The 121,896-nt window shown below is 35.8% G+C and overlaps 6 protein-coding genes, 3 long non-coding RNA genes, 1 other non-coding gene and 1 pseudogene across 11 annotated transcripts; 6 read left to right on the forward strand and 5 right to left on the reverse strand.

Annotated features, from left to right (window-relative positions):
* The first annotated feature begins 4,482 nt into the window (after positions 1 to 4,482).
* Positions 4,483 to 9,326, forward strand: LOC113296031. Its single transcript, XM_026544371.1, has 2 exons — positions 4,483 to 4,699; positions 9,052 to 9,326. Exons 1-2 carry the CDS (start codon positions 4,483 to 4,485, stop codon positions 9,324 to 9,326), a joined length of 492 nt encoding a protein of 163 aa, XP_026400156.1.
* Positions 9,327 to 40,884: 31,558 nt separating this feature from the next.
* Positions 40,885 to 41,613, forward strand: LOC113293409. Of its 2 annotated transcripts, XR_003332295.1 has the most exons (4): positions 40,885 to 41,134; positions 41,228 to 41,348; positions 41,444 to 41,479; positions 41,555 to 41,571. It is a non-coding gene; the product is annotated as an uncharacterized LOC113293409 (long non-coding RNA). The 2 variants fall into 2 exon arrangements; XR_003332294.1 differs by lacking the exon at positions 41,444 to 41,479 and having other exon boundaries at positions 40,886 to 41,134; positions 41,555 to 41,613.
* A 22,003-nt stretch (positions 41,614 to 63,616) lies between these two features.
* Positions 63,617 to 65,267, reverse strand: LOC113296032 (zinc finger MYM-type protein 1-like). The gene is made up of 3 exons (XM_026544372.1): positions 64,959 to 65,267; positions 64,629 to 64,800; positions 63,617 to 64,464 (listed from the first exon to the last, which is right to left on the reverse strand). Exons 1-3 carry the CDS (start codon positions 65,265 to 65,267, stop codon positions 63,617 to 63,619), a joined length of 1,329 nt encoding a protein of 442 aa, XP_026400157.1.
* Positions 65,268 to 66,672: 1,405 nt separating this feature from the next.
* LOC113299683 lies at positions 66,673 to 72,598 on the forward strand. Its single transcript, XM_026548755.1, has 10 exons — positions 66,673 to 66,959; positions 67,983 to 68,211; positions 68,425 to 68,511; positions 68,713 to 68,882; positions 69,696 to 69,823; positions 70,220 to 70,397; positions 70,485 to 71,127; positions 71,246 to 71,358; positions 71,675 to 71,918; positions 72,061 to 72,598. Exons 1-10 carry the CDS (start codon positions 66,796 to 66,798, stop codon positions 72,283 to 72,285), a joined length of 2,181 nt encoding a protein of 726 aa, XP_026404540.1. The 5' UTR covers positions 66,673 to 66,795; the 3' UTR covers positions 72,286 to 72,598.
* A 4,030-nt stretch (positions 72,599 to 76,628) lies between these two features.
* Positions 76,629 to 79,322, reverse strand: LOC113293410 (G patch domain-containing protein 11-like). Its single transcript, XM_026542057.1, has 7 exons — positions 79,170 to 79,322; positions 79,010 to 79,063; positions 78,103 to 78,225; positions 77,933 to 78,028; positions 77,759 to 77,812; positions 77,531 to 77,644; positions 76,629 to 77,042 (listed from the first exon to the last, which is right to left on the reverse strand). The coding sequence occupies exons 1-7, from the start codon at positions 79,233 to 79,235 to the stop codon at positions 76,908 to 76,910; spliced, it is 642 nt and encodes a 213-aa protein (XP_026397842.1). The 5' UTR covers positions 79,236 to 79,322; the 3' UTR covers positions 76,629 to 76,907.
* An 807-nt stretch (positions 79,323 to 80,129) lies between these two features.
* LOC113293411 (peroxidase P7-like) lies at positions 80,130 to 81,563 on the forward strand. Its single transcript, XM_026542058.1, has 3 exons — positions 80,130 to 80,387; positions 80,559 to 80,750; positions 80,878 to 81,563. The coding sequence occupies exons 1-3, from the start codon at positions 80,175 to 80,177 to the stop codon at positions 81,433 to 81,435; spliced, it is 963 nt and encodes a 320-aa protein (XP_026397843.1). The 5' UTR covers positions 80,130 to 80,174; the 3' UTR covers positions 81,436 to 81,563.
* A 6,192-nt stretch (positions 81,564 to 87,755) lies between these two features.
* LOC113296033 (putative protein TPRXL) lies at positions 87,756 to 88,343 on the reverse strand. Its single transcript, XM_026544373.1, has one exon. The coding sequence runs from the start codon at positions 88,341 to 88,343 to the stop codon at positions 87,756 to 87,758; it is 588 nt and encodes a 195-aa protein (XP_026400158.1).
* A 1,798-nt stretch (positions 88,344 to 90,141) lies between these two features.
* On the forward strand, positions 90,142 to 90,213 carry TRNAD-GUC. The gene has a single exon. It is a non-coding gene; the product is annotated as a tRNA-Asp (tRNA).
* A 911-nt stretch (positions 90,214 to 91,124) lies between these two features.
* On the forward strand, positions 91,125 to 99,013 carry LOC113296034 (annotated as a pseudogene).
* Positions 99,014 to 99,511: 498 nt separating this feature from the next.
* Positions 99,512 to 100,556, reverse strand: LOC113293413. Its single transcript, XR_003332296.1, has 3 exons — positions 99,962 to 100,556; positions 99,737 to 99,874; positions 99,512 to 99,655 (listed from the first exon to the last, which is right to left on the reverse strand). It is a non-coding gene; the product is annotated as an uncharacterized LOC113293413 (long non-coding RNA).
* Positions 100,557 to 104,519: 3,963 nt separating this feature from the next.
* On the reverse strand, positions 104,520 to 105,960 carry LOC113293414. Its single transcript, XR_003332297.1, has 4 exons — positions 105,896 to 105,960; positions 105,297 to 105,407; positions 105,146 to 105,196; positions 104,520 to 104,758 (listed from the first exon to the last, which is right to left on the reverse strand). It is a non-coding gene; the product is annotated as an uncharacterized LOC113293414 (long non-coding RNA).
* Positions 105,961 to 121,896: the final 15,936 nt, after the last annotated feature.

The following is a 121,896-nucleotide window of genomic DNA, read 5'->3' on the forward strand; positions in this document are numbered from 1 at the left end:
ATATTATCGCCTGATATCTTCTCATTCTCTCCTTCATCTGCTCTAGAATTTGGGTTAAATAAGGCAACCAAAAAAAATTTTATTGGCGACATTGAAGACCCGTTAAAATTCCACATACGTTGCAAATGTTATACTACATAAACACCAACATAGGTCATCACCAACAAGTATTGGCGTTCTCTTTCAACACTGCCAGGTAATGGCCATTTTTTTCCTTAATTTTTTTTCAACTTTAGTTTTGATTTTGCCCATTTTTTTCCCTTTAATTCTTTTCAATTTTTGTTTGATTGGTTTAATTTAAGTTTCTAAGTTCATTGTTCAAGGGACTAAATTAGAAGGGTGTGACTTGAAGATTCTGAAGGTGTGATTAAGTTTCTTTTTTGAGTTTGGTAGACATATTTGGGGATTTCAATTTTTTTTTTTTAAATCAATTTTTACCTTAATTGTGTTTGATAGAATTCCTGAATGAGAAATGGCACTGCCGGTAAATCCTTTGTTTTTGCTGATGACAGAGCCTTAAATGTTGTTGTTTTGTGCTACTCGCATCTAGGGCTTCTATGTAGCAATTACAAGGTATAATTTTTGTTTCTGTCATTGCCATTTCTCTGCCCATTTTTTTTATTGGTTTTCGATACATTAATAGAGAATGTCTACTTTGATTTTGCAGCAGTTTCTTGGGAACTAATTGATATGCTTTAGTTAGTGTACTGAGATAGAAGTTTATAGACTCGAATTGACCAATTACTTAATAGATTGAAAAGTGTGGTTTGGTTAATATAGTAAATTTGAGTTTGTGGTCACAGCTCCAGAGATTCTGATTTTTAGTTGATTTTGTGTTCAATCAAAATGTGCCTTGCTTTCTTGGTATTGCGTTCTCATAATGACACAATTTTAGTTTCTTCATACCAGAGGTTACTGTAATTACCTTGATGACAAATTATGTGTGAGACAATTTTATGTTTTTCCTTGCGTCGATCGCGCACGGAATTTTGTGATTCTTTTTGTTGAAATACACCTCATTCTTCGGAATTTCCATGGTTTCGTTTTGCAGATTTCATACAACATGCCCTACTCCATATGTGAAGGTTACATGCTCAATTTCCGCCAGGTTCGTTGACCCATTTTTATTGTGTTGATCTACAAAAAAACATGGAAGGTACAGGTACATTATGGCTTCTCTAAAACTTTACTCATATATGCAAAACAGTTCAATGAAATTACAATTGGGGTCTAAACTTTAAGTTGAGTTTTGAACGGAAGAGCCCTATTCCCCATATCCGTATTTAAACTTAATGTTGATTTTTATAATGGCATAACTTTATAAATTCGTGGTCAAAATATTCTTTTGGAAAGTTTTAAGGTTATGTTGCATTTCTGTTACAAATTCAGAACGAGAAGTGGTAGAGTTATTTATATGCTTAGGTTGAGGTTATTCTTATTCAATTTGAATACTGGTGTTTGAGGTGATTTTTCGTATAGAGAAGATAACCCTTACGTGGAGAAGGATGCAATAGTGTTGCAGTAGAGGTAATGTTCAATGTATGTAATATGTAGAAGGTGTATTTTATTTCTGGCTCCAATCTTACTGAGTTATTGCAGGAGTGAGAGATAATGGCATTCATGGCCAAAAACAAAAAAAAATCTTATTGTAAAGTAGTGGAAGTAGTTTCCAGGAAAATAATCTATTGATTATCACTGGAGATTTTCTAGCGAAATTTAGAGTGGATATTTCTGCAAATAAGTTAGCCCCCAACTTCCTCAAGTTTGTAGCTGTTAATTTGTTTCATTTTTCAAGAAATTAACTTATACCAACAACTGATCAATCTCGGTTCCTAAATGTGAAATATTCCAAGCTTTGGATCCAACTTACGTTATTTGCAAATGAATCTAGGCCAATCAAAAATTATTCTGGGATGGATGGCGAGAAAGTAGGTGTCAAATGAATCTAGGTCAATCAAATATTAAGAAGACGTCGATTGTTTCTTTCAGATGGCATCTTTAGACATAAGATAACAAATGTTAAGCTTGGGTAATTCAACTGACAAAATAGGTTAAGATGTGATTTGATTAGTTATATATAATTGTATATTTTCCTATAACAACATAGCAATATGCGCGCTGGATAGCCAGTGAATTAAGTTCACCCCTTTTTGATGTCGTTAGCATCATCGCAAATAAGTGTTAATAATCTGGTAGCATGAATTTGAAATGACGACCGTCATAAAATTATATTATAACAACATAGCAATATGCGCGCTGGATAGCCAGTGAATTAAGTACACCCCTTTTTGATGTCGTTAGCATCATTGCAAATTAGTGAAGGGAAACCACAACGATTTTCTTCTGGATATATAATTTTAAATGAGATATGCCCTAAATAATGATCGTGTATGATCTTGCAGAGTCATTGTGGAATGATTATACCACAGCACAGGAAGTTACCACCTAGAAGGATCCCAGAATCTGCTTCTTTTTTATTCTTTTGTGTAGCATCTTGAACTGTTATCAGGTCATCCACATTGAGTCTGGATTACACTGGGATATACAACACTATGCCCGACAATTTGTGAACATTACACTTCCAACTAAAATGGTTTAGTGTTTATGCACTTGATCTATTTACTGCGTCAGTAGTACTTTTGATTAGCTGCATCAATACTAAGCTAATTTTGGTTAGACATCTACAAGATTTTCGAAATATCAACTTGCTTCTCTACAACTTCCATAATAAAGTAATGTGATAGGCATATATCCTTCATTCCCTTGTGTTGTTTTTTACATGTTATTTTTGGATGCATATTCTAAGAAAAATCTTGCTATCCATAGATATGGAATGTCCAGTACAGCATAGACCAGCATGATACCATGACAGTAATAGATTGATAAGCTTGAGAAATGCGAGCGAAGGAATGCATACATGGGTGACTGGTGGATATAGTGGAGAGAAGCTTCAACAATTCACAAGTCATTAGCCCCGGGCCAACCCAGGCAGCTTTTTTGGTATCATACTCGCACAAAGTTCGCCTTCTAAACCAGAGTTCTTTGGGAGAAATTTGGAAAGGACATCTACGATAACGTAAATTACAGTGGATTGCAAAATGCAACAGAAGAACGAATTCTAATTGTGGACTATATCTGATTGATAAAGTTATCCAGGAGGCCGTGTGAAGAGTTCAAAGACTTTAAAAATTCCGCAACCGTAGGGGAATTAGCATAGCTTAGTGGGAAGCCGATTCATATGAGAGCACCGACAACTGCAATTCGATACTTTGGAATTATGGTTACCCCAAACAGAGGGGAGGAGGCATACAACAAAATCAAAGATTCAGCATATAATAGTTGGGGAAGATTAATCTTTCTGAATGCAAGTGCCGGAGCGGACAAGACATTTCTATATAATATGTGGTCTCAGTAACCATGAACACAATTAATGCTTTCAAGAAATCATGAAAACAGTTAATCAGTCACCTTGAGCTTTTGTGTGATGGGCATTGTGGTGGAATCAACTACCTTGCACGTGGTGTAGGCAGCATATAATATTTAGAAACGAATTTGTTTTGCCTAGATTTGTTTCAATAATAAAATTATATAAAATTATGCTTCCATGTAACAACCATATACCGGCATGTTATTATACAAATGACAATCATGTAGCCAACGCCAATCGATGTATGCCCTCACGTTCATCCCTAATTCATTTGCTAATTGCTATGAAAGTTGAATTTCCAGTTAGGTGTGCTTGCCAAATTCTTAAGAAAAAAACTTATGGCCACATTAAAGATCTATAAAAAAATCAAAAATCATCAGCCCAGGACGTTACGGCACGGGTCTATACTAGTCTATCTTACAAAAACAAATGATTTTTGTAAAATCCGATGGTTGTGGATTAATTTTGTTAGGTGATCAACAGATTCTATTGCTATGGAAATGTTAGAAGAGTGAAGGATATAAATCGTGGCTCAGAATGCACCCTTCTTCTAAGCCATCAACAACGTACCAGATTCAACTTCTCCTCCTTTAATTTCCATTTGTTACTTCTCTCAAATCTAAGCTACCATTACTAGGATTTTATTGAGCTAATTCGGCTCCGGTTGTTCGTCCGTAACAGTAGAAATCATTATTACCTGGATTCATACCTGAATAATTAAATCAATTGCTCATACGTTACCAAAATAAAAGATACCCATTATCGACTACATAAACCAGGTTGGATCAGAACTGCAGAAGGTATTTCCATCATCGTCGAGAAATCTAGTTTGAAGCACAGAAGGTTGCCAATTTCTTTTGTTAAACTATGTTTCTTTTTCTGACTTCTTATAATTTTTGTAGGTCTCATTGTAAATTTTGTTCTCCACAACTGGAATTACTCTAAATCCCAAAATGATACGTGTTTTAGATTGGTATTTGAACGTTTTGATATTTGAATCTTGATTGTTTGTGGGATTTAGATTGTTTTTTGATTTGTTGAGTTGAATGTGGATTATGAATTTTTCTACAGTAGAAGGTATTAATAACATCGTTGCTAGAGATCTGACTTCACTCTCTAAACAAGATTTTGTGGACTATGATACATCTTACAACCAAAGATGTAATGGAGGTCTTATGTATTATGGGTTCCAGTTTATTTTTAAGAAGGATGGAATCGATGAAGATGACCCATACAAGGCTAAAGATGGCAAATGTAATGTGAACAACCAAGGTTAGTATCTAATGTGTATAAATTAGTACGTGACACACAAATGTATGTGGATCAAACTGAAAATACTTTGTTTACTTGGCATTTGAATTTGTCAATATTGTTCTCTCTTGATTACTGAAGTGCCATGGGAGACAAATTTATTTTATCAATTGATGTTGTCATCTTTAAACTGTCCTATGGTGCCGTCTACTACCTTACGAATGATCAGCATGTCCTATGGTGTGATGGTTCGTACATTATAATTTGGGCTTTATTGATCATCAGTCTGTTTTTGAATCTTATAGATCACATGTTTTGATTTGTACATAATCTGACACATCATATCCTAATTTCTTTTGGTGTCGTGATGGATTCTTGGTATGACTGACTTATCGTACACAAAAATTGGCTTATCTTTGTACGGATTTGTGTCCATGAGGGAGTAGAATATAGAGTTTTGACTTAAGTGCATCCTTATTGGATCTTATTTTGTATTTCTTGATTAAAAAAAAAGTTATACAGATCTGACGGGGTATAGACCAGTTAGGAAGTTTCACTGGTTTGATAGAAGCCATTTAAACATTTGCTTTATCATGTCCATATTATAGATCTATTATGCTCATTGTTCTATAATTTTCACACCAATTAAGTTTATTACTTTATTGAAATGAGCAAAACTATGATATTATGTGGAAAAATAATCCACCATAATTTGCACACCAGCTTTCACACAGTAATGCTATTAATGTTTTCATCCACTCCGTGGCCGAACCTGTTGATTTGGAGGCATATAGATGGAGATGTTTCTAGCAATAGAAATGGTTCCACAATAAGATTTTTTAAAATTAATTGTGATTGCTCTTTGGTTTGAGAAAACTTAGAATTTAAGCTATGGTTAAGTTAGTGTACACGACTATCAGACTCATTGGTTAAGTTTGCACTCTGTAATATTTTTTTACAGGTTCCAAGATAATCTGTCTTTTTGTTGTATTCCCTTCGTCGGTGCTTGGTTCAAACATCTAGCAAGGAAAAATATGAAGATGGAGAGCGATATATAGATATACTTAGTTTCATCACCCAGTTTTTTTGCTAGCTAGAATCCTTTTCTTTTATCATTGGGCTTATTCCATAAAGCATATTATTGAAAATGGTTTTTTGCAGGTCTTTTAGTAAGTAAAAGTCTGGATCAGATTACGGAACTGGGTGCATTGGGGTGATTCTTGGAGAGCAGAAGTGGCATAGTGTTGATTTGTTCCATCCAGCTTCTTTGATGCAATGGTAAGGTTATCTGGACATTAATATATAATTTTTGGTGTGTCGATGTAAAAACACTAACATTTGCTAAAAAATTCCTTGCCGACATAACATGTAATACGCTCATTTTGAATTTCATTTTGATTGTTTCATTTGATGTAAAAACACTAACATTTGCTAAAAAAATCCTTGCCGACATAACATGTAATACGCTCATTTTGAATTTCATTTTGATTGTTTCATGCATGTAATAGGACATTTATCGATCGTAAACGGGGTTCCGAAGAGGCAAAGTTTAATAATTGCAAGATAAAGACAATTAATTAAATATAAAATGGTTTTCTATAGGCTATGCCAACAGTCTGACATTGCTGATGTTACTCATATTTTTCAGTGGTCTCTTACTTTAACATGCTTTTCCGGGTCATTGTTAGCATTATATAGTACGTATTTACAGTTGTTTTGTAATTAACATTTGGGAATTACACTTATTAGTTGTTTTGTAATTAACATTTGGGTCGTTATCTTAAAGGCATCTGTCGTTTCGTTAGTTGAATTGCTTGGTTTCAATATAGGTTATTATCCTCTCAAATGACTCATCGTTCTCAAGGTTTCAGTCCGATAATGATCATTCTAATTAGACTATTGCTATCGATAATTAGACTTACGTAATTCATTGCAGTTATACCTTCATTGATGAAGACCTTGAACAAACCTATCCTCATTGTACCACATGGCAAAGGTGTGGATCTGTACAATTCGTTGATATATAATGTTTTTTTCTCCATTTTTAATAGATATATTCAGTAAAAGATGATGGTCCTTTAAACCATTGGCAGATTAACGTTGCATGCAGTAGTTTTTGTTGCTGGGATACGAAATTGGTCGAAATGAAAATTCGTTGATGGTGGTGCTTTTTTGGCGCTCACGGTAGATGGCTTCAACATTTACACTAAACGTGGTATATTATACGAAAAATTATCTGTAGGTATGTCATTATACGGAAAAAAATAGAATAGCATAATGTATTTTAACCTGTATTATTCTTTTGGATTAATATCTCAATATGCTATCATTTAAATGCAAGTTGGCAAATCGAGCCTTAAGTGTTCGTGTTTCTCCGGTTTGTAATATGTTGATATGTTTAAGCAAGGTGACTTCTTTTTTCTTCCTATCTACAAGTTTTGGTACCCTTCGTTGATTTTAGTGACCTATTTTATTTTATTTTTTGTATGCTTATATTCTTTGAACTAATTTCATACCGATGTTATGGTTGTTGATTTGCCATTTAGAGATTCGATTTGCATTTTTAATTTTCGTCTTCAAGCTTCAACAATCAGTGAATTAATTATGCGCTATCTTAATTTCCGACACAGATTGAAGGACTATTTTAATGTAACATGATCATATATAAATCATCTCTGAGCAACAATGCCATATAAAGTGTAATGGTGGATATAAGCCCAGTATTTGTATTGTTTTTTGTTGGTATCGAACTCTACATCAAAATTGCTGAGTAAAGTGGCAAGCACCGAAGAGTGTATTAACAACCCAGTATAAAGTAGTAAAAACAAGTGTATGTAAGAAAGATCGATTGTGCCTCATTTTTATTGTGAAAAAAAGAAGAAAGAAGAGAACATTACCCTTTTGTGTGAGTTAATAACTTCCTATTTTACAGTAACACCAACACAATCCAAGACTGTTACGGCACGGGTCATATTCTAGTACAAGTAAACGAAGAGAATGATTTATTCTATTCTAAATTCTAATGCAGAAATTTTCAAGCAAAAAGTCAAAGACTCCCAGCAAATATGAATAGCAAGTTATTGTGTAGTGTGTTTCATTGTAGGAATGTCAAACACTATGGGGGTAAGTAGGACTTTGGTTTCTACGTTCAATAAACCAAATGAGATGTAGGAGCGATCTTTTTTCGTTTGTTTCTCGTTTAATGCGGCCATGCAGGTGATGTAAAGGAACTCGCGTTCCAATTTCCTCTTTTTTTTGGGGATGCAATTCAAATTTCGTCTCTATAATATTTTTGCGTTGCATGATCGTGTTTTTTTTGTTATCCTAGATTTATTTGCTCTAATATGCAGCATTTTCCTAATCTTATTCTTGAGAGATTTGATAGATGTCTGATAAATCAAATAGTTGAACATTTATTTCCCGAACTTTATATTAAGGGCAATTCCTCATTTTGCTCCCATTATGGATACAACAAACATGAAAAGTGGATGGAAAGCCAACAAATTTGATGGTTTGTTGAGTGTCGGTCGTCATTAGCCACGTGCCTAATTTAGAACCACGCTGACGAGACAAAGCCGCTGGAAGGTAAAGGAAAACTACGCGGATTGTGTGAATCCGCCAGCGGGTAATCTTCAACCACTAACGGCTACATCTCAATTATATCATCCAATGACTCTTACTCTTTTCACTATAAATTCAACTCATTTCAAACTTAAAACTCACACCTTCTACATCTCTAACTCAAAATTTCACAATTTCATACCATCTCAATACTCACTTTTCCTTCATTTCAAGCACAACTACTCATATCATCTCAACCTATCAGGAAAAAAAACTCTAAAAGTCCCTTTCCTAACAAATATGGCATCTCAATCGCAACGATCACAACAACAAACGCAAAAATCACAACAACAAATGCAACAAATCACAACGAAGAAACACTAGAATTCGTGGTGTGAAGTATACGATGGATGAAGACGAATCAATTTGTAGGAATTATGTATTATTTATAGTAGATCAATGGTTGCCAGCAAGAAAAAAATACTTTTTATGGAAAGATTTTTCAAAAAATTTGTGAAGAAACTAGTAACATGAATAGTTGATGCCAATGGTTATCGCATTGTTTCCACGTTATTAGAAAAGGCGTTACTGAATATGTAGGTTTGACCATGAAAATATGACGCTCCAAACGAAGTGGTGAAGGTGAACCGGATATGGAGCGAAGATGTCGGGAAGAGTGGCAAAGATCCCACAAAATTGGTATCCAACATGAATCTCGTTTCACAATTCTAAAGGTGCTTAACATGTTTAATCCCTACTTGTTGGAAGGTAATCAAGTGTCGGCGAGATCACCACATGGTCCAATCTCGCAGGATTTTCAGAATGGTGGGCCCGTTTCTCACTGGAAGGAAATGTATCTCCATATGTTGGGTCTCCAAGTAGTCAAGAACAACACAACACAAATCTGGATGTTAATACCAACGTCAAGAGAAGAAGAGGAGGGGGTCAGAAAGCTGGAAAAGCAGCGAGAGACGCAACCCAAAGAGCAGCAGTAGAAGGAGGTTCAAACGAGTTCAACTATTCTGAGTACAAGGAATTCGTGATGAAGGTAAACAAGATAGAAACAGGGGCCATGGCATTGCGATAAGGCAACTTCGAAAAAGTCGTCTTTCGCGAGAACAAAACTACAGGGCTTTTAAGATGAACAAGCGACTCTCCTTGAACAATCCAACAACGAATGAACGACAACTTGCTCTATGGACCAAGGAAATGGATAAGGCGGAACAACAAGTCCCTGAACAACCTGGCCAGTATGACAACGGGAAAACGATGCCAATGCAAATAATGCCTCAGAAGAAGACGAAGATGAATACAACCTTTATTAGATGTAGCTAATTTTAATTTTTATTTAGTAGTTAAGTTTAATTTGAATGTAATGGTTTAGTTAAAATTACTTTTAATGTAAATACCTTAACTTTAAGTTTAAGTTTAGTCTCACTGCATTAAAATAAATTGAAAAACAAACAACATTACATATAACTAAAATTAACAACATAAAATTGAAAAACAACATCTATTCCCCCCACCCACCCCCACCCCGCATCGTTTCTTACTCCTTTTAAAGTCCAAAGGTTTGTATTTGGGTTTTCTCTTAGTTGTCCATAAAGTCCTTTATTTTGGATTTTGTCAGTGGCAAGTCTATATTCTCTTGTCAGACGGTCGTGCTGCACCACAAGCCTCGGCCTCAAATCTTCATCTAAAAAACTAGTCCAGATTGGATCACGTCTGGTACGTTTCCTCAATGACCATGTTATGCAGAATTATGCAATTCAGCATAATTTTGTTCATTTCTTGATGATCAAAAGCGTGTGCCAGCTCAGCTATGATGGCGAACTTCCTTATCAGTATGCCAAAAGCGCGTTCAACATTCTTCCTGCACTTCATTTGTTGGCGGTCATAGTACTTCATAACCTTCTCAGTCGTCGGTCGACAACATGTCTGACTATAATCTTGAACCATAATTGACCATTCTGGATAGAGCTCGTCTACTAGATAATACCCTGAGTGTATTCATGACCGTTGATGGTGAAATTACAGTGCGACGCGATCCCATGCTTAAGATCTTCAAACAATGGTGACTTATGCAAACGTCAAGATCGTCATTTGAACCTAGGAGTCCAAAAAAAAACATGCCAAGACCAATAATCATAAGTAGTCTAAGCTTCCAAAATTACATTTGGTTTTGGGTAATGACCCTTATATTGACATGCCCATTTAATCGGACACGCATGTCATGTCCAGTGCATGTAGTCAAGACTGCCTAGCATTCCTCGAAAACCCCTTGTGGTGTTTCCGGCAGTGATTCTTTGAACATGTTCCTGAGTAGGCTTTCTTTAAAAAGTAGGACCAAAATGCTCGAATATTGTTTCACAAAACAATTTGAGATACCTAAAAGCGGTTGTTTGCCAAGACATATGTAGTCATTTGTGGAATCCACTGGTACGTCGTAACATACTATATGGAGGGAGGCAGTGACCTTTTGTTCAAGACTAAATCCTCGTACATGTCGTGCATCATACTGATAATTAAATAAAGGTTGTACCTGACAAAGCTCGGCAATAATCCTTTGCGCCAAGTTGAGGCCCATGTGGAATCGACGCTGAAAATCCTCATCGGAATAGACACATCCATGATTAAAATAATCATGCATCATCTTGTCATAGTAAAAATGTCGATCTCGCCACGTCCATGTTATGGTCATAACTTCATGTGGGTCTAACGGCTTTGGTATCATCCCTTATTGTAATTGTAACATCAAATTTCGCCTCCTTCTATCTTGAATTGCGTCTTGATCCATTTGACACAAAAACTCTATACACATTTCTTCATTTTCTTCATACAAGGCCTCATCCATCTTTATATCTTCCTGAGATGAACCAAAATCATGATTCATGGTTGAATATTGAAAGCGATTGAAATTGAGAGAAAATTGATTGGATGTAGGGGTGTACATCGGGCCGGGCAGGCCAGCCCAAGCCCGATTGTAGCACAGGACGGGCCAGACAGGCTCGTAGTCCTTACTACCCATTAAGTTTAACAGGCCAGGCTGGGCCGGGTAATAGCAAAAATTTAGTGCCCATGGCCAGTCCATACCCATGAAACAATACATGCCAGAACAAGTCGGGTCAAGCAGGCCTCGGGCCCAAGAGATAGTTCACAAATTAAAAAAGAATATAGTTTAGTTTTTTTTTTTGCTTGATGATTGATGATACATCTCTAACTCGTTCATATGATAGTTCAAGCAATTCATATTCAATACTGTGAAATATAAGTCCAAATTTTCTTCAACCTCAATAATTTGTCCAAACTTGAAATTTAATTCCTAGTGAAATCCATCACACCGCTAGAAAACTTTATTTCATGTTATCGGACAGTCGAGTCGGGTAAATAAACAGGCTACCGGGCAGGCAAACAGGCCGGGCTCCAATTTTTGAAAAAAATACCCGGGTCCGCCCACTTATAATTATCGGGCAGGCCGGGAAAGCCCATGGGCTCCTTCGGACCCGGGCGGTACACAGCAGGTCGCAGGCTTCCGGGCATTTTGTACACCCCTAATTGGATGAAAGATTATTGTGAATTTGGGAGATCAAACTCGAGTAGTATTTATTGGTAGGGTTGTCAATGGATAAAAATCCGTCGGATATTGGCAATACCGATAAGGTTAAGGTAAAGGGTTATCGGATATCCGGTATCCGATAATATCCGTCGGAATTCAAAAATTCAATATCGATAAGGTTAAGGATAAGCTATCGGATATCGGATATTATTCCATTAATTTCCGTAATCTACTCATGATACAAAAAACTTCCAATAATTTCCGTTAATATTCAATAATTTCCGATAATTTCCGTTAACATTCGATAATTTCCGATATTTACTTAGGAGAGACGTAATCAAATGGCTAAAGAGTAAACCTAAAGGGTATTAGGTATCGAAAATTTCCGAAAATTTTATGACATAGTTATACACTAACGGTATCGGATATTAACCTAACGGAAACTCCCTTAACCGGTACCGTTATGTTAATAAACGGATATCTGTTACGTTAAGGTTATCGGATATCGGATAGTCGTTATGTCGGATATTAACCTAACGGAATCCGGATGTTCAGAAACGGATACCGGATATCGAATATCCATTGACAGCCCTATTTATCGGGTTAGAAAATTAGTCGTTCCGGTATCGTTTAAAAGTAGTCGTTCGATGTTAGAGCATTGCTCGGCAAAACTCACAAGTGTTGTTATATCAAGCTTGTTGTCAAATTTAGTTGTCAAAACTATATCTTTATTTCTAGTCTACAATTAGTTAAGTCGTTGTCTAGGATAGTGGAGTTGAGAAACGAACCAGTCATCATTTGCGTTATACCATTTGAAGGCGAAGATCAACCGAAGCTTTTGGAGAACTTCATCAACAAAAGGTAAGTGAAGACCAAACCACCTATTTCTCAAGTTATATTCGCTTTTCTATCTTGAGACAATTATCGCATAAATAATTAGACTAGATTTCATAGACAAGAATTTCGAGTCGAGAACTAATTATTTAGTTCACGAATTACGCGAAATATAATGACTAAGCTTAATGAGCATTTGTTCATATATACTTGATCAAATTCGGTGGAGAACAATTTATGGCTCAGAACCAAATCATGATTCAAGTTAATAATTCGAAAATAGCCTGGAACAGTGATATGTGTCATTGATATTATTTAGGAATGTCTCAAATCGATTTAGAGAAATATAGAACTACTATATTCGGAATACAAGACAATGTTATCAGTCTTAATTACAAACTGAGAAAACTGTTATATGTTTGAAGCCGTATTACATGTATTCATACACGTAGCGGAGTAGCTATATATGTAAATAAGATTCAAAGCTTTCATCTAACGGTGAATATTGTTTGCTTGGTTTCAAAGATATCTTAGCTTAAACCTAAAGCAACCTAGGTTTGAAGTCTATATAAGGGGAACTCTTGGCAACTGGGATCTTTGAATCCTGACACTACTTTTTGGTGTGTCCTAGTTGTATCTAGAGTCTTCCTCTCCATAAACCCTTCTAGGGTTTAGTGACTACAAAGACTTCATTGGGATTCATGAAGCCAGGTTCAGTTATCTTTTATCTTGATAACTTGAGTATCCAGATCTTGATTGTTTGTAGAGCCTTGCTCAATTAATCAAGATAAATAGTAATCAAAAAAGTCTCTTCATCTCATACTTTGTTGATTCCGCAAGTTTTATACTTGTGAGGTGAATAAAATCTAGGCTGCACTTCGGTCGGGTTGCATAAGTCCGGATTTTGAGGATAGCCAGACTCTTGTCTAAGTTGCTATCGATTTCCATCACCTGGATCTATCGTTTGATTTGATCATCTGCTTAGATCATAAATCAGGAAAGTAATAATAGGCTTAATCTGTGGGAGGAAGATTTGTTTTAAAGTCTTCAACTGAGTTTAAGCAACTCTTAATTGGTGTGAGACCGTCTAAGGGAATCAATTTCTCGGAGTCCTATTGGGATTCAAGAAGCGTAAGGAGCGCAACTGTACCAGAATCAGTGGGAGACTGAATTCGGGCTCAACTACATTCCAGATCGAAGTTAATTGGTTGTAGTCTAGTGTCTGTAGCGGCTTAATACAGTTTGGTGTTCAATCTGGACTAGGTCCCGAGATTTTTCAGCATTTGCAGTTTCCTCGTTAACAAAATTTATGGTGTTTGTGTTATTTCTTTTTCCGCATTATATTGTTTATCTTTATAGTTAAATATCACAGGTTGTGCGTTGATAAATAACATTATCTGTGTGAGGCAGATTTGTTTTAAAGTCTTAAAATGAGTTTAAGCAACTCTTAGTTGGTGTGAGACCGTCTAAGGGAATCAATTGCTTGGAGTCCTGTCGGGATTCAAGAAGCGTAAGGAGCGCAAATGTACCTGAATCAGTGGGAGACTGAGTTCGGGCTCAACTACATTCCAGACCGAAGTTAATTGGTAGTAGGCTAGTGTCTGTAGCGGCTTAATACAGTTTGGTGTTCAATCTGGACTAGGTCCCGGGATTTTTCTGCATTTGCAGTTTCCTCGTTAACAAAATTTCTGGTGTCTGTGTTATTTCTTTTTCCGCATTATATTGTTTATCTTTGAAAAAGCGGGTCTATAACAACCACACCCAATACTTCTCTTAGCAATATGTATGGACAAACTCCAATATACTTTCTAGAGAATCAACTAGACAGTCAGACTCAATCTAGATAAAAAGTATATCAAAGAGTTTATATCTCAATCTCTCGATTTGATATATACTCAAGCAAATAGAAATTTGCGAGTCTTTATGAAATTCTAGAGAGATAACTTGGATGGTACCAAAGACCAATATCCAAGTGTCAATCAATTTAAATCAACAACCAAAAGGTCGAATATTCTAATTGATTGAAAAACGCACAACCTGTGATATTTCAATTATATAACAAAATATAATGCGGAAAAGAAATAACACAGACACCAAAATTTTGTTAACGAGGAAACCGCAAATGCAGAAAAACCCCGGGACCTAGTCCAGATTAAACACACACTGTATTAACTCGATACAGACACTAGCCTACTCCAAATTAACTTCGGTATGGACTGTAGTTGAACCCCAATCAATATCACACTTATCCAAGGTACAGTTATGTTCCTACGCCTCTGATCCCAGCAGGATGCTACGTACTTGATTCCCTTAGCTGATCTCACCCACAACTAAGAGTTGCTACGACCCAAAGTCGAAGACTTTAATAAACAAATCTGTATCACACAGAAAAGTAAACGGTAATAGATAAATCCGTCTCCCACGAATATACCTACGAGTTTTGTTCCGTCTTTTGATAAATCAAGGTGAACAGAAACCAATCAATAGACCAGTCTTATATTCCCGAAGAACAGCCTAGTATTATTGATCATCTCATAATAATCTTAATCGACGAAGCGAAAAAAATATTGTGGAATCACAAACGATGAGACGAAGTGTTTGTGATTACTTTTATATCTTGCCTATCGGAGATATAAAATCTCGAGCCAATTATTACAATCGTACTCGTAACGATAGAAGATGCAAGATCAGATCACATAACTACAAGAAAAGTAGTATCGGTCTGGCTTCACAATCCCAATGAAGTCTTTAAGTCGTTAACCTGGTTTTAGAAGAAGAAACCAAATGTTAAAGGAGAATCGACTCTAGTTATGCAACTAGTATCACACTAAGGTGTGGGGATTAGGTTTCCCAGTTGCTAGAGTTCTCCCTTATATAGTTTTCAAATCAGGGTTTGCAATCAATGTTAGATTGGTAACAAAGCATTCAATATTCACCGTTAGATGAAAACCTGATTAGATTCAAGATAATATTTATCAACCGTTGGATCGAAAACTTAGCTTGTTACACACAAATGAAATGTCCAATTTTGGGTTTACGAACCGTTCCCAAACATTAACATTTGTTGGTTCAACAATAGTTAACCAAATGGTTAGCCATATGATTACTCTCATATCAACCATATTTTTTTTCACCATAACTAGTTCAAATGACTCAAATGAACTAGTTAGAGAGTTTTTCGATTGCTTAGATCTTATGTAACTACATAAGACATAATCGAAGCACAAAAGGTTCACTCGAATCGGTTCATGAACTTTATAGCCACGGTTTGCAAAAGCATTCCTTAGTTTAAATAAATATGAGTTCAAGAACAACCGGTTTTAGATATAACCTGCCCAAGTTCACAGACTGGGTTCGCGGACTTAAGCTCATGGAAGGAGTTCACAAACTCCAGCAGAAATTCTCGGGTCGAGAACTTCCGCCAGTTCGCGGACTTGGCTCACGCCACTTCCATTTCTCTTGATCAACAAAGTTCGCAAACTTTGGTTCAAGGAATAAGGACTTATACATATATGTGTTTCCACGACAATGCTTATATTCTACCAATGGTTACGTAATCTAAACTCTCATTTCAATCATTGAAACATTCTTAGAGGACGGATATAGCCGTTATTCACAGACCATTTTTCGTCAGAGCAATTTTCAAAGTGATTGAAACATAACATGACTTTCGTCACTAGGTAAAGATGAATTCGGCTAAAGCGAAAGCTTACCAACACATATTTCGAGAAATAGATAGGCGAGATAAACTAGGCTCGAAATAACAAATGTGCATAATGAAAGTCTATATATCAAAATGACTTTTGTCTCAAGAGTAGGAGATAGAATAGATAGACTTTTGAATTACAGATAAGCTCAAGTCTCCACATACCTTTTAGTCGATGAAGATCCACCAGTTCCTTGAGTAGTTCTTCGTATTGTATGATGATTGCATGGAGTTCTTGAGCTCAACTACACATTTTCTATCCTAGTCCGAGACCTTTAGCTATGTAGGCTAGAAATCAAGACTTATAGTTTTGATCACTAACATTGACAAACATGCTTGAGATAGAAACGCATGCGAGTTCGACCGAGCAATGCTATAACAATCTTTATAATTGAAACATCACAGGTTGTGCGTTGATCAATCACATTATCTTAGTCCAACTTTGTTAGTTGGATAAGGCTTGATTGATCTTTGGACATTGGTCTTTGGTACCGTCCAAGAACTCTTTTTGTAGTAAGGTTCGCGGTTTTGATTCTGTAAACGTTCTAACAACAAGAGAGAGAGATATATAACTCTAGGCACTTTCCTTGATTGAGTTTTTACTATCAAAGTTGTGTTAATTTTGTCCATATAGATTTCCTAAGAAAACGTTGGTGGTGTATTTTGGTACCCCCGACGTTTTTAGTTTGCGGACTGGGTAAACCCACCAGAGGATCTATGTCGACCGCGCGGTCTTTTTTAATCCGCGCGTCTGATGTCCATCCGCCTACTACATTTTCCATAGTGCAAAAACCAGTTTGCTCGTCCACCTGGCTCAACAAATTTCTTTTGTTGTCATTTGCCATAGGAATTCCCCTAATAATTTTCCTAGAGACTCTTCTGATCATTGTCCGATGCATATTGGTTTTAGTTTGGAAGATATTTGTATGCCTAAGTGAAAAAGCGGGGGTCTAACAACCACACCCAATATTTCGCTTACCAATATGTATGGGTTAACTTCAATATACTTTTAAGAGAATCAACTAGTCAGTCAGACTCAATCTTAATAAAAGTATATCAAAGAGTTATATCTCACTTTCTCGATTCAATACTTACTCAAGCAAATAGAAATCTGCGAGTCTAATTGAATACAAGAGAAACTACTTGAACGGTACCAAATTTCAATGTTCAAGGATCAATAAATTTCAATCAACAACCAAAGGTTGGATTTCCCAATTGATCGATTCAACGCACAACCTATGATATTTCAATTATATAACAAAATATAATGCGGAAAAGAAATAACACAAACGGAGACCGCAAATGCAGAAAAACCCCGGTACCTAGTACAGATTGAATACACACTGTATTAAGGCGCTACAGACACTAGCCTACTACAAACTAACTTCGATATGGAATGTAGTTGAACCCAAATCAATCTCAGACTGATCCAAGGTACAGTTGCGCTCCTTACGTCTCTGATCCCAGCAGGATACTACGCACTTGATTCCCTTAGATGATCTCACCCACAACTAAGAGATGCTACGACCCAAAGTCGAAGACTTTAATAAACAAATATGTATCACATAGAAAAGTGTACGGTAATAGATAAATTTGTCTCCCACAGAAATACCTACGAGTTTTTGTTCCGTCTTTTGATAAATCAAGGTGAACATGAACCAATTGATAACCGGGACTTATTATCAAGATGATAAACAGACAAAAGATAGTTAGAGGAAGAACCTTCTCCATTATTTGTAGCTTTCACTTTCTTCACCCTTGAGGAAGAGATCCCTTTACACAGATACACACTAAATATTTCGATTGCATCCCTACTTGTGGTTCCTCTAGTTACAGGAGCCATGAAACTGTATCTTGTAGGGAAAAAAGAAGACTACAGACGATTATAAATAGACTTATGAACGCCCAAACCCTTGAAGAATGTAGAACAAGTCTTCCATGGTTTAATGATCCATTATCTATAACATTAGGAGAATATTTTATTAACAAAAATAAGGAACGTATAAATACACCACTTGAGCCACATAGACGCAACCCTCATTTTCTGAAGTTAAAGATGAGGATGCGAACGTCACTGGTATTAGAAAGTGATGACGTGATCCAAATGCTCCCCTCTTTCACCACATAGTGGTTTACCAAGGTTTGTATAAACATATTTCTTACCTCTTCCGACTCTAGAAGCACTGGTTTTAGGAAAACCACATTGATTATCCAAATTCATCTTTCGCATGTTCTCTTGAAGTTTGGAAATTCTTTTGTTGTTCCTTTTGAATCTCCAACACGTACTTTGAACATGGCTTGCATTTCCACAAAACGAACAAATCAATAAAGATTCTTTGTCGTGTTGAGTTGCCTTTTGTTTATTACAACCATCAACCTTCATTATTTCATGATCAACATGAACAATGGAGTTGATTACGCCTGCAGTTTTGCTTTTAAATCCTAAACCATTTGTGTTTCCAAAGGGCATTGCTGAAATTTAGTCAGAACTTCCAAATAATCTCTGCAGATCATCCTTAAGAGTATTAATCTCTTTTTCCTTCAGATCCATGGTTCTGGTGAGTTTGTCACTAAGACAGTCCATCTCAAGATTTTTCACCTGGATTAATGATTCAAGTTTCTTTAATGAAGCTTTTAATTGAAGATTTTCTTGAAGAACCTCTCTATTCAAGAATTCAAAAATCTCTGTGTCAGACTCAAGTTCTGAATCATAAATTGAGTAGGTGGATGTTTCTGCTGCAAGAGCTGAAGGTCCATTACATCCATCAGACGTATCCACGACATTGACACCTAAGAAAGATTCTCCATCTATTGAATCATCTGAAGCAAAAACTGACAAAAGACGTTTATCACATCTATTGCTCCTTTTTACAAATTCTTTGATCCTTTCTGTTATCAGTGATTTATCAAAACCAATATCATTGGAATAACATTCATCAGCCCAAGACAAGTTAGAGGCTTTACTCATGTTGGAAACTGCATTGAATGCAGATGCTCTAACAAAATTTTGATCAAGAATTTTTAACTTTCCAACAAGAGTATATCTGGAAAGATTATCAAGGTTATTTCCCTCAACGATGGCATGCTTCTTAGAATCGTATCTAGATGGCAGCGATCTGAGAATTTTCATCACAATATCCTTTTCAGGAATGGTCTTACCCAATGCAAAAGATGCATTAACAATTTCAGACACTTTGTGATTAAACTCATCAAATGGTTCTTCATCTCCCATACGAAGGTTTTCCCAATCAGAATTTAGGTTTTGAAGCCTAGCTTCTTTCTCACTGGTTTTTCCTTCAAATACGGTTTCTAAGATATCCCATGCTTCTTTAGACTTAGTGCACGTAGTCACATGGTGCTGAAAATCTGGGGTAATGGCATGTATGATAGCATTTAAGCCGTCAGAATTTTGTTTTGCAGCAAGAATTTCTTCTAGACTATATCTACCAATATCCTTAGGTATAAATACATCGTCTTCTGTATTTACCGGAGGATCATAGTCATTAACAACACGTACCCATGTTTTAAAATCACGAGCTTGAAGAAAAGCACGCATAGCAATTTTCCACCATAAGTAGTTTGATCCATCGAAGAATGGTGGTACGTTTATGGAGATAGAATTCCTGTTCATAGAGTCAGATCGCTACAAACACAGACTTGTAAGGTCTTTAAACGTGTTTGCCTGCTCTTATACCAATTGAAAAAGCGGGGGTCTAACAACCACACCCAATATTTCGCTTAGCAATCTGTATGGACTAACTCCAATATACTTTTAAGATAATCAACTAGTCAGTCAGACTCAATCTTAATAAAAGTATATCAAAGAGTCATATCTCACTTTCTCGATTCAATACTTACTCAAGCAAATAGAAATCTGCGAGTCTAATTGAATACAAGAGAAACTACTTGAACGGTACCAAAGACCAATGTTCAAGGATCAATCAATTTCAATCAACAACTTAAGGTTGGATTTCCCAATTGATCGATTCAACGCACAACCTGTGATATTTTAATTATATAACAAAATATAATGCGGAAAAGAAATAACACAGTCACCAGAAGTTTTGTTAACGAGGAAACCGCAAATGCAGAAAAACCCCGGGACCTAGTCCATATTGAACACACATTGTATTAAGCCGCTACAGACACTATTCTACTACAAACTAACTTTGGTCGGGACTGTAGTTGAACCCCAATCAATCTCACACTGATCCAAGGTACAGTTGCACTCCTTACATCTCTGATCCCAGGAGGATACTACGCACTTGATTCCCTTAGCTGATCTCACCCACAACTAAGAGTTGCTACGACCCAAAGTCTAAAGACTTTAATGAACAAACTTGTATCACACAGAAAAGTATACGGTAATAGATAAATCTGTCTCCCACAAAAATACTTACGAGTTTTTGTTCCGTCTTTTGATAAATCAAGGTGAACAGGAACCAATTGATAAAATAGTTAGGTCTCGCTTCACAATCCCAATGAAGTCTTCAAGTCGTTAACCTACAGGGTCTCTAGAAGAAACCTAAGGTTAAAGGAGAATCGACTCTATCTTATACAACTAGTATCACACAGAAGGTGTGGCGATTAGGTTTCCTAGTTGCTAGAGTTCTCCTTTATATAGACTTTCAAATCAGGATTTGCAATCAATATTAGCTTAGTAACAAAGCATACAATATTCACCGTTAGATGAATACCTGATTAGATTCAAGATAATATCTTTCAACCGTTAGATCAAATTTAGCTTGTTACACACAAATGAAATGCACGTTTATTGAGGTTTATGTAACCGTACCCAAACATGTACACTTAGTTGGTTCAACAGTAGTTAACCAAATGGTTAGCCATATGAGCACTTTCATATCAACCATATTCTTCTTTACCACAACTAGTTCAAATGACTCAAATGAACTAGTTAGAGAGTTGTTCAATTGATTAGATCTCATAAAAGTATACAAGACATAATCGAAGCAAAAACGATTTGTTTCACTCGAACCAATTCATGAACTTTATAGCCACGGTTTGCAAGTATGCATTCCTTAGTTTATATAAGTTTAAGTTCACGAATAACCGTTTTTAGAAAATAACCAACTTAAGTACGCATACTGGTACGCGGACTTAAGTACCCGGAATAAGTTTGTTTTCAGTTCACAAACTCCAACAGAAATTCACGGGATGTGAACTTCCGACAGTGCGCGTACTGGTACGCGGACTTTAGTTCCGGTTTTCCTGAGCAGCAAAGTACGCATACTTTGGTTCAAGGACTAAGGACTTACACACGTATATGTTACCACACAATGTTTATATTCTTCCAAGGTTATATATTCTAAACTCTCATTTCAATCATTGAAACATTCTTAGAGGACCTTATATAGTTGTTGTTCACAAGCTATTTTTCGTCAAAGAGATTTTCAATTAATTGAAACTAATATGACTTTCGTCACTAGTAAAGATGAACTTGGCCAAAGAGAAAGCTTACCAACACATATTTCGAGAAATATATAAGCGAGCCAAACTTGGCTCGAAATAGCAAATGTGTATAATCAAAGTCTATATAGCAATACGACTTTTGTCTCAAGATAGGAGATAGAGTAGATAGACTTTTGAGTGATAGATAAGTTCAAGTATCCACATATCTTTTAATCGATGGAGTTCCACCAGTTCTTTGAGTAGTTCTTCGTCTTTGTATGATGATCCCCATGGAGTCTTGAGCTCAACTACACTTTCTATCCTAGTCCGAGACTTAGCTATAAGTAGATTAGAAATCAAGACTTATAGTTTTGATCATTAACATTGACAAACATGCTTGAGATAGCAACGCATGCGAGTTCGACCGAGCAATGCTCTAACACTAAGCCTTTCCATTTTATGGATTGAAGACCCAACTCGTAGGGATATCATCGCTAAATCATGGTCTATCAATGTCGTGGGCTCTCCAGTCTATAAATTGAAAAGCTAAACTCTTACGTACAAAAAAAAGGCCTTAGAGATTGGAAGAAATTCTCTGTTGGTAATATTCAAATGAACATAACTACTATCAGAGAGGAGCTTGTTGAAATTCAAACTTCCACCCCAACTGACTCTAGTTCTGTCTCTAGACTTAAAGCCAGATTGGAATATTCGTACAACCTTGAGGAATTGTACAGAGGACGGATTCATATAAGTGTGGTTCAGAGAAGGAGACATAAATTCTCCCTATTTTCATAGAGTCACACTTCAAAAGGAAGTGAAATGCCATTAGTTGGATTAAAGATTATTCTTGTACCATTTTAACTAATAGTAATCATATTGGTAATTCCTTCGTTTATTATTTTAAAAATTTATATTCCCCCACTCCCAACAGTATTAGGATGAAATCCTCTAGGAACTCCCTGTGAAGTTCTCTGAAGTATACTATCGACATTCATCGAATTCCCACCTCACTGCTGACGAGATTAAAAATGATGTTTTTAAAATGGTGGGGGTGGGGGTGGGGGAGGGGGTAAGAAAACCTCGTGCCCTGACAACTTTACCGTTTTATTTTACCAGAAGCATTGGGATATTATGGAGAAAGTGGTTATTGATATGACACAGACTTGTTTCAAAACTGGGCATATAATAAAAAGTTTTTAATCACGCTAATATTTCCCTTACCCCTGAGTTTATCTCCCAATAGAGACCTATAGGGTTATGTTACTTTGTCTACAAAATTTTGTATAAAACTCTGGCCAATAGATTAATAACTTTTACAAACAAGCTTATTTCCCAAAATCAGAGTGTTTTTGTCCCAAAAAGGAGTATCTCTGCTAATATTTTGTTAGCTAATGAGGCTATTTATATTGTTAACTATCAGAAAGGTAAATATGGCCTTGTTTCCATTAATCTTGACATGTCAAAGGCCTATGACAAGTTGGAATGGTCTTTTCTTGATAAAGTTTTTTTTTTTAAAAAATAGGGTTATCTGACCACTGGGTTAATCTGATTAATCAATGTCTTTCTACCGTGTCTTATTTTATTTTTTAAGTGGCGTACCACCTGGTTTAATTAAACCAGAAAGAGGTTTGAGACAATGTCATTTAACGAGCGCCAATTGTGGACCATTTGCATAAACCTTTATAAGTTCAAACTTGCTTAGAATAGTACATTGAGACGATAAACTAACATGGCGTTATACTACTGCGTTAATCTTGTAATTGGGTAAAATTAAATTTTCTTTATTTTTTAGTGTGAGATTCGACTATCAAGGCAATTTTGAAATGACAAAACGGTTCTCTTATTCATTTGGTATATGCAACCTATGTCGCAAACCTGTCCCTCTGAGCCCATAAAGAAACTCGTTGTACTTGTAGCATAATTTCTTAACATGAATGTTCCTTGAAGAAACACACTCTGGTCCGTAATATGGGTGTGGTTTCCTGTACTTACCGTCCAACTTGGGAAAGAAAGGACTGGTTGCAACTTGATTCCAAAATATACTCTCATGACGATGTTCTTCGGGAAGATCCAAGACAAGGTGTGTAATGACCCGAGCCTCCACCGATGTTGTCCCCACTTAGACATTATGGTTATCCGACAGTGTATCTTCGGGAAGATCCATGACGGTGTGTGTAAAGACCCGAGCCTCCACCAGTACTGCCCCCACTTAGACACTGTGGTTATTTGGAAGTGTAAGGTTTTCAACGGGCATCGCTGAGGTAACCTAGAAGAAATTTCCGGGAGGTCACTTATCCCTGAATTGCTCCCTCTCAAGCACGCATTAACTGCAGATTTTTCTGCCAACTCTGGAGCCAGCTGTGCTGAAAAGGCCTTGGTGTTAGGAAATGACAAACTATTACTTATATTTCATTCGTCTTACCATTGCCGAAATCGGGGTATTACAACGTGAAAATTGATAACTTATTCGGTCTCTTCCTCAACGACTTTAATCTATTCCTTAGTTGGAATTGGTCTTAACCTCATTTCTTTGCCTTGAGTACCTTTTCTTGAATAATAACTCTTGATGGTGATTAGTTGCTTTTGGAGTTATTTGTTTGTTTTTTTTCCATAGAAATTCTTCCATAGCGGTAATATGAAAAGACGAGGGTACCCAAATATACCTCAATCTAAAACTTTTCCACCTATACGTCCTTTCTCCGAAAGTGATTGTCTATGGACTGAGTTGAGACAATATAACTAATCGGTTCACACTTCGTGATCATCTATGGATACGAGATCGAGACAATACGACAACAAGATAGCTTGTGTGATTGATTATGGATACAAGATCGAGACAATACAACAACGAAGTATGATTACTTGATAATAGGTTCGGACTTAACCAAACACAATATGATTGCTATCAAGTAGTTAGGAATTAACGTTTGTGTATTTTACTTCTAATTATAATAAAAACAATTATAATTGCGGAAGAAAAGTAAAAGACACAACAAGATTTTGTTAACGAGGAAACAGCAAATGCATAAAAACCCCGGGACCTTGTCCAGAATTGAATACTCTCAAGATTAAGCCGCTATACAAAATCTAAACCAACTTCGTATAATTGAGACCAAGCAACTAAACCTATAGTTCACCTAGTTCCATCTGTATCCCTGAGCCTCCAACTGGCAATAAGTCACACACTTGGAACAATTCCTTTGGTTCGTATTCCAAACAGTAAAGGTACAACAAATCTATTCGGTAACAAAATTTTTCAAACAACGTGATATGAGTTTGACAAAAGACTCTTCCGTTTATCCGAATAAACTCCTTTGTCAGGTTCTTAGATCAATCTAATAACAATTACCAAAGTAATTGTCTACACTATGCAATCAATGCTCTTAATCACAAAGAAACGTATTGATGTCGAACTACTCAACTAATCAATCAAGGTTATCACAAAGATAAACCGACTATAGTTGGATCCCCAGCCGATCAAGTTTTGTGCACACCAAAGATTATGAACTCAAACAAGCAATCTTCTTTGTCTTCAAATCTTCTTAGATCTTCAATAAACACCTGCACACAATCAACTTGAATCTCTTGTGATCAATCACACACAGAATGGAGTCTGTTAACAATGGATTATCACAAGACGTCTTTAGATCTACAAACAGTCTAAAGATCCTCGTCGAAACTTCGATCTATTTTGAGTGAATCTTATATCAGAAGAGAAGATTCTCAAGCATAAACAAACTAGGTGCAATCAAAGTTCAACAACCGTTAGTCAATCAAATCAATTGAAAACTAATATTAAACTGCAATTATCTAGTTTCCTACCAACGGTACTCGTAGAGCTTCCCAATCCCAAAGAAGTTTTTAAAACGAGCGGTCATAAGAAATTTCGCCTAATTAGAGTACTTTCCTCTCCGAATAGACGGCTCCACCAGTAACAGCACAACTAGGTATTTTTGCTGGCTCTGAGGATTAGTTTGCTCGAAATGCAAAACTTCAATATTTATAGACCAAGGAAGTTTGGACACCAAGGAATTTCCAAAACCGAAAATATTCTCAAGATATGCAATATATTTCCAAATTCGGTTTTCATAATTCCTGGAAATGCTCTGTTCAAATATTGACCGAAATCTTAGTAGAAAATCTCCAATTAGTAAATGCACATTACCAATTTTTATTTTCTAAAGATATGCATTTTAATTGCTGGAAATTAAAAGCATATAAAACTAAAAACCTTAATTAAAAGATTCTCAATTTATTTCGATCCGGGATTCTCCTTTAGTTATTAAGGAATATCTTTGAACAATAAAAGATAAGAATTATTGCACATGTTCAAAGTATGTCGACATCTTTATTTGGTAAATCCTTTTTCATATTTACCATCTTGGAACCGATTTACCACACTTCCAAACGAGTTTAGAATTGGTTCATCTGACTTCCAAGAACTATGTGATTGATTATCCTATCCTATCAAATCACCATTAATGGGTTTCACGGTTCTACCAAAACGCAAAGCTTCGTTTCTACCTCCATGTGGGTATTAGGATCGGTCACACTAGCTTTCCAAAAATTGGTTGACTAGGTACTAGGATCGGTTACCACATACTTATGGTATTTTACTTGTGAACGGTTACACAAGTCATAGGATCGGTTACCAATTACTAAGACTTGTTGAACCTATTACAAGGATCGATTCCACATATTTGTGATCGGTTGCACCTCGTACTAGGATCGGTTCCCCAATGTCTATAGTTGGTCATACCAATTACAATATATCGATCATACCATCCCAGGTGATTACTTAATATCGGTTTCACTAATAAAAGTCATACCAATACAAAAGTCAGGCCTTGTGAATAGTTTTACCAAGATACATAAACAAGTTATGAGTGGTTATACTAAACACACATATTGGTAATCCAAAGATTTGCAATGAATAACACTACCAATAAGCCTAGTGATTTCCCTTTCGGTTCATAAAACAAGTTTATGAATTGTACTTCCTTTAAACGAATATAAAACATTGTTTCCTAGGACGAAATCTTCACCCATACCCATACACATAATTACAATAGCATTCATACGATTATGTCGATGTCTTATATACGAAGTTCAAAAGATAGACGTTATACTTCACATTGTAATTTCTTAATACTATGTCTAACTAGAGTATAATAGTTCACAGCTTCGCAGTTATGTTTTCAATATGCACGACTTGAAAGATCCGCCAGGAATGAAACAGTTCAAGTCAAATATTACTAACCTCAAGAGGAAGGATGATGTCGTCGTCGTAGCTCTTTACTTCTTCACATTGTTCAAGTCTTCATGTAATACTTATAAGTCTCATATCCTAGTAACTTTCTAGCTAACCTATACTAAGTTGACTCTAGTAAATAATCAAGCGAATCTTTAAATGAGTTTTGATTCACTAAAATATGACAACCAACCTTGACATACCAACGCTTGGTGGGTTCAACCGAGCAATTCTCTAACATAATATATTTGGTAGGTGATGATGATGTAGTTTATTTTGGAGTTATTTGTTTGCTTATTTTTCATATCTCTTTTTCGATAGCTGTAATTGATTTGGTTGATGATGATGGAGTAGTTCGTTTGCATCTTCTAATTATGTATTCAAATGAATTGGTAGTTGATGATGATAGATTTGACATTTTTGAATGAAATAATGAACTATGGAGAAATATTTCTTTGAATAAAGTAGTGTCTGATTAAGAATAGGTTATGCTCTTTATATACACAAGAGACCAACGAATATATTTTCAAACAAAATTAGTCGTTTGAGCCAAAAAACAAAGCCGAGAGAAACTGGAGTATATATAGGCACATATAAGCCGATTATAAACTTAAAACTATGGGAAATTGAAAATGCGGGGGTCTAACAACCTCACCCAATATTTTCATTAGCAATCTGTATGGAGTAACTTTAATATACTTTTAAGAGAATCAACTAGACAGTCAGACTCAATCTTAATAAAAAATATATAAAGGAGTTAATATCTCTATCTCTTGATTTAAATCTTACTCAAGCAATCTGCGAGTCTCGATTAAATACAAGAGACATAAACTTGGATGGTACCAAAGACCAATATCCAAGGATCAATCAATTTCCAATCAACAACCGAAGGTTGGATTTTACAATTGATCGATACAAACGCACAACCTGTGATATTTCAATTGTATAACAAAATATAATATGGAATATAAAGAATATAGACACCAGAAATTTTGTTAACAAGGAAACCGCAAATGCAGAAAAACCCCGGGACCTAATCCAGATTGAACACCACACTGTATTAAGCCGCTACAAACACTAGCCTACTACAAACTAACTTCGGTTTGGACCGTAGTTGAACCCTAATCAATCTCACACTGATTCAAGGTACATTTGCGCTCCTTACGTCTCTGATCCCAGCAGGATACTACGCACTTGATTTCCTTAGCTGACCTCACCCACAACCAATAGTTGCTACGACCCAAAGTTGAAGACTTTATTAAACAAATCTGTATCACACAGAAAAGTCTACAAGGATAGATAAATCTGTCTCCCACAGATAAACCTAAAAGTTTTGTTCTGTCTTTTGATAAAAATCAAGGTGAACAAGAACCAATTGATAAACCAGACTTATATTCCCGAAGAACAGCCTAGTATTATCAATCACCTCACAATAATCTAAATCGTATAGTAGCGAAACTAGATATTGTGGAATCAGAAACGATGAGACGAAGATGTTTGTGATTTCTTTTTATCTTTCCCTATCGGAGATATAATATCAAGTCAATTATCCAATTGAACTCGTACGATAGAAAATGGAAAGATCTGATCTCTCAACTACAAGAGAAGTAGTTTCATCTGGATTCACAATCCCAATGAAGTCTTTCAGTCATAATCGACAGGGTCTCGAGAAGAAACCTACGATTAAAGGAGAATCGACTCTAGCAAACCAACTAGTATCACGCAGGAGGTGTGGGGATTAATTTTGTACAGTTGCTAGACGTCTCCTTATATAGTTTTCAAATCAGGGTTTGCAATCTAAGTTACCTTGGTAACAAAGCATTCAATAATCACCGTTAGATGAAAAACCTGATTTATCCAAGCTAATATCTTTCAATCGTTAGATCGAAACTTAGCTTGTCACACACAAATGAAATGTATTCATTTAGGTTTGAGTAACCGTACCTAAACGTGTACATTGGTTGATTCACAAATGGTTGACCAATGGTTAGCCATATGAGTGCTTTCATATTAACCGTATTCATCTTTCTCATAACTAGTTCTTCGTGTTTGCAAGATAATCGCCATGGAGTCTGGAGCTCAACTATTCCTAACTATCCTAGACCGAGACTTAGTCATAAGTATACAAGAAATCAAGAAATATAGTTTTGATCACTAATATTGACAAACATGCTTGAGATAGCAACGCATGCGAGTTCGACCGAGAAATTCTCTAACAATCTCCCCCTTTGTCAATTTTAGTGACAAAACTATCAATACATATGGATTACAAAATAAATAAAACTTTGTAGCTTCTCGTTCACATGCCTGATCTCCTTGGTGCTTCAACGTTACTTGAAAACTTCGTCTTTTCCAAGTATTCCCATTATTCCATAGATGTTCAATTCAGCATCATAGTTGTTGAAGTTCCGTAGCCATAACAGTGAGAAAACAAAAGCTCTCGATCATTGTTATACAGTGTCATAATATTATTACATAGCATCAAAGTTCTCATATCACAACTTCGACAATAATACTATGGTGATATGTATCACTCCCGCTTAGTCAATACTTTCGTCTCAACATGAAAACCACTCCCCCTTACATAATGACCCGTAAATGACGTAAATCATATGTATTTGTAGTGTGAACTACAAATTAATTCTCCCCCTTTTTGTCAATAAAATTGGCAAAGGTACGAAAACGGGATCCTAATGAAATTTCCACGAAGACGCTTCAAGACCAAAGAAAAGTACATATCAACTTGTTTAGATGCAATCATAAAGCCGAGGCTAAATGCATTCATCAAGGAGTTTATAAAGATACAAGATAACCCCTAAATAATTCCACAGCCGCACTCCCCACAAAGATATGGAAATTAGTCGCAAGTTCAAAATAACTCTCCCCCATTTGATGTCATTCCCAAGAGAACAACGAGAGCGACCTTACTTTTACAAGAAAAGAAGGATTTTATTGGACACCAAAAACCATAAAAATGTTTTTCTATATCCAAAATTTTCAATTAAACTAACCACAAGATAATCCATGATTAATTTAATCTGAATACACAACCAAAATAACCACAAATGAATCTATGATTAATCTAGTTGGAAATTCTCGACATAAGAGAGATTACGGAGCTACGACTAAGTTCACCATAAAGAATTATTAACTCAATCGTCTTATGCTCAACAAAAGAAAAACTTATGGAGCATTGCAGTATACACATAAAATATGGATCAGGGAATGATCAATACTGCGACATATACAAGGATTCATTCTATTTTCCATCACTATTTGCACAATGACATACAATAGACATAATCCTTGTAAACAAAAGATTTTAACCTATCTTCCATCAGTAATTGACATAATAGGATTAACTTTTGTTTGTCAGAAGTTCATCGATCTTGTATCAATACTCGCATATCGACATATAAAAGAGATAACTTTTGACATCATATGGGACAATAATAGTTCATGGATGCAAACACACATATCCGATAACATATTGCAATATATAAAACCATAAAGATTAATACTGCAAAAATCATCTTCCAAACAATTTTTTAGAATTTTAAATAAATAAACCTAAAAAATAAAGATGAAAAATGATGGACATACCTATGTGTACTTACAATAATGGCTATTCCAAACTCTAGTTATTCTTCCTAAGACATAAGAAATAAATTCTCATAAGAAGACTTTCTAGACATTAATAAAGTAAAACATCTACTTTAAAACCGATCACAAGCTAAATCAAAGTTTGCGTTCGGAAGCTTCGCGGGTTTCGAGGATTCTGAGCTTGTGATTCATATTATCAACTGCGTCTTCGGAGAAGATATCCTTGTTGATAAGTTCTTTATCCTGTGACTTGATGAGAAGTAGTAACCTTTTTCACTTCGGTTCTGATCACATCAAGATCCTTCATTGTATCAACAAGTTGCAGTTTTGCTTCCTCAAAATACTTAAGAAAGTCATGAACCATTTCAGCCGAAACCATATCCACATTCTCAACATCTTGGTGTGAATAGGCATAGTAGCGCAAAGCATTAGGTGCACCTTCTTCTACAAGAGTTCTTTTCTTCCTCCATTTCGATTCAACATCGAAACTTTTTTCAAGAAATCCATTTGCAAAATCACCATAGCAAGATGAAGAAGAAGACATTCTTGATAACTTAGAGTATGCGTACGTGATGCGTAAATCAATAGGTCGGGCATTTAAAGGGTTCCTTAGATAAGGGAATTTTAGGGTTTCCTTAATTGACTCGTGCCAGTTACATGGGAACCTGTACGATAACAATCTCAACCCAAGACAAAAAGTCGTGCGTACACAACCTTGTTGAAGGCTCTTGCAATAAAAAATAACTCAAAAAAAAAGTCTATAGAGAAGCAACTTTTTAGAGTACAAGAGTAGCACCTTATTTAAGCAATCAAACAATTAGAAATTTTGATCATAACAAACAAATACTTGTGCAAGCATTTTTGCAGGATACACATGCTAAAGACGATAAGAAGTCAACATGGGAATCCGAAAAACACCATTGACAACAAGTATACCTGAACATATCTCTCAACCAGGATTTTTGTGTGAGAGATTTCAACCTTGTGATTAAATGGCACAAGTATGAGTCTTCCGCTCATTAAATGAAAATTGTCTTTGGTTATCCTTCTTTCTTCGAGACTTTATAGGACACCCATTATGATGTGAACAGTTGTCATTACTGCTGTCAAGACAAGACTCATAGTATTGATTCTTACCAGAAGATTTTTGGCTGAAGAAGGTTAACAGCCTGTTGACGATTTCTTTATAACCTTTATTAAACAACTTTAGGTTGTCATCTATCTGCACTCTTCACGTGAAACATGATTCACATCATTCAAACTTCCCGAAGAACATACTTGAAACACATGATTTAAGAAGAAAAGGAGTAGTAGATGAAAACTACAAAACTTTTTACTGAAATATATTATAGATTACCCTGGATACACATTATATCAACACATTACTTGCCCCATTTCAAGTTATATACACATGAGGAGGAGCCTTTCTTTAATCAAGTGGCAGGGTATGCATAGAAATTCTCATGCATTTCTCCGGGTTGATATTTATACCATGTACTAGATATATAATCATAGTAATGATGATACTCAAGGTTACTATAATTATTTCGTATCCTTTTCTTAAGGAGTGACCTTTTCTGACACTTAGAGTTTATATTTAACTACTGGAAGTTTTGTTATCAACTTCTAATGAGTTGGCAGAGGAGCAAGTACGTACATCATGTGCACATGATTTGATGGGTACAGAACTTTTGTCAGAACAATTCTTTTCCTCAATCGAATGGAGTTTTTCTAAGAGTTTAAAAACACTTTCAAACGCTCTAGATAGATCTTTGTCAGTTGATCCATTCAAAAAATATTCCTCAAAAAGATTAAGAATAAATCTAGTGAGATTCTATTCCTTTGAGCGTTTGACTACGTTTTTTTAACCATCTTTTCTTAGAAGAAATGTAGTTTGAGAACTTTGTTTTTTAGTCCACTAAACCCGACCCGGTTTAATGGCTAGTCCAGCGGGAAAATATATTTACTCGTTAGTCCAGAAAAGTTTTGAAAAAAGTAAAATTACTCTACTAACCCTAACATATAACACTATGTATGTTACTATATATATTACTACATACTACATATGTTACTAGTAGTATGTTACTACGTACTAGTAGTATGTTACTAATAGTATGTTACTACTAATAAGGGAAAGGGACAACATAAGAAATGATTGTGTTACTATGATATTAAACCTGGGAACGTTTCTTACTAGTAGTTTCAGTTACAAAATGGATTATCTCCCCTAGTAATCTTTCATATTTGTAAAGATAAATATGGATCGTTTGAACCGATCGTTTTTATTTGTAAACTTTTACTATTCTTAACATTTGTAAACTTGGTTTTATGGAAATGAAACTGTATTTGTAATACAACAAGAAGAGGTACCGTAGTGTTTATATAACTGTTTAATTCATACGTAGCGTCAAACTTGACTTAAACAGGATTAATTCATAAACCTGTGGAATTTTATTAGTAGTGTTTACTAATACCGGTTAACTATTTAGTAAACACTACATATAACCGTTAACTATTTAGTAAACACTACGTATAACCGTTAACTACGTATAACCGTTAACTATTTAGTAAACACTACGTATAAACCGTTAACTATTTAAACAGGATCAATGACAAATACCGTTAACTATTGAAATACAGTTGTATAAACCTACTAGTATAATAAAACCTTTCTTATATAACATAAGAAAGATTACTTGACTTTCAAACAACATGAAAGGTTTAAACTGCTATATAAGTCAAGTATATCTATACTAACATAATTATAGATATGAAAGTGCTAATTTCAGGTATTTGTCTATTTGTACTAATAGACAAAAGGTATTTGTCTTTTAACCAGGATATATACTTATTGAAGTATATTATATAAAACCTCTTTAAAATATTAGAGCATTGATTCCTGTTGACCGTTTACAGCTTTATAAACCCTAATTATGGCTAGCTTTGTCAGATCGTTTTCAAAGAAAAATAGTTTGAAAAATAAAATAACCCTTAATTCAGAAGAGGTCATAATGCATGACATTGAAAAACAATTACAAAATTGGAATATTCCTAAAGTTCCAGTTAATGAAGTATATAAGAAAGGATCTTTTCAATTCAGAAGCGATTACGCAATTAAAACTGTAGAAAAGACCATATCTATAATTGATTCGAATGATAATTTTGAGCTTTTCTCTCCTAGAATGATAGAAGATCATAAACAAAAAAGATTTAATTATCTTCATATAGGCTTAATCCAAATAGCCGTAAAACCATTTACAAGGACAGGATTAAATAATTCTGTACTCTTATGTGTCAGGGATTGTAGACACAATAAATTCACTGATTCATTATTAGGAATTATTGAGTCCACCTTATGTGAAGGTCCAGTTTATTTTAATTGTTTCCCAAATTTTTCGGTGTCTCTGTCTGATCCAGGACTCCTTAAAACTCTAACTTTAAATGTTAGAACTCAGGGGTTTGATATGGTCGCAGGGTCGCAGAACTTAGCCGTTGTGTATAGAATATATTGTAAGGTTATGAATACCTTATGTCCTAATGCTCAAGTTTATGACACAAAAGGTCAGACTACTCTTTTTCATACCAATATTGGTAAAGCCCATACAGTTATTCCCAGAACCATAAAGTGGGATCAGGTTACCCTCCCTGAAAAGTGGACTTTACAGGTAGAAGTTCCAGCAAAGCCTTGCCAAAACCAAAATATCCAACAAATAATTGAATATGAAGATGGAGATGTGGAAATACAGTTTACATCTTTCAGGAAAACTAGGCTTAAGATATCAGAAGGCGAGGGAAGTGCACCAAGGCCATCTGTAGCATATTCTTCTTATACAGATCCTATTCATAATTTTATAAATGACCCAAATGATATTATTATAGAAGGAGTTAAACAAACCGCGCATCAGGTTAATAAACCTTATTATAAAGTAGAAACGCCAAAATCTACGGTTAGAAATATTCCTGAACAAGTAGAACCGACATTCTCCGATCTAGAATTTGAGATAAATGTGATCCAAAAACCATCATTGGATTTACAAGAACTTCGAAAACAGTATCATAGTTTAGAAAATACAAATAAAAGGCCTTGGTTTGAATCCAACTTTAGTTCTAATAGAAGAACAAGAATATATAAAACTTATGCTTTATACTTAAGTCATAATAGAAATCCAAACCTATTTTTCACCTGGTTTGAAGATTTTACCAAAACTTACAATTTAAATAAATATAAGAGATCGCTTAATATGTTGGAAACCCAGTTTCAATCTTATACGACAAAAGATGGAAATGTTATTCAGTCAATCCATCCACCAGAAGTAGTCCTTGATATCAAAGGTGCTATAGCAGCCCCATACAAATTAGAACATAAGGGAACTGATTCAGTATCTAACCATAAAGATATTGGTCAGTTAATACAACAAAATAACTACACCAATTTATATTTACATTCAATAGGAAAACAAACGACAAGAATTGAAGGCTTGTTAAATAAGGATAAAATCCAACATATACAACCTAATGAGCTTAAACTTAATCCGGCACCATCTAGTGGATTATTATTTAAACCAAACCCAATAATAGATCCAAATGTCTTCAGGTTGTCCAACCCATATAATAGCTTTGTAGATGCACTAGTAGAAAAGCTAGGAAAATTAAGCTTATCTGCTTCAGGCCCATCTAAAGCATCCAAAAAATCAAAATAAGGAATAAATGTTCTGTCCAAACACGAAGAATACAGTGATATAGATATATAAGAACTGGAAGAAATTTTTCATTCATCAAATTCTGGTAATATTAACAACAATTCTGATGACATTAATAAAATATCTTTTGGAAAAAATAAATATACACCGACAGTTCCTACTAGAAATTATTACCCTAGACCAACACCGGTAGATTTACAACTGGAAGAGGATTATAATTGAAATCAGACTTCGTTTGATGGAAGATCCATAGTTGAGTGGAACATAGATGGTATGACAGAATACCAAATAGTAAATATCATAAGACAAATGTCGATGTATGCTTCTGCTTCTAGACTTATTAAAAACCCAGAAAGACAAATTGCTGAATCCATAGTTACTGGCTTTACTGGCCAACTTAAAGGATGGTGGGATTTCCATATGTCCGACCAGGCAAAATATAGCATTTATATGGCAAAGAAACCAATCAAGCTAGAAGATGGTACTGAATACTCTCAGGAAGATATTGTTAGTACCCTACTTTATACCATTGGCCTGCACTTTGTAGGAAGTAATAGCCAACAAATGGAAAGATCTAGGGAATTACTTATTAATCTTAAATGTCCTACCCTCTCCCATTATAGATGGTACAAGGATGTATTCTTCTCAAAATTGTTTAGCAGAGAAGATTGTTCCTCTAATTCTGATTTTTGTAAAGAGAAATTCGTCTCAGGGTTACCCCCTCTGTTTGCTGAAAGGGTTAGAAATAGACTAAAATCAAAAAATATTCAACAACGTATTGAGTATGGCGAATATACTTTTGGCCAACTATCTTCCGAAATTGTATGTGAAGGTTTAGCTTTATGCTCAGACATAAAGCTACATAGACAAATACAAAAGAATAAATTATCTAACAAGCAAGAGTTAGGTGATTTTTGTGAGCAATTTGGATACACTAATACACCATCCGCGTTATTATCTAGGAAGAAAGGTACTCGACCACCTTCCCATGACAATCCTAAAACTACTAGATATCCTAATAGGTATCCATTGAAATCTAAACGACCCAATTTTAGGAAAAACAACAATAAGACACAACAATTAAATAAAAAGACTAATAAGTCACTTCCGGTCTGTTACAAGTGTGGAAAAATTGGGCATTATAGTAATAAGTGTCGTACAAAACAAAAAATAAATGAGATTAATCTAGACGAAGGTCTCAAACGTCAATTAGAACAAGTCCTCTTAATGGACTCCGATCTATCTGAAGAGGATGAATCATCCTCCTCAGAAAATGATTCAGGGACAATTTCAGGATTGGAGGATGATGAATGTACAGATGGTTGTTCTTGTAAAAAATGTTTTCATAAACAAATATCTATTCTAGGAATTAATGTCCTCACCAATGAAGAAAATTTTATATTATAGTTAATTGATAAAATTGAAAATCCAGAATCAAAGCGAATGGCTTTAGAAAAATATACTGAAGTAGCTAAAAGAGCACCAAAACAAGAGAAAATCGAAACTTCTTACAATGATCATCAGTCAATGATCTTAGGGCAGAAGTTAATCAGGTTAAAGAAGAATTAAGAAGTCTTAAGCAAAGAGTCCATATATTGGAACTTCATAAACCAGTAGACTGTGAGTATGACTCACAAGAAGAAAACTCTTTTGATGAAATTTTACAAAACTACCAAGCTCATATTACTACACATATAGATAAACCAGAATCACCTACTAATAACCAGGATATCAAAAACATGCAATTCATTAATATAATAGATAAAGTAATCACTCAAAAGTGGTACACCTTAGTCACCCTAATCATAGGAAAAGAATACCGTTTTGAAACTATGGCACTCATAGATTCGGGTGCAGATCTAAACTGCTTAAATGAAGGATTAGTTCCCACAAAGTATTTTAACAAAACAACCCAAGTTCTTAATACTGCAGGTGGAAACAAATTGATAATTAATTACAAATTATCTGATGCTGCGGTGTGTAATAATGGTATTTGTCTAGCGACACCATTTATCATGGTAAAGAATTTATCTCAATCCTGCATATTAGGGACTCCATTCTTGAATATGTTATACCCGTTAAGTATTAACAATACGGGCATTGAAGCCCTCATTCAGGGACATAAAATATTATTTGAATTTATCTCTGAACCTAGGCAAAAATTTATTAACCGGGTTCAAGAAAAAATCAAGCACAAAGAAATTTTTTTGTTCTTCTTAAAAGAGGAGATTCAATATAAGCAAATAGAAGAGAAACTAAATTGCCCAAAACTCCAAAAACAAATCAATGATTTTAATGATCTTCTAGTGAAAGAAGTTTGTGCTGAAATCCCAAATGCATTCTGGGAAAGAAAACAACATATAGTATAATTACTTTATGAACCAGATTTTTCTGAAAAAATGATTCCAACAAAAGCCAGACCAATTCAAATGAACAATAGATTATTAGAAATATGTAAATCTGAAATTCAAGATTTACTAGATAAAGGTTTGATTAGAAAAAGTTACTCTCCTTGGAGTTGTCCTGCATTTTATGTAGAAAAAGCAGCTGAATTAGAAAGAGGAGTTCCGAGATGAGTCATCAACTATAAGCCGTTGAATAAAGCATTAAGATGGATTAGGTATCCAATTCCTAATAAAAAAGATCTTTTAGATAGATTACATAATGCTGTCATATTTTCAAAATTTGACTTAAAGTCAGGATATTGGCAAATTCAAATCGCAGAAAAAGACAAGTATAAAACTGCATTTACGGTTCCCTTTGGACATTATGAATGGAATGTTATGCCATTTGGTTTAAAAAATGCTCTATCAGAATTTCAACATATTATGAATAACATATTTAATTCTTATTCAACTTTTACAATTGTATACATTGATGATGAATTAATATATTCTGAATCAATTGAGCAACATTTTAAACACTTATCAATATTCCTCAAAATAGTAAAACATGCCGGATTAGTGGTAGCTGCAAAAAAGATGAAAATATTTCAAACCCAGGTTAGATTCCTTGGTCACAATATTAATAAAGGTACTATAATACCTATAGAACGGGCTATATCCTTTGCTGATAAATTTCCTGATGAAATCAAGGATAAAAAACAATTACAAAGATTCTTAGGAAGCTTAAATTATATAGCAGATTTTTATAAGGATTTATCTAAGGATAGCAAACTTCTATATGTAAGATTACGGAAAAACCCTGCTAATTGGAGCAGTGAGCATACAACTGCTGTTATAAAAATCAAAGCTAAAGCTAAAGAATTTCCATACCTAACTATAGCGAATCCAACAGCCTACAAAATAGTTGAGACTGATGCTTCAGATGTCGGATATGGAGGAATCCTTAAACAAAGGATTCATAATAAAGAGCAATTAGTAAGATATACCTCAGGTGTATGGAAATCGGCACAACAAAATTACTCAACCATTAAAAAAGAAATATTGGCAATAATTAATTGTGTTACTAAATTTGAAAGTGATTTGTTAAACCAGGAATTTCTTATTAGAGTGGATTGTCAGGCAGCTAAGGAAGTATTGGTAAAGGATGTTAAAAATTTAGCCTCTCGGCAAATTTTTGCAAGATGGCAAGCCATTTTATCAGCGTTTGATTTTAAAATTGAATATATAAAAGGTGAAACTAATTCTCTACCTGGAATATTCAGAAGAGGTCATAATGCGTCACATTGAAAAACAATTAAAAAATTGGAATATTCCTAAAGTTCCAGTTAATGAAGTATATAAGAAAGGATCTTTTCAATTCAGAAGCGATTTTTATATTATATAAGAAAGATAATTTAAGAAATGACTAATACAAAATTTAAAGAAATGAAATCTTCATAATATCTTCATAATTAAAATAAACTTAAAAAAGAAATGAAATCTTCATAATTAAAATAAACTTAAAACATAGATAACGAGTAGAGATACTTACAAAGTAGTCTTTTATTCCTTTTAGATAACACACCAAACAACTTCAGATTGACACTCAGAACATGAAAACACTCACAAACTATCACTCTCAAAGTAGGAAATACTCAGAAACTTTCACTCTCAAACTTATAAACAATGACTCTTGAAAACTAAAAACTTGCCCTTTCCCTTTCCCTTAACGGGTATTTATATAGGGGAAAGTTTGCAAGAAACAAAAGAGATAAGATTTTCTTTTTTGAGAATCCTATCTATAATTACAACAACCTATAAGTGGTAGACAAGTGGAAGACATATCTAAGGTGGAAATCTTAGATAAGATTTACCTTTTTTCTTTTTTGGAAAATATTAAACCTTTTCACTTTTACTATTTTGAAGCAAATACGTGTCCTTGGTGAATAGTGGAGTCGATCTTGCTTCCTGTTGATGAAAAGTTGACCAATTTTTTGCCGGAAAATAATTAGAATTTTTCTATCTTCTTCGAACCATTTAAACCCTAAATCATTCCAAAGAAATCATCACATTTGCATTTAGGTCTTCTGTATTTTCCGATTTTATCTCTTCTTCCTCAAAGGTTTTTGACGAGGACGGTTGGGAACCCAAATCTTCGTTATCAAGTGCCTCCAAAATCTACTTCTTAAATTCTTCCTTTGACAAGTCCCCGTGCCTATGCTTTAGTGCGAGTATGTGGGTTGAGAATTCCATCGGCATTGAGGTGGTTGATGCCGATACCATAAGCTGAGCTGCAACAAACTGCATGTTAAATGTAGATGGTTGTAGATGTGCTGCATTATATCTATCCCACCATTTGATATATAATTTCCTTTCTAAATAAGGGATATAATCCCAATCAGGATCATTATCTTGTGGAATCGAATAATTCCATCTTAGAATCCATGGGATTTCATACAGTATAAAGAACCACTGCATTAATCTTCTTATATCATAAGAACTTATTTAACATATCTACAATATATGCAGGTAAAATCTCTGGGCATGGCCCCCAGCTACTTAGCCATGCTCTGAACCAATTTGGTAGCTCTTTGATTGTATTGATTTTAAAACCAATATACCAGGAATGAGAGAATCTCTGAGTTTGATAGCAAAAAATATGTGTCCATGCTTTAATATAATCAGTATAAGAATATGATCTCGGTCTGATATGGGGGTGATCATTGAATTTTTTTAACCCATGAGGGTTCATTCCCCAATCTCGGTATGATAATACCTTAAGAATAACAAGCTTGGAGAACGCAGGAGGACCATTACCATTACTGTTGGTCGTGTTATGTGTTAAAAGGATAGATCCTGTCTCTATGAGTATTGTTTCATAAAACTCTCTAGTTTTACCATAGTGTGGTAAAATATGCTCTTTTAAGTACATGCTTGCAACTTCTGCAGGATCTCTGTTAGCATGTTCTGTTTCCAACGCTAAAAGCGGTATGGATGTGGACATTATAAATGCCTACTTTTCTTCTAAAGAAGAATATTGTTTTCCCTTATTTCGGTTTCCTTTAATTATAATAGGATTACTTTTGTTCCTTTTATTAGGAGATGGGTAAGAAAATTGAGGAGCCTTTCCCCTAGTTATCTGGCAGTCCATGCTTCCCCTGTAAAAATTCACGAGTCAAGAAATCAGGTAGAGAATTAGTTTCACCTTTTATATATTCAATTTTAAAATCAAACGCTGATAAAATGGCTTGCCATCTTGCAAAAATTTGCCGAGAGGCTAAATCTTTAACATCCTTTGCAATACTTCCTTAGCTTCCTGACAATCCACTCTAATAAGAAATTCCTGGTTTAACAAATCACTTTCAAATTTAGTAACACAATGAATTATTGCCAATATTTCTTTTTTAATGGTTGAGTAATTTTGTTGTGCCGATTTCCATACACCTGAGGTATATCTTACTAATTGCTCTTTATTATGAATCATTTGTTTAAGGATTCCTCCATATCCGACATCTGAAGCATCAGTCTCAACTATTTTGTAGGCTGTTGGATTCGCTATAGTTAGGCATGGCAATTCTTTAGCTTTAGCTTTGATTTTTATAACAGCAGTTGTATGCTCACTGCTCCAATTAGCAGGGTTTTTCCGTAATCTTGCATATAGAGGTTTGCTATCCTTAGCTAATTCCTTATAAAATATGCTATATAATTTAAGCTTCCTAAGAATCTTTGTAATTGTTTTTTATCCTTGATTTCATCAGGAAATTTATCAGCAAAGGATATAGCCCGTTCTATAGGTATTATAGTACCTTTATTAATATTGTGACCAAGGAATCTAACCTGGGTTTGAAATATTTTCATCTTTTTTGCAGATACCACTAATCCGGCCTGTTTTACTATTTTGAGGAATATTGATAAGTGTTTAAAATGTTTCTCAATTGATTCAGAATATATTAATACATCATCAATGTATACAATTGTAAAAGTTGAATAAGAATTAAATATGTTATTCATAATATGTTGAAATTCTGATGGAGCATTTTTTAAACCAAATGGCATAACATTTCATTCATAATGTCCAAAGGGAACCGTAAATGCAGTTTTATACTTGTCTTTTTCTGCGATTTGAATTTTCCAATATCCTGACTTTAAGTCAAATTTTGAAAATATGACAGCATTATGTAATCTATCTAAAAGATCTTTTTTATTAGGAATTGGATACCTAATCCATCTTAATGCTTTATTCAACGGCTTATAGTTGATGACTAATCTCGGAACTCCTCTTTCTAATTCAGCTGCTTTTTCTACATAAAATGCAGGACAACTCCAAGGAGAGTAAATTTTTCTAATCAAACCTTTATCTAGTAAATCTTGAATTTCATATTTACATATTTCTAATAATCTATTGTTCATTTGAATTGGTCTGGCTTTTGTTGGAATCATTTTTCCAGAAAAATCTGGTTCATAAGGTAATTCTACTATATGTTGTTTTCTTTCCCAGAATGCATTTGGGATTTCAGCACAAACTTCTTTCACTAGAAGATCATTAAAATCATTGATTTGTTTTTGGAGTTTTGGGCAATTTAGTTTCTCTTGTATTTGCTTATATTGAATCTCCTCTTTTAAGAAGAACAAAAATTTTCTTTGTGCTTGATTTTTTCTTGAACCTGGTTAATAAATTTTTGCCTAGGTTCAGAGACAAATTCAAATAATATTTTATGTCCCTGAATGAGGGATTCAATGCCCGTATTGTTAATACTTAACGGGTATAACATATTCAAGAATGGAGTCCCTAATATGCAGGATTGAGATAAATTCTTTACCATGATAAATGGTGTCGCTAGACAAATACCGTTATTACACACCGTAGCATCAGATAATTTGTAATTAATTATGCGGTATGGAGGAATCCTTAAACCTCTTTAAAAAATTACAAAATTGGAAATATGGATCTTCCATCAAACGATCCATATTTATCTTTACATTTAGCACTGCTTATATACCAAAATTTGGGATCAAACTATTAGTCAAATACAACAAAATTAAACGTAGTGTTTAGTATAATCTTAACTTGGTATCGGTTTAACGGTTTAAACTGAATTTACCAAAACTTGGTTTTAATTCATACGTAGTGTTTAACCTACTAATAAAACAGTTTAAACTTGGTACCGTTAACTATTGAAATACAGTTACCGATACCAAATAAAACTTATGTCATGCTTCAAACTGAATATTAACCTACTAATAAAACTAAACTTACCTGAATAGTAATATAATTTAAAATAGGTTTATATTTGTAAACTTATGTTTAGTATACTACTAGAATTAGTTCATAACTGTTATATATTGATACTACATATCAATACGTAGTGTCAACATATTGATACTACATATCAATATGTAGTATCAATATGTTATGTACTACATATAAATAAATACTTTTATGTTATGTATTGATACTACATATTGATATGTAGTATCAATATGTTATGTACTACATATAAATAAATACTTTTATGTTATGTATTGATACTACATATTAATATTGTTATGTTATACTACATATGTTACTACTAATAAAGTACTAGTTTACTACATATTACTACTAGTATACTAGTAGTAGTATACTAATTACTACATATTACTACTAGTTACTACATATTGATACTGCATATTACTACTAGTTACTACATATTGATACTACATATTACTACTACATATTACTACTAGTTACTACTAGTAGTAATATGTAGTAGTAATATTTAGTATCAATACTTTTATATTATGTATTGATACTACATATCAATATGTAATATGTAGTAACTAGTAGTAATATGTAGTATCAATACTTTTATGTTATGTAGTATCGATACTTTTATGTTATGTATTGATACTACATATCAATATGTAGTATCAATATGTTATGTACTACATATCTATATTGTTATGTTATGTATGTATTGATACTACATATTAATATTGTTATGTTATACTATATATGTTACTACTAGTAAAGTACTAGTTACTACTAGTTACTACATATTACTACTAGTATACTAGTTACTACATATTACTAGTAGTTACTACATATTGATACTACATATTACTACTGCATATTACTACTAGTTACTACATATTGATACTACATATTACTACTAATTACTACATACTGATATTACTATATTAGTAGTATACTAGTATACTAGCTACTACATATTATTACTAGTTACTACTGCATATTACTACTAGTTACTACATATTGATACTACATATTATTACTACATATTACTACTAGTTACTACTAGTAGTATACTAGTTACTACATATTACTACTAGTTACTACATATTGATATTACATATTACTACTACATATTACTACTAGTTACTACTAGTAGTATACTAGTATACTAGTTACTACATATTACTACTAGTTACTACATATTGATGCTACATATTACTACTAGTAAAGTAGTTACCTAATTTACTAGTAACATATTTGTAGGAATAATTGTTTAATCCAGTTTTTCATATTAATATAGTACATATTAATATGTAGTATCACCATATTGATACTACTAGTATGTAGTAACATACTACTAGTAACATTTACATGTGTTGATACTAATTAGATCTGGAAGGGTGTTTTAGGCATTTAGAAAATACATTTTATAATCTCCACAAAGTTTTTGGACTAGCGAGTAAATAATCTAGTCCAAAAACATAGGGAGTAAATGTTTTTCACAAGTGGACTAGCCATTAACTGGGTCATGAAAAACTGGATTAATTTTTCCTTTGGACTGTTTTTCACCATCTAGGATTTTAGATGGAATATGATTATTATGAGTGACCATAGGTATAGAAAATAATAATCTTTGAACAGTCTTTAAGAGACTCTGGTGTGCGTTACAGATGCCATGAACAAGTTTCCCAAAAATATTTCCCATAGGGATAGACTTTTGAGGATAGAACAAACACAAACTTATAAGGTTTTAAGGTGTTTGCCTGCTCTGATACCAATTGAAAATGCGGGGGTCTAACAACCTCACCCAATATTTCGATTAGCAATCTGTATGGACTAACTCTAATATACTTTTAAGAGAATCAACTAGAAAGTCAGACTCAATCTTAATAAAAAGTATATCAAGGAGTTAATATCTCTATCTCTTGATTTAAATCTTACTCAAGCAATCTGCGAGTCTCAACTAAATACAAGAGAGATAAACTTGGATGGAACCAAAGACCAATATCCAAGGATCAATCAATTTCCAATCAACAACCAAAGGTTGGATTTCACAATTGATCGATACAAACGCACAACCTGTGATATTTCAATTATATAACAAAATATAATGCGGAATAGAAATAACATAGACACCAGAAATTTTGTTAACGAGGAAACCGCAAATGCAGAAAAACCCCGGGACCTAGTCCAGATTGAACACCACATTGTATTAAGCCTCTACAGACACTATCCTACTACAAACTAACTTCGGTCTGGACTGTAGTTGAACCATAATCAATCTCACAATGATTCAAGGTACAGTTGCGCTCCTTACGTCTTTGATCCCAGCAGGACACTACGCACTTGATTCCCTTAGCTGATCTCACCCACAACCAAGAGTTGTTACGACCCAAAGTCGATGACTTTAGTAAACAAATCTGTATCACACAGAAAAGTCTACAAGGATAGATAAATCTGTCTCCCACAGATAAACCTAAAAGTTTTGTTATGTTTTTTGATAAAAATCAAGGTGAACAAGAACCAATTGATAAACCGTACTTATATTCCCGAAGAACATCCTAGTATTATCAATCACCTCACAATAATCTAAATCGTACGGTAGCAAAACTAGATATTGTGGAATCACAAACGATGAGACGTAGATGTTTGTGATTTCTTTTTATCTTGCCCTATCAGAGATATAATCTCAAGTCAAGTATTCAATTGAACTCGTACGATAGAAAATGGCAAGATCATATCGCTCAACTACAAGAGAAGTAGTTTCGTCTAGCTTCACAATCCCAATGAAGTCTTTCAGTCGTTAATCGACAGGGTCTCTAGAAGAAGCCTACGATTAAAGGAGAATCGACTCTAGCAAACCAACTAGTATCATATAGGAGGTGTGGGGTTTAGTTTTGCACAGTTTCTAGACGTCTCCTTATATAGTTTTCAAATCAGGGTTTGCAATCTAAGTTACCTTGATAACAAAGCATTCAATAATCATCGTTAGATGAAAAAACTGATTTATCCAAGCTAATATCTTTCAACCGTTAGATCGAAACTTATCTTGTCACACACAAATGAAATGTATTCATTTAGGTTTGAGTAACCGTACCTAAATGTGTACATTGGTTGATTCACAAATGGTTGACCAATGGTTAGCCATATGAGTGCTTTCATATTAACCATATTCATCTTTCTCATAACTAGTTCAAATGACTCATAAGAACTAGTTCAAGAGTTGTTCAATTGCTTAGGTCTTTATACATAGACACAATTGAAACAAAATCGGTTTGATTCATTTGAATCAATTCATGAACAATATACCCACGGTTTGCAAAGATTGCATTCCTTATAATTTATTGTTTTAAGTCCATGAACTACCGATTTGAGAAATAACTAGCTTGGGTACTCGTATGGGTATGCGTACCTTAGCTACCGGATTTTGAGTTGGTTTTAGTTTCCAAACTCAGCAGACTTTTTCGGGTGAAAAAGTTCCGCCAGTACGCGTACCTAAGGTGACTGGTTTTTTGAGTTCGTAAACTTCAAACTCAGTAGAATTTCACGGACGTGAATTTCCGCCAGTACGCGTACCCAACCTGTCTCCTTCACCAATACCGCATGCACACATATGCATGCACTTGGTTTCCGGCACATGTATAAAATACACTAATGTGCGAACACACTATATGCTTACATCCATAGGTGGTTACATATTCTGAACTCTACATTTCAATCGTTGAACATTCTTCTATAATGTTATAACAGTCGTTAGACATAAAGAATCGACTATCGTCATTAAAGCTATTTTCAAGATTGAAACGTCATCATGACTTTCGTCACGGGTAAAGATGAAGATGGTTAAAGCAAAATCCTTAACAACACGTATTTCGAGAAAAAGATAGGCGAGTAAACTCGGCTCTAAATAACAAATGTGTATGTATGAAAACTATCATACTTATACGACTTTTGTCTCAAGAGTAGGAGATAGAGTAGATAGACTTTTGAGTGACAAGATGAGTTCAAGTATCCACATACCTTTTGGTCGGATGAAGTTCCACTGGTTCCTTGAGTAGTTCTTCGTCTTTGCAAGATAATCACCATGGAGTCTGGAGCTCAACTATTCCTAACTATCCTAGACTGAGACTTAGTCATAAGTATACTAGAAATCAAGACATATAGTTTTGATCACTAATATTGACAAGCATGCTTGAGATAGCAACGCATGCGAGTTTGACCGAGCAATGCTCTAACAGAAATAGTTACCTTTCCATAATTGGTACATATGCAAGTCACATAAAGACCGATTTGGTCTTAAAAAACACCCAGAAAAGTGGACACATCAAAAGGAAATGACGGGATTATAGGATAAACCTAAATCAATGATTCTTACTTCGTGTAAAAATTCAAACATGGTTATTGGTTGAAATAGTCATTAGCATATACCGACTATGGTTAATGTTCATCAAACACGAAGAACATCAACCCACAATCGGTTTATGTAGGTGTATTGTATCCATTGATTTTGTGCGATGTTTTTCGTGGTTGATGAACATCAACAACAATCGGTATACGCTAATGCTTATATCAACTGATTCTGGTTGCGTTTCAGAAAAATTTGATGAGACGATTTCAAAGATTTATAGTTAAACCATTGATGAATACCTCTTTAAGGAGACGGGTTAAAAGGATTTGACATTATCTCTCGAACTTTTTGTTGCCGAAAATATTATTTGGAAAACCTAAAAAAAGAAAATTGAATTTTTTTTTAGAATAAGGTTTTAGTTTTTGATTTTGATGGAAATAGGAAAAAAAAGGTTTTAGTATATTGATAAAACATTATTAGTATAAATGATTTAGGTTCTTGTATTTATTTTTAATAATTAGAATTATTAAGGTTGATGTAAAGGGTATTTTAGTATTTTCATACACTTTAGACATCTCATATCCCCTTCTCTAGGTTGGGTGAAGAAAATGATAGGCTCAAATAATTTGTATAAGCCCCCAATTAACTAGCCAGGAATTACAGGTCTGGCTAGTGATGTGCACCAGTGGCGTGTTACAACATAGTCGGCCTAGTCAGCCATGATGGAGCTACACTGCATAAACCATGAAGCGTTAATATAATGGAACCCTACAGGGCCAGTAAAGCGCTAAGATGGCGCTACAATGCAGAGTCAGTGGCCAAGTTATTGCCTACAGAATGAAGCTTCATTGAGGAAAGCTAGACAATGCCAAATGACAAATGCAACAAGCTGTTATTGAGGCGTATCCGTGGAATTGAGTTAGCCAACTCAAGGATGATGCAAGAACGTGGAATAAGCCAAGAGTTGGCCTATGCATTAGTCCAAGGCTGACCAAAGCTTGGACAGTATAAGCAAACTAGTGATGCAAGAGTATGCATTACTATAATCGGGCAATTACCTAAGTACAACAAAAATGATGAAGATGAGAAAATAATGTATTGCATTGTTGGCATCGGTTGGAAGGAATTTTGGTATGATTTTATCTAAGCTTAAGTGTCCAAGCAAGTTCAGCTCAGGCCATGTCAGAGTGATGCGCAATAGTGGCGTATTACGGCTCAGTGATTGTTATAGTTAGTTATTGGATTTGCGAGCATGCCAATGATGTGAGATGAGTTGGCACAAGTTGGAGAACATGGTGCAACATGAGTTGTCACAAGGTGGAGACCATGGTAATATATGCACAACTTTAGGTGGTTATGGAAACTACCCCTTGGACACTTGGCTGTCCAAGACTTGGGCATTCGTTTATGCGCGATTTGGCCATTTGCTGAGATATAAATGTTAGGAAAGGCATTGTAAATCAATAGAGGAGAGCTGGTAGAGATGTGGTCTCATGTTTGAGAGAATAAGGGATCATTAAGAGAATGATGGCCTGTTTGGTCCATGTGACGGACAAATTTTGTAATCTTCCTTTGAGTGAAATAAAATGGGATTCGGGCCCGGTCCTGACAATTTGGTGGCTCTATGCAAAAAAATTTTGTGGCCCCCTAACTTAACGAATGTATTTAACTATAATAATAATGAATAAGAAGTTGAGCCTAATGAGTTACCTGATAAAGCTATTTGCTTGGAATGAAACCATTATCGAAATTTGTTAAGTCAAACACAGTAAGCTTTTTGGAACCTCCTTGGCTCCTTCCATGATTGCAAGTACTTCCTACTAATCCAGTAACCTTTCTACAAGGACTACTTGTGTTGCCTTAAACGACAATGCTTATCAGTACTAATATCGAAGTACAAATTCAAAAAGAGAATTAGTACATAACCCGACATAAGAATCAAAAAAAAAAATTAATTAGCTTACGCATTGTCACCACAGTGTTGCATTCTGATGCGCAACAACACACACCGTAGTTCATTTATGAGAGATACGTTGGATGCCTCGAGCTATAGGAGTAGAGTGCCTTTAGTATTTTATTATTGTCCATTGATCATGTGTAACGTGTCAGTTATCCATTGAGTAAACATTAGGGTTAATCATTGGATATAAGTTTGTAAGAGAAGAGTTATCTTCTTCATTATGAAAATAAATGAAGTAGAACTTGTTGGTTGCACTTACTTAAGCCAGATATTGGCCTGAATCATAGATTCATGAAGTGTTTTCACCAATCAATCCATTTATGTTTGTTGATTTGTTGTAGTAATACAACAATTGGCATCAGATTTGCTTTATACACCAATTTTTTTTTTCCAATGATGCTCAAAGATGTTGCTGATAAAACTGCAGCTAATGAAGCTTCTATCATTCAACTTCAATACCATTTCAAAACCCTCTCCACAGATATTACTCACCATATCGATACAGTAAAGGATAGCCTCAAAGAAACCTTACAAGAGAATAATCGAAGCCTTATTCAACTACTCAGTAAACCCATTAATCCTAATCGAACTGAAGATGCAGGTGGATCACATAACCACAATGATGAACACTCAAATTACTTTCACCAACATCATTCAATCTTTTTTAATCACCATCATCGAATTCCTAAGCTCGATTTTCCAAGATTTGATGGAACTAATCCCACAGGGTGGATTCAAAAGAGTGAAAGATATTTTCAACTCAATGAAATTGAGGAACACAGGAAGGTCGACATAGCTGCAATCTACCTTGAAGGTAAGGCAGAGAAATGATTTCTAAACTTTCAAGTTAATCGAAATAGAATTACATGGCAGGATTTATCTCTTCATCTTTGTGCTAGATTTGAAAATCATGTAGAGGAAAATTTTGTTAGTAGTTTCAATAAATTGGTCCAAAGTTCTTCTGTGGATGATTACTATGAAGAGTTTGAATCACTCAAGGCATTAATGTCACGCATGAATCCATCTTTGAGTGAATCCTATTTTTTTATGAGCTTCCTCAGTGGATTGAAGGATGACATTGGAAAATCTGTGTCCATGTTTCACCCACAAACTCTAGTTGATGCTTTTTCATTATCTAGACTACAAGAACAAAAACTTCAGTTAGCCAATGCAGCATCTAAGCCATTTACCAAATCCTTCAATACCCATTACAACTCACAGAGACCATACCTCCTAGCCCTTTACCTCCTAAACCAATTATCACTTCACCTAAATCTGGAACTACCACCCCAAAGTCTTTTTTCACACCTCCTCCAAAGCCTACACCTACAACTCCTATAATTAAAAGACTTTCTCAGGAGGAGATGGATAAAAGAAGAGCTCAAGGGTTATGTTATAATTGTGATGTGGTATATCGACCTGGTCATTTTTGTAAAGGAAAACAAAAAATCTACATGCTACACATGGATAATCCTGAATCTCAGGATACTGAAGAAGAGGAAGATATTTTTGAGGAAGCACCTGAATCTCCAATACAATCTGAAGTTGAAATATCTCTCCATTCTCTCACTGGCTCTGTAACTGGAGACACAATCAGAATACCTGGTATCATTAACAAGAAGACTGTTTTTGTCTTCATAGATACAGGCAGCACAACCAGTTTCATTGATAGTAAGTTGGTTTCTTCACTTCAGTGTTGTATCACACCAACTCCACCTATGAGGGTCACTGTTGCTAATGGAGAACAAACACTAAGTTCATGAATTTGTTCTAAGCTACAATGGAGCATGCAGGGATACAAATTTGTGGAAGATTTAAGAGTTTTACAACTAGGGGGTTGTGACATAGTGCTTGGAGCTGATTGGCTAAGAAAACTAGGTGATGTGCTTTTCAACTTTGCAAAACTAAATATTTCCTTTAACTATAAAAACCATAAGATCACTTTACAGGGGACAACTCCTAAACACTCATTCTTGATGATGAGTAGTTCAGCAGTCAAGAAGTTCTTCTACAACAACTCCCATGGCTTGGTGGCTCAACTATTCTCCATATCTCCAACCTCAACACCACCTAAAACTCCAGATATTTTACTTCCACTATTACAAGAATACACTGATATTTTTCAAGAACCTTCTACACTTCCACCTAAAATAAGTCTAGATCATTCCATTCCCTTACAACCCCTCTCATCACCTGTAAATCAAAGATCATAGAAGTGTCCATATGTTCAGAAGGGAGTAGTTGAACAACTAATTAAGGAAATGCATCAAACTGGAATTATTCAGCCAAGCCACAGTCCTTTTTCTTCTCCCATACTTTTAGTCAAGAAGAAGGAAAATACATGGAGATATTGTGTTGATTATTGGAAACTCAACAACATTACTATCAAAGATAAGTTCCCTATACCCATTGTAGATGAGTTATTAGATGAACTACTAGGGTCTGTCATCTTTTCCAAGATTGATCTTAGAGCTGGCTATCATCAAATAAGACTGCATGATCAAGACATCCACAAGACAGCATTCAGAACTCATCAAGGACATTATGAGTTTAAAGTCATGCCATTTGGACTCACAAATCTCTAGCTACATTCCAAGCACTCATGAATGAAATCTTTCAGCCATATTTGAGAAAATTTGTATTGGTCTTCTTTGATGATATCTCATCTACGGTTACAGCATGAGTGAGCATTTGGAACATCTCAGACTGGTTTTTTCTTTACTCAGACAACATCAACTATTTTCTAAGATGTCTAAATGTTGTTTTGGCTAACCTTCTTTGGAGTATCTGGGCCATATTGTCACAGCTGAAGGGGTTTCTGCAGACCCAACGAAAATTGCTTGTATGCAATCTTGGCCAGTACCAAAGAATATCAAGGAACTGAGAGGATTTCTTGGCCTCACTGGTTACTATAGAAATTTTGTACAACACTATGGAGCTATCAGCAAGCCCCTCACCAATCTTCTCAAGAAAAATTCTTTCATATGGAGCTCAGCTGCTACAACTGCCTTTGAGGCACTGAAATTGGCCATGAGCACTACACCTATCTCGGCTTTGCCAGACTTTACTAAGCCATTTGTTGTTGAAAGTGATGCTAGTGACTTGTGCATTGGAGATGTACTACTTCAAGAAGGTAAAACAATAGCTTACTTCAGCAATCCATTAAGACCCATAGCTAGAGCACTTTCCACACATGAGAAGGAATTTCTAGCCATTGTCGTGGTTGTGCAAAGGTGAAGGCAATATTTACAAGGCCACAAGTTTATCATCAAAACAGATCATCACAGTATTCAGTACTTCCTTACCCAAAAAATCACTACTTCCTTACAACAAAAATGGCTCATTAAACTCTTGGGATTTGATTATGAGATCCATTATAAAAAAGGTGCTGAAAACATTGTTGCTGATGCTCTATCTAGAAGACCAACGCCTGAGGCTGCTTGCAATGCCTTATCTCTTTCTAAACCAACATGGGTACAAGATGTCATACACATCTATGATCAAGATCACAAAGCAGCCCAACTCATTTCATAGTTAATTCTTCAAGATGATAGTGTCCCAAACTTCACATACAAGGAAGGCATATTAAGATACAAGAATAGGCTTTACATTGGCACTGGTGGTCAGGTCAGACATACATTCTTACGCTCTTTACATGCTTATGATGTGGGTGGCCATTCTGGTATACATGCCACATATATTAGAGCTAAAAGACATTTTTATTGACAAGGAATGCATAAGGATATTTTACTATTGGTATCTCACAGTGACATTTGCCAAAGGAATAAGAGTGACAAGACAAATGCTGCTGGTTTACTACAACCACTACCTATTCCTGATTGATGGACTACCTGTCAGCAACAGAAAGAATGTCATCTTAGTCATTGTTCATAGACTCACAAAGTATGCTCATTTTATTGCTCTACACCATCCTTACACTGCTGCTTCTGTGGCACAAGCATTCCTCACCAATGTGTTCAAGCTACATGGTTTGTCTTCCTCTATTGTGTCATACAGGGACAAGGTGTTCACCAACAACTTTTGGCAAGATTGTTCAAAGCTTTGGGAACTAGCTTGAACTTGAGCACTGGTTATCACCCTCAAACAGATGGGCAAACTGAAAGAGTTAATGCATGACTAGAGAATTACTTGAGGTGCATCTGTGGACACAAACCAAGTAGTTGGAGTCAATGGCTAGCACTTGCAGAATGGTGGTACAATACCAACTATCATAGGGGCTTGAAAATGTCTCCCTTTAGGCATTATATGGGTATGTACCTCCACACATGGATTTTCCAACTACTGCAACAATATATGTGGCTACAGTGGAGTCATACTTAAAGGATGGAGCTAATATGCTGGACTTACTCAAAGAATCACTCAACAAGGCTCAGGAACGTATGAAACTCTATGATGACAATTCAAGAGTTGAAAGATCATTTCAGGTAGGGGATCTTGTCTATTTGAAGCTTCAACCATACAGACAGGCCTCTGTGTCTCTCAGGAAAAACTTCAAACTTTCAGCAAAGTTTTATGTCCCTTTTAAGGTTCTGCAGAGGATCGGCAATGTTTCTTACAAGTTGGAATTGCCATCTATCTCTCTATACACCCTGTCTTCCATGTCTCACAGTTGAAGCAACACATTTGTCTCAAAAACACTCCTTCTTATGTATTACCCGTCGTCGACCCTACTGGGAATGTAATTATGTTACCTGAGAAACTGTTGCAGACAAGAACTATCCTCATCGGAAAACAACTGGTGCAACAAGTTTTGATTCAATGGACGCATTCTTCACCGGAGGAGGCTACTTGGGAGGCAATCTCCAACATCAAGGCTCATTACCATAGATTTATCCTTGAAGACAAGGATTCTTTTCAGGGGAAGGCAATGTTGCATTCTGATGCGCAACAACACACACCTTAGTTCACTTATGAGAGATACGTTGGCTGCCTCAAGCTATAGGAGTAGAGTGCCTTTAGTACTTTATTATTGTCCATTGATCATGTGTAACATGTCAGTTATCTATTGAGTAAACATTATGGTTAATCATTGGATATAAGTTTGTAAGAGAAGAGTTATCTTCTTCATTATGAAAATAAATGAAATAGAACTTGTTGGTTGCGCTTACTTAAGCCAGATATTGGCATGAATCATCGATTCAGGAGGTGTTTTCACCAATCAATCCATTTCTGTTTGTTGATTTGTTGTAGTAATACAACACACATCTACCTTATAAAAATAACAAATAAATCACTTAATGTTATTAACTAGAAAAATTCAATGTAATCACTCGAAAATCGATTCTCTTCGTACATTTTCGCATGCGAAATCATGTATAAGCGATCCATAGTTTATATTTGCTGACATTACATGTTCGATAGACAACATAGCCAACCCGTTTAATCTTTCCTGCGACATAGAAGATAGAAGATAATTTTTGATCAACTTGAGTTTAGAAAACACTCTCTCCGCCGTTGCAACAGTTACTGGTATAGTTAACAAAATTCTGTAGGCTACCCACGCGTTTGGAAATAAACCAACCATATTCTTTAAAGCTTCCACCACTTCAATGGGTTTTCTTACTTCATTCAGTAACAAACAAGTCATCACTTTTAATTCACTAAACAAGTCTGCTCCGTCGATATCACTTGATGTTCCATATTTCAGATAACTTTCAAGATCAGTACATGAATTCAACAATTTCCAATCATCCATCAAGTTAACTTTTTCATATCAAATAAGAACCCAAACTTTTCTTCATAAATTTGAAATTGCTCAAACCGAGTCCTTAACGAGAGAAGAGCTTGATCCATTATGTACATGAAAAAATTAATCCTAAATGATTCTTCAGGTGATCGACGTACCTCTACATTTCTCGGATCACCGAATGACGTCTTTTTATAAATAAAACACTTAACTCGGAACTCGGGTTCAATTTGTTAGAGCATTGATCGGTCGAACTCGCATGTGTTGCTATCTCAAGCATGTTTGTTAATGTTAGTGATCAAAACTATAAGTCTTGATTTCTAGTCTACTATACCTAAGGTCTTGGACTAGGATAAAAAGTGTAGTTGAGCTCAAGAACTCCATGGCAATCATTATACAAGACGAAGGACTACTCAAGGAACCGATGGATCTTCATCGACTAAAAGGTATGTGGAGACTTGAACTTATCTATCACTCAAAAGTCTATTTATCTCCTATCTTGAGACAAAAGTCGTTTTGCTATATAGACTTAGATTATACATATTTGTTATTTCGAGTCGAGTTTATCTCGCCTATCTATTTCTCGAAATATGTGTTGGTAAGCTTTCGCTTTAGCCAAGTTCATCTTTACCTAGTGACGAAAGTCATGACAAGTTTCAATCACTTTGAAAATTGCTTACTTTGACGAAAAATAGTTTGTGAATAACAACTATAGAATATCAACGTCCTCTAAGAATGTTTCAATGATTGAAATGAGAGTTTAGATAATATAACCATTGGAGGATATAAACATTGTTGTGGAAACACATATATGTATAAGTCCTTATTCCTTGAACCGAAGTTTGCGAACTTTGTTGATCAAGAGAACCGGAATAGGGGCGTGAGCCAAGTCCGCGAACTGGCGGAAGTTCTCGACCCGAGAAGTTCTGCTGGAGTTTGTGAACTCCTTCCGGGAACTTAAGTCCGCGAACCCAGTCAGCGAACTTGAGTAGGTTATATCTAAAAACAATGTTTGTGAATTTATTCTTATACAAACTAAGGAATGCAAATTGCAAACCGTGGCTATATAGTTCATGAACCGATTCGAGTGAATCAAATCTTTTTTGCTTCGATTGTGTCTTGTGTAGTTACATAAGATTTCCTTGCAATTGAACAACTCTCTAACTAGTTCATTTGAGTCACTTGAACTAGTTATGGTGAAGAAGAATACGGTTCATATGAAAGTGATCATATGGCTAACCACTTGGTTGACTATTGTTAAACCAACAAATGTGCAAGTTTAGGTACGGTTACACAAGCCTAGAAACATGCATTTCATTTGTGTGTAACAAGCTAGTTTTCGATCTAACGGTTGAAAGATATTAGCTTGAATCTAATCAGGTTTTCATATAACGGTGAATATTGAATGCTTTTTTACCAAGCTAATATTGATTGCAAACCCTGATTTGGAAGACTATATAAGGGAGAACTCTAGCAACTGGGAAACCTAATCCCCACACCTTCTGTGTGATACTAGTTGTGCTAAGCTAGAGTCGATTCTCCTTTAACCTTTGGTTTCTTCTTCTAAACCAGGTTAACGACTTAAAGACTTCATTGGGATTGTGAAGCCAAACCGATACTACTTTCTTGTAGTTGTGTGATCTGATCTTGTTGTTTCTATCGTACGAGTAGAATTGTAATAATTGACTTGAGATTGATATCTCCGATAGGCAAGATATAAAAGAAATCACAAACACTTCGTCTCATCATTTGTGATTCCGCAATATCTTTTTTCTCTACGTCGATTAAGATTATTGTGAGGTGATTGGTAATACTAGGCCATTCTTTGGGAATATAAGTCCGATTTATCAATTGGTTCCTGTTCACCTTGATTTATCAAAATACGGAACAAAACTCGTAGGTATATTCGTGGGAGACGGATTTATCTATTACCGTAGACTTTTCTATGTGATACAGATTTGTTTATTAAAGTCTTCGACTTTGGGTCGTAGCAACTCTTAGTTGTGGGTGAGATCAACTAAGGGAATCAAGTACGTAGCATCCTGCTGGGATCAGAGACATAGGATCATAACTGTACCTTGGATCAGTGTGAGATTGATTGGGGTTCAACTACAGTCCAGACCGAAGTTAATTTGGAGTAGGCTAGTGTCTTTAGCGGCTTAATACAGCGTGTGTTCAATTTGGACTAGGTCCCGGGGTTTTTCTGCATTTGCGGTTTCCTCGTTAGCAAAATTCTGGTGTCTGTGTTATTTCTTTTCCGCGTTATATTTTGTTATATAATTAAAATATCACAGGTTGTGCATTGTTCAATCGATTAGAATATCCGACTTTTTGGTTGTTGATTTAAATTGATTGACACTTGGATATTGGTCTTTGGTACCATCCAAGTTATCTCTCTAGTATTTGATAAAGACTCGCAGATTTATATTTGCTTGAGTATATATCAAATCGAGAGATTGAGATATAAACTCTTTGATATACTTTTTATCTAGATTGAGTCTGACTGTCTAGTTGATTCTCTAGAAAGTATATTGGAGTTTTTCCATACAGATTGCTAAGCGAAATATTGGGTGTGGTTGTTGTACCCCCACTTTTTCAATTGGTATCAGAGCAGGAAAACACATTTAAGACCTTACAAGTCTGTGTTTGTAGCGATCTGACTCTATGGACAAAAGTGCTATCTCAATAAATGCACCACCAGATCCAGGGATTCCAGAATTTTCTTCCATGACTGATTTACTTAAGTCTGTAGAAGAAATGTTGTCTAAACCTCCACCAGGTTTAAATTCCCTTGAAGTGTTTTCAGGATGTGAAAAGAAACTTGAGAGTCTACCTTCTGATGTTGATTTTTTTCTCCAGAAAGGACAAGAGTGTCTTGTCAGGCTAAATCAAGTTATGATGAACAATTTTCGTGTTGATGATAATATTGATTTTTTAGTCAGTAAGAGCAATGCTCCTCTTCAGTATTCTGTTAGTGGTAACAAACTAGATCAGCTACATGAAGAGTTTAACTCTCAATTAAATGAGAAATCAACCTCAATGCATGAATTGTTTCATGAATTAATTCCTGGCACTTTTTATTGTGATAGTGATATTGTTGAATCTAGGATGACTTCTTTTACCAAAAGTGTTTCCCTGTGCAATACAAAAAACTATCCACATAAAAGATGGAAAAGAGAAATCTAAATTTCAAAAATTATTTGGTTCTGACAGTGCCCTTTGATAATCCTATAAAATTTATGTTCTGGAATGATCTCAATTCTTCGAGGCATAAGAGCTGTTGGAAAGAGACTCTCTCATGGTGTTATGCTGTGCAAAATTGATTTTTGTATCTACAAAAATTACTCAACTACAAATCAACGTTGAGAGGTTGCTCCTTATTTGTAACAAACAAGTCCTTGTCCTGCACACGAGCGGTTCACATACGCTGAACCAGAACCGTCTCACGTACAAATCCAGTTGTCATACGTGTCAAATGGTTCACTCAACACTTAAAAGAGAAAAAAGGTCTCTTTGGTTGCTTCACCCCTCTTTTTCTTCTCTCCAGTTCGCAGACGCAAGAAGAAACCGATCAGTTCTCATACCCTCATCATCTTGATTCTCAACCAAATCAATGTTGGTTTGCTCTCTTGGTTCCAGAATTAGCTCATGAACGTTGGGTCAATAACCTTTCGGGTATTTGAAGTTCGAGTACTGGTTTGTCATTAACCAGTTCGTGTACCAAGTAAGTTCTTCTTCCTCTCTATTGCATTTTTGTCCAAAAATGGCTCATAGGAAAAAGTTATACCGTGTTGAACGTTCAAGTTCTCAACCGAATCAAAACATAGATAGTGATGATGAATTTGAAGATGATGAAATTGGTTTAGATGTTTTACAGCCTTATTATGACCCTGCTCTTCAAATTAGTTTCACTAGTCTTCTTGCTAGAAATAAATATATCAAGTTCCTTAAAGGGAAGTTTGTTATAGAGAGGGTTTATGATCGTACTGTTAACGAACCTGAGTTTCATCAGTTTATGAACCAACATGAGTGGGGTTATGTTCATGATGGTCTTGGGTCTTCATTTCCTGAAATGACCTGCCAGTTTTATGCTGACCTGCATGCTGCTAACAAAGTCAGTTGTTGCTTCAAGACAATGGTTGGAGGGATAACATTTTAGGTAAATCGTGAAGTGATTTCATATTTGTTGAACTTATCACTTGATCGCTCGTTTGCAATTCCTCAACCTGAGAATCTCAGACCAACTCAGGCTCATCTATCCGAATTGCTTCTAAATAGAAGTGAATCTTGGTCAGGAGGCAAGTTGTCTATTGACAACATTAGCTTTCATCTGAAGGTCTTCAGCAAATTGGCAATTGCAAATCTGATTCCATGTACACTTGATAAGAATCTCTGGAGTAGAACCCTAGCTGAGATAGTTTGCTACCTTATCTCAGGTGAAAAGATTGATTTCTGCGGTCTGATTATTCGTCAGATGATTCATATGGTTTCACAGAAAAAGAATCTTGGGTTTCCATGTCTTATCAGTAGAATCTGCAGCCAATTTCGGGTTAAACCAATTGGCACCTGCACTGGTTATTCTTCTCCTCTATCCCAGACTGACATAAACAAGATGAAGAAGCCAGCCTCCTCTGAAGACAATCCTCTTAATGAAATAATTGAGTGCCTTCAGGAACAACTAAGCTACGTGTTGGGAATTCATCCTGAATTAACTGAACATGTGTGTAAGATTTCTGAGAAATATAATCGCAATCAAGCTTAGTTCTTTAGTTATCTGTTAAACTTCTTATGTTGAACATCTGTTGTTATGCTAATAACTATTATGTTTAGCCTTGAATTTTTTTCAATTAAAATTGCTACATATGATTGATCCATGAGAAGTACAGATAAACCTTGTCAAAAGTAAAGTCTTTCGTATGTCGATATGCATGTATCGATAAAAGAATGAATAGACTTTTGACAAATACAAAAGTTAAGCCTATTATGTCAATTATTGATGGAAGATAGGTTAAAATCTTTTGTTTGCAAGGATTATGTCTATTGAATGTTGTTATGTGAATAGTGATGGAAAATAGAATGAATCCTTGTGTATTCCGCAGTATTGATCTTCCCTGATCCATATTTTATGTATTACTGTGAGGCTCCGTAAAGTGTCTTATGTTGAGCACTAAACGGCCAAGTTGATTATTTTTATGATTAGCTTAGTTGTTGTTCCGCAAGATACTTTATGTCGAGCATATTCAATTAAATTAATCATCGTGTTTGGTTATTTAGTTGTTGCTCCGTAAGTTTTCTTATGATGAGAATGACCAGTTAAATTGATTACTTTTGTGATTAGTTTGGTTGTGTATTTCGATTAAATTAATTATGGGTTCTCTTGTGATTAATCTAATTGTAATTTTTTTAGTCTCCATAAGTTCACTTATGTTGAGCATTTTTCTATTGAATTAATCTTGAGTTCTCTTGTGGTTAATTTAATTGAGTATTTTGGATTCAAATTCATACTTGTATGTGATTTGTTATGCCCAAAGAAATCCTTTTTTTCTTTCGAAAATAAAGTCGCTCTTGTTGTTCTTTAGGGAATAACATTTTATGAGGGAGAGTTCTTAATTGAACTTGTGCTTAATTGCCAAATCTTTGAGGGGAGTGCGGAATATTATAGGGGTTATCTTGTATCTTTATAAACTCCTTGATGAATGCATTTAGCTTTGTATATATGATTGCATCTAAATAAGATGATATGTGTTTCTTTCTTTTGGTCATGAAATGTCTCTTTCGGAAATTTCATTAGAATCCCGTTCTTGTACCTTTGCCAATTTTATTGACAAAAAGGGGGAGAATTAATATGTAATTCACACTACAAATACATATGGTTTTCGGATCATTATGTAAGGGGGAGTGGTTTCCATGTGAGATGGAATATTGACTAAGGGGGAGTGATACATATCACCATAGTATTGTTGTTGAAGTTGTGATACAATTGAACTTTGACGCTGTGTAATGATACTACGACACTGTATAACAATGATTGAGAACTCTTGTTTTCTTGTTGTTATAGCTACGAATTTTCAACAACGATGATGCTGAACTTACAACCTTTGGGATCATTGGAGTACTTGGAAGTGACGAAGATTTCAAGTAATGTTGAAGATTAGACATGTGGAATAGGAGCTACAAAAGTTAATTTATTTATTTTTTGTATTCCATATGTATTGATAGTTTTGTCACTAAAATTGACAAAGAGGTTGATTGTTAGAGAATTGCTCGGTCGAACTCGCATGCGTTGCTATCTCAAGCATGTTTGTCAATGTTAGTGATCAAAACTATAAGTCTTGATTTCTAGTCTACTATAGCTAAGGTCTCGAACTAGGATAGAAAGTGTAGTTGAGCTCAAGAATTCCAAGGCAATCATCATACAAGACGAAGGACTACTCAAGGAACATGTGGATCTTCATCGAATAAAAGGTATGTGGAGACTTGAAATTATCACTCAAAAGTCTATTTATCTCCTATCTTGAGACAAAAGTCGTTTTGCTATATAGACTTAGATTATACACATTTGCTATTTCGAGCCGAGTTTATCTCGCCTATCTATTTATCGAAATATGTGTTAGTAAGCTTTCGCTTTAGCCAAGTTCATCTTTACTTAGTGACGAAAGTCATGACAAGTTTCAATCACTTTGAAAATTGCTTACTTTGACGAAAAATAGTTTGTGAATAACAACTATAGAATATCAACATCGTCTAAGAATGTTTCAATGATTGAAATGAGAGTTTAGATAATATAACCATTGGAGGATATAAGCATTGTTGTGGAAAGACATATATGTAAACTGACGGAAGTTCTCGACCCGAGAAATTCTGCTGGAGTTTGTGAACTCCGTCCGGGAACTTAAGTCCCCGAACCCAGTCCGCGAACTTGAGTAGGTTATATCTAAAAACGATGTTTGTGAACTTATTCTTATATAAACTAAGGAATTCAAATTGCAAACCGTGGATATATAGTTCATGAACCGATTCGAGTGAATCAAATCGTTTTTGCTTCGATTGTGTCTTGTGTTACATAAGATTTCCTTGCAATTGAACAACTCTATAACTAGTTCATTTGAGTCACTTGAACTAGTTATGGTGAAGAAGAATATGGTTGATATGAAAGTGATCATATGGCTAACCATTTGTTTGACTATTGTTGAACCAACAAATGTACAAGTTTGGGTACGGTTACACAAGCCTAGAAACGTGCATTTCATTTGTGTGTAACAAGCTAGTTTTCGATCTAACAGTTAAAAGATATTAGCTTGAATCTAATCAGGTTTTCATCTAACGGTGAATATTGAATGCTTTTTTACCAACCTAATATTGATTGCAAACCCTGATTTGAAAGACTATATAAGGGAGAACTTTAGCAACTGGGAAACCTAATCCCCACACCTTATGTATGATACTAGTTGTGCTAAGCTAGAGTCAATTCTCCTTTAACCTTTGGTTTCTTCTTCTAAACCAGGTTAACAACTTAAAGATTTCATTGGGATTGTGAAGCCAGACCGATACTACTTTCTTGTAGTTGTGTGATCTGATCTTGTTGTTTCTATCGTACGAGTACAATTGTAATAATTGGCTTGAGATTGATATCTCTGATAGGCAAGATATAAAAGAAATCACAAACAATTCGTCTCATCGTTTGTGATTCCCCGATATCTTTTTTCGCTACGTCGATTAAGATTATTGTGAGGTGATTGATAATACTAGGCCATTCTTTGGGAATATAAGTCCGGTTTATCAATTGGTTCATGTTCACCTTGATTTATCAAAATACGGAACAAAACTCGTAGGTATATTCGTGGGAGACGGATTTATCTATTACCGTAGACTTTTCTGTGTGATACAGATTTGTTTATTAAAGTCTTCGACTTTGGGTCGTAGCAACTCTTAGTTGTGGGTGAGATCAACTAAGGGAATCAAGTACGTAGCATCCTGTTGGGATCAGAGACATATGAGCATAACTGTACCTTGGATCAATGTGAGATTGATTGGTGTTCAACTACAGTCCAGACCGAAGTTAATTTGGAGTAGGCTAATGTCTGTAGCGGCTTAATACAGTGTGTGTTCAATTTGGACTAGGTCCCGGGGTTTTTCTGCATTTTCGGTTTCCTCGTTAACAAAATTCTGGTGTATGTGTTATTTCTTTTCCGCGTTATATTTTGTTTCTATAATTGAAATATCACAGGTTGTGCGTTGTTCAATCAATTAGAATATCCGACCTTTTGGTTGTTGATTTAAATTGATTGACACTTGGATATTGGTCTTTGGTACCATTCAAGTTATCTCTCTAGTATTTGATAAAGACTCGCAGATTTCTATTTGCTTGAGTATATATCAAATCGAGATATTGAGATATAAACTCTTTGATATACTTTTTATCTAGATTGAGTCTGACTGTCTGGTTGATTCTCTAGAAAGTATATTGGAGTTTTTCCATATAGATTGTTAAGCGAAATATTGGGTGTGGTTGTTGTACCCCCACTTTTCACAATGCCCATCTGGGTTGCAATAACTCTAGCTTCAGCTAATGCTTTTTCATAACCATTGTCCCTGTATGATTCAAGAAAAGTTATAAGTCCTTTTAATTTCTGAACAACATCATTTATGTCGTTCCCTTGAAGTGTTTTGCTAACTACATTCACAACGAATAAAAGATTATGCCAAATAACCATACTAAGCAAGAACTCAAATTCTCAATGTCTCGTTCAATAATGTTCTCGGCATCATGCCTCACCTTTTCCTCTTCACAATTTTCTGCTAAATACACTAGAGCTTCTCGAATTTTTGGGGCTTGTTGTCGTACTGCTTTAACACTTTCCACTCGACTCTCCCACCTTGTTTGGGACAGGTTTTTCAATATAATGCCCTCTGAACCTTTCACCTTATCCTTGAAAACTTTCCATCGCTTCGGAGAAGCTGAAAACATCACATAAATACTTTGAAGTGCACCGAAAAAAGTACCTCCATAAGGGCTACACTTGACCATATCGCTGATAGTAAGATTAAGACTATGACAACCACATGGAGTGTAAAATTCTCTAGGGTTTACCTGAATCATCCTTTTCTGTACACCTTTATGTAATATTTTCATATTAGCGCCGTTGTCGTATCCTTGGCCTCTTACGTTACCAATGTCAAGCTGAAGATCTTTCAATGTATCTTGAAGCACACCAAAAAGGCCTTGACCAGTTAAGTCATCCACCTTTAAAAACCCTAAGAAGAACTCTTCCACTTTTACTGGAGTAGCAGAAGTATCCACACATCTAATCACAAGAGTCATTTGTTCTTCATGACTAACATCCGAAGTACAATCCAACATAACAGAAAAATATTTAGCTTTTCGTATCTTCTTAAGAATCATACTTTTCGTTTCATTGGCCAACCTCAATATGAACTCATTTTGAATCTTGTGACTAAGATAATGATAATGAATTTCGTTATTTTGTATACGATGAAGATGCATTTTCATTACCTCATCAAATTCAGCTGCCCATTCAATGAATCCCAAAAGTTTCCATTGTTTGGTTGACCAATCGTTTCATTGTATCCACGAAATGCTAAACTTCTTCTTGATAAAGTTCTTACAAGGTTAACTATCCTCTCTAATAGTTTCCTTCAGTGTTCTTTTTTTTTTATCAGTTCTTGCACACCTTTGTCAATTGTCTGTACCTTTCTCAATCTCATCTCCAATTCAGTCCATTTTAGCATACATCTGTAGTACTGATCATAAATTTCATGTTCCTTAAGCTTTGTACTTAAATTGCCCCAATCTTGAAAACCTTCGCAAGCTAACTGCTTATCACTTCTGCGATTGCTAAACAACTTGCAACAAAAACAATAAACTTTGTTTTGGACATTGAATATATTAACCAACTTCTATCACACTTCTCACCATTGACAAGAGTTTGATCATAATAGTAATTAGAAAAATGCCTCTTAGTTACTTTATCCCTAGGAAATTCATATTTTGAAACTCTTACCGGGCCTATTTGGACCAACTTATCTCTCAAAGCTTGATCAATAACATCCCCATTTCCTGGATCATCAATATCTAAAGGTTGATACTCATCGTCGACTTCATCGTTTTGTGCCTCAACCCCATCATTATCATTATCGACCAAATCATTAGGATTTGTCGTTGCATCATTCTCATTTATACTACCATTGCCACTATTATCATCATTAGAAGTCATAGTTTCGTCTCCAGCTCCAGGTGCATTATTTGTGACTGCAATGGGTTGAAAGTATTTATTTATGTCTCCTTCTTGGGACTTTGTGACTGCTGCCATGGCTTTATCTTTTTTATGTTTTTTATTCCCAAGAACATGCTTCCTAGTTGGAACATGAGGCATATTTGGAAGCCTCGACGCTGTCCGAAAGAACATTGAGAATTCAGTTACGGTGAAGTATAAAAATACTAAAAGATATTGATTTCAATGGTGTGTTGTTACACATGAACCAATAACAATTAATCCAACCAAACAGACCAACAATACTGTATTGGATACCCAGAAATAGTGATCACAATCAATTAAGAGATTGAAGTCACGGTTTTGAACTTATATACCAAAGAAATAGAAGAAAAGTATTAGTATAAAATTAAGAGTACTGACACGACGAATCACACTTTCATTTCATAATTATGGTTAAATCCATCAACAAAAACAACAATAATCAAAATAATTAATCAACAAAATCATAGAAATCAAAAGAACAAGACAAAGATTCAAAGAAATTACCTTAATTTAATGAAATTGATTTTTAAAATAAACCCTAAGCAGTGAACAAAATAGGGTATTATGGTTAAATCCATCAACAGATTCAACACAAACAACAATAATAGAAATATTAATAAACAAAATCATAAAAATCAAAAGAACAAGACAACGAAATTACCTTAATGAAATTGATTTATAAAATAAACCCTAGTTTTTTTTTTCCTTTCTTTTTCTCGCCTCTGTTCTTTTTCTTTTTTGATTTTTTAAGTTTTTTTTTAAGTAGAAACTAGAAAACATAAGAGGAAGACGTGTTTCCTTGATAACAAGAAGACGTGTCTTGTTCATAGAACTAACTATATTTATTTTGTGGCTCCTTACAAATTGTTTTTTGTCCCTTTAGAAAATTTGATTTGCAGAAAACACATTTCTCTTTATTTTTAATGGGAAGTACATGTAAAATGTGCCCCCCTAAATTTTGTGGCCCAATGCAAGGCATTGCCTGCATGGGCCCAGGGCCGGCTTTGATGGGATTGTTGTACTGTGTTGTTGATTTTGTGACTTAGTCAATTGAATTGATGCATGACAAACCTCTTATGTTTATGGGGCATAAAGAGTTAGACAAAAAAAGAAAAAAGACTTCGGTTGCCTAAACCCTTAGTAAAGACAGATACATATTTTGTGCGGGTGAAATTGATTTCCTGAACCACGTAATATTGCCTGTCATGTCTCCTGGAAACTTTTAGGCCGCAAAATGGACATGTGACACCAAGTTACATACGTAGTAGGTTTTTAGTCACGTTGTAGGTTTTAACCTATGAAGCACTTTCCTGCTCGATAACATGGTAAAAAAGTAAAAGAAAAAGTTGGAGTTACGTAATTTTTGTTTGGGAAATGTAATTTCTCTACCTTTCCACCCCAATTATTCTTTTCTTTTCTTGCATCTGCAGGTTATTATTATTCAACAAAAACAACAGACACCTTTTATTTTCTCGAAATAAAGTCCCGACAGGCTCATGTTGGAGTTGTGAAAGTTACAAGATTGAAGTTTGAACAGAAGAAGAAGAAGAAGAATGTGAAGAACTGAAACCCTCGAAGAAAAATGGAGAATAGCGGAATTAAGATCTTTGATAACTTCATTAAAGACAAATCATTCAAATCAATCTTTCGTAGAAAATCATCTACTGATGATTCTACTCTTCCTTCTCCAAAATCCATCTCAGTTCTCTCTCCAATTGCTAATTCAGTTGTCTCTCGTTGTTCCAGGTTAAATATCACCTTCTTTTATCTCACTTTGCATTATGATCTTTGTTTTGATTGTGCATGCATGAATACCCCATTTCAATTTTCTTGCTCACTTTCTTAATGCTGAGAATCTAGGGTTAGGTTTTTTTAGAGATTAATTCTTCTGTTCCATTCTATGTGAGTTGCATTCGCAGTAATTTGTCAATTTGATGAGAAATTATACCTAGGAACACCTTCTATTTGCATTGCAGTAAGGGTTGGGGTTCATTCAAATGCATACTTTGTGTTAGTAAAAATCCTGTGTGTGCAAGACCAAAAGGTGACAGATGAAAAGCTTTAGTAAACAATTTGTTCCTGCTGCCCATTTGCCAACTCTAGGAGGTCATAATAATCTTTAAATTGAGGAAATCCTTCTGGATTGAAGGTGAAATAAATGAAAAGTGGTGAAGAAGTTGGTCTTGGCTCTTTGCTTCGTACTTCTGTTGATTATCATTTTGCGTGTTTGTTGAGAGTTTAATAAAATGGATTGGTTGGTCTAGCAAATGTGGGAGAAATGCATATTGGGTCAATGGAGGGTTTTCCTTTTTGAGAGGGGGCTTGGTTAGGGCTTAGATAGAAGCAATAAGAGGCATAACCTTAAAAGTTGTTTGTGGTTGGAGATGGTCTATGTTTTAAGAGGTGAAAGTAGACAGAAAAGATGATAGAAGAGCTTGATAGGAAGTTTTAGGATGAAGAGGTTAGAGTAAAGAGAGGTGGGCAGTGCTCTTTTTCTTGTCAAGGGTAGGGAAAGAGTGGAGATCCGTAGTTCACACCAGATGTCCTATTTTTAATCTGCTTGGAATGTAGAAAAGCATTTCAGTTGCTGCTGTCTGTAGATGCATATGAATGATGCTTCTCTCCCAAGATAGGTGCTAGGGTTGATACATACACCTTAAAGCTCCATGGATAATAATGCCATTCGCGGTGCTTAGAAGTACACATTTCCAGCTGATATGCTGCTCTTTTTTAAGTTCCAATGTGTAAGTCGACTTCTTGTACTCGCAGGATCCTTCAAACCCCAACTGAAGAGTTGCAGCAGCTTTATGAGAATGAGTACCCTGCCCATGCTAAGCAATCATCTATTTATGCTAGAAATCTCTTGGAATTCTGCTCGTATCAAGCCCTCTATGTGCTGACTCAACGTTCGGATTATTTGAGTGACAAGGAATTCGTCCGTTTGAGTTATGATATGATGCTTGCATGGGAAGCCCCTGGTACAGAGCCTTTAGTCAAAGTGAGACATCCCATCATTGTTTGCATTTTTTACGCTTGTAAGAAGACAAATAATTTTACTTTCCTCGTTAGAATTTTGTTTTTTGACAATTTTTGTATCTCGTGTTTTCTTCCTGTTTATGGAGTGACCTTCAGGACTGACAAAGGCCTGGTGTTATGTTTAGCGTCTTTCTCTCTCATTTTCTTGAGGCTAAATCCCTTCTTTCTATCACAGGAAACCGTACCTGAGAATGATCACGACGATAACGACTGGGATGGGTGGTCCTTGTTTTACTCAGATTCCATTAGCACCGCTGTTCAGGTTGGTTATTGCCTCACTGATTAATTTTTTCACTGTTTGTTTGTTTGTTTTCAAACTTCTACAACACAAATAATATTACTTCATATTCATAACTAAGACTAAGACAGGCTACACAGTAATATTACTAATTATTGTTCCAGTCGAGATCATTTCTATCTACCATGAATTCCTTCTTATTTTTATTTTTGTAATCTGTACCAGGTTGATGCCAAGAAGACTGTTGGTCCTGAGGCTTTTGCACGAATTGCTCCTGCATGTGCTGCTGTAGCAGATATCATAACTGTCCATAATCTTTTCAGTGCTCTTACGAGCTCTTCAGGTGGTCAACTTCATTTTCTCATCTATGACAAGTACCTTGGAACCCTCGACAAGTATGTTTCAGCCCCTTTTTTACTTATTCTGGAAAGTTTATTAGCTGCATGTTTGCAAAGTTAAACATACAGTGTATCCCATTTTGATAACATAATCAAATCAATTCCTCCATGAAATAAAGGAGTTGCTATAAACACAACACGCAGAATCACAAGTGCCAGTATAAGGATCTGCAGTAGCACACTTCGTAGGTTTATGTGAACTCTTACTGTTGATGCACCTAGTTTTGTCCAACTAAATTGACTTTTAATCAGTGTGTTTGTAAGATTTTTACCAATTAAACTCTTATTGATATCTTAAATTTGTTGAGGTGTCAGGCTAAGTGATACTACGTAGTAAAATTTAGTAGTTACACTCTTATGAACATCCACCATTTCCAGCGTATCTTCAAACGTATGAGTTTAAATAGCTCTGAAGTTGGGTAGGCTTGTTTGTTCAATTTAAATCAAATGCAAAGTTAAAACTGTAGATAATATTGATCATAATAATCTCAATAAGATTAACTAAGCAGTAGATAATCGTTAATTACAAAAGTTTCCTCAAGGGAGGCCATTGAATAGATTGGCATGTCATTCGCGTAGTAAAAGAGCAGATTTCAATAGTCATGGACTCGGGGACCAGGGTTGAGCAAATCCACTATGGGGGCAAATTAGTGTCAAAACACCAGAATTAGATGCATCCCTCGAGTAATATTATGTTGAATTAATATATCTTTAAGACATAATATATGATATGATGCAAAAACTAGTACTCTTGGATTTAAGTACTAGTAAATATATATTGTTATTCACGATTTTTTTTTTCAACTACAGGGTAATTAAATCTGCAAAAAATGCGGCATCTAACCTTGAGCTTGCTGAGGGAGAGATTGTTTTAGATGTTGATGGCACTGTTCCCACTCAACCAGTTCTCCAGCACATTGGACTCACTGCATGGCCTGGTGAGGCATGGCATCCCTATTTTACTTATTTCTGTAGCTGCAAACAAACAAGGAATAAGACAAATGAAAATAAATAACATATGATGTTTGCATGCTTAATTGTTTCCTGTCCTATTGATTTTTGCGTATAACCACAATTTAAAGAATGTCATCGAATTAATGCTTCTCATCTCTAATATCTGATGTGACTAATATTACTTGGATGATATTTAGCTTGTTTGGACGTAGCAGCGGAAAAATTGTTCTTTGTTTTGATTAGAACCATCAAGTGATAAAATTATGCATGTCTTTTGTGCAGGCTAGTAATTGTACAATTTCTACCTGGATCTGTCTCGCTATGTTTACTCAGGCTCAGGTTTACATGTTTTGTTTTCATAAGATCTTTTTTCTTCTCAGGGCGATTGACGCTAACCAACTATGCTCTCTACTTTGAGTCACTGGGGGTTGGTTTATATGAGAAAGCTGTCCGGTATGATCTGGCAACAGACTTGAAGCAGGTCGTGAAGCCTGAATTGACTGGTCCATTGGGTGCTCGTGTGTTCGACAAAGCCGTGATGTACAAATCAACAGCCATGTATGTTTTTTGATTTTAATGGCTGTCTGATCTTAGCCTTATATTAATTCAACTTAAAGATTAAATTCTAGGTGTACTCATTTACAGAACAGAACCTGTTTTTATGGAGTTCACCGAGTTCAAAGGAAATTCGCGCCGCAACTACTGGTTGGAAATTTGTCTTGAGATCTTATATGTTCACAAGTTCATTAGAAAGAATGGCTTAAAAGAGAACCCGCAGATGGAAGCACTTGGCAAGGCCATTTTATGCATCTTCCGGCAACGTGCAGTCAGAGAAGCTTTTCGCATATTACCATCCCATTACAAAACCTTACTTCCTTTCAATCTGGCTGAAAAGCTTCCTGGTGGAGATATGATTTTGGAAACCCTCTTGAGTCGCTTGAAGCTTTTGACAGTAATGTCACCCCGACGTGAATCTTTAGGAACTTCACCAAGAAATGTCAAACAAATTGAATCTGTAGGAAGTTCACCAAGAAATGTCAAACAACAGCTTTCATTTTTTCCTATTTCTATACTCGCACTTACAAGACTTGGTTTCAAATTACCGAAAGGGGTGGATGCACATTTCGAAGCTGGGTTTCAGGTTGGAGATGTTTGTGTAGGTGAGAAAAACCCTCTAGAAATGGTTGTGCATCAGTCAAAATGTGACATGGGGAGAGCGGAGGCAGCACAGGCAACTGTGGACCAAGTGAAAGTGGACGGACTCGACACCAACATAGCTGTGATGATGGTAAAAAGCTATGATAGATTATCTAAATTTTGTACCACACATATTTCTTAGTGCCTTTAACTTGAGAAAGTAAATTTGGTCAATTTTATAATGATTATGGTCTCTCGTGGTTTTATAGGAATTACTCTTCCCGGTGATTGAGTTATTTAAACGGCTTCAGTTTTTGGCAGCGTGGGAAGATCCATTTAAATCAACAATGTTTTTAATGGTGGTCGCATATACAATTTACAGGTAATATAAACCAGGTACTTTATCTGCTTGCAGTTCCCTTTTATTGGTTTACATTACCAGTTCTGATGCAAATCCATCTTTGTGTTAATGTATTGGCTGGCTGGCTTCCCTTCCGTGTCTTCAAGTTTTCTACTGTAATCGAGTGCTTAGTGTTAGGATCACTCGAGTTAAAACATTTCTACCCCATCATTTTCCAAGTCATATTGAGATTTGAGACTTTAAATATACCTTCTTTGATTTTGGCCAGTTGTATTATTAAACTTCTATATTGGATCCATTGGTAGAATGATACTCAACCTTTTACCCTGACTTGCAGGGGGTGGATTAGGTTTGTATTACCATGCATCTGTGTGTTTTTCGCGGCTCTCATGGTCTGGCGCAAGCACCGCAACAAAGGAAAATCTTTGGAAGTCCTTGAAGTCATGCCTCCGCCTAGTAAAAATGCTGTAGAACAACTGCTGATGTTACAGGAAGGCATTTCTCAGTTTGAAGCCCTAGTTCAAGCAGGGAACATTGTTCTCCTTAAAATAAGGGCTATCTTATTTGCTGCACTTCCACGGGTTTGTGTTTTTAATTTACTGAAAACTTATCTTATACATGCCTTTTGACTTATATTACACTATCCTTCTTCTTATTCGGTTGAATTCCATTTGGGTCTGAGTTAGTTACAATGTTTTTGTTTTTATGATGTTCTTTCTCCAGGCAACAGACAAAGTTGCTCTCGCACTGGTTGTGATGGCTGCAGTTTTGATATTCACACCTCTTAAGTACCTTATCATATTGGTATTCCTTGAGGCATATACTAGGCAGATGCCCTTGAGGAAAGATAGTAATGACAAGTGGGAAAGGCGGGTGAGAGAATGGTGGTTTAGGATTCCAGCTGCTCCAGTACAACTTATCAAATCTGAAGACAAGAAAAAGAAATAAATGGTATTGCTGTAGCAGAATTCACGAAACTAAAATGATCAGCGAACTGTAAGTGTTATACATTTTGTCTATCTTAAAATTCGTCCATTAGATCAGTTTTTGTAATATATTGTGTGATATTTTTAGTTCATCTTTTATCAACTTTTGTAGCACTACCTGTTTGTAATCTTAAGAAATGTTACAGTTAGTTGTTCAGGTGCTTTGGTAGAGACATGTAAGTTTTTTGTTTTTTGTTTTTTTTCTTTTTTTGATCAGGAAGACATGTTAGTTAATAAAGGCTCCAACCCAACTAAATTTTGGGGTTTCTGTGACAGTTTTGGTATTTATTTTTGTTATGGTCCGCAGAGCTTAACAATCCTTTCCATGGCTCTCTTTATCTTTAGGGAATGATTTTCATTTCTTCTGGCAAAACAAATTTTTGTAAGATTTTCATTTCTTTGTAAAATTTTGGATATCATTGGTCCACATTTGGACCATCTTTAATGGTCTACACTTAGTTTTTCCACTTAATGTAACAGTACTGTTTTGCCTTGGTCAGAGTGAGTGTTCTGTAATCATCTAAACTCATTACATTTTCGTGCTATTTTCTGTGAATGTTAAGATTAAAAGTTGGATTTGTAGCTGTGGGACTTGGCTAGCATATGATTATATGATTTCCTAAAATGTACTCGACTGGAACGGAATCCTATATTTCAATGTTCGACAATTCCTTGGACATTTTATGGATTTCTAAATTTAATCAAATTAATTATTTCATCAATAGAATTCAGATCTTTTGGTCTTTGTCCAGAATCTGTTTACAAAATTTTATAGAAGATGAGAAAGTCTATTTCGTCTTATAGAAGATGAGAAAGTCTATTTCGTCAAAAGACTTTAAAGTTGAACCCACCTTGGGCGTACGTTACAGGAAGCCCAAAGAGGAGGAATTTTGTTTTGAACGATTTTTTTGGGACCATGATTTTTTTTTGGAACAATGGTTTTATTTTGGTAAAGACATTAGAAATAAATCTAGGTCACCCCTTATCTAGATATTTATATTAATACTTAAATTACCCTCTTGATTAATTTTGGGTGATGATTAGGTAGTGTTAATAATAGTTAGTGTAATGATTAGTGAGATGATTAAGTTAAAGATAATTAGTGAGATTAAAAAATCAGATGAGTTTTTTTTTAAAGAAGTAGAATTATTGAGAGAGTAAAGTTAGAGAAGATGAAGAAGGAAAACATGAAAAACGATGGATTTTATCAACCACAACCGGAGGAAGGGTATTTGGGTACCCAGGTATGCTTCAAACTTAGATAATGTTGGTTGAATTGCTCCAAACTTTCAAAAAAAATGAAATTTTTTATGTAAGTTTGGGCCAGTTCGGTTAACCATATGTCAACAACATGTAACCGAACACATCTGAAAGTGTAGTTCGATTACCATATGTCAAGAACATGTAACCGAACACACCTGAAAGTGTAATTCGGTTACGTTTTCCAAACACGCAGGTTACCTAACTCGCTCGTTAATGGAGGTTTTGGTCGTACAGTGCAATGTTCGGTTACCTAGGATAACATGGTAGGTAACCGAACTTTGAACTTGACAATTTATTTGAGTACATCTTGTGTGTTCGGTTAGTTCGCAAACTTCAACGCAACCAAGTTCCCAACCGAACTTTAGGTTAAAAGTAACCTAGTGTTAGAAGTTCGGTTGGTTCGCAAACTTCAACATATTTTGCGAATCAACCGAACTGGGCTTATAGGTAGAGTTCGGTTACAAAGAAAACTTAATAATTTTGCGAACGAACCGAACTTATGGACTTGTATTGTTCTAATACAAGGAGTTCGGTTAAAAGTATTTTTTTTGCGAATCAACCGAACTTTGAGTTCGGTTAAGAAAAAAATAATTTGTGATAACCGAACTTTTTACTGAAAAAAACTCCATTAAACCTCTCTGGAACTTCCATTTTCAACTCATTTTGATGATTAGTTCTCATTTATTCAACCAAAAACGAATGACAAGTAATGGGTTTGTGAGAGTATCTTTGTTAATGTTTTAAATTAAGCTATATATATAGTGGTGGTGGTGGTAATCGGAGGTGGTGGTGGTAATCGGTGGTGATAATTGGAGGTGGTGGTGGTGGTAATCGGCGGTGGTAATCGGTGGTTGTTGTTGGCGGTGGTGGTGGTAATCGGCGGTGGTGGGTGGTGGTAATCGGTGGTTGGTGGTGGTGGTAATCGGTGGTGGTGGTAATCGGTGGTGGTGGGAGGTGGTGGTGAGAGGAGGTGGTGGTTATATATATATATATAGAGAGAGAGGGGGTGGTTATTGTGTTGGTTTTAAATTAAATTAGGTTAAGGGTAGGTCAGTCCATTTCAATGTTCCAGGACACCCCTTATAACTATAGGAAAGGTGACCTAATAAGACCATGGCCCAAAAAAAAAACCATCGTTACTAAAAAAAAAAAAAAAATCATTCTTTTTACTCACAAAATCAAGAGAAATGCAAGTAAACAAGTAGGACATCTGAAGTGTTGCCAGTCACCCTACATTGATTTTTTCTCGACTATCAACTTGGTTGTGTTAGCAAAAGAACCTTGGTTGAGGGTCAATACTTCAAGTGTATGAAAATCTAATTCTAATACTTCAAGTGTATGAAGCAATCACAGGGCTGAGGGTCAATCTTGAAAAAAGTATTGTAATCAGTATAGGTGCAGATCATAAGGTAGAAGACATTGCACAGATAATGCATTGCAAGGTAGAAAAACTCCCACTTAAATACCTTGGAATGCCTCTTGGCTCAACTGTGAAGCAAACTTCTATCTGGGATTCAATCTTAGAGAAATTTCAACAGAAATTGGCAAAATGGAGGAGAAGATTTCTTTCTAGAGCTCAAAGAATAGTCCTCATCAACAGTGCTCTGGCAAGCCTGCCTGTATACTTCATGTCTCTACTCCAAATTCCAGTGGCAGTGGAAAAGAAAATGGTAAAAATCATGAGAGAATTTGTATGGGGAGCGACTTCAGAAAGGAAAAGAATTTGTTGGGTGGCTTGGGATAGAATTAATAGGGCACTTCTCTCCAAATGGAGGTGGAGATATGCACAAGAAAAGAGCAGCATTATGGAGAAGAATAATCCAGTTGAAATCCAAGTCAGATGCTCAAGACTTATGTCCATTAGAATTCAAGTAGAGGAATGTGGAAGGGGATTCAAAAGGGAGGAAACTTAATACAGACTACTGCAAGATTCAATATTGGCAATGGGAGAGCTATAAAATTTTGGCTAGATCCATGGTCAGGCCACACGCCTTTGTATAAAGTATTCCCCTTGGTTTACAAAGAAGCAGCAAACAAGATGGCCAAAATTGCAGACCTAATAAACAAATGGGAGATGGGACATAAATTTAAAGCACGCAGCATCCTCAGCAGTTAATGTGCAGCTATCCAGCATCTTAGCCTTCTTAGGAGCACCTCCTACATTGACAGATGCAGAGGATCAGGTTACTTATCAGTCAGACACTTATACAGCAAAGGAGGGATATCAACACATTATGAGATCCTACCCCCCCCCCCCCCCCCCCCCCCCCCCGGATTTTGGGTAAATATGGAGGAAACATGTGCCACCTAAAGCTCAAGTCTTGGTGTGGTTAGCAGTTCAAAATGCTATACCAACCATAGACAACTTAAACCACAGAGGAAGCAATATTGCAGAGACAAATTGCTGCTTCTGCAATTATGTGATGGAAACAGTTGATCATCTTCTACTGAATTGTAACTTCTCACAGGAAATATGGAATTACTTCTCATCAAGAATGGAGCCCCAATGGACACACAAGTTAACAATTCAAGAGCAATTTCATGGATGGCAATGCAGGAAGGGAAGAAAAATAAAGAGGAAAGTTTGGCCAGTTTTACCATTTGCAGTGGCATGATCTATTTGGACAGAGAGAAACAGAAGAGTGATGGAGAAGAAGCGTGAAAGAGATAAGGAGGAAATCATCATTGAAATTAAACGCAGGATATTTCAATGGGGATCACTTCAAAACTGGTTTAAATTTTACTCCTTTCGGGACTTAATTACACACTGGGAAACTGTTACGAACTGTAATGTAACTTAGCTTATTGTTGGCTTGATATGTAGGCTCAAGTTGTAACCTTCTGCTTTTTTCCTATCAATAAAATTCTATCCCTTTATTATCAAAAAAAAAAAAAAAAGAACCTTGGTTGTGTTAGCAAAAGAATCAGCAGTAACACCGTCATGCTGTGATTGCAACTATTCGTATAAGAATTATTTGACACACAAAATCAGAAAAGTACCAACTCTATGGTGTTCTAAAAAAATGAATTAGCGCAAAAACATAGGTAGCAAGAGAGAAGAATTGGTTCACTTTCAAAATAAAATACGCGGATTTTTAGAGTTAACAACAAACTTGGACAAAAGAAAGTAAAACTGTACAAATTCATACAACAGAGTGAAATTAGATTGTCGCTAGCACTGACCCTATAAGCATCCCTCTCAGACAACACTTGCAATGAATCCACATGATTTCCGCACAATGGGATGAGTTACTAATATCTGCTTCCTCTTATCTAATCCAAGTTTATGGAGCTGGTGATTTTCTTTTTCTGGATGCTGCTTTAGACATTATCAGGCCAGAACTCTCTGAAAAAGGCTATTTCGAAACCCTTTTCTTGAGAGCGTTTTTCTTCTTCCAACATTTTCTTCATCCTTTTGGAGGCTTTTTTGGTTTGCTTCTGAGTTTGCGAAGGCTCCTGCAACGTTACAAAAGAAAGATAAGTATCCTATTATTGGCGTCGTTTGTTAAATGAAAACAAAGTTCATTGTTCGTAGGGAAAATGACATATGAACCAAATGAAATCAGTAGCCAGCATTGCACACGAAAAGCAACGTACACATTTCAATACCAGTGTCACTATGTAGTAGGAAACCTTTTTAAAGGGTGCTTGTAGAGAATTGCATTAAAACTATGTCAGTCAAAGTATAGGAAAGCTCGTGAAGTATAGGGACACTCAAGAATGAGATAATAATATTTCAAGGTTAGTTAATCACTACAGTAAAGGTCACTAATTTCTTTCTAAATTAGCTCAAATACTCAAGCCCTCTATTAAGTCTAAGCTTAGCTGATATGACGATAACAACTAAAGCATATAAGCAAGAAGAGGTCTAGAAGAATGAGAATTCAATAACGAATCTTTTTCCCTTTTTATCCTAGAAAAATAGCAAAGAAATTGATACTCACAGTTTGACGTTTCCCTTTAGAGGCAGGACGTTCCACCAACTTAATGTTTACTTTCTCCAAACCAACACCAGACTTGTCGTTCTTTATATGCCCTTCTATTGGTTCCAACATTCCCTGTTACATAATGACATTACTTGCTTGAGAAGATTGGATCATAAACTCCTTAGAGCAGTAGAACTTTCCGTTTTACGAGCTGAAAAAACGAAAAAAGAAAGCACGAATATGTACCTGCTCTGAAACACCAAGACCAGTCCCTTCTTTCCATCCACACTTCTTCAAAAGCTGTTGGCAAACACCTTTAAAATGTGAGAACAAACTATCTTATGAATGAATACAATAAAACCCATACAGGTATCTGCAAAAACTAAGCACTTAATCTCAAAAGGGGAGAGGAGTAGAGACCTGAAACCCTATGTTACTGGAGTTGATGGAGGTTGAATTACATGCACCAAATCTGTCTCCCATTATTACAGGTTGCTCCTTATAACTATTATCAGCCTGCAATTGTTCAGAAACAGTTATCTTAAGAAGAGATTAGAACTAAAACCGGAAGGGGGGAGGCAGGGACTCACAATTTCACTTTTCCATCTCGAGGCCGAATTTTTTGTAAGCAGCTTCACTTTCTTCTCTATTGTATCCCCACCAAGGCCTGCCTTGTCATTCTTTACATGCACGTAGATTGGATCTAGCCTTCCCTGTTAGTAAAGCAGCTAATTAACTCTCTCCCCTACACCAATTTCAAAGACAATCTAAAACATAAAGAGAGTTCGAAATAGAAATACATATGAACACTAACAAAAATGGAACTGAAGGACCTTTTCATTTATTCTCTAGTTAATTTATTTACCCAATAAAAACGATGCTAAACAAAAATCTTCACTACTGCAAATCATAAACAAAGGAATAGTTCCCCTGATTTATCCATTAGATAGAAGATGCCCAGCAGTGTCATTAACTACTGAAGTTTTGTTCAGGAAATTTCGTAACGCAAAGTGATTACAGTAAATTCGTCAATCCTCCCACACAACTCTCTCACACCCTATCTCCCAACCACAACTTCACGTTAATTTGCTATCCTACCAAATGGCTCTTCCTACTATCATCCTAACGCTCCACTATCAATTCCGTATATTTCTACTTACATATTCACCATTCTCCATGTCTTTCTACCTACATATTCACCATTCTCCATGTCCTTCTATGGGGTAAAGAGTCAATTTGACATAGCTCCCCAAAGTACCCACCATTGAGGATGAATTCTCAAAGGCTCAGCTAGACAAAAAACTATATAATCCCTACACAGTAAGTTATACCATTTGAGAATAACTTTACTGAGAAGATTTGATCTATTGACCTTCTAAAAACAGGTATACTAAGAAAATTAGGGGTAAAAAAACCCTAATTGATCATCACAACACTGTAATTTCAAATCAATCAATCAATTAACCGGGAATTATCATGAAGAATAAGAAAAATTACCTGTTCTGAAGCACCGAGTCCAGTTCCTTCTTTCCATCCACTCTTCTTTAATAGCTGTTTGTGAGAGAGAAAAATTCATCAGAAAAACTAAGAAGGAATTGATACTTGGGTTAGAAAGGATACTAATAATGAAGAACCCTAGAAAGATAGCGAAACAAACCTGGAACCCAATGTTAGTGGAATTAATGGCGGTTGCTGAAGAATACGATGCTTCTCCCATGTTCATGAGTATGATTATGATGATGATGATGATGATTCCGTTAACAGTTTCTCAAACTTACTCGGCGACTTTTATTTTAGACGGGGGGTAAAGTTGAATCTTACCGGGACAAGGATGGTTATTATTTTATTTTATACAGGCAGCCTGGGCATTTACTAAAGGCAGACAAACCGACTGCCTTTTCTAACCGGTACGAAATAGTTCATCTTTGAACACACACATTGATCTGTGGTGCTTTTTTCACTAATAATGTGTTAAGATGCTTGCGTTATCTGTGTATGTGTAGATCAATGATACAATGTTATGTCCCACGCTGCTGTTTTCTCATGGCCATATAAAACTAGTGTCTGCTAAAATTTAAAAATAAACAATAAGATCAACGATATGATTTTGTTTTTGGAGAATTTCTAATGCAAATTTTGTCCATTTAGCTAAAATCTAGCATGCAGTCGAGTTTGAAGTTTCAAACATGGCCCAGTTCAAAGTTTGATTGGTGATATTCTGAAAATCAAATTTCATCACGGGTTGTTTTTCTTATGAAAATCATTAGCATTGCCCTTGGAGTTTCAAAATGTTGATTGCCAAAACAGTAACCCCGAGTACAAATCTTAGCTGCAATCTGGAGCTAGCAGTGTAGGTAAGCAAAGTCAAATATATGCCATGTGGAATCTTGGATGCATATGAAAATCCAACGCGTGATGCAGCAGCACATTTTGAAATATCATCCCTTAATTTTGTTTTGTAACACCCACCACACCATGCACGAGTCAAACATAATCTCTTCCTCACTCATTTCACTCTCACATTCTCCTTCTCTCTTCTACGTTCTATGCATGCATGTCTCCTATAAATAGAGATACTTTCATTCTATATTCTTCACATCCAAACTTACGTATCTCCTCCCAATCATTCACTGATAACTAATCCTTTCGCCTTTTAGTTCCCATGGCTGCCATTCATGTTAAGCTTTTCACTTTATTCTCTTTTCTTGCTTTGCTTTTCTCTTCATCCCATGGACAGTTATCCACAAACTTCTATGCTACAACTTGCCCAAACTTAACCACGATTGTGCGTGGTGCCATGACCCAAGCCCTTAACACAGATTCCAGAATAGCTGCCTCTTTCCTTCGCCTATTCTTCCACGATTGCTTTGTTAATGTATGTTTAAATTATATATGGTGAATTCTAATGTATTTTCATGTATTTCATCTTATATACATGCATGCTGCATATAGTACGTAGTAATGGCAACAAAACATTACTCAACTAAAATCTTATTTGTACTGTACATGCATTATTCTAATGGTTGATTAATATTTTGATTATTAGGGTTGTGATGCTTCCATCTTGCTGGACGACACAGCAACGTTCACTGGTGAGAAGAATGCAGGACCCAACGCAGGAACAGCACGCGGGTATGAAGTGATCGACACAATTAAATCACAGGTTGAAGCAAGTTGCAGTGGAGTTGTATCTTGTGCTGATATACTTGCTCTTGCCACTAGAGATGGTGTCGTTTTGGTCAGTACTAACTGTTCTAGTTTCCGTTTTTTCACATTACACTTTAAATTCTTCAGTTGCGGCTTCTTTTACAGCTTGACAAGTGATTAAGAAGTAACTAAGAATCCCTTTTATTGATAAATTGCAGCAAAATGGACAATCATGGACAGTGCCACTAGGAAGAAAAGATGCAAGAACTGCAAGCCAAAGTGCTGCAAACAGCCAGTTACCTGGCCCTTCAAGTACTCTAGCACAATTAATCACTAGTTTTTCGAACAAGGGGTTTACTGCTGCAGAAATGACTGTTCTATCCGGTTCTCACACCATAGGTCAAGCTGGTTGCGCAAGTTTCCGAAACCGTATTTACAATCAAGCAAACATTGATCCAGCTTTTGCCACCACCCGCAGGGCAAACTGCCCTTCCACTAGCGGCAGCGGTGATCGAAATTTGGCTCCACTTGATGTCCAAACTCCAGTCCGATTTGAGAACGCTTACTTCCAAAACTTGGTGGCTCAGCGAGGGCTACTAAATTCGGACCAAGTCTTGTTCAATAATGGATCACAAGATGCATTGGTTCGAACATACAGTCAAAACAATGCTAGGTTTCTGACTGATTTCGCAGCAGCAATGGTAAAGATGGGAAATCTTAGTCCAGCTTCAGGCACTGTTACAGAGATTAGAAGGAATTGCAGGAGAACTAACTAATTGATCAATTAGTTAAATATTGTAATATTTATTATCAAGTCAATAAGTCACAATTGGGAATCTGGATGGTAAAACAAGCCACATTTGTCCTTTTTTAATGCTTCTGTAAGTGTAAGTTATATTTTAAATGCTTCAATAAAGAAAGTACAACTTTCTGAAAGATGTTGTGCTAGTTTTACTATGTTAAGGAAATGATTGTGAAATATGTGGTAATTACTGCATTTTTTTTTGTTTCAAAGCAAAATTGAAAAAATAAATAAATAGGGGAGGTACTGCAACTGGTTAACTATGGCACGAGTAACCCTTCGAAGAAATGTACAAAATTGTATCATGGATTTTAAGACCCGGGTCTCTATTTACCCAAAAGGCTGAAGCCTTTCTGAAATGAAATTCAGAGAATGCAGACATATGCATCCGAGAGTAAGAGCTTATGCCAATAAGCATATGTCTGCATTTTAAAGTTCAGACATATGCAATCAACTTATCAATGAAAAAAAAAAAAAAAAAGCAAACATATGCACCTGAGATTAAAAGCCTAGCTAAATTGGGGCATATGCCACTTAATTGGGGCCTATAACTACATGACAAAATAGGATCATTAGGAGAAAATTCATAGAAACCCCTTATCCAATATTTATATTAATGTCCAATATATTCTTATTAAATTAGTGTTAATTTGGATTATTAAATAATGTTTAATCAAGTTAATCCTGAAATTAATTTTCATTAATCGAGAATCAAAACTTGTAAAAAAAATTTAATTTTTACTCGATCCAGAATCGGTTTATGCTAGTGCATTTGTAACCCGATTCTGGGTTGAGTTTTACGCTTAGGAAGATGTAAACCCAGAATCGGATTTTAATCAATATCCACATAAACCGATTCCTAAAATCGGGCTTTTGTGATGCATATGTAAACCGATTATGCCTTACTTTCAGAAACAAAATATTCATTACATAGTTTAGGAAATTAGCCCACTACATATATATATAGGACTCAATATGGGAATTCTAGAATTTGACACATCAAATGCTCATCAATGAACCTCCGAGCACGTCGGTACAACGTCGTATATTCTTTGTGGTGAATGAACTCTCTTTCCCCATTACGAATTCTCCATAACCCGTTGAAACGTTCCAGCTGAAATTCAATGAATTCTTATATGTTAGTATGTGAAACTATTGTAGTTGACATGGATATAAAAATGATAGCATTACTCACTTTTTCCCTAAGAGGAGCTCTTGGATGATAGTGGTACACCATATTTCTAACTATTACGTACTCTCGCATTGCCCCTTTATTGTATTGGAATCGAAATGTCAAGTCTCTCCATTTGCGGTTGTTGGGATTCGCGGTACGCCCATCAAAGAACTCTTTAACTCTCTTCCAAAACATTGAATAGATTTCATTCGGACGTTCACGGAACGTATTAGCAAAGGATTTAACGAGGCACAAATCTTCATGCAGTTCCCATTCCATTTTCTAGGCTAAGTGTGTGATATGGGAGTGGGTGAAAGAGGTTGTCCTTATATAGATAAGGAGTCAACGGCTATTTTTTTCAAATTCAAATCAAACAATCGGATTTTATGTATGTCCACATAAACCGATTGTGTCCTTACAAAATCATATAAATTGTGCCTCTCAACAATCAGGATTTTTTAATGCACATGTAAACCGATTGTCAAAGTTACAGAACTTTTCTTCCAAAAAATCGGATTACATTTGTGTACATGTAAACCGATTCTAAAAGTTACATAACTTTTCTTCTTAGCAATCGGGCTACATATTGGTTGATGAAAATCGATTCTTGGCTTCAAAAGTTACAGGAGTTTTCTTCATCACAATCGGGTTTGATAAAGTTAAATGTAAACCGATTCTGAAACCGAACCTCTGGGAAATTGTCAGAATCGGGTTACATATAACTATATGTAACCCGATTCTGATAGAAAAAATGCTAGAATCCTGAAATTTTTTCAAACACATTAAGTCATTCATAAACTAGAAACCAGATTAAGTCATTCATAGACTAGGAGTATAACCAAACATAATTCGACGATAAGTTTAAGACAAGACATAAGTTTTGACTCCATAATTATCCATACTTAAAGACATAAACATGACTACAACCATTCATTCATGAACATCCCCACCACGACCACGTCCACCGCCACGACCACGTCCACCGCGTGCTCGTTTAGTAGGTTGGGCGCTGCTCGATGCACCTTCAGACATCTTTTTGGAAGGGGCTCTCTTTCTCTTCTTCTTTGTCTCATCCTCCTCCTCCTCCTCCTCAGAATCATCCTCATCCTTCTCCCCAAACTTTGCACCAACTTCTACATCTTCGAGACTGTTCAATTCATTAATTAGATTTTCATTGTCATTTACATTTTTCCCTTCCCTGATTTCCAGCTTTGCCCGGGTTATCAAGTATTCGACTCGTCTTCTCTGTTTCAATTTCAAATAACAAACATTCAATATATAATGCTAAAACCATTAACAAAATCGTAATTGAGTAACAATATGCACCAAGTATTCGAGAGTCGTATCTTTCTCCTCTATCATGGGCCTCTCATCTACTCGTATCCCTCGAGTATGCGAAACATTGAGGTACCACGACATGTAACCCGGAATTTCATTGTCATCTGTTCGAGAAGAACCAACCAAAGGATATTTGTGAAACGCTCTGTTATCCCAATACTCACATGATGGCAAAGGCTTGAGAACAATGACAATATCATTGTCATGTGCTTTCGTTTTTGTGTCATTGAATTTGAAATCCTTGTGCGCCTTTGGGATTCTTTGTATGTAACCGCATTGTCTTGCGACTCTGGACGGGTTGTACATTACATATCCTCTTGGGTGAAACAAAGGCCCATGATATTCACTTTGGTCTGAGCACCCAACCATCTTTCCTTTTCCTTTAGCCGAAGCCTCCTTGTAAGGATCAAAGACAACATCCTTCGTCGTCAAGTTGTCCAACTGGCATCTCAAATTCAAATAATCCATTCTTTGTTTCTTCGGCTTACTTCTGTAGGTGTACTTGGTTCCATACTGCTGTCTGTCCCAATCCTTGTTCTCAAAAGCCCTTTTAGCAAATATTGGGAAGTGCAAATATATTCACGCCTGCAGAAAATCCATATTCCCTCCGAGTTGGTTCCTTTGAGCCCTAGAAGCCTTTTTCAACTGCGTCAAAGAGTGTGCAAGGATGGCAGTGCCCCAAGAGTAGTCCTGTATCTTGTTAAATGGTTGCAACAGCTGGATAAAGTTGGCGTTAACACAGGCACCGGAAACGTCGGGGAAGATAACAGCTTCAAGGAAATAGAGGACATACGCATTGGTCGTGGCGATGATACGTTGGCGGCGTCACCTCTTTTCCCTCATGACGAAGCTTTTTTGTTCCCATAAAGTTGCTCCTCAGCCTCGAGAGATGGAATATCCTCTGCTTTGTCTTGCCTACTAGCATCTCCTTCTTGGTATTCTCTTCATCCCATTGGAACACTTCCTTGGTCCACTTGTAAATCTTGTCCCAATCAAGCTCTTGCGCGTACTCTTTGTGATTCACGGCTTTACCTTCTATGCTTAGCCCGGGAATGAACTTCGCATCATTTGGAGTTATCGTCATTTCTCCAAATGGAAGACGTAAAGTATCTGTTTCCCCGTAGTATCTCTCGGTGAAGGCGGAACAAAGAGGTATGTCGTATCCAAGGTGGCCCAAATTGTTGACCACAGAAAGCAACCCCGTAGAATTGACTAGATCGAACATTTCCGGAACTTCTCCCTTGCTTAATTCATCAGCTATAAGTGGCCATTTCGTCATCATAGTCACTGACGTTCCAGGTTTCATAAGACGAACGACATGCTTGTGATCCTATAAAACCACGATGGGAAACAATCAAAACACTACACGGATAATAATGTTTACATTACATGGCACAAGGTTTAGGTACTTACTATGGTATTGTAGACGACGCTGGCCCAACTGCCTTTGTAACCCCATAATACATTTCCTCCATCAGCTGTATCCCTAAAGGTGGATCATCAGGGCCGCGAGCAAGCATCTTCAGATCGTCGGGTATGTGGTCACCTTTCGTCTTCTTTGGAACTTCTTTCTTCTGACCTTTTCCTTTAGGGTCTCCTTCTTGTTCTTGAACGACTTCTCTTATCTCTTTATCACCTTCCTCGTCACCTTCTTTTTCATCACTTTCACTCTCATCACTTTCACTCTCATCACTTTCTTCTTCAACACCTTTCTTTCCACGGGCATCTTCATCACTTTCACTCTCATCACTTTCTTTTTCACCACCTTCCTTGCCACCTTCTTCTTCTTCACTTTCACTCTCACCACTTTCTTCTTCACCACCTTCCTTGCCACCACTTTGTTCTGTATTCCTCTCCTCCTCACCACCTTCTTGTTCAATAGGTGTATCAGAATCAGGTTCTTCATGTGTTGGTTGCTCCTCTTGAGGTGGTGGGTCATTGATGCTGGTCCCTTTGGCTTTACTCCCCGTGGCCCTTCGATGAGAAGCATTCAAATTTTTACCGTCTTTTCGACGAGGTCCCAAAGGCTTAGGAGTAGCATGGTCATGTTTCCTCTTATATTTATTTTCGACTTGATGTTTTTTCCTGTAGAATACGGATTTAAGCGACAAAAAACAATGGAATACAATGCATTTTTAAAGTCATGGTAAATAATCGCTCGATATACATATAAAACCCGATTCTTATCATAATGCAATCCACAATTAGGTTTTGTTATGTGCTAATGTAAACCGACTCCTGGAATCAGTTTACTCGATATACATATAAAGTTCGTTTCTAAACTAAACAACCGGGTTTTTTGAAGACATATGTAATCCGATTCCTAAAAAAAAAAAGATCCAGGAACATTGGCTACCACAATCGGGATATTTATACAATAACGTTCCCCTTTTCCTTTTCACATACAAAACAATCGGTCTATAAGTTTATGAACAAAATCCGTTTCTAATAAGAATCGGTTTACTTCGTGACTAACGTAATCCGATTCTGTGAACACTGAAATTTTTTTATTTCAAAATTCTCGATTTCTAACCTAAAGCATGTTACTAAAACCTAGTTTAGAGGATTGGGTTGATAGAAAAGTACCTGATTCGACCCATTTCTTCCTCCTGTGCGATACGAGCGGCTTCGGATTGTTCTTGCACTTCCCTCGTTCTATTTCGAATCGCTTCAACAAGTCCGAGATCGTCGTCGCTAGAATAATTCTTGTTAGTAGCATACTTCATTCTTGTTGTTGGTTTCGACATTTTATAGAAGAAAGAAACGATTAATCGTCGTCGATCATCGACGATTTTTGGTTTGAAAAAAATGGAAAAAGAGGGAGTGGAGGAGGAGATGAATCGGTTTTTATGTCAAAATAAAAACTGATTTTTGTTAGTTAGGTTTATCAAGGATTGATGGGGATAATTTAGTAATATTAATATGTTTTTGAGGGTAATTTTGGTAGTTTACATAAATATTAGACACCCCTTATCATTTGAATTGGTTAGATGAAGTAATCTATAGGTCCCAATTAAGTGGCATAGGCCCCAATTTAGCCAAGATTAAAAGCTAGGCAACATATTACTCTTTGAAAGTACTGAAACTTAACCAGCTAGGAAATAATAAATGCAACAAATCAAATTAGGACGTCTTTGACATGAATCAAATGGAAAGAAATTAGCAAATGAAAGAATTCATTGAAACAATCAAGGCAAAACTACAAAAGTTCTGGAAATAAAATTTGAGCTGAAACAATTAGCATCAGGCCACTGGGGTACAAGCAATCTTTATACACTAGCTAACACAAAGCTACAGAAGGCATTTAGATGTATGCATGTTGGTCAATTCGTAATGGCGAAGAAGATTTTCTTTTGTCTCCCACAGCAACACATGTAACATACTCTCATGGTATCTCCATCTCTGTCAAAACTCACGTTTTCATCGTGCACAACCTCCTGCACTCCTCTTGCATTTTTGTCAGACGGCACAGTTCCGTAAACTCCCTGCAACCAACAGCAACAAATTCAGCGACAGTTAATCTGAAGCTTAAATTGAAATGTTCCACGCATAAACACAAAGCGAACCTGATTGTTGATATCGATATTTGGTTTCTCATTTACGGAGATTTCCGGAGCTCCATTGTTTTGTTGACTGATGTTGTCCATCATCCACTTATGCTGCATCTGTTTCAAGGCATTTCTCACACTCATCCACCTCTTCTTCTGCCATTATTAACCAATTGAAATTTTAACGCCCAAATTCAAAACTAATAAACATCAAGTACAACAATCAAGCAGTAATTAACTTACAGCAGCTGCGCTGGGAGGAGTACTAGAACCACCTCCATTCCCCTTTGCTCCTGACGATGGTGATAATAACAGTGGGGAACTTTTTCTTTTAGACCCACCACCACATTCAATACAAAAAGCACAGCTAGGACTATTTGCTGATGCCCCTTCTGTGGTTGGACTGCTTAATTGTGTTGATGAAGCAGACGAGATTAACCCTTTCCTAGATTTTGTGGGGGTTGAAAAAGGACTAGGCTTTCTTGGTGGTGGTGGTGGTGAAACAGGAGAAGGAGATCCTAATGATGGTGCAACATATGAAGGAGTTAATGGTGAGACAGGTGAATTTGAGATTGATTGTAATGGTGAATCTTGTCTTTGAGACCCACCACCACCACCACCATAAGAAGAGACGAATTCTTGCCAAGATTTTGTAGGGGAAAAAACAGAAGAGACGAGTTCTTGCCAAGATTTTGTACGGGGGATTGATAAAGAATCAAGCTTTTCTGGTCGCCGATCAGAAAATGAATTAAATTTTAATGGTGGTGGTGATGATGGTAAAAGGGGTAATGTTGGTGATGGTGTTGAAAAATCAGAAGACATTGATTGTAATTGAGATGGGCTATTAGGGTTTGGAAATGAAGCTGAGATGCTGTTTGGTTGAATCTTTGATGGAAGATTTTTAGGGTTTTGTGATGAAAAAGAAGAAGGTGATGATGATGCTGAGTGTCTCTTCGTAGTACCCCATTTTGAATATTGATTTGTAACAGTTACAAAACAATCACCATCATTATTATTATTAAAACTAGATAAAAGATTAATCTCCGCCATTTTGTTTTCTTGAATCTTGATCTTCTCTTTTTTTTCTCTCTAGATTTCTAAAGTTTTCCTTCTTTCTGTCACTAAAGAATCTTGAATATTCACACTTTTATAGCTCCGGAGTTCTAGTCTACGTATGCACTCCCTAAGGAATTGTAGCTGAGAATTTGGACTTTAAATAGAGAATGACAAAATGTGAGACGTGGGCTTCCAAAGCAAAAGATAAAGAACCATTTTTTAGGTACCATGTTTTTTTTCGGGGACCATGGTCTTATTAGGTCAACCTCCCTATACTTATAAGGAGTGTCCTAAAATTAGGTAAGTACACATCTACCCTTTATTTTAATTTAAATTAAAACTAACCTAATAACTATATAAATCTAATCATATATATCTAATCTAAATGAATCTATTAACCAAAATCAAAATCAAAATCGAAAACAAAAATAGGGGGAATCGAAATTTTCTAGTTTTGAAAAAAAAAATTATCCTCTTCTTCTTCTCTCTTTGCTTGACGTTCCTCGTTCGATTGAAAAATGAGTATTAACCATCAAAATGAGTTGAAAATGGAAGTTGCAGAGAGAAGTTCGGCTAGGAATTATGTGAAAAGTTTTGTCAAACTAACGGAACCTAATGGAAATGATGAACATGAAGAACAGTTTGGCTATTTCGCAAAAAAAAATTCCCAACCGAACCTTAGTTCGGTTATGTCGCAAAAAACGTTTCCCAACCGAACCCTAATAGTTCGGTTAGTAGCAGAAAAACATTTCCCAACCGAACCCTAATAGTTCGGTTAGTTGCAAAAACATTTCCCGACCGAACCTTAGTTCGGTTAGTAGCTAAAAACATTTCTCAACCGAACCCTAATAGTTCGGTTAGTTGCAAAAAAACATTTCCCGGTTACGTCGCAAAAAAAGTTTTAAATTTTTCATAAGGTCACACCAAATATAGAGTTCGGTTTGATCGCAAGGAAAAATTTCAATTATTTGTAACCGAACTTCTTACTGGTAACTAATCATTACTAATCATACTAATCACTAATCATTAAGTTCGTTTTTGATAATAAATTTGGGTAACCGAACTTAATCGCAAAAAAAAATAAAATTTCTCGCAAAGAAAATTTTCAATTTTTTGTAATAGAACTTCTTAATGGTAACTAATCATTACTAATCATACTAATCACTAATCATACTAATCATTAACTAATAACTAATTAATCATTAAACTATCACATTTAATTAAGGAGGGTAAGTTTGGTATTAAGAAAAACATTTAGATAAAGGGTGACTTAGGATTACTTATAATATCTTGCCTAAAATAGAAATGTTCCACACATAAACACAAAGCGAACCTGACTGTTGATATCGATATTTGGTTTCTCATTTACGGCTCCATTGTTTTGTTGATTGAGTTGTTGAATGATGTTGTCCATCCTGCATCTGTTTCAAGGTATTTCTCACACTCATCCACCTCTTCTTCTGCCATTTGATGTTTTCCATCAATGTGACTGAGTTGTGGTGCTTTTGGAAGCTTCCATCTTGATATAGATTGATACAGATACAGAGGAACAATTCCTTAACCAGTCGTTGTAGTATAGTGGTAAGTATTCCCGCCTGTCACGCGGGTGACCCGGGTTCGATCCCCGGCAGCGGCGTCTTTTTTTTTTTTACTTTTTTTTTGTTTTTTTATATTTCTTTCTCCCTATTGACTTCATTTCTTCATTCGGACTCTGCAACTCCCCCCAAACACCCCACCGCCGGTCAACGCTTTGCTAATAGAACCAGGTAAAAATTCTCTCAGTTTCGATGTCTCTTTTCCCTCTCCTTTAAACTATTGATGGGAATTCTCGAGGATTGCTGGATTTTTGAATGTTCTTCTTCTTTACATTATCTTCTGGGGTTTTAAATGTTAAACATCATCTGGACTTTTGGGAGATTGTTATTATAATTTTGTTCCTCATTGTATCGTAAAATTTTGATTTATACTTGCAACCAATACCTTGCAGCAATTCTTTTAAAGTTATGCAGTAACTAGTAAACACGGTATACAGTGAAGTAATGAAGAGTGCAAAGTTATTAAACCATTTAGTTGAAAAAGAATCTCAGACACTTGCAGACTTCCATGACATTAGATTGTGCAACTAAACAGAAGCTAGAAAGAAATTCTGAAGGAATTATTTTCGTGTTTACATGTCTTCTTTTCTTTTGGTTATTTTCTTGTGGCAGACGCTGTTTTCCTGTGAGTAAATATTAGGAGAGTTAGATTTATGGGCTCGAGACCCATCTTCACAGTCTCAGTTTGAGACCCAAGACCACAGTCTCAGTTCACAGTTATCACCACTGTTATGGACAGTCCAATGATTCCACTGTGATGGACAGTCCAATGATTCAACTGTTATGGACAGTCCATTGTAAGGTCGAACTCTAGGGTTGTATATCTTGTATAAGAGGCAGATTGAATGAATGAATGATATACGAAACTATTTTGATATATGTGCTTTACAAAATCTAACATGGCATCACGAGCCAGAGTTGATTAACACGAATAAACCCTAGAACAGTAACCATGGCGGATGATACAGAATCATCTAAAAGAGGAAAAGAGGTAGAAAACAACATGCAAAAGAAGAAACCAGAATATCATCTGGGATCAAGTGATGGACCAGGGATTATCATCACACCTATTGTATTAAAGGGAGCAAACTATGATGAATGGGCTAGAGCAGTGAGAAGATCATTGATAGCCAAACGAAAATTTGGTTTTGTTGATGGAACCATCAAAGAACCAACAGAACCTGAGGAGTTAGAGGAGTGGATTGCAGTGCATTCGATGCTGGTCTCTTGGATCAGCAATACATTGGAGACAAATATTAGATCAACGTTGGGGGATTATGATGATGCGAGCATGTTATGGATGCACTTGAAGAGGAGATTTTGTGTTGTAAGTGGAACTCGGATCTGCCAGTTGAAAGCTGCCTTAAGTGAATGCAAACAGAAGAAAACTGAGGAGGTTGCAGTGTACTATGGGAGATTGAACAAGATATGGGATGAGATGGTGACGTACATGAAGATACCAAAGTGTAGCTGTGGCCAGTGCACGTGTAACATTGCAACACAGGTTAGTACGTTGAGAGAAGAAGATTTCTTACACTATTTTTTGATTGGTTTGGATACCATGTATAGCTCCCTGCGTGAACAATTACTTGCAAGAGAACCACTGCCATCTATAGATGTGTCTTATCAAGCTGTGGTTAATTCGGAACGTCTAAAATTGCGGGAAGGAGTTGTGTCGTCTCAGACACAGGAAAATATTATGGCGTTCAAGGTTCAGTCAGATCAGCGTCCATACAATAATATGTATGATCCTAACAAATTTTGCAAGCATTGTAGCCGAGAAGGGCACTCACAGGAAGGGTGTTTTCAGCTGATTGGATACCCGGAATGGTGGGGTGACAGACAAAGAGGTGGAAGAGGATATGGTCGAGGAGGCCGAACTGGTGGTAGAGCTGGTGGTAGAGGACGTGCTGGTGCCGGTTTTGTGAACAGCAGAGGAGGTAGAGGACAAGACAATATACGTGCGCATAATTTGAACATCTCGGGAGCAACAGCATCATCCCATCCTGCCACTGGATCTTCAGGAGATGCATCAGGACTGACAGGCGTGACTGCAAGTCAAGTTCAGCAGGTTCTTGAATATTTAAATTCAAGAAAAATCAGTTCCCAACTCCAAGGTAAGACAAATCAAACATCCTGGATTATAGACACAGGAGCTACAAATCATGTCACGTGTAAAAGAGATGATATGATAAATGTAAAAGATATTAGAGCATGTTCAGTGGGACTGCCGGACGGAAAATATGCTCACTCTGAGAAAATAGGAACAGTTATTCTTCCTGGTGGTTTGAGATTGGACAATGTGCTTTATGTGCCACAGATAACTTGTAACTTGATTTCGGTTACACAACTCATTGATGAGGTAGTATGTAATGTTCAATGTACTAACACTTTATGTCTTATACAGGACCGGTTGACGAGGAAGGTGATTGGAGTGGGTGAGCGACGAGGTGGACTATATATGTTCTGTGGTGTGCCTCCAGTTAAAGTGCTTACGGTGAGTGAAGATACGTATGAGCTGTGGCATCAGCGATTGGGACATCCATCAGAGAAAGTGTTACAACAGTTACCAGGTCTGGGTAGATTATTGAAGAAAAATAATGATGCGTGTGATATTTGTCCACGTGCAAAACATCGTAGAAGTAGTTTTGCTAGTAGTTTGAGCAAATCCAGTTGTAGTTTTGATTTGGTTCATATAGATTTATGGGGTCCTTATAAGACGTGCTCGTCTTCTGGAGCACGATATTTTTTGACAATAGTAGATGATTTTTCAAGAGGTGTGTGGATTTATTTAATTCAAAGCAAAACTGAGGTTGCAACAATATTTCTTAACTTTATTGCGCTTGTGAAACGTCAATTTGGTAAAGAAATCAAAATTGTCAGAAGTGATAATGGAACCGAATTTAATGCATTGCGTGGCTACTTTAAGTCTAATGGAATAGTTTTTGAGACATCCTGTGTAGGAACACCTCAACAAAATGGAAGAGTTGAGAGAAAACATCAGCACATAATGAATGTGGCAAGAGCTTTGAGGTTTCAAGCAAATTTACCGATCAGATTTTGGGGAGAATGTGCTTTGACAGCAGCGTATTTGATTAATCGTACGCCTACACCGGTTCTAAATAACAAAACTCCATATGAAGTTCTATTTGGGAAACCGGCACCATATAGTCAGTTGAAAGTATTTGGTTGCTTGTGTTATGCACATGATCAAAGTAGTAAAGGGGATAAGTTTGCAAGTCGAGGAAGAAGATGAGTCTTTCTGGGTTATCCTTTTGGGAAGAAGGCATGGCAATTATATGACTTAGACAAGAGACAATTTTTAGTTTCAAGGGATGTAGAGTTTCATGAACATCAGTTTCCTTACATATCTAGGGTACCTGATCAGCCAACTGAGACAGTTCAGGCTAATAATGACGTGTGTTGGAGTGATGATGAAGAAATAGTGCAGCAAGAGAACCCAGAAGATATTACTGAGAACCCAATATACATTACTGAGAACCCAGAAGACAATACTGCGAACCCAGAATATATTACTGGGAACCAGGAAGGTATTACTGCGAACCCAGAAAACATTACTGAGAACCCGGAAGACATTACTGAGAACCCTGCAGATAATACTGAGAACCCAGAATATATTACTGAGAACCCTATGGTCTCGAAGGAAGTGACGGATGCTAGTATGGGTAAAGGAAGGAGACAGAAGATTCCGTCTAGTAGGCTCAAAGGTTTTGTAACGCACACTGTACGACAAAATAGTCCATCTCATGCTCACTCTCCACAATCGTCATCCTCAGGTACGCCGTATCCTTTGACATATTATGTTAGTTGTGATAAATTCTCTACAGTTCATAAAAAGTTTCTTGCAGCAATTACTGCTGGGTCTGCGCCTAAAAATTTCAAAGAAGCCATGAAGTATCCAGGACGGCGTAAGGCAATGGCAGAAGAAATACGAGCTTTGGAAGAACAATGAACATGGGAATTAGAAGAATTACCGCCGGGAAAGAAAGCTCTTGGTAGTAAATGGATTTACACAGAGAAGTATGATGAGAATGGACAATTGGTGCGGCTCAAAGCTAGACTGGTGATCTTTGGGAATCATCAAGTAGAAGGGTTGGATTACAATGAGACATTTGCACCAGTGGCGAAATGACGACAGTGCGGACTTTCCTAGCTGTGGCAGCAATTCAGAATTGGGAAGTACATCAGATGGATGTACATAATGCATTTCTTCATGGAGACTTGGAAGAAGAAGTGTATATGAAAATACCACCTGGATTTTCTCAAGGTAAGTCTAATATGGTGTGTAGGATGAAAAAATCTTTATATGGTTTAAAGCAGGCACCTCGGTGTTGGTTTGCAAAATTGTCTGCAGCTTTGAAGAATTATGGGTTTCGGCAATCATATTCTGATTATTCTCTTTTTATCATGACTAAGGGAAAAACCCAACTTAATGTTTTGGTCTATGTGGATGATTTGATTGTTGCGGGTAATGATTTGGTTGCGCTTGATCAATTCAAACGTTACTTGGGACAATGCTTCAAGATGAAAGATTTGGGAAAATTGAAGTATTTTCTGGGTTTGGAGGTGGCACGGAGTGCACAAGGTTTTTATATGTGTCAACGCAAATATGCGTTGGATATCATCATGGAAGCAGGTCTATTAGGTGCAAAACCTGCAGAATTTCCAATGGAAACTAATCACCGTCTTTCTTTGGACAAAGGAGATTTGTTCACGGATGTGGAAAAATATCGAAGATTGATTGGGCGTTTAATCTATTTGTCCGTGACTCGGCCAGACCTAGCATATTCTGTTCATATTTTGTCTCAATTCATGCAACTGCCGAGAATAGCACATTGGGAAGCAGCTCTTCGTGTGGTTCGATATTTGAAGAAGAATCCTGGGCAAGGAATTCTGTTGCGCTCTGATAGTGGTCTTAATTTGAAAGGATGGTGTGACTCTGATTGGGCTGGTTGTCCCTTAACTAGACGCTCGTTGACGGGTTGGTTTGTTCTTCTTGGGTATTCTCCAATATCCTGGAAAACTAAGAAGCAACATATTGTTTCTCGTTCGTCAACTGAAGCGGAATATAGATCTATGGCAGCGGCGACGTGTGAATTAAAATGGTTGAAAAAATTACTGGGTGATTTGGGAGTTCATCATCCACATGGAATGCGTCTTCTCTGTGATAGTCAATCGGCTTTGTATATTGCTCAGAATCCAGTTTTTCATGAACGAACAAAGCATATTGAAGTTGATTGTCATCTGGTTAGAGATGCTATCGCGCAGAAGCTTATTACGCCTTCTTACACTCCTACAACAGTGCAATTGGCGGACATTTTTACTAAATCTTTAGGGAAAGCTCAGTTTCAGTTTCTTATGTCCAAGATGGGCATGTGTGACCTCCATGCTCCGTCTTGAGGGAGGGTATTAGGAGAGTTAGATTTATGGGCTCGAGACCCATCTTCACAGTCTCAGTTTGAGACCCAAGACCACAGTCTCAGTTCACAGTTATCACCACTGTTATGGACAGTCCAATGATTCCACTGTGATGGACAGTCCAATGATTCAACTGTTATTGACAGTCCATTGTAAGGTCGAACTCTAGGGTTGTATATCTTGTATAAGAGGAAGATTGAATGAATGAATGATATACGAAACTATTTTGATATATGTGCTTTACAAAATCTAACAGTAAATGATGCTCCTCTTTCATTAAGATTAGGGTGTGATCAGGTTTACCAGGTTGTATTCTGCACATCTGTTGCATTTTGTTGCCTCAATTATGACCTCAACTTGCATGCCTTTTAGTTACGCATATGTATATGATTCTTGTTAAACACTGTCTTATAAAGTGGCCCTAAATTCGGTAAATCCAGTTTTCTGGGTATATTCTTCTGAAGAAAGTATATTTTGCAGTAGCTCGATAGCAATGGTACGGCAATCTCGCTTTCACCTCCTGAAAAGAAAGATGATGACAGTGAGCAAGGGGATGAGTCTGCAGTAAATGAATCACAAGGTTAGTTTCATAAATTGCTTCATTTTGTTAAGTCAAATCTTTATTTACTGTTTCATTTTTGCTTTTTCCACGTTCTCAACGTAATTACTCTTTTTTACATACTTCTGTATTTTCTTTCTTTCAAAATATACCTCGAAGTTGCATAGAATGAGGCACATACTATTGGATCACCTGCTTGTTTGTAGATCTATTTACGTCACTAACGACTCAGCATAATCATCTGGATAGGACATGAGAAGGATGTAGTTACTTATGAGTTATGTTTGCTAATTGGAGATATGTGTGGCTGTTCGATGGACTTACTCTATGATGCTGCTTTACTTTGCCCAGTTGCTCCTTAAAAAGTTTATTTGAATAGTTCTAAATTTGTAAAATGTAATTCTTGGGATCCAGCTTTTACTTTTCAAGTAGCTAATAAGTAATCGTTCTTTCTTATCCTTTTTGTTTGGAGAAATAATTCATGTTGACATTGCCTTGGACTTCAAGCAATATTTAGTTTCTGGACACACATAGATGCTCTCGAGAATATAGATTGTGCAACTAAACTGAAGCTAGAAAGAAATTCTGAAGGAATTATTTTCGTGTTTACATGTCTTCTTTTCTTTTGGTTATTTTCTTGTGGCAGTCGCTGTTTTCCTGTGAGTAAATGATGCTCCTCTTTCATTAAGATTAGGGTGTGACCAGGTTTACCAGGTTGTATTCTGCACATCTGTTGCATTTTGTTGCCTCAATTATGACCTCAACTTGCATGCCTTTTAGTTACGCATATGTATATGATTCTTGTTAAACACTGTCTTATAAAGTGGACCTAAATTCGGTAAATCCAGTTTTCTGGGTATATTCTTCTGAAGAAAGTATATTTTGAGATCCTCTGAGACTACATATCCAGTAGTTGTATACTGTTACTAATTTTCTCCGAATGTATTTTCTTGGTTTACTTATACCCTTCAACTTTTTTGCAGAAACTGCCAAGAAGAAAAAAAAAGAAAAACAAAAGCAAGTAAGCACTTGTTAATTATGATTATAGCTACCCATTGAAGTTACGCTTCTCTAAATGCAAAACTGGCTCCTAAACCAACTATCATTTACAGAAAAAAGAAAGAACCCCTCCAGCACTTGTTAAATTGGTACAGCCTTTTCCTTCTACTTTCTGTCTTAAGCTGCAACCATTAAATGCAAGTTTCTTTTGAGCCGCATCCACGGAATTACAGGGTTGCGGCTCACTGGACACCAAACTCTGGTGATAAGACTGTACTTCAGTATGATGATGTTATGAAGTTGGATTTTGGTACCCATGTGGATGGTATGACTCAAATATCTATACTAGTCATGTTCCACCCAATATTTGTCTAAGTTTATTATGCGTCTCTCAAGTCGTAGGCTCAGCAGTGCGAGTGTTGTTTGTCTGTAGATGCTATTTTAAACATATATTTGAACTTTATTGTGTACTTTGTTCAGGACATATAATTGATTGTGCGTTCACAGTGGCATTCAATCCGATGTTTGATCCACTTCTGAAGGCCACACAGGATGCAACAAATACTGGAGTGAAGGTAGTCTGTATTCCCTGCACTGGAACTTGCTTTCTCAGTAGTGTCCTTATTTAACCAGGACCTACAGTTTTCACTCAGTTTTTGTCAGTTTAACATATTATGTCACTCATATTTTATCATTGCCACGCTGCAAAAGATGCTGGTAAGTTCTACAGAAACCAATCAGGAATGCTTGTTGTAACTTGAATATGTGGATGTGGGTAGGTTAGCTTTGGCCAAGTGTGGGTGTCCTTTGCAGAATGCATGTCTACCGCTTATAAAAATGTTTTATTTTGAAACGTTTAAATTAGCAAGCATTTCTCTTACTCGTACTCCTTGATGATCTCTTGCTTAGGAAGCTGGAATAGATGTACGCCTTTGTGATGTTGGTGCTGCAATCCAAGAGGTCATGGAGTCATATGAAGTGGAGATTAATGGAAAGATATTCCCTGGTAAGATTTGAATACCAAAATTCAGGTTATTACCAGTTCTTTGTACAGTAGCAACGTCAAATTTTTTTCACTTTGTGTTGCTTTCTTTCTGTGGGAGTATTATGCGTCATCCTTTTGTTTATCCTTCTGTATATTTTTCTTTGCATAGTGAAAAGCATTTGAAACTTGAATGGACATAGTATTGGAAAATATCTGATTCATGGTGGTCCTAGTGGTAAATCAGTCCCAATTGTAAAAGGAGGAGAACAAACAAAAATGGAGGAAGGTGAATTCTTTGCAATTGAAACTTTTGGATCCACAGGTAACCTCTATTCTCTAGAGCCATGAACTATTCAGTTGTTTATCGTTGTTATTGACTAAAGCAAGCAAACCCGTCCCATAAAACCGCAGGGAAAGGGTATGTTAGAGGAGATTTGGAGTGCAGTCACTATATGAAAAATGCCGATGCGGGGCACATACCACTAAGGCTACCTAGAGCAAAGCAACTGCTAGCAACTATCAACAAGAATTTCTCAACATTGGCCTTCTGCAGACATTACTTGGACCGACTTGGGGAATCTAAGTACTTAATGGCATTAAAGAACCTTTGTGACAATGGCATTGTTCAGGTATTACTTGCTTTCTCCTTCTTAACTACGACAGCTTCCATGTTTTGGGAAGGTTCTATTTGTTCCCATCCTTCCATTGAACTTACCAGTGCATCAATTCATTGTTTGTTTTTTCTTAGCCCTGCCCCCCTCTGTGCGACATCAAAGGAAGCTACATATCTCAATTCGAGCATACCATCTTACTACGGCCAACTTGCAAAGAAGTGATATCTAGAGGCGATGACTATTAGAGCGGATTTGTTCATATCTAGTATCTTTGTTCCGGCCTTGTAATAACCATAGTAAGCCAATTCCTCGTTTAACTTCATACAGTATGTGCAGAAATCTCAGTGGAAGAAGAAGCTACGTATATTTTTGAAATTCGTGTTGCTAATATGGTGTTTGTATATCAGTATCTGGGTCCTAATCAAGTGTTACTGTCATTTGTAAGTTTTTGCCAATATATTAACATTGGAATCACACTGTTACTGTGCTCATATAATGAGCTTGCTATGACTAGACTTGTAAACAATTTTTTTATATTTTTATTTTGTAACTTGGCATAGAAAAGATCAAATTGAAAGAAATTAACGAATGAAAGAATTCATTGAAACAATCAAGGCGAAACTACAAAAGTTCTGGAAATAAAATTTGAGCTGAAACAATTAGCACCAGGCCACTGGACTAGCTAACACAAAGCTACAGAAGGCATTTAGATGTATGCCTGTTGATCAATTCGTAATGGCGAAGAAGATTTGCTTTTGTCTCCCACAGCAACACATGTAACATACTCTCATGGTATCTCCATCTCTGTCAAAACTCACATTTTCATCGTGCACAACCTCCTGCACTCCTCTTGCATTTTTGTCAGACGGCACAGTTCCGTAAACTCCCTGCAACCAACAGCAACAAATTCAGCGACAGTTAATCTGAAGCTTAAATTGAAATGTTCCACGCATAAACACAAAGCGAACCTGATTGTTGATATCGATATTTGGTTTCTCATTTACGGAGATTTCCGGAGCTCCATTGTTTTGTTGACTGATGTTGTCCATCATCCACTTATGCTGCATCTGTTTCAAGGCATTTCTCACACTCATCCACCTCTTCTTCTGCCATTATTAACCAATTGAAATTTTAACGCCCAAATTCAAAACTAATAAACATCAAGTACAACAATCAAGCAGTAATTAACTTACAGCAGCTGCGCTGGGAGGAGTACTAGAACCACCTCCATTCCCCTTTGCTCCTGACGATGGTGATAATAACAGTGGGGAACCTTTTCTTTTAGACCCACCACCACATTGAATACAAAGAGTAAAGCTAGGACTACTTAATGGTGTTGATGAAGCAGACGAAATTAACCGTTGCCTAGATTTTGTGGGGGTTGAAAAAGGACTAGGCTTTCTTGGCGGTGCGGTGAGGTGAAACAAGAGGAGGGGATAAAAGTGATGGTGATGGAGATGGAGATGGTGGAACAAAGGAAGGAGATAATGGTGATGGTGGTGAAACAGAAGAAGGGCATCCTAATGATGGAGGAACAAAGGAAGGAGATGATGGTGAGACAGGGGAATTTGAGATTGATTGTAATGGTGAATCTTGTCTTTGAGACCCACCACCACCACCACCACCACCAAATTGACCACAAGCAAGGGAAAGAATGCATTTAGGAGTACCTGATGGTGTTGAAAAAGCAGAAGAGACGAATTCTTGCCAAGATTTTGTAGGGGGGATTGATAAAGAATCAAGCTTTACTGGTCGCCGATCAGAAAAAGAATTAAGCTTTCTTGGTGGTGGTGGTGGTGATGGGCGCCACCATAATAGTGATGGTGGTGAACTAGAAGAAGGGGGTAAAAGGGTTAATGTTGGTGACGGTGAAACAGGGGTAGAAGCAGAAGACATTGATTGTAATGGGTTATTAGGGTTTGAAAATGAAGGTGAGATTGATGTTTGGTTGAATCTTTGATGGAGGATTTTTAGGGCTTTGTGATGAAGAAGAAGGTGATGATGATGCTGATGATGATGAGCGTCTTCTCTTCATAATACCACATTTTGAACATTGATTTGTAAAAGTTACAGAACAGTCTCCACTATTGTTATTAAAACTAGATAAAAGATTAATCACTCGATGATCCATTTGATGTTGGAAAACGATTAATAAAAAAATATTTTTTTAAAATTTTAATAAAAAATTATAATTTATTGTTTTATTTTGTGAATGAAACTTTTTAGTCCCACATCGTGGAGTTTCTAATTTTTAGTAGTTTTAAGAAACTATATAAACCTTTTAGTCCCACATCGGGGAGTTTTTCTTCTTAAGTTGTATTTGTCAATTATATAAACAAATTCACTATTTTTGTAAAATCTATGGGAAAGAGGTTTATCTATATTTTAGAGGGACTCCTAAGGGAAAATATTATATAGCGTTTCTTAAGAGTTCGCGATTTTCCTTAACGGTTGCTAAGCTCAAGTTGAGCATCTACTACATATACTAGTAGTAGGTGTAGTAGGGTGTTGTATCTTGGAGATATCCGTCCTGTGAGGGCTATAGCATCACTCTTGAGTGTAGCCTGGCGCTAATGTTTTAAGGGCAACGTGTTGAACACGTGACTCACTCTGTTTTTCTAAAGTTTCGCCTTGTTGCTGTTGTGGAGATATGAGAAGCTCGTTCGTTTCGTCAATCGATCAATTCCATTATAAAGGAGCTAAGTATCAATAACTTTTGCTTATTTGATTTTTCTTTATTTGATTATTGCACCCAACATTTGATTCTCCGTCATCTTCTTGATCTTCTTCTTCTTTCTCTCTGAATTTCTTGAAGTTTTGTTTCTTTCTTTCTGTCTGTAAAGAAAATTTGTTCTGCTCTCTAGCCTTCTCATACTTATTTATAATGCCAAAGTTCTAGTCAACATATGCACTCCCTGCAGCTTGGACTTGTGCTTGTGCTTGCAGCTTGTTTGATACCAAAAAGCAGAAGTGTTTGTGCTTCTTCGGAATCAAAGTCAAAAGTAAAATGTTTTTGCTTCGCTTTCGAAAAGTCATTCTAAAATTGTGTACACAAACTAACTTCTGACATTTTGGCTTCCAGAAGTCAAAAATCAACTTATGGAGTGGTATCCACACAGGTTATTGTTGCGTGTTTGGATACAAATCTGCTTCTGACTTCTGTTTCTCCAGAAATCGAAGTCAGAAGCAAAACTATGTTGTTTCACAGAAAGTTAATTTTTTAACTTCTAGAAGTCGTTTTGAAATTTGACAGCCAAACTGACTTTTGACTTTTTAATTTCTAAAAGTCGAAAAGCTGTTTCTCATGTGATGTCCAAACATAGTTTTATCATCTTGCTATTTGAACAGCTCCTTCACACCGCCCTAACAGCCAGCTGCTGATATGGCTGTGTAGGTGGTATAAAAATATAACAACAAGTTTCGACTTTTTGAACTTAATCGTAAAGCTTGTTTATGGTAAGTTTTTTTTCCTTTTTTTTTTTTTTCCTATCATCTCTATTAATTCTTTATCAAAATTAAATCAAGGAAAAAGGTGTTCAATGAAAGCAAGTACAAGTACCAGTTTGAAGATTCCATGGTTAATCGCAAAAGTCTTCGATGTGCTTTCATGAATTAAATTTATTATGAAGATAGTAGTAAAAAGTTTATTATTAATGATGAAGTGAATGAATGTTGCTTATCGGACGTGCAGATAGGCAATCAAAAATCATATACCAGATAATTTCTAAATATAATTCTACTTCGGAGTTCCCCGGTAGTTTCCACTTTGTGTACCATATAAGACCTCGTTCTTAAATAAACATTAAGTGGTGGTGTGATGGTGCAAGGCAGTAGTGAACATAGTCATAGGTCATAAGTGCCTACATGAATGACCAAATTAGTAACATACCCATATCAGCATCTCTAGGATTTTTTTTAAGGAAAGATTAGGTGCACTATCTCTCATATTTTGGGTGTTTCCACTTCATTTACGTAGCAAAGTCCAAACTGTGTCAATTTGGTGTCAATTTAGTTCTATTTGAGCTCTGCATCGCATCACTTGAGCCTTATTCCAACCTGCTAGGTGCACTATCTCTCATACAAGTAAAATTTGGAAGGTTTCAATGGTGTTACTTTTGTTCGGTTGCAGTGAAAAGGAACTATACTGTGTACGTAAAAAAAAATTGAACTCCAAGTAGTGCACCCAAAGTGAAAGTCATCATCGCATTTTATACACTGTCCATTTCACTCATTCTTTAATGAGCATCCAATTCTAATATCTCCGATCCATCACTAGATTTTAATACTTCTCTTCAACAATATTCAAATTTTTAGTATCTCTTTCTCTGTAGGATTGAAGAAACATGAATAGAGAACCAACAAACAAATCAATGGACTTTTTTTTGTCATCTACAAGGAAGCCTACAAACTTACAACAGCGAACAAGAAAATCGTTCCACAAATCACCTTCCTACTTTTACTTGTTTGAAGTACGACTCTCCGAGTCTTCCCACATCATGAATGGTATAACTATAATCCAATGCCTCTATTTAATCTTGTTGTTCTTTTTCATTCTCTTGGCAATTGCTAGGGGTCGTAAGGCTCAACCTTTTCATTTGATTTGTGTTGTATGGCCTTTTTGTTTGTCTAGCATGTAGGTTGTTTTTAGATCGAAAGAAGAATCACTATTTAGGGTGTGAGGAAGAATACAGAGAAGAAAACGAGAGAACAGACTATCAAAGAAAAGAAAGAGAAAATCATAAAATTTATTTCACAGAATCCCATGAGAAGTAGCTTCTCTAGAAACAAGAAGCTATCTAAATAACTAAATACGACCTATTACACTGAACTCCTATTGCGTTTACATCGTTTACGAACACTGAATCAACATGAAGAAATGGTAATGAGATTAATTCGAGCAAATCCCTACCTCCCAATTAGTTAATCAGAGGAAACGAACGCCAAAACTCTTCTAGACAGAAGTGTAATAATAACACTCAACATGCCTTTCTCATTAAGATCAGTAGCCCAAATAGGCCTTCCGCAGTTACAATAGACGGTTACGAATTCAAAGAAAGTGCTTAATAGATATACGGTTATAGAATACAAACATAACTACTAGTATAGATAATAAAACTAGGTGCTCGCATGAGCACTATTTTTGACAACAATTAAAATCATAGTGGAGGAGGTTCGATATAATAGCATGGAACTTCCATGGAATGTCTTGGATATTCATATGAATTTCGTGGAGCTTCCTGAAGAATAACATGAGCAGAGTTAAACAGAGAAGAAACTTGGAGAGTTTGGCCATTGGAGGAGCAGAAGAAAGTTTCTGGTTTGTATTGGAGGAAGAACAAGAGAGAAAATGTTGTTGTGTAAGGTTTGTATTGGAGGAGAGAAAATGAATGTTGAACTATGTCAAGGGCATAAGTTGAGTACTACCAAACCTCATTTCGAAAGTGAAATCACAATTAATCATTTTGCTTCATCCCAATCATACCTATTGTACAGTTGATGATTGGTGGCTTGCCAGCTCTAAACATGATAACCGACAAATATTTTGTGTTGGTTGCTATCTTGTATTGTTCTTATAAATTTTAATTTTACTCCGAATGTGAGTTGCTCTATTTATATTCAGGCTTCTTTCCCTTTGCGCTTTCCGAGAATTTGATTGGCTAGCTACATTATATTTACACTTACATTCGGTTTTATCCGAGAGAATTAACTTTTATGTTATATTGGTGGCTGATAGATATCCTGCACATATTACTCTTTTGCGTGGAAATCATGAAAGCAGGCAATTAACTCAGGCATTCTAATTTTATTTTACTGCCCCTGATCGTTAGTGTCTGTTTGGATAAGTTGTTTGGATAGTACCTAGATCCGAAAAGCCAACCTGCTCCCCTTGGACTGACTGCCCATGTTTCAATTTCCTCGGGATCACTCCACATGAGATCACAAAAAGGACCATCATGAGGAATTTCACAATTTCGCTCAATGACCCTCATCTGACAACATAACAAGAACAAGCTAGATACAAGTGCAAGGGAAGATGAACAAAAATGAAAACAGCAAATACGAGACCATCATAAAGAGTTGATCTTGAAGGTCTTTTTTTGCATCTTTACAGCAAAAGACACCCTATCAGTCCTGATGACCGCCTTTTTCTTATGAAACATGTCATAAAAGGATGGTCCACAACTCTAAAAACCTAAACTAACATGTCAGTTGCTTCATTTATACAGCCATTCAACACACTGACCATGGCAAAGATGTTCCAACCAGTCAATGTTTCATCTAAATCAGATAGGCTTTTTGGCAATAGCTCAATAAAGCTTATGTCAGAAATTCAAATTATGGATCTGCTATAGCACACAGTTGGGCAAGGTACAAACCTGGTCAATTGTTCGAACATCAGGAGAAAGACCACCATGGACACAGAGAACCTAACGCACCAAAATATTCGAGTAGTGTCATAATGGCCATCTTTGAAAAACAGGAAGATCGTGAAATAGATATAAAATACATAAACAATGTGCTACTCACAGTTCAATCTATAATGGCTGAAAGTGTGAGATAGTCAAATACATCAGTGCAATATCTCCAGGCATTAGCATTACCATATATCCTTTGGCACTCGTCATAAAAACCGTAAACCTGGTGCAACAATTGATAGCGCATCAGGAAGTGACCTACTAAACACTTATACAGATTATCTTGGTGGATGGATCCAGCCAGTAACAAACTCAGATACTAATTGACATATTATTTCTATCCAATAGCCACGATATAACATCATAAACTAAAGAACTATGCCATTTCACATTCAATGGGAGCTTGCCATTCTTAGTTTCCAATAAATGATAACCAGTGACCACTCCCAATTCCTGGAACAAGGCTAGATCCTCAAGACGGACTTCCTCTCAACATATTTTTCACCTCAAATATGGTGAACATGTCCTATCCAAACAAAAATATTACCAACACTAACAATCAGGGGCAATAAAATAAAATTAGAATACCGGAGTTAATTGCCTGCTTTCATGATTTCCATGCAAAAGAGTAATATGTACAACGATTTGGACGAACTAAGCTAGAATCTCATACTTCTAAGCAGAATTTATGTACGCATACATATCCAATACCTTGCCTTTAGAAGCAAAACAATAGTGAAGACTTCAAGACTGTTTCTTATATCCACGATCCACAAAATCGCCCTGCGTCAAAAGAAGATAAAAAATGTCACCCACAAAATACTGAAATGTTGTACCAAAAACACACACGGTTACACCTGTCTTTTAGTACGAAACGTACAACCTAGAAAACCAGCTACTATGTAAGTAAATCTGCTGCAGAGGAATGTCGTTGTATTTGCATACGATGGTTGAAAAACAGAATATGAGATCACAACCTTATATGTTTAGATGTTAGTATATGTCAGATTACACTTCCTATGATCCTAAAATAGCTAAAACCATGATTCAAATTGCATGGGGGTTCAAACTAAGATTTTAACAAATTCAAGGTGCCTCACTGGGTTAGATGTTGTATCATGAGGCAACAATGTGTATCATCAACGAGCCATTCAAAAGAAATATTACCAATCCCCATGAATCAAATGAGAAGAAAAAAAACATCCATTCTGGGTCTGGGATTTAGCTATTCTACATCAACAATTTATCATTTTTATAATTATCTACATCAAGAATAAAAATTTACACCAACCAGAAACTAAATTAACAGATGAAACAAGAATCACAGTAAGAAAATAACCAAAGCCTAAACCTAATTTAATCTCTCAGTTCATATAAACGAAATTGAAAACTAAACAGAACCCAAAACTAAGCATAGAACAACAATAAATATTGTATTGAGAAATTGGCCTAAAAAAAGAGAAGCTTACATATTCACAAAGAAGTTTGAAGTTCGTTTTCCATTAAATGTTGACCTTCTTTAACCTTTGTAATCCAGAACACAAAAAACAGAAGAAGCAGCAAATACTGAATTACTTCTTTCTCATTAGGATTGGATTATAATGCATAATAAAACTAGGTGAATTACAGGCGCTATTCGCAGACAATCGCAACTAACTAAAACATGAATGTAAACAAGCTACTCAATCTGATTAAAAAAGCTACTCAATCTTCATTCTGATTAAAACCTCATATGAGGTGCTTCCACATAGCGTGGACCTTCTCTGGGACATTCAATTGAAAGTCTTGCACAATCAATCGATATTCTTGGACATTTTATTGAAAACCTAAGACCTTCTCCTTAAAGAATGGGCATTGTGCGTCTCCTCGTATTTTCTTCCATATCACTATTCCTTCTTCTTCTTCTCTTTCTACACTTTCTACAACAGCAACAAATGACTCCCCCCACAATAGCAGAAACGATGGAAGATCTAATTATACCAAGAATCAAGTAAATGACTTTTTCTCCAATTTTAAAAACTTGCTCTTTAGGAATACGTTTAGGAAACAAAGCCGTGTCTAAAAGAGGTGGAGTAGAAGTAACATTGCTAGGAGATTGAGCATCTCCATACCAAAAAACTAAAAGTAAAAGAGTTGAACAAAGAAGGACTTTAGTCATTGTTTTTGAAGAAGGACAGAGAGAAGGTTTCTGTGATATGATTGATGAAGTTATAACAATCTTGAATTACTTGAACTTGTATACTGAAGATTGATTGATGAAGTTATAACAATCTTGAATTACTTGAACTAGTATACTTAAGATTGATTACTGAATATTTGGGTAAATATAACTTTGGACCCATAAAAATAAGAACATATAGAGTTTCACTTGGAAAAGTAACAGTTAGTTTTAATACATTTGGGTTAAAAAACACATGTAAATAATATGATAAACAAATATTTATCTAAAAATGTTCATAGTATTCATAAAATTTCTACTTTATGTGTGTAAAATTTAAGGCATATTTGGTACAATTTTCAAAAAGAACTTTTAAAAATCATTTTATATTTTTTCTTTTTTGAACATATCGTTTTTTCTTGTTTTCATTTTCCATTAGATTTGAAAATGGTTTTTGGTATGAAATTTTAAAAACTGTGCTAGAAAATATATTTTCTAAGAATAAAACTTAGTTATAAATTATAACCAACAACAGTTCGTACTTGCTAACTCCATCAAATACTTCAAAACTGATAATAGATTCTGTATAATTAACGGATCTAATGCAAGATGATTTTTTTTATAACTATTAATTTTTAATATCCTTTCAGTCATTTTACCAAACAGTTCATGCACATTACAAATCTTCCATTTACTTGGTCAGAAAAGTGATTGTTATAATATTATGATCGTAATGTCTCTTAAGAATCCCATAAAAAAAATAAAAATCATAATCAATTTGACTTAATTCACAACAACAACTGAGCAATATGGTATATGAAACGATTCTAGGTTCCCTTATCAGTTTCATCCTCTTATATAACATGAAAACAAATGAACAACATCTTATTTTGGAAATTTAAGTGAATAGAAGATTGAATGTTTAAATAGAGAAATTAACCACGCAATAGAGTTTTGAAGAGATCATACCTCCAACTCTTTTACCATAGCTCATACCTTTCATTTGAAAGAAGAAATAAAAAAAAAGAAGAGAAAACGATAATATGTTGTTTTCATTTTTTACGTTTTTAAAACCTGAAAACAATAGAGAAAAAATTTCAGGAAACATGTTTAGCAAACGTGTTTCATTATGTTTTCCGTTTTAAAAACATAAAACGGGTTTTAAAAGCCATATCAAACATAGCTTAGGTTTTGTATGTCACAGTTCTTATAAATCATGTTAGCCATAAATGTTGACTAACAGACAAACTTCAACTTTTTGGTTCTCAGTTTGATAAATGTTCGAAAAATTTATATCAACTTTATTAAACAAACTTGTACCACTATACGTCATGAACAGTCTAAAGGGAACCAAAAGAAGTTAAGCCATGTCATTAGAAAATAACACCAAACTAAGTCATAAAGCAATTACAAAACACTATGAGAACAAAAGATAGTAATTGGGAGGTTGTCTTCTGACATCAGTAAAACACACTTATAAATCCATTTCTTCGTAAATTTAAAATATAAATGTAATTATTGTTAGCAATACAAAATATTTTACATCAAACATAATTGACTTATCAAAAGAGTACGACTTCTATTTCGTCTGAACATAGCTAACGATGCTTGATTAAAATGAAGTTGATTTGTGATGCGTAGTTCACTACCTCACTACCCAAAAGGTTAAATCAAGTTGACAGAACTTAAAACTGTTCGCTGAAAGTACAAACACTTGCATGAAACCAATAGTCTTAGTTATACATTAATATTTATAACTTAGAAGCAAACTACACAAATCAAGGAATAAAGGGTACCCTGGTTTACCACCCCACATTGAGACAATACTGGGTTGCATGAATTTTTTTTCTAAAGAATGCCCAATCACCCTGAGTGATTAAGATGTCCATGTCTCCAACACCATAGTATGGTTGTCATCAATAGTCCAGACCAATACTGGTTCAAGGAAATCATTGGAACAATTTACAGGCATCATGTTTCCATGATACATTAATTAGCAAAATATAAAAATTCTAACAAATCCAATCTAAGGATTGTATTTTAAAATTCAAACAAACATAATCATTACGGTGATGCAAGGACCATCATTGTATAGCTTTTACATGTCAGAAAGTTATCTTGAAAATGTACTGGAAGTTAAGTTCTATTAATGTGAGATTATGGTCTGAAAGAAGTTGTTTACACGATATTTATCTCAGAAAATATCTTTATCATAAACCAAGCACAATTTCTAACATTTATCTCCATAAAAAGTGTCTATCATGATCATGATGTTTGGTTATGTTTTTAAATTATATGTTTGAAAAGAGAACTACGAAAATTACCTTTATAATGGAACTTATTAATCAAATCAATCACCTTATTCGTTTCCCTACTGCTATAAAATCAGTGATACCCGCAACTAACTTCAACTAAAGCCCCTAAAATTCAATTAACAGTGAAGTTGTACCTTAACCTCTACTTCGATCTCCTCACTTTTAGTTAGTGAAAGTGCTTTGACGCTTCTACAGGTATCAAAAGTTAGGGTTTCTTTTGGCGGAGAAAGAATAATGGTCAAAGGAGAAAGAATAAAAGATGAGTGAGAGAGAAGGCAGAGGTTTGAGAGAAAGATTTAATAATTATACAATATCAATGTCATGTTTGTATTCAATAAATATTACAGATGATCATGCTTCAAAAAGTAAATAGTTTACTGAATATCAATTTAGGAAGAGAATTAGCTTTCAGCATTTGGATACAGGAGGTCAGGATGGATAGTTGAACAATCCGGACCGAGAGTCCGAGACAATAGTATAACGGTCTAGCGGTCCTTCGCCTGAGCATAAGTAGATATGGTTGGGTTGAGTTATCTGGGTTGAGGCATAATCCTGACCATCCTCCTTGAAAACCCAATTCGGCCAATCCCGACCATCCTTGTTCGTTGGACACACAGACACCACTTCTTCTTATAATGTAGTCAATTTAGGAAGAGAATTATTTTTCAACATTTGGATACATGAGGTCAGAATGGATAGTTGAATAATGCGGATCGAGAGTCCGAGACAATAGTATAACGGTCTAGCCGTCCTTCTCCTGAGAATAAGTAGACATATATATATATATATAGTTGGGTTGAGTTGAGTTATCTGCGCTGAGGCATAATCCTGACCGTCATCCTTGAAAAACAAATTTGGCCAATCTTGACCGTCCTTGTTCCCTGGACACATAAACACCACTTCTTTCTATAATGGCTTCCAGAATAAAATGCTTATAAATAAATACCATGCAAATCGTGTGGATGCTTGTAGATGCATTATTTCTGTTGCCTATTTGGTTTATGCGGGTGGGGGGTCTTTGAACCCCTCTTGTAATTCTTGTAATTAAGTTTTTTTGCTTTAATAAATATTTGGACTTAGCGGGAAAAAAAAGGTTGATGTTGCAGATGAGATTACAGATTAAAGTGAAAGGAAAGGTGCAGTGATGAGAATGGGTGGTGGTGGTATTGGTAGTGCCTTTCACCGAGTTTAGAAGAGCGAAGAATGGACCAAAGTGCGATCCGAGTTTAGATTTAGAAGAGGAATATCTAAACGGCCCTAGTCGACCCCAAGCATCACTCTCCAGTAATTTCTTTCACCCAAAACCCACATCTTAACATTTACTGAAATTTCTTAGCGGTCCAAACCAAAAACTCCATCCGGGTGACATAGACCGCTGGATGGACCTTTCAGATCAATTCTGACCGTGCTATGGCTTTTTGATCTCAAAGTCAAATGCCACCTTTTTTTATAACAGTGAATCAAGTCACCATATTAACGCCAAAAGTTTGTCCTTTTACGATTTTATTCTCTTTTCATTAACACACATAGCAGTAGAGAAATCTGAAGGATTATAAACAACAACTCAATGAAATCTTTAGATTCTCATTTCAATTTGCTTCTCTTTTTCTTCTCTATCCGTTTCTATGTAATCCATGTACTTAAATCCACAATTAGTCCTCCATTGAAAATCTTAGATGTTAATGTCAATTTTAGATTTAAATCAATAAGGTTTTAAATTTTGTGTCGCAACAGAGAACGAATTTTTGATACTCTAAACAAAACTGATTTTTAAAACCATAACCCATGAATCAAAAAAATACCGAATCAAACTATTGATCTTGGACATTATCTTTACGAAGATAATGAAAGTTACATTACGATGATACAAGATTTTATTTTTTGAGAAAAAAGCTACATAAAAAAAATGTACACCTTCGAAAAATATATACCGTCAGGTTTAATACCATAGATTTTTGTTGGTTAGAACAAAAGATAGGAACAAAAATAACAGTGGAGAGCAAAAGAATGCTAGAATAGAAAGATGAGACGAAAACTTTGGGCAAAACACCAGCTAACTAGTTTAAAAAGGTTAAAAGTCTAAAAAGTAGTTCATTATCATGCCACTTGGGCAGCTTGCTGGGCGGGTTACTATTTCAGCTGTCTAAAAATCACTTTCGTAGTTTTAATTCGTTTACTAGGTATCACCTTTTATTATTATGGGTATTTTTTTTCGGTTTAACACAAAGAAGACATGTGAAGTCAGAACTTGGTGCCATTAATTTCTTATTACTCCTTAGAATTTCAAACCAAAGGCTCTTTATATAGTAAAAAAAAAAAAGAAAACAAAAAAAAATCTGATAAGAAGTAATAAGACCTGCCCAATACATGAATTCAAAATATTCATGATTGCTAATAAAGTAGAAAATGTACATAATAAATTTGCAAAGAAAACCAAAAAAATATATTTGAAGAGAGCATTACAAAAAGCGGCAGTTATAATCACCGGTTTAGTTGCTACTACTGTAAGCGCCAAATATCAGACTTGAATATGTGATTCTTAACTTAAACAATGATAAACTATTGAATTCCAGGGGCCTAACTAACCTCGAGAACAGTTTTGGAAGGTTAGGGTTGTCCATAAATTGTAGGATCTTAAACTTCCCATACTATGTGGGTCTGATCTCAACAAGCCCCCTCGTACGCAGCAACGTTGGGTCTAACACGTGTAGACAATCTGGTCAAGTAGATCCAAAATGGATATAAAGTTATTAATCTTTTTTTGGAGTAACAGGTCCACTATTAACTCTAACAATAGCTCTTGAAAATAAGAGAGTACCTAGTGCACCACCAACTTTTCGTTCGACAACCTGTATGGATTAAACCTAATACAATCATAAGTAGGTGAAAGCAGAAACCCTTGATGAAAATTATAGATAGAGTTTTTCTCTTTTTCTTCCACAATCAATATGTATAGATCAGAGGTCCATGTACCGGATTGTGTTGAAGAGTTCTTGGACGATCTCAAAAATGAATATCCAAGATCAATCTAGTTGCATCTGAACTCTAATAAGTATGAAACTTGTAATTTATTTTCATGACGAGAATTCAACAAAAATACATGTTTTTTTTTAATCTCAGACAATAAGGACTTAAACTATATAAATTAATTGCGTACAACTTGTGTTATTCGTATTATAATGATAAACAATTAATACAAGACGGAAAAAGAAAAACATAAGATACTAGAATTTTGTTAATGAAGAATGCACTGGCAGAAAAACCATGGGACCTCGTACACCTTCGAACACCACAGTGTATTAATCCGCTACAGACACTAGCCTACTATCAGACTTCATACTGAAATGTAGTTGAAAATGAATTAACCCTCCAAGCAATTTAGTTGCAGTCGTGTTCCTTACGTCTATTGCACCTCGTAAGATTCTACACACTTGATTTCCTTAGCTGAAGTCCTTCACAACATAAGAGTTACTTCAACGTTAAAGAAGACTTTTAGTACCTATTTTCTTATATAAGATAAGCCTCTTTGATTTTCCTTTTGCTATGTTTCAATCCATATTTGGAAATCTGTTTGCAATAAACAAAGTCCAACGAACATCACGGATCCATAACACTTACACTATGTTAGCAGAGAAGCCTAGATCATTAACCACCTCTCGATAAAAATCCAAGAAAATTATGGAAGATTTTAGATATCTATCTTGAGGAATCACAAAATCTGAGACGAAGAGAACTTTATAGTTTCTATCTATATTGTTTATAATCTAAAGTTCGTGAACTTCAATAACCAGTAGAACAAGATCCGGATACAAGAAGTATCAAGTAAAAAGATAGTCTGACCGGGCTTCACGAAACCGTAAGTGAAATTTTCAAATTCTTAACCTAGAATCAATTTAGTGAAGAACCTATGTTATAAAGGACGATTCTAGCTTTGCAACTAGAATACCAGAGTGTCAGAGATTAAGAAATTATATTGTAAGAGCCTCTATTTATAGATTTTTAAGGTTACAAATAGCTTTGACTTCAAGCTTAAAGAATTTATAGGTTTATATGAAATTCTTATTAGGAATTCATGTAAGCATGTGAAAAGTCCACCTTCAAATTTCGCAGAAGAGTATGCATTATGGTCTGGTTTTGGAACCGTGCATAATGATAGTCCATAGTGGTAAGTATTCCTTCAAACTTGCAAGCATTAACGATGTTCAATAACACTCAATATTAAACAATAATCCAGAAGCCCGAAGATGTTTTTTGAATGAATTTGTCTTAGAAGTGTCTATGAGAGTTTTAGAAAAAGTGAACATAGATATATAAAATATGCTAGAACACTGCTCGGTCAAACTCGCAAGCGTTGCTATCTCAGGCTTGGTTGTCAAGTTTAGTTGCAAAAACTATAAGTCTTGATTTCTATTCAACTTATAGCTAAGTCTCGGATTTGGATAGAAAGTGTAGTTGAGCTTTAGACTTCACGACGTTTATCGATTTAAGACGAAGAACTACTAAGAGGAGCTTGTGGAACTTCATGAACAAAAGGTATGTGGAGACTTGAACTCATCTATCACTCAAAAGTCTATTTCTACTCTATCTCCTATTTCAGACAAAAGTCGCATAGCTATATAGACTTCGACCATACACATTTGATATTTCGAGATGAGTTTAATTCGCTTACATATTTTTCGAAATATGTGTTGGTAAGCTTTCGCTTTAACAAAGTTCATCTTATATTCTTGAGGAAATTCAAAAGATGATCATGTAAAAATCGCATAGTAACATCTTATATAATTTAAGTGAGACAGTCTTTTGATGTAGACCCGGAATGTTTCGTATTGATCTATCGATCACTTGAAAATTGCTTTGAAGCTAATAGTTTGTGTGAGACAGCTATTCCCATCTTCTAAGAATGTTTCAATGATTTAAATGGGAGTTTAGAACAATTAAACATTAATTGGATATAACACAATATGCGTACTTGTATGATAACTGTTGCAAGTTATTCCAAGTCCGGGAACCATAGTATGCATACCCGTATGTGTATTGGTTGGTTAGTTGAAGTCCGGGAACTTAGTATGCATACCCGTATGCATACCGGCGTAAGTTCAAGTCCGGGAATTCAACTGAGTTTGGTGGTGTATGACAGTATGTTTACCCGTTCGCATACTGGCAAACCCAGACCAAGTCCGACCACTAAGGTATGCGCACCCATTTGCATACTTGAGTAGGTTATGTTCTAATATCAGTTTGTTCATGAACTAATACATTTATATAATAAGGAATGAAATATTTTGCAAACCGTGACTATAATGTTCATGAATTAATTTGAGTGAATCAAAATAGATTTTGCTTCAATTGTGTCTTGTATACTTCTATGAGAATATAAACAATTGAACAACTCTAGAACTAGTTTCATTTGAGTCATTTGAACTAGTTGTGTTAAGATGAACAAGTTTTATATGAAAGTGTTCATATGGATAACTTCGGTTAACTATTATTGAGCCAACAAGGTGTACACGTTTAGGTACGGTTACCCATATCTAAATGAAGTTACTTTTCGTTTGTGTATAACAATCTAAGTTCAATCTAACGGTTAAAAGATATTAGCTTGAGTCTAATCAGGTTTTCATCTAACAAGGAATATTGAATGCTTAGTTACCAAGGTAACATTGATTGCACACCCTGATTTGAAGACTATATAAGGGAGAACTATAGAAATTGGGAAACCTAATCCCCACACCTCTTGTGTGATATTAGTTGCGACTAAAGTCGATTCTCCTTTAACCTAGGTTTTTCCTAAAACCATTATAGGTTAACGACTTAAAGACTTCATTGGGATTGTGAAGCCAGACCCAACTATTTTATCTGTAGTTGTGTGTTCTGATCTTGCTGTATTATATCGTATTGAGTATATTTTCTCGAGATTTAATCTCCGATAGGCAAGATAAAAAGTAATCACAAACATCTTCGTCTCATCGTTTGTGATTCCACAATATCTTGTTCGCTACCATACGATTAAGATTGTTGTGAGGTGATTGATATTACTAGGTTGTTCTTCGGGAATATAAGTCTGGTGTATCAATTGGTTCATGTTCACCTTGATTTATCAAAAGACGCAACAAAACTCATATGTATGTCTGTGGGAGACAAATTTATCTATTCAATAGACTTTTATGTGTGAGACAGATTGGTTTATCAAGTCTTCGACTTTGGGTCGTAGCAACTTTTAGTTGTGGGTGAGATCAGCTAAGGAAATCAAGCGCGTAGAGTCCTGCTGGGATTCAGAGGCGTAAGGAACGCGACTGTACCTTAATCTGTGTGAGATTGGTTAGGGCTCAACTACATTCCAATATGAAGTTAACTTATAGTAGACTAGTGTCTGTAGCGGCTTATTACAGTGTTGTGTTCAAATCTGGGCTAGGTCCCGGGGTTTTTATGCATTTGCGGTTTCCTCTTTAACAAAACTTCTGGTGTTTGTGTTATTTCTTTTCCATATTATATTTTTTTATATAATTAAAATATCACAGGTTGTGCGTAGTTCAATCAATTAGATAATCCAACCTTTGGTTGTTGATATATATTGATTGGCACTTGGGTCTTTGGTACTGTTTGGTAGGTCGAGAAAGATTGCCTACAATTTAACCGCAAGTGCACGGTGTCGAGATGTAGGATAGTGCAAATACGGGTCGATCCACAGGGACAAGGTGAGTGTGTAATTGAATTTGTTGATCTTACTAAAACTAATTTCAGAACAATGAGTAACCAAAGGGGGATTTTGCGTCGATACGACAAAGATGTTGGCAGAGATACAATAGTAAAATGAAGATGCAATAACAAAGATGCTAACACTAAGAATGAAGGCATTAGGATTGTCAAATCCACCACTAACTCCTACTATGTATTCATTAATTATACTACTCTTGTCCTTATAACAAATAAGGGAGATGTGTCAATTCTACCACTTACCTAAGGTGTTTCACCAATGGATATATCAATCACAACTAAATTATCAACCCGGAGCACTAATTGTCCAATTAGGCACAACTAGTCAAGGGATTAACAACAGTCTCTAAGGCATGAGCTGCAGCACAATCAACACAGTTTTATCCTAACTACAATGGATGCCTGACATACACTGTGAGAGCAAAGCATTGAAGCACTGAGATTGAATTTATCCTAGAACAATATAAACATTCAAGAGTAACATAAATATCATGAATAACATAGCTGAGAATCAGGGTTCATCTAAACCCTAGCAAAACAGGTTAGAACATAATTGACAGTGCAAAACAATTGAAAATAACACAAAACAGTTGAACTAAAAACAGGACAGTTGAGGAACTGGCTAGTCCAGTCCTCTTGGGTGAAGCTCTGGCTAGCCCAGGCATATCTTTAACACAACACACAAGCCTTCTATTTATACCCAAAATTAGGGTTTACAATTTTCCCCCAAATTCCCAAATCAACAGTTAGGGTTAGGGTTACAACAAAATTCGAGAAATTGATGGGACAATTGCTTACACATACTATTGTTGCTTCTCATCTTCCTCTCCATGCTCTAGCTTCATAGCCATCATCCTATTTCACCACTTTCACACGCCAACAGTGAGAAGAGGGGTGTGAAATCGATGAAATCGATTGATAGTTAGTAGGGAAGGTTGGTGGTGATGATGGGTTTCTGTAGTTGGTGAAGTAGAGTGGGTATGGCAGAGGAGAAGGCGGCTAGGGATGGTGGCGATGGCAGAGTTTTCTCTGCAGACGGTGAGGGAGAAGATGGGATCGATGGAATTTGGGGTAGGGGCTGTTTGGTTCTGTTTTGGGTATATGGTTAGGTACTATAGTGTTGGGCGGAGCATCAGGGTTTGATGAACAGCGAGGATGAGCGTTGGATTGTCACTTCTGAAATGAATCTAACGGCAAGATGGAAGCAGGCGTGGAGCGACCGTTGGATGTGTGATACATCAAAACTGACGGCTTAGATTGGAGTTAGGTACTATGATGTTTGACAGGAGCTTCAGAGTTTGATGCACGATGATGAGGCGACCGTTGGATGATGTGATGAATCAAATCTGACGGCTCTCATGGAAATGGGTATGGATATTGGAAATGGATTTGGGTAAGGGTTTTGGGCCTTGGGTATGCCAAGCCCATATCTTCTTTAAGAACAATTCTTCCTCTTCAAGCCCACTTCTAGTTGATCCGGCTCTTGCAAACATCATTCTTCGCTTCCTTTCTGCGGGAGTCTTTACCGTCCCTTTGCTCTTTTCGCTCAACAATTCTTTCAGGCTTTATTTAGTACCTAAAAATACAAAATTAATTAAGAAAAATATTTATTCTTGAAAACAACGAAAATACAGAATATGGGATAAAATGGAGCGTTAGTGCACAAATGATGAGTTAAATGCCAATAAAAAGATGCAAATATATACAATATTTGGCACTCATCAAATACCCCCAAACCTGAATTTTAATTGTCCTCAAGTAAAACAAAACTAAGGAAATCCTACCTATACCACTGTCGCTGGTCTCTCGATTGTATTTAACGAATGCAATAAGCCTTTTGAACCACTAAGTGTCCCTAGTGGACGAGTGAAGTCTCTTGAAGGTTTAATTAGAACGTACCTACAAAGTTCTAGGACAAAATATAAGCTCAGATTCCATGAAATGTGACATGTGCAAGACAGTATAAGCTCACAGCAAAATGGAGATGTCAATCTAGCTATCAAAGGCACAATCCTAGCACTAATAACAAATAAAGACATGTGATAAGAGTGTAAAATGTATCTACACATGTGTAAAGAAAGATCGGACGTTATGACTACTAATCACCAAGAGATATTTTCTCAGGCTAAGAACCGAGGTCGAAATCTAGCTAGCTATCTGGATTTTACGAGAATTGTGAATGAGTTGGAGGTATTTCACAATTACTCGCGTTGTACATCAATGGCATACACCCTTCCTTGCTTATAACAATAAAAACACAAAAGATGACTCTTTACATGACTCTTATTTACATTGACTACTCTCTTTTATTTTTGGAACAAGAGATGATGGAATTGATAAATACTTGATTTTTTATTTTTATTTTTGATATTTTTCTGAATATATACATCATTTTTTGTCTTTTTTTTTTTCTTTTTTATTTTTTTTTTTAACATGGTAACACTTTTGATACATATACAAAAGGAAACACAAAATTACATGACACTTTGTAAGAGGTATCCCTTTTTGATGCACCCAGTTAAATTCGATGGTTGTCTTTCTTAATGTAACCTCCACCTTCTATCCCAACCAACCAAAGAACAAGCTAGTCAAGTTTCGTTCAGTATTCTAAAGTGATTGGCAATCGTGACTTCCGATAGAACACCTCAAGGATGAGGCTATACATGTATTGGTAGATCGTGCGCGTGCAAGTTTCTTATCACTATGTGAATTGTGCTAGAATCAGGGTGCCTAAATATCTAGACTAAGAATCCTTATGTTTACATACATGCACAAGAGTCAACATTTCAAGGTAAATGAGCTCCATTTTTATGTTTTTTTCAATTTTTTAATTTTTTATTTTGATTTTTTCTTCTTTTTTTTTTCCCAAAAAGAAAGAGTTCTGTTTTCAATTATAGCATGTTATCAAAGTATCTACTTTTCACCCCTAAACCTAAACTAAACATTGTCCTCAATGTTTCAAAAGATGGATAAAATTATACGACAACATACGAATAGGACCATGCTGAGAAGAGAAAAAGGAAAGAGAATACCCGATTTGACGAAAGAAAGAACCGAACTCCATTATTCATGGCTAGAATCCAACATTTTTCAGCTGATATCACATTGGATTAGCACAATATATACAAAAGAAACAAAAGATTCAACTAACACATTATCTACTGGATTATATACAATAAAATTCCCCATACACCAACAATCTAAAGAGTTGAGGGTCAACCCAAAAGACGAAGTGTAGAGGTTTCAACAGCTTCACACAATAATAATATGACAAAAATGCAAGTGAGGCTGTGAAACAAAATGAGCTACCCTCAAACCTGAATTTTTCAACAGATATAATTTTGGGTACAAAATCTCGCAGTTTTAGGGGTTCATCATGCACAAGGTCTAACTCGCAATGAACTTTGCTAGGGACGGGCAAACATGCTAATTCCAACTGTGGCTCCTCAAAGATATTATACTCAGATGCAAAATAGTCCAAAAGGACTTGGGAAGCACACAGTTCCAAACCTAGGTTGGGAATTCTCCGAAAAATTGGTTTTACAATATTGTTACAAACCAAATCTAGGTTGGGTGGAAGGCCATCAGACTGTGACTTATGCAGGGAGATAGGCACATCATTATTAATCAAATCAATATCTCCTAAATCATCTACACGTGGCACAACATGCTCACAATCATCAAACAATTTAGCGAGTTCACAATTAGAATCATCAACATCATCAACAGATTTGTTCTCATGCATCGGCAAATCAGGGGAAACATCACATGGAATACTAGAAGAAACATCATTCATGAAGGTCGAGGCAGAGAAGCCTAATGTATTTGAACCCAAAGGTTCCATAACATTTTCAGTATATACATGTTCTTCTAACATAACATACTCATCATCATCATCATCATCAAAACAAGAATGCCATTCCCTATTCGAAACTACAGTGTCTTTAGTCCACTCATTTACCTCTAGATTAGGTTCATGTTCAATATTACTAGCATGAGTAGGATTATAAATACTATTTTCAAAATTAATTTCATTAGGGATAACAGACATCTCATGGTGAAATTCCTCCTCTCCGACATTTTGTAAATGAATCAGGTTACTCCTTAATGTCATATTAAGTTGCTCAATGGAAGGAGAGGCTTCACTAGTGGGTACCCTAACTTCATATGGATAGTCAAAACATGATTGCTCATGAGGTTCACTATAGAAGGGGATTTCAGAGATTTTGCTAGATGGATGATCATTCAATGCTTGCATTTCTAATCTAGCAGTATTTTGTTTAATGAGATTGATAGTTTCCGTCAGATATTGCAAACAAGGGCTCATGTGAGTTTGTAATTGTTCATCTTCCCATTGTGTTGATTGGTGCATGGTTGCATGGTCGTTAGGGTTTATAAAAGACTGATCGCAACCTTCGAAAGGTTGATTATGGTCCCAATAACTACCAGCATTATAATCTGTGGGCATTTCATACCTAGGGTTTTCTCTAGATTTCCTAAAATCATGCAAAATATAACAATTCTTAACAGGGTGGTCTAAACTACCACATGCGAGACAAGCATAGATTTCAGGTTTCCTATGAAAATTAGATGTGGCGGATTCCTCATGTGATTGCATTTCTAAAGCTGTGATTCTAGCTTCTAATTGATCCAAAAGTGATGATTGTGTGAGTGAGGCATTATAAAAATGTTCATTTTCACGTTGTGGTGGATGATACATGTGTGAATAGTCATTAGGGTTCATGCATTGAGGCTCAGGACTTTGAAAATGTCCATAATAATTCCTATAACTATTGACGTCATGGTCTATGGGACGCTCGTAACGTGCAGTATGCCCATAAGCAAGTTCCCTAAGGGATTTGTTTGAATCCCCAGTTGCAGACCAAAATCCTGACATGATTAAGCCCAAAAGCTAAGTAACTATGTTACAAAGCCCAAAATTTGGTTTTTGGGAGAAATTTGGTTTTGGTGGGAGACATTTGGTTTTTAATGGGAGAAAGAAATTTTTGGTTTTTAGGGGAAAAAGGAAAATTTTGGTTTATTGGGAAAAAGAAATTTGGTTTTTGATGGGCTTGAGGAACTTTGGTTTTTAAAATTGGGAGCAAGCCCACATTGGTGGGAGAATTGTGCAGCCCAAAAGGAAGTTTTGAACAGGCCCAACTATTGGGTTGGAAGTTGGTTTGAAATATTTTTAACTTTTGAAGCTTGAGCCAAGCCAAGCAGTTTGATTTTGTTATGAAGCCCAGCTGTTGGGTTTTGAAAATTTGAAATTTTTTAAAGATTGTCAAAGTTATAAGCCCAAAAAGAAATGTTTAAAAACAAACAAGCCCACAAGTAATTGAGATTACAAGCCCTCAAGAAATTAAATTACAAACCCAACAGAAAATGGAAGCCCACAAGTTGGGTTCTCTTAATGGTTTTAGGCTTACCTATTTTTTTTTAAGGAAGCCCAGTTGGGCTTTGGTCCCTTTGTGTTTGTTGCAAAATCCCAGTTGGGCTTTGGATCTTCCTAAGCTTTTGTTGAA

Source organism: Papaver somniferum, chromosome 7 (assembly GCF_003573695.1).
Source record: "Papaver somniferum cultivar HN1 chromosome 7, ASM357369v1, whole genome shotgun sequence".
Lineage (NCBI taxonomy): Eukaryota > Viridiplantae > Streptophyta > Magnoliopsida > Ranunculales > Papaveraceae > Papaver > Papaver somniferum.

Coding starts and splice junctions, on each gene's coding strand:
- LOC113296031 (XM_026544371.1), top strand. CDS start 4,483: ATGAATTTTTCTACAGTAGAAGGTATTAATAACATCGTTGCTAGAGAT. Junction 4,700..9,051: donor ATGTAATGTGAACAACCAAG/GTTAGTATCTAA, acceptor CCAATCTCGCAG/GATTTTCAGAATGGTGGGCC.
- LOC113296032 (XM_026544372.1), bottom strand. CDS start 65,267: ATGGCAGCAGTCACAAAGTCCCAAGAAGGAGACATAAATAAATACTTT. Junction 64,801..64,958: donor AGTTGGTCCAAATAGGCCCG/GTAAGAGTTTCA, acceptor TTTTGTTGCAAG/TTGTTTAGCAATCGCAGAAG. Junction 64,465..64,628: donor GGTACAGACAATTGACAAAG/GTGTGCAAGAAC, acceptor TTGAATGGGCAG/CTGAATTTGATGAGGTAATG.
- LOC113299683 (XM_026548755.1), top strand. CDS start 66,796: ATGGAGAATAGCGGAATTAAGATCTTTGATAACTTCATTAAAGACAAA. Junction 69,824..70,219: donor TGGACTCACTGCATGGCCTG/GTGAGGCATGGC, acceptor TTTTCTTCTCAG/GGCGATTGACGCTAACCAAC. Junction 71,919..72,060: donor TATTTGCTGCACTTCCACGG/GTTTGTGTTTTT, acceptor TTCTTTCTCCAG/GCAACAGACAAAGTTGCTCT.
- LOC113293410 (XM_026542057.1), bottom strand. CDS start 79,235: ATGAACATGGGAGAAGCATCGTATTCTTCAGCAACCGCCATTAATTCC. Junction 77,813..77,932: donor CCAGTAACATAGGGTTTCAG/GTCTCTACTCCT, acceptor GTTTGCCAACAG/CTTTTGAAGAAGTGTGGATG. Junction 77,043..77,530: donor CTAAAGGGAAACGTCAAACT/GTGAGTATCAAT, acceptor GTAACGTTGCAG/GAGCCTTCGCAAACTCAGAA.
- LOC113293411 (XM_026542058.1), top strand. CDS start 80,175: ATGGCTGCCATTCATGTTAAGCTTTTCACTTTATTCTCTTTTCTTGCT. Junction 80,388..80,558: donor TCCACGATTGCTTTGTTAAT/GTATGTTTAAAT, acceptor TTTGATTATTAG/GGTTGTGATGCTTCCATCTT. Junction 80,751..80,877: donor CTAGAGATGGTGTCGTTTTG/GTCAGTACTAAC, acceptor GATAAATTGCAG/CAAAATGGACAATCATGGAC.
- LOC113296033 (XM_026544373.1), bottom strand. CDS start 88,343: ATGTCTTCTGATTTTTCAACACCATCACCAACATTACCCCTTTTACCA.